The sequence below is a fragment of the Rutilus rutilus genome (genome assembly GCF_951802725.1).
Source record: "Rutilus rutilus genome assembly, chromosome: 5".
Taxonomy (NCBI): domain Eukaryota; kingdom Metazoa; phylum Chordata; class Actinopteri; order Cypriniformes; family Leuciscidae; genus Rutilus; species Rutilus rutilus.
Genome location: NC_140213.1, coordinates 34,753,219 through 34,878,148, shown reverse-complemented (window position 1 = coordinate 34,878,148; position 124,930 = coordinate 34,753,219). Strand labels below are relative to the sequence as shown.

Genomic DNA, 124,930 nt, shown 5'->3' with positions numbered 1-124,930 from the left:
TGTGGGGGATATTTTCTTGACACATTTTGGGCTCATTAGTACCAATTGACCCTGCTCAGGGAGTTTGATTGACAGACGATCTGACCAATCATAATCCGCCATCCGCTGAATCCACCATTTTTGTTCGACAAAGCAGTCAGGAGAGTTAGAAGATTTATGTTGGTGGATTAGAACTTGAAAAACGGAGTGTACTGATGTCTTTCCGCGGCTAAAGCAACATTCCTTCTTATGTTCTTTCATGTTTATTTGATGCTATAAATTAACTAGAAGGAAGAGATGATCGGTTCACGAGCAGCTTTAAGAGGCTCTACAGCGATCTGTCACAACACATTAAAGAGCCACAAAATGGAATTTATTGTTTAAATTTCTTTAAAAAAATTACAAAATTTGAAAGTTGAGACTTCGTTTCATATCAAAAGTAACCTGGTCAGTCCTGTCAGTCAGCACCTTGTCAGTGTCCTCTTTGCTCCGCGATGTATATTTCACTGTGTGAGAACATGGTGTGTGGTGTGAGAGCGGCGTGGCTTGTCGGACATAGCAACAGTAATTAAAGGGGGCGGGTCTTTGCGAACGGTCAATTGAGCATTATTAAACACCACAGCCTAACTGAGTTGCAGACCATGTTCATCCCTTTATGACCACAGTGTACCCATCTTCCAGCAGGATAACACACGATATCACAAAGCTTAAATCATCTCAATCTGGTTTCTTGAACACGACAATGAGTTCTCTGCACTCAATTGGCCCCCACAATCGCCAGATCTCAATCTAATAGAGCACCTTTAAGATGTGGTGGAATGGGAGAATCACATCATGCATGTGCAGCCGACAAATCTGTGATGCTATCATGTCAATATGGACCAATATATATTCCCTAATCTATGCTATGAAGAATTAAGGAGGTTCTGAAGCAAAAAGGGGGTCCAACCTAGTACTAGCAAGGTGTAGCTAATAAAGTGGCCGGTGAGTGTAGAATTATTAGGAGTAGTATGCTATTCTGAACGTAGCCTTAATTTTAAGATTTTAGGCTATATAACGGAGCCTTTTTTTTTGGCTTGAGAACATGGAGCAAGACTGCTGAAGAATTGAGAGAAGTGTGAAGTACCTCAAGTTATACATCATTGGCTTTCTGGAAAAATCCTTAAATCCTGGAAAGAACAGCAATGCGTAAGAAAACAGAGTTGTGCAGTTCAAAGACTGCACTTTTTCAGTTGAAGCACTTTTCACACCAGTCTTCTGTCTGACTGTTGCTAGCTGAGATACGAGACACCTGTGTTTCGTAAAGGAGATGAGAAACATGTAGCGGACATGCACACAAACGCCTTACACATTTTAAATCAACAAGGCCCCATAGTGTGATCAGACGTGAGAAAGGGCCATGGAGAAGAACATGTGAGATACAACACATGGCTCAGTTTCTCATATCCAGGGTGGACGGCTTCTGGCTGTCAACAGGATAGTGTGTGTGGAGGAGGGGCGAAACACGTGTCCCAGATGTGAATGTCAATGTTTACATTATTGTGCCGCAAGACCAAATGCTCACATATGAATAACGCATTTGATACATTTGCAGGTCAAACTTCTAATTAGATCCTCACATTTTCAAAAACGGTAACTGGCTTTGTAAAAATCTTGAGTCCATCATTCACTGTAAAGGTAAAATCATAAGTTTGATGTCTTAGAAAAGCAAAAGTTAAATAAAGTTTTGAAAGAACCTATAACGTTATAAGTAAAAGCAATAATAACAGTGAAACTTGTGCAAACACAAAAAAGTGACAGAACAAGCTGAAAACTTAATATTAAAATGTTACAGAATTTGTATTTTTTTGTAAGTACAGTACAAAAATACAGCAAAAACAGTAATTTTGTGAACTATTGTTGCAATTTAAAATAACTTTTCTATTTGAATATATTTTAAAATGTGATTTATTCCTGTGATGCAAAGCTGAATTTTGAACATCATTACTCCAGTCTTCAGTGTCACATGATCCTTCAGAAATCATTCTAATATGCTGATTTTATGCTCAAGAAACAGTTGCGCTGTTTAATATTATTAATATTTCAGAACGGCATTTATTTGAAAAAACAAAACAAAACCTTTGTATCAGACTTTAGGTCTGTAACATTTTACAATAAAGGTTAAAATTGTTCAAATCAGTTAATTCATTAAATACTATAAACTAACAATGAACTGTCTAACAGCATTTATTGTAAAATAATAATTCATTGTAGGATAATGCAAATTTCTACATATAGTGATACATTGATGAAATAATCATCAAAAGTATACTTATAAATTAAAGGTGCATTGCGCAAGTCTCTGAGTTTTTGCAGAACTATGCCCCCTTCTGGCGACACACGAAACTGCAACCAGAGTTGTGCACGCGTTTACGTGGAGTTTGCGTTGGGGTTTGGGATGAACTAGAAGCCGGTCTCTTTGAATCCATCTTCTACTTTTGCAAAAGTCGCTTGAGTTGTCTTCGCTGATGCGGATAATGGCGGCGAATACACAAACCTGCCAGACATAGCCAGGTGAGCGTGAACGCGCATGACGTCACGCCCAGTCGATTCCGTCCCGAATCCATCTTATTTATTTTACTGTACAGGATTATAAAGGCAATCGCAGTGATCATAGAAGGGCTCATTCAGCCCATCAGGCAATTGTTTAAGCATGTATGGGTTAGAAAAACGGGTATTTTTAACATGAAATGTTGCGCAATGCACCTTTAACATGAAGCTAGGTTAATAAATACTGTAAATTGTGATACCCAATGCATTAACTAAAGTAATGCAACAAAAAAAAAAAACCTCTACATGAGACTTGAAGACTTGGTTACTATGGAGACAATGATGTCTTGGCTCTGTTTTAAAGTTTTTATGTAACCCTAAAGAATTGCAGCTATAATTTTCAGAACACTTAACGCTATCTGTTATAGCCATTGTTCAAAGCATTACCGGAGCACAACATTTGAGTTAAATGACTTTAAAGAAAACAAGATGAAAGGGAATGGATCACAGACTTTTGAAATGTTTGTATTCCAACGATATAGAGTCTGGAGAAGAGAGCAGAACACCGGGTACTTTATTGTGGAAAAAATGTGACATTGGGAAAAGTCTTATCTGGCACATACGTCAGTCTTTATACAAAAACAGAAGAAAGGCTACAAATCTTGATCATTTATACAAATGCACTGTTCCAAAATTTTTTTTTTTCTTCTTTTATTGAGTAAACTCGTTCTCTGCTCTGAGAGCACCAACCGCGATATCACCACCTCTCAAAATCCCTGAGGAAAGACAAACACACTCACGCCTACGGGTGCAGGTGTCTTAGTCGTGTAGGTCTGCATTGTGTGAATCCATATGAAAACTCATCTTAACAGACACAATGGGTACAGCTAAAAACAGCACAGTATTGATGCAGTCACAACCGGTACCACTAGAAACTACTCAGATAACTTACACTGTGGAGGACAGACAAGACACAATCACGTTACGACTGAGACGGATAAAAATACAAATGGTTTACTATGGTAATGAGGAATGCACATCCTTTGACAACATGGGAGGTTTGTTATTCCAATGTTATGCTACTCTCTGCTATATATATAAAACGATGTCCAACATAATTTTATATATCGTTTTTTTCCCCCTAATCTGTCTAATATTCATTAATATTAGAAAGATCAGACTGTATTGAGTTATTATTTGCATTTGAGTTCAGTAACTTTGGAAGGAAAAAGAAGACCACAGAAGTAGAGAAATGTGAAGAAACGATCGTCTGAGAGACCATCAAGAAGATGAATGCATGACAAATTCTGGGTTTATTCCCTTTAAAATGCTCCCTTTACACACGTCTCAGTGAAACAATGGATGAATCAGTTCAGCGCAAAAATGTGTTATAAAAAAGGGCATCTTGAATCAGAAAGTTTTAATACACTTTTGACATAACACAGAGCCAGCTGTTTTCTTTCTATTTTCCATCAAGACAAACACAAAAACGAATAAGTTAATACTGACTCAGCCGTCCGAAATGGCATTTGTTAGGACTTTAAAGGGATAGTTCACCAAAAAATGAACATTCTGTTGTTTATTCACCCTCATGTCATACCAAATACATTCGGTTGCTTAATTCCATGCTGTTGCAATGAATGGGAACTATAATCATAAAAGTGGTTTATGTAACATTACTATATTCGTTCCTGACACAAAGCTATCATATAGCTTCAGAAGATGTAGAATATAGCGCAGGAGTCGTATGGGCCGCTCTTTTTTGAAGCTCCATTGTAATAGCATGGAAAAGATACATGATTTTTTCCACATTTGTTTTTCTTGAGTTTCACTGAAAGAAAGTAGGTCATGTGGGGTTTAGGGCGAGAAGATAAAGACAGATTTTCATTTTTGTGTCAGAATTCTTTAAAATAATGGAGAGAAGGCTTCATAAAAATAGTTGGGATCACCAAATAAGAGCACCAAGTTAAAGATCAGGAACATGCACGGAATAAAGACTATCATGAAACAAAGTAATCGCTGAATGAACTAAACAAGTACTTCGCATATCGTGATTCTGGCTCATCGTTTTCTGTTTGAGCAACAACATCATACTGTGTAATGTGTCATTTTATATATTAGGCTCCATTTATACACTCAAACATAGAAGAAAATATTAAACCAACAATACATATAAACAATCCCTTACAAAACTATGGCTGTATATTGTTAGATAGGTACAACAAAGTAAACTTATCTGTATTTGGTTAGGAGTTACCAGTCAAAACTTTGCATTTCTGGTCTGTTGAACCAATTCAGTCAAAAGGACATTACCAGCAGAACTAGTCGATGCCCATGGTCCTAATGTTCAGATCTAATAAACACTACCGTTCAAAAGTTTGGGATTTTTAAAAACATTTTTTTGGAAGAAGTCTCTTAAGCTCACCAATGACGCATTTGATTTGATCAAAATGCAGTAAAAACAGTAATTCTGTGATTATTATTACAATTTAAAATAAGTGTTTTAAATTTTTATTTATTTTAAAATGTCATTTATTTCAGTGAAAAGCTGAATCTTTAGAGTCACATGATCCTTCAGAAATCATCATTCTATGCTGATTTGGTGCTCAAGAATACCAATGTTGAAAACCTTTATGCTGCTTAATATTATATATTTTTTGTGTAACCTGAATAGAAAGTTCAGAAGAACAGCGTTTATTTGAAATCACGTAACATTATAAACGTCTTTACTGTCACTTTTTTTTTTTTTTTAAGGGTTTTTTGGGTGATTTTTGCCTTTATTGTGATAGGATAGTATCGAGTGGACAGGAAGCGAGGTGGGAGAGAGACGGGGGACGGGATCGGGAAAGGTCCACGAGCCGGGATTCGAACTCGGGTCGCCCGAAGCACAACGGCGTCATATGTCAGCACGCTGCCCATGAGGCTATCGGTGCCGACTTTACTGTCACTTTTGAAGAAAGAAAAAGTACTGTCCCCAAACTTTTGAATGGTTGTGTAACTGTGAATAAACTCACTCTGCTAAATGTGATATTCTAACAAATGAACATTTTTCATCCGAATTTGTATTAGTAACGCAACAAGGAAATCAAATCCGCTGAATCTATCGGTTACAGAACAGTTTTATGCAAAGTAAGGCAAAATTTGCAAATTCAATTCGCTAATTTCCTTCAGGCTACATAGCTTATCGAATGTTCCTTTCCTGTCATTTTTGGCAATATGCAGCAAATGGATCCAATTTCTTGATCCCAGAAGTTACCGACCACTAGTTATCTTGTGTTGTGGGCGTGTCATGTCTGGATTGACAAAACGTTGATGGAATGTGTAAAAGCATTCGCTAAAACTTCTGCATCCCAAACCAAACTTCACATATTATCTGTGCTCATATGTACAGTGTCATTAAGGGTGTGTTCACACTTGGCAGGTTTGGTTAGATTAAAACGAACTCTGGTACACCAGGACTAAATGTATTCTTTCCTTTTTTTGGTCCAGACCAAAAGAACCAAGAGACCCAAACTAAAAGTGTGAACACACCCTAAGTCTACAACCTCACAAATCAATCATTTTGACACAATTGGTGTTTGTTTTTACAGTTAGAAAGACTTATGACATGTTTGGCCTATTTACCTAATTATTTTGATGATGTTTAGACAATATGATTTGTTTTTTGTTTTTTTGCGTCCAGGCGTTTCTGTCAGCCATGATGTGCTCATTAAATATTAATGATTCCAATCATATGAATGGAGAAATGACATTTAAATGTACTGTACATGCAGAGTATAGCCTCATGGGGGTTGTAGCACTCTCAATTCCTTCTCAGTCTCAGGGCAAATATTGCCCTTCAAGACTATTAAGCATTGACTAACTAATTAACATCTAATCTATCATGAGACTTCAAGTATGCATCTACGGGCCACTTCAAGTTAAGGACTCCCGACACGTCTGAAGAGCTCCGCAGTTCTAGATTGTTCCAGAATGTCTCAGTTTTACCAGACGAAGCCGCTCTCGCATGCTTAAGGTAACCCAGGTTTTGAAGATGTTCTTTGTCAGCCCTAGGATGTCAATTACCTCATTACTGAGAGCTCAGAGAGAACATCTCCTTTAACAACTTCAGAGAAGCTGTCAGATCAAATGTGTCCAAGTCAAGGAGCCATGGTCCTTAAGCCCTGTTTTTCCATGATGTTCCACAGTTTCCGCAAGTTGGACTGAGTGATGGTATCGTCCGGTTTCAGTTGCAAGGCTCGCAGGTAATTGGCCTCCGCTTCTTGGAGTTTGCCATTGAGATGGAGAATAGCTCCGAGGTTCATGAGGGCTGCGGGATACTGTGGGGAAAAAAACACCAGTTTAAGGAAAAAGTCACTTTAAAAGTGCAGTCACATTTACCGTTGTTCGACATAATCCGAGTTTGGTGAGAGGATGAAATATTTCACCACGAAGATTGTACTCGTTCAAGTTGGTCATGTGAATTTGCCACGCTGACCAACAGAAAGTTGGTTGCTTTGAAAGTGACTTCATACTGTTTAAAATGGACCTTTTTTTGGCATGGAAAATTTCACTAATGTGACTGCACCTTATGGAAGCAAATAATATTGTTTGCTTATTCTAAGACAAACCAAGGTTATAGCGAATCTTTGGCATTTTGGAAACGTTTTCAGGTTCACACGTCCATAAATTTAACCAGAAACTCTGTTATTCTACAGTCTATAACTCTCCTGGATGCACATCATCTATTTTACTTATGTCAGGGTTACATGAGTGATGTTGAATGCATCAGGCTTCAATGGAAACAATATGTTGTCCACGCCAATTCTTCTCACATAAGGAGATTTCAATAGATACATAAATCAAAATGAACCTTAACTAAACCCAGCATACCATGAGTTCTCACATGGACATACACAAACACATTTGTTGCAGAATTTCAACACAAATGTTTTTAATGTCTAAAATATATAATTATAAGAAGCTACTGTGATTTAATACAAAACCATTTCTGGACATGCTTCACTTGCCACCTCTGAAGGGAAAGACTTGTATATTATCTAACTCTCACGAGAGTAAAACTTACACTAACTGACTTTTTAGGCCAGCTGCCATGGTTTCCCGCACGGAAAAGTAGAAAGAGACGATCGTTGTAAAATTACACAACGTGTAAGTAATATATTAGCACTATTTGACCCAACACAGAGAAGTCAAACCTCAAAACAAGACTGAGGGACAAATGAACTGCAAACTGTGGCATTAACTGCACTCAGGTGACACGTATACCTTCCTCTCAAAACCAAATATATTCAAAGACATATTCAGCCACTGTTTCACTATAGCTCCAAGTATCCAAGTACACTGTAGGAAAAAAGGTACTGGTAATTTTCTGCCAGGACATTTCCTTTAACCCTAAAACACAATACAATGTGCAATTAAAAATATGGGTAAAACATCTGTGTAAAATCAATACAAAAATTTGGTAACACTTTATTTCAGTGCCCTTGTTACATGTAGTTACTATAATGATATCTATAAATTAGGCATAATTACAACAAACCCTAAACCAAACCCTAATCTAACCCTAACCCTATAGCATGTAGTTCATTAATTTTACTCAGTACTTAAATGTATAATTACACTGAAACAAGGACACCTTAAAATAAAGTGTAACCAAAAATTCCTTCATATATTAGCACTGTACATTTCGCTGGCTATTTTAACAGACAGTTTTTAAAGTGTATGCATTTAAAATGTGAGTTTGATATGACCAAAAATATGCATCATTGTATGATTAATATATATAATAAATTAATACATTCATACTTTGGTTTAAATTGTAAAGGGATTATCCAGTTAATTCAATTATTTAATGAAAGTTACTTATCTAATTTTACACATTTTATTTTAAGCCAAAAAAGTTGATTTAAAAATGAAAAAGATTAATATATATCCTTAACAAATGGTAAGTCTGGCATCAATGTAAAAACATCTTCATATTATGTATCAATTTTTTTTAAAAAGCCAAAAAACATCCCAATTTAAGTAAAAAATGGACTTAAAAGTCAAGCCAACTCTTACATGTGCATATTTGTGTTTGTATACTTTTGAGAAGGGGGTAACGTTTGATTGTTCACCACAATATAGAGGCTTTCTAGATACTGTCAGGTGAGAGGAAGTGAGCAGTGGAGGGGAATCTGCCCTGCTGTGGCCTCCAGAAGTTTCCTGACCTCTTTCCTTCCTCTTCATCCTACACTCTAACCGCACAGTATCCCTCACAACACTATCACGGCATGCAGTCACAGCATCAGCAGTACCAGATGTGGAAAGGATCTTGGGACCTTTGTTGAAACAGCTGCTAAGGAGACAAACATCCCTAAAGACAGTGCAAAAAGTCCAGACACTGTACAATACTGAAATAAAGGTGGCATTTTTGAGATGGGGTAAATGTAGTTTAAGTGCACTTCAAATTAATTAAACATTACCGGAATAACTATATTTGACATTGGCTGACGCACATCAAATATTCAGAATATTCATTTAGCTACATTTAAAACAAGTCATGCTTGCCGGAATTTCAATAATGATTCTGTTCATATATTACCTCTAAATGCCGTTAAATACAATAGCAACGCAAGATAACACAGATATAAAATATAGAGTAGACAAAAGAAAATAAAGTTATGCAAAGAATGAATATAAGCAAACATAAAAATCACTCAGACAAAGCTCATTTTTAATATAAATATAATACTAATACCAATGATACTTTTTTATAAATTAAACATACATCATTTTTTATCTGGTTGACTGTATGTTAACTTAAGGCCTCATTATACTTCTGCGTCGGACCTACGCCGGAGCCTATACGCCGTAGGCAACGTGTTGGTTTTAATTTATACTTCTGTGTCGTTATCCGCGTTGACGCGTACCTAGGGAGCGTGTGAAACCCCGAGGGAGGGGTTCTGGCAGACCAATCACAGCGCTTGTGTCCGCGTAGAATTGACGCGTTGTTACATTTTTGGAGAGGTGCACGTCAGGGTACGCCGGAGGGTACGCGCGCTACACACAGCCTACGACGTAGCTACGGCGGCAGTTCGACGCAGAAGCATAAAACAGGCTTTACTCCACCATTGTTGTAAAGAGGGTTCATTACCGGTTTCCTAGTTTTTTTGTTCCTTTTGTCTTTGCTTCCATAAAAAAAAAGTTTTCTTAATCTAATAGTCAACCTCACCTTTCCATTTTTCCATTTTACACTTCTGTGTGGTTTACAAGGCAACTTCCTTTCAGGCAGCTGCACACCAAACATCAAACGCATTCACATATTCCAAAGAAATCAAACAACTGTGTGTTTTGCAAACCTCACAGCGCATGTTTCTGACACACTGCGTCTCTTTAAAGTTTGAGACTGATGCTATGAAAACAAACCCCAAGACCGCCAGCAGAGCTTGTACAGTTGGTCGCTGATACAACTTATGGGGGATCAGTTGAGTCACACCAATCAATTAAATTCAACCACCATGTGTGTGGATGGCACATGTCCTATATGAGTGGGACTGCATGCTTACTTACATTGGGTCTCAGGCTGGCTGCTTGTCCGTAGTACTTCTCAGCAGCATCATTGAGGCTGGCTTGCCTGAAAGAGCACATAAACATTGCGTGTTACTTCATCCTGTCGCACAGGTTTATTGCTGGCCATCAAACCAGGGATCATTTGTTGACCAACTTCACTGCCACGGAGAAACTGAGCCAAATAGGGATATACAATTTTTGAGCAGAGAAAAGTGCCCTTGTTTCTCAGGTCATGACCTACAACCTACTGGATGCTCTTTGAAGATCTTTAGCTTCTTTACAACCTAAAGGTTTTGTTTTTTTCCCATGTAAAAACACCCCACCATGCATCTTCTAGCTGCTTGTACCTGCTGGTAGCAATAACTTCTTTGAGAATTGAGTTCAATATGGAGACAATGACCGTCAGCCAAAGACAGGCTGGGTTGTAATGATGAAAGAGCCGAAGATTAATGATAGAAGACCGCTTTTCTTATTCAGCCAGTTTTATAGACCCTCCTTCATCCTCAACAAACTGTTCTTGCTGAAAAGAGCTAAGGTTAAACGTTTCAAGAAATAGCTTTTTATTAAGAAAAAATAGGATGGACAGTACTTGAAACATTGAAGCAATGAGATAATGGATAAATGATGTCTGTGGAAAACATTCCAGTTCCAACCTTGACATTAGAGAGAAAGATGAATAAAGAAGAAGATGAATGAAGACATAGCATTAATATACCATTCAGGATGAAATTTCTACAAGTAAAGCTGAAGAGGGTATATGTAGGTTAAGCAGCATTTCAGACACATGCTCTGTTGCTCATGTGGGTGACACACGTTTGAGTTCGGCTTGCAACATATCCCAATCCCGCTCTCAACTCCTCTCATTTGAATTTCCTGCCCTCATTCTGATATACTATGAATAAAAAAGCCAAAAATAAAATAAAGTGCTGAGTGGGAGAATACTTTGGATCATGGTGAACTTTGAACAGCTAAAAATGGTGTTGTCCTTCCCTAGAATTTTGTGTTTGAACTTCCGTTTTTGCAGTTGCTCTGTATATTTCTATTGCATCGCTGTCGAAGAGTAATTAGCTGGTGAAGTGGATTTACTTATTGTAAAGTTATTTAAAGTTATCATGGGCATTGTAATGTTTAAAGCTGATGCCATAAATGTAATTAGACCGGGAAGATTTTAAAATGAGCGGCTCATTCATAAATCCGTAAGATCTTACCTTCATGCTGTAGAAATACAAACTGGAAGACCGAACACAACGAGCACAGCGCTGAAAAGGGGCGACCTGATGTATATTCATGGTGTATCTTTATATTATCTATATTTACAAATGATTGAAAACAGCAAATCTAGATCAGTGGTTTTAATTCCCTTATAATCATTAGTGGTTTTAAATTACGGTTAAATTACGGTGGTCAGTGTTTTTAAATTACGGTGATGTCCAGTTGGCTTCTGTAATAAATAAAATAAAGTCAGTTTGAAAAAATATCTGAGACATTTTAATTATTGTATGACAATATTTTCTAATCATTTACAAATATTAACTTATTTAGTACATTGACCATTATAAAAAATGACTTTTTTTGCACTGTTCTTATGCAAATGTTCACATTGCTTTCTTATGCAGTATAAATGAGTCTTAAAATATGCATCTGCCTTCATTTAAACTATTTAAAACCTCTCATTTAGATGTATCCAGTTTGAAAAATGTATGATTTGTCTTCCTTCTTAAACCTTGAATTTTCCCTAATGACCTTTTTTGAACACAAGGGTAAAACTTAAAAAAAATTACATAAAGAAAAATCTAAGATAAAAAGTTAGACAAAAATCTATGGGATGACCGGTTCTCAACAGTGGACTTAAGCATTTAAGCAGAACCATGTGTTACTGTTCACCATCCCCAATTCTGTTTTACAATCCTTTCCTCTTAAACGGCGAGTCGGTGTAATTTTCACATTCACATGCACACAAAAAAACCATAGCTTGATCATAACCACAATTGTCTGCAGGGACAAATAATTCCCTTATAATCATCAGCTGGAAAGTGACCACTCTTAACAGAGTCAAAATCCAACAGTATTAGGACTGGACTGGCCTCTATGACCACATTCCACAACTGCAATATATGGTGAAAATCTAAAAGACAGCATCCACTTGAACTCCCTAGGTCTGATCTAAACCTCCAAAATACAATAAAAACAAATGTTTAATATCTGGCAACCAAAACTGTTCCTCCATCCCACCGCAATCTGCTCATTATATCATTCCAAAGTGGTCACCAACCTTCAGAGAAAAAGCATAAAATAATTCATAACTTCATGTAACCATCTAAGACTGCATTACATGAGAGCTTCAATGGTAACCTTTTATTGTACAAAGCTATAGAAATCCTCTAAACAATGGAGAGCTATGGATTATGGATAATAATGGGAACAATGCTCAAATGCAAACAATGCTAAAAGGCAATTTGTCTGAAATCAGACAGCAATTGTCATGAAATATATTGTGGAAGGAGGTGAATGTGTTACAAAAGTGGTGCTTAAACAGAGATTAATTTAGAGACGCAATGAAGGAGGGTTTTAGCATGCTGTAGACTGTTAAGACTTCCAGCACGCTATAATCCTCTCTAAGAAGATGCATTTATAAATGTATCCCCCTTAAAGTACTGCTGCTAAAAATACTAAAAAAGCAGAAATGATACTGAAAATTATACTTTCACAGACAAACAAACAACTGGGAAAACTTGTTTGGAAGTAGTAAAATTAGACGTAGCTTTTCCTTAGCGTGGCATTGACAGTTTGGTTGGGGTTTAGAATAACCAGCGGCCTTTGAAGAGGGCAAGGAAACTAAAACTGATAGTAAGGAAGCAAACTTGTCGGTGCAGACGGGCCCCTGAGAGCCGTAAGAAAACGCTGTACATCTGAAGCGGTCTCGTACTTCCCGATTCCACTCAAATCCCCCCCCCCCATCTGAGACCCTTCTGCATTTCCTTTCAAGACAAACACACCAGGAACCTGATCTTCAAATAAGTCGGACCGCAAGCCAATATGAAGGCAGGGGACACGGCCTAAGACAGCAATTAACAACCAAGTGTTCGTGTAGCATAAAGCCCCATGCAAAATCTGCTGAAGGGCTGTAATACTTTTTAGGAAGTGTGTAACTATATACCATGTGAACTCCATGTAGTAATTATGAGAAGTGTATTCAACAGAAACCTCGAGGCGAGGGTATTAATGCAGGCTTTCCATTACATGTCCTGTGGTGCACTGCAATAGAAAGAAAGCATCCATACAAATGGGTAGGTGGAAAGAGTAAGAGAAAGAGAGACAGAGGGAGAAAGAGATAGAAAAACATCCTCTAATCCAGTGGTTCTCAACCGGTTTTGCTTCAGGATCCAGATTTTACATTGGACATCAAAGTTGCAACGAAACGCATGACCAATATTGTACATCGTAAAAACGGGGTTGTGCACCATTCACAATCAAATTGACAAGACTCTTTAAACTCCAGTTCAATTTCAAGATTTGCACTGAATTATTATTATTATTATTGTTGTAAACAAAGTGGAACTGCAACTTGAATTTAAGGAATATTCACATATATATATGTAAATATATAAATATAAAGTTTGTAAAAAATGTTTTTGACTATAACGAACCAGTATGACAGCTACAAGAAACATTTATGCTTTGTCCAGGGTATTTAATCATAGTACAAAATGTTGTCTATATGGATTTAGCATGTCCTTCTCACCTGAGCATGTGAGCTGCACTGAAAACCACATCAAATTCTTCACTGTCCAACTGGGCGGCTTTCTCTGCCATTTCGGCAGCCTCCAAAAGCCGCGAGTCCTCCAGCAAAAACTGACCTGAGGAAGAAAAGGGGGGAATTTCATTTTATATTTGCTTTTACTCCCTCAGAAAGACAAATGTGAAATATTTCCTTTGGCTGTTGGACGGATAGTTTGGTCTGCCCTCTCAATGATTCTGTGAAACATGAGATAGCAAGGGCGCTGCACGCCGCGCAAACCATCTGACAGACCATTTGTCCAATTGAGATTTCTCCGATAGGCATGTTTCCGTGACAAATTAAACGCTTGCTCCTGTAAGGTTGTGGAAAGGGGACCGACCGGGATCTGAAACCTCTGCAGTATCGTTGCTAGAGGCATCGGTCGAGACCGAAGTGGAATAAACAGCCTGTTGCTATTTGGCGAAGCGGCTCTCCACACTCCTGAACACTGCAGGGCCAAAACCAAACATTTTTTCCCAAATAGCAATGGACCAAAGTAGAAACATAAGAAGTGATGTTATGCAAAGGAAGAAAGCTTAAAGTGCCCCAATTATGCTTTTTACAAGATATTAACTTTTTACGTAGTGTGTAATATAGCTCTTTGTGAATGTAAAAATGGTGCAAAGTTTCAAAGATCAAAGTTTTATTGTCTCCCTAAAGAAAGAACTGATTCTGAACTGCCTGAAACTAGTCGTCAGTAATTCCAATCTTACTTCTTGCATGAACCTATGTAGGTTTGTAACAATTCTGCATAATGCCACTCTATGGTTTTCATTTCAGAAATGTCTACCACATAGAAATGTCTTGCTCAAGTCGTGCTCTGGTTGATCAGCTACTTTTTTCAATGTTTCATTATTGGACTCGAACTGATACGGTAAAACCAACACCATTGTTACTGTTCATATCACTGTGTATACAAGAAATTGGGATATGGTAATGGCTGTTTAGTTTACAACATGCGCTGTAAACCTTAGACCAATCACAACAAACTGGGCAACAGATCTGACCAATCAGAGTACACTCTCGAAAAGGAGGGGTTTAGAGAGTTTTTGTTTTTACTATACACCAGTTGTAGGAGAATTCCAAAACATTGAAAATTAGACATAAATAAAATTGTAATGGGGCACTTTAAACATTGTCATCAATTAAGGCATGTCTGGGTGGCACAAATTATTTACACAAATATTTCAAAAATCAGGCATAAAGCAGCTTTCTCCCTTTGGTAAATGACGATGTGGTCAATCATGCAAAACGGAAAATACAAAGAAGGCGGCACGTTCTCCAGGACAGTGGTTATACACCAGAGAACAATAGAAGGAAATAGAAGATCATCCTTATGGCCTTTGGATAGTACGTGTTCTAAAGATGCCTGATCAGACACGTACTAAATAATATTACGCAGATGCCTTGGCAGCGATTGAGTGGAAAACACATTGTTGGGGTTAGCCAGTGATGCTGTGTTTTTCTGGACTAAATCCATACATGGGAGCATCCAGGGACAGGTCAACTATGAAAATCTAGGAAAACGATACAAGGAAGACTCATATGCCGAGATAAAACTAAAAACGCATCCTAAGGATAATTCAACTTTTTTTTAAACATTCAATTTGAAACGACTTTAAATTTAAAACAAATACTGTTGATAAAAATACGATAGCATACTGTAAAATATGAATATATATAAAAAAAATGTTTTAGTTTCACACTTTGGTTTCTCACATTATCATCAACTAAAATGTTATTTTTCCTCAACGTTTCCATTTCAAGAACAGCAAAATGGACTAAAATTAATGAAAATTAAACTCACATTTTCATCAAAAACTGTTAATATAAAAAACTATGTAAAAATTAACACTAAAAATGAGGATGTGAGGCACAATAATAATTTACGAAACAAAACAAAAATACTGTACAAGGTAAAAAAAAAAAAAAAAAAATTGGTCGTAGGCTACAGTTTGGCTAAACCACATACGTGCAGACACACATGAACCCTCGTATGCTTTTTTTTTTCGAGTAATAAGGTCTCGTTATCTATCTCTGCTCGCTGAGGCGTGGGTGGTTTCGTCTCCCTGGAATAACATCTGTATACAAGGTACGCTTCAGATAACACCCAAACAATGACTTCCTGCACAGCACCATCTATCTTGCTGTGAAAGAGCCTACAAACGTAACCTCAATTACAAGACTAAGCTTAAAGAGTTAAATGTGAACAATTATGGCCAAAACGGATTGTAGTGAAATTGTGAAAGTATTTCGCGAATTTCCCTGCATCAGCAAAACTAGAGCAGATGCAATGTTTGGAATCATATGACCTCATTATTTTTGCATTACCGGATGACTAGCTAATGTCATTTCAGCCCATGTGGGCACGTTTAGGAGTGATTAAAAATAAAGCACTACCAACCATAATGCATATAGCAGTTTCCTTTAGTAGGATCGAGCTCGATCGCCTTGAGAAAGAACTTCTCCGCTTCAGTTTTCTGACCCTGAAAAGAAAAGAAACAAATCATAATCAGGAATTTCTTCTGGGTGAGGTTTTCATGGAATCTTTCACTTTAAACCTGATGATTTCTGACCGTATACAGTGTAACGTTTACTGGAACAACAGGAAATGTGTTTAGCAATTCCAGTGCCTAATGCTGCTATAATTTATACACCCTTTGACAGCATGATTTAAACGTTTTAAATGTAAAAATGTAACAGACTTCTTGCAAATACGACAACAAAAAAATGCTAAAATATCTCATAAAATATCATAAAATCATTTTATTAAGCGAAAAGAAAGTAACTTTAGAATGATGAGATACAAAAGTGAATAAACTTCCATTGCAATTTAAACCTTAAACAATACTCATTCCAGTCTGAGAGGCATTATCATTGCACGCTCCCACGATTCACTTGATTAACAGTGCATGAAGTTACCTTCAGACCAGCTGCAAATCAGTGAAATATTTTTATTTACACTGTATAATTCAAATCCCCAAAGCAGTGATGTGTGACTTTAAATCAATGTATTGCACTCACAGTGATGTCTACACTATATACAGTACAGCCAGTGCTGTTTAATGTTAGACATGGATGTTTGCGAACTTACACAATGTCGAGAGAGTGAAAGAAATAAAGAAAACAGACACATGGGACACTTGACTTTTATAGTTTATGCAACGTGGAAAAAAAGGTTAGAGCAGTGGTGCAGTAGAATAAAGTTATTCACGTGGTGGCAAAACCAGAAATTGTTCTAATATGCTGATTTTCTCAAGATGATTTTTTTCTCCTATCATTGTATCATTGTTCTATCGAATTTCATTGATCATCTCCTAACTAGGCCACATATTAAGGTCTGGGTAGATTAGATAGTAAACAAACAATCGGTTTTCGTAATATTCTAACATGCTGATATTCTCAAGATACATTTTTTCTTCTAATTGATTATTTCTGAAAACAGTTGTGCTACTTAATTTCCGCCACAAAGTTAAATCTGTTAAAGCCTAAAGAAAGCCAAATTTTGAGCACTTTTTACTGTATCAGTCGAACTTGGCAAATAGGACAATGCAAACAGCTGTATTGCACCATCAGTCCATTTCACGGCGTGGTTTCTCGGCCGTCACAGAGGATGTGTTAAAGCGGACATAAGGCCGTCATATTGATATACTGCCCTAACGAAATCCAAATTTTTTGCAAATAGATAATTCATGCAATTTTTTTTTAAATGAATGCGCATCCATACTCTCATAGTAAAATGGCAGAGATGCACAAAGGAAATACAAATAGTTTCTCATGCGCATGCAAAAGTCTTTAATTTTTGGGGTTTTCTGCAAAGGTAGCCTACCTTTAGCGGCTCCGTACTATTGAATGGTATACCGGTGAGCCAAAACATTATGACCAGTCACAGGTGACGCGAATATCATTGGTCATCTCCTAACAAGGCCACATATTAAGGTCTGGGTAGATTAGATGGTAAACAAACAATCGGTTTTCATTATTCGTAATCAGCGTGTTGGATGCAGGAGAAATGGCTAGGAATAAAGATCTGAGTGACTTTGACAAGGGCCAAATTGTTATGACAAGGTGGTCAGAGAAAGGCAAGGCTTCTGAAACGGCAAGGCTTGTGGGTTGCTCTCGGTCAGCATTGGTGAGAATTTACCAATAGTAGTCAGAGGAAGGGCAAACCACAAACCGGCAACATGGTGCTTGAAGGCAACGGAGTGTCGGAACTGGACCTTGCTGACCTTCACCTGGTCCGATGAGTACAGTTTTCTTTTACATCACATGAATAGCCATATACCTATGCGCCATTTACCTGGGGAAGTGATGGCACCAAGATGCACTGTGGGATGACGACAAGCCAGTGCAGGGACTGTGATGCTCTGGACTAAATATCCGGCTGGGATACCCTAGGGCTATTCATGTGGATCTAAATTTGACACGTGCCACTAACCCAGTGGTTCTCAATTCCAGTCCTCGGGACCCCTTGCTCTGCACATTTTGTAGGTCTCTCTTATCTGACACACTCAGTTCAGTTCATGGAGTCTCTCCTAATGAGCTGATGATCTGGTTCAGGTGTGTTAAATAAGGGAGACATACAAAATGTGCAGAGCAGTGGGTCCCGAGGACTGGAATTGAGAACCACTGCACTAACCTAAACATTGCTGCAAACCAGGTATAACCCTTCATGACAAGGGTATTCCCTGGTGGAAGTGGCCTTTCAGCAGGATAAGTCACCCTGCCACCTTGCACACATTGCTCAGGAATGGTTTGAGGAACATGATGGAGAGTTCAAGGTGTTGCCCTGGCATCTGAATTCCCCAGATCTCAATCCAACTGAGCATCTGTGGGATGTGCTTGACCAACAAGATCACTCCACGGTGGCTCCACCTTGCAACCTACAGGACGTGAAGGATCTGCTGCTAATGTCTTTGAGCCAGACACCACAGGACACCATCAGGGGTCTTGTAGAGTCCATGCCTTGGCAAGTCGGCGCTGTTTTGGCAGCACATGGAGGACCGACAGCATATTAGGCAGGTGGTCATAATGTTTTGGCTCATAGATATATTTTGGAATATATACATATACTTTATATATTTGGGTTATGAATCATATGAAAAATATGCGTGTCCTTATTTGAATAAGTAAGGACATGCATCAAGATAAGCTTCGTCAAGTTCCTGACAAACACATGTCAGTGTCATTCACTGAGGTCATGTTATCACTCTAAAGCAATATCCTGCTTCACCCCCCTTTCCTCTGAACACACACACACCCCTCTCTGCTGGACCCCCGACCCCTTAATCTGAGCATGACATCAGAGAGACAACAGACACACTGCTGTTCCAATGTCTCCGAGGTGTTCTCGAACGGATTCTGAGCCTGATTAGCGACGGAAATGAGAGAATTCAATAACGCAGCTGAAGCACTCATAACACACACGCACGCACGCACACACACACACACACACACACACACACACACACACACACACACACACACACACACACACACACACACACACACACACACACACACACACACACACACACACACACACACACACACACACACACACACACACACACACACACACACACACACACACACACACACACACACACACACACACACCCCTGGGGAGGGGCTCTTTGACCCAGTGAGTTTGTGAATGGAGGTCAGGGAAGGTCAGCACAGCAGGGGAGAGGACTGAGTTTCATCATGTCTCCTTCTTTCAACCCTTGACCGTGAAGATTTCCCTGTCCTCTCCTGGAAATGATGCCTGGGAAAATGTGTTGGTGACTGGATGAACAATTCCTTATTGTTAATGTAAAGTTTTTACATTAATTAATGACATTAGGAAGACTGACAAAAGTGACAGTGAACACTTTTACACTATTGCACTTTTTTTTTTTTTTTTTTAAATGCTATTATTTTGAACATTCCATCCATTCACAAAAATATTTCACAAAAAGCAGCACCGTTTCAGCATTGATAAGAAATGTTTCTTGAGCACCAAATCCTCACATTAGAATGATTTCTGAAGGATCATGTGACACTGAAGACTGGTGTAATGACGCTAAAAATTCAGCCCTTGCATCACAGGAATAAATTCCATTTTAAAATATATTCCAAAAGTCAACAAATATTTTAAAATGTTTTTAAAAAGACCGAAAACACTGGGATATGAATATGTTGTATTATCTAAACCCAATTTAAAGGGCTATTATAATTATAAGGCTGCCAATTTAATGCTTTAATTCAGTGTAATTAATTAAAAAAGCTATAATGAAAGCAATTAATCATGCCTTCTAATTAATTGAAAAGTGTATGTATAGGAAATTTTTCTATCATCAGAGCAGTTCAAGCATGAAATACGTTCATTTCTAATATATGCATTTCATTTTATTAATTTGCATATCACATTAAACCAATTCAAAATTGTATTCAATTGACAGCCCGAATAATGATACATTTTGTTTACAAACTTTACATATACTTAATGTATTGCCCTCTCAACCATTCAAGTTTGTTCAAGGTCAGAAAACTGATCAAATCACAGCCCAGGTTCCTCTCATCCCTGAGAAAGTTTTGTTTTCACCCAAAGGATTATGGGTACTCATGTTTTCCTCTGTTTCTGCATTAAAGGGATAGTTCACCCAAAAATGAAAATTCTGTCATCATTTACTCACCCTCAAGTTGTTCCAAACCTGTATGAGTTTCTTTGTTCTGCTGAACACAAAGGAAGATATTTGGAAGAACGTTTGTAATCAACAGATCTCGGTCCCCATTGACTTCCATAGTAGGAAAAAAATATACTATGGTAGTCAATGGGGACCGAGATCTGTTTGGTTACAAACATTCTTCCAAATATCTTCCTTTGTGTTCAGCAGAACAAATAAAACTCATACAGGTTTGGAACAACTTGAGGGTGAGTAAACAATGATAGAATTTTCATTTTTGGGTGAACTATCCCTTTAAGCAAGAAGAAAACACAAGGGCCTGAAAGCTTTGAGCTGAAAACTTAGTTCAAAATCAATACGGCTCTGAAGTCAAGACAACGCCTTTTGAATTTGCTTTCACTCGAGCGAGTTTCATCACAGCAGTGCGGTTCTGTGATGGATTGACGGTCTCTGGTGGACTGACTTTGTTCTGGACTCTTCAAATTTTAACAGAAAATCAAGTATAGGCTACTGAATGCGTGATTTGGCATGGCAGAAAGTGTGCAAAGATTGCTCCCTTCATTATCACTTAAAAGCTGTCACTCATTTGAGTTAATTTAAACTAAATTAATCTAAAGTTCCGTTATCAATGAAGCTGACTGAACAATTAATCTCTCATAATGTCTAGACTTTGTCTGTTATGATGAGAGGATTTGCGAGCGTACAGAACTCAGCACTGAACAAAAACTCAGGCGTTTTGATTGGTGAGTGAATTCTAATTTGAATTCTAATAACACCTCTGATTGGCCATTGCGTTCAAGAAATCAACAGAAATGTTTGTGATTGGCAACATAGCTTAACGCTGCAAAAATGTGTACAGAAAAAGTGCCAACACAGATACGCATTGGATTGCTTGCAAAATCGGTTTCGCCCATGCTATTATTACGAAGAAAACTGATCCTAGACCAGCAGTTATGGCCAGCTATTCCCTCTAAAAGTAATCAGAAGCAAATATGGGTGCAACGGATCGCAGTTGATCCGTGATCCGAATGGACCAGGCCCAGTGGTTTGGCACGCATGTGATTCGCGGATTAATTGATAAGTTTGACAATTATAGAGTGAAAGTTTATCACTTTCACGTTTTTTTTTTTTTTTTTTTTACATGCACACAAAATTATGTTAAAGTACTCGTCTTGGCAAGTATTATCTATGCTTGTAATTTGTGTATTATTTTGTTCTTATTTTATTACTGACTGTTCACTTGTCTTTAATAATGTTCAATTATTAAAAACTAGATTTTTGCTGTGGTATCGAAGTTAAAGTGGGCTTTAAGCAATAAATGAAAAGCAAAGTTACATTAACCCCCCTATTTTTTTTGGCTGATCAGAAAAATGATCCAATCTGCAATTCAAAAACCGTAATATGATCCGAACCATAAGTTTTTTTTATAGAAGCAACAGCAAAAAAATAGAAGCAACAGCAACAGAACTTGCATAGCCTTACACACACCTATGTTTGCCCCTGTGAATCTTTTTTATTTTTATTTTTATTTTTTTTATTGTTGCTTTTGTGCAATAGAGCAATAACAATTTAGTTGTTTTGGGATATTTTATTTTTTATATATTTTTTTATATAATATTTATATATTTTGTCTTATGCGTCTAGTGTGAGTCCCTGTATTGGGATGCTTGCGGACAGAGTGTCTTGGGATTTACGTCGACTAACAGAGAAAGGAATGTCAAAGAGAGAGAGGGACAGAGCCCTTTGATCTCACATCATTTATTCTTGGCTGTGTGAAATGATGTAACTGACAGAAATGTTTGCTTGGTCAATCTAAACTGTTTACGGAGTTTTATAAAAATAACTTCAGGCAAAAGTGTTTCAAATTTAACCCATATTTGAAAAGTCAGTTATGGTACCAGCTAAATTTTTTTTAAATAAATAAATATATAAATAAACAAAAATAAACAAAAACCTCTAAATCCACCTCTTTGGGACAAGACATAGTAAATAGTTGAAAAATCACTAAAGATGTAACTAGAAACACACAAAAAATGGGACTTGACCTCTTTGTGAATTACCAATATCTTACAATAGCTTATACTAGCAAATAAAACACACAGTTCTGTGCAAAAAGAGGACATCTCTCAGACACTTTGATGCTGTCATAAATTCATTCATTCATTCATCCTCAAGGTCTTGTTCAATGTCCTTGCCACCATCACTTGCCAGGATGTTTTCATAGAACTCTTGCACAGCTTTTGGTGCTCCCAAAAAAGCAGGCTCCTCAGCGAGCCGAAATCACATGATTCTCGGAAAGTAGCAGCTTTTGCTGCCAAATGGAAGTGGCGTCTAGAGGCTTTTGCCAACAAACTAATATTTCTGAATGGACTGAGGCTGGGATTTAGAAGATTTGAAACAAACACATTTGTTGAACGTGTACTATGTGCATAAAGCTTTCGCTCAATGTCATGATCTCATTTTTGATGAAGGTGGCGTTTAGCGGCTTTTGCATCTGAACTCTTCATATATATATATATATATATATATATATATATATATATATATATATATATATATAAATGTGAATGATGAATGTTTATTTAAATTGGGCCTTCTAGACTGAGAAAAGACATGTGGATGAAAGACAACAACTCCCAGAATGCACTTGCTTCGCTGCCTACGAGGCCACTTCCAAGCCACGCCTACCGGTTACAGAGGGCAGTATTGGAAGAAATAATACAACTAGGCTACTAGCTGACTCGAAACTGAAAAGACGCCGTTTTATCGTGAGATCCCACCCCCTATGGGCGGGTTGAAAACATGCAGAACTAGCTCCTACTACTGGCTGTAGTCTCTAGCCTCTGTCCAAAAAAACCTCAGATGACGATTTTTGAAGGTTTTTTTCCAGACACACAATACAGAAATCTCTCGTCTCAGGGGGACATGAGGGAGGGAAGCACGGTCATTCGAAAATACTACCGGGTTTCTACTGATACAAAGCTTAATGCTAATCGGTGAAGTATCCCTTTAATAATACTTGAATATATATATGAATACTTTCATTCAGCAAGGATGTATTTATAAGAACAAATTCTGATCCTGCTACTGTTTTTAATAAAGTATATAGACATTTTGGCTACAGCTTCGGCCTTTTTGCCTCATTTTAATGACAGAGGACAGGAAAAATGTAGAGAGGGATCCCTTATGGACACAACACACACCTGATATGAACCAACATTTCCAAAATGAGCACCACAGCTTAACATGCCTGGAACATGTTCAACTGCTATTTCACAGTGCGATTCCAAAAATAACTTTTATCTTTAGAATAGCATGCACAGATGACAGGAACCTGTTTTAAGAAAGTATGTTGACTTTACACGATACCGCTAAGTAGTGGAGATTCCATCACATTTCTCATTTGATTTTATTGCCATAGTAGCTTAATAGTGAAGCTCCATTTCTGCTAGAACCCGTCAGAACAATCCCTCTTTCAAAAGCACACTGCTTTCCTTGTACTGTCTTGCTGAGCTTTCAAAGATGCTAAATTAAGACAGCCTGTATTTTCTTTACATAATCAGCTGGTGGTGGCCTCATGGAAGAAAAAGGCCCGAAGAGGACCATATGGCCAGAGTGGAAATGAAAGGAGACAGACACAGGTAAACTCTCAGAGCAATCCCCTCCCCTCAACCTTTTTTTTAACACATCTTCTCTCATATCTGTCCACACGGATTTCTGCTGAGTGAATTCAGAACCAAGGGCATATGTGCGAGTAATCCGGTCTTCTGTTTTTTTTAGCTAGATCAGTTTTTCAGTTCTAAATTTTAAGATTAGAGAGAAAGAAAGAATGCCTTTGGTTTTAAGGCATGACTTCTCGGTTTAGATTTATAGATGAAAAAGGTTTCTTTATGTAATGGTATCTTCTTGCAGAAAGCCAATGTGTGCTCAAGCTACATTATGCCTAAAGGGTATTTAACGTTCAATAGGAGAATTTTGACTTCCAGATAAGGACGGTTACGGAGTTACTAATAGGTAATTTATCTGATGAAAGAGGTCCAATGTTGTTTGGGAACCTTTTGACTTTTATTATATGGTCAAAAACAGTCCTCTCTATATCAGTAAGCACTGTTTTTGAACTCCCTGAAACGTCTCGATTATAGTTTTTTTTTTCCAGGAACGTACTCACAGTATTCCTCATTTAAATAATTCCAACCCAAAAAAAGAACAAATGAAAAAAGGGTAATGCCTGGTTGAGTTGCTTTAGTAGTGTGTTGTTGCCATGTCCAAGTGTAAGCTGAAACTTGCGGTTATAGTAAGGGATGTGACATTTGCGAAACAAGCTTGAAGTGGTTGACCAATCACAACACACTGGTCCAGCTGACCAATCAGAGCACATTGTGCTTTTCAGAAGGAGGGGCTTCATGGAGAAAGGTACTAAACAGAGCGTTACTGACAGAATGGGAAGAGAGGTGCTGCAACAATGTAAAATGTGAAAACCAATGCGTTTCTTGAACATTCGAGCATGAAAAGATATTCTTATACACACCAAAAACAAAATTAAAGACATTGTAAAAGGGCATAAAATGGCCTCTTTAACAACTAGGTAACAACCCATTATTCGGTTAGAGTTCATTAGAGTGTGAGTTTACCGTCATAGCCAGGAGCTTGCCGTAAGTGAGGTGCGCAGGTATATGGTCCGGCTTGGATCGGAGAGATTCCTTATACCAGTGTTCTGCCTCTGTCAGTTTGTTCAGCCTCATGTAGGCCTCTCCTATGAGGGGAGGAGACAGGGGTCAGGTCAACATGTCAAAAGTTAAGGAAGCACATAAACCCCCCTCGCCGTGGTTTATCCCATAGCAAAAATAGAGGCAATCAACTGAAAATGACCCACAAAAAGTCTGAAATGTGATACTGTAGCCTGTAAAATGAGCGCTGAGTGAAACCAACATTAAGCTGGGTGATTGTTTAGTGACCAGCAAACATTAAATTATTTATTAGATTACATCAGATTATTTATATTAGACAATTTTTGCATGGGATATAAAAAATTAAAATAAAAAATTAAAAGGCATGAGGCCTCAAAAATAATCCTGCCAATGGCCTTTTGGATTTTTTAATGTTTCTGAAAGCAGTCCTCTAATTATCCTTGTCCTCACCCAGGCTGCATTTATTTGCTCAAAAATACAATAAAACAGCAAAATATGAATTATAATATATATAATTATAATTTAATGCATCCCTGTGATGGCAAAGCTGAATTTTCAGCCTCATTACTCCAGACTTCAGTGTCACACGATCCTTCAGAAATCATTCTAATACGTTTCTGGATCTAATATGATGCTAGATGAATAGAAAGTTCAAAATAAAATTATTTATTTGAAATACAAATCTTTTTAATAAAATAAAAATGTACTCACACTTGGTTCAGTATTAATTTTGGACTGAGAATAAAAAGTTACATTAAAAATTAAAGTAAATACATCACAAGCAAAAACGAACTTTAAAAATGTAAATACTTAAATTAATTGGTTAACAATTCTTAAAAAAAAAAAAACAGAAAAAGAAAAACTATTTATAAGAAACAAACAAATTACGTATACTACTCTAAAAATACAGCGCCCCTCTCTGGCCTTTAGCTCAGCAATTGTCCTAGCGCCAACCCCACTCTTATAAATCCAGATGTAAAAGCAGACTCTTTAAGACACGAGTATAAACACACACTCCTATCCTTTAAACATCATCTAATATAAACACCCATCTGCAATAACACACACGCTCCTCTCAGACAGATTATTATAGAAGAGCGAATCACAGCTACTTCACTGAGATAACACAGCCTAAACATTGTTAATGTAATGTAATTAGAGCAAAAATAACATAAGCAGAGGGTACGTGACTACACTGGGGTTTCACATGACCCGCCAATCTGAATACAAGTCTGTCTGTGTTGTGTTGGTGTCAAATATAGGACATGTGGGTCATTAAAACAGCCTCAAGTCAAATAACGCTGGAATTTTCAGTATTATTATTATTATAAAACAGTAATCATCATCTAATCACAGTTCAAGAGAAGCATATCTTGCAAAAAGAAAAGAGCGAGGGGATCTTGTTTAATAGTTATTACAGTGCTCCATTAAAGTCTTAAACATGTTGAGGAGTGCATTTTTTATATTTTAATTAAAAAATTCCTAACTTACTTACGCTGAGGATTTTTTTTGTATTGATATAAAACATGACTTTGTTGTTATTCAATCACAATTACGGTGTATATAACCAATCTATTGCACTGTAGCCTATTCCAGTTCTTACGTTCTGAATGTGATGTCATTCTGTTTTTGATCAATTTACCACTTCAACTTCAATAGAGACTGTTGACTAAAACACTTGTGTTTGTAATGATGATGATGATGATGATGATGTCAGGTGGCACAATTGATGTGAATAGCTATTGCTTTGAATGCATTTATATGTATACTTCCATGATTATTTTTCTGTCTTTAAATGTAAAATTGAATGCTTAAGATATTATTCCCTAGAATGCAATTACAAATTGATATGAATAAAACACACCACCACAAAATAATGTGTTAGGCACTGTAGACACTCAAAGGGTTACTTTGCTAAGATTTCACAATCAAATTTTTACAAATATTTGGTTGCACCACCTGACAAAATAATAGTCAAAAAATGAATTTAAACACTTTGAAATGTTATTTAACAACTGATTTTTTAAAAACACATAATTCCTGACTCTACATTATGAATATGCATTACATCCATTTTGAAAAGACTGAAAAAAAAAAACACTTTTTTGAAGCTTTGTCATTGACCCAAATGTACAAAACTTCCTCAGTAAAGTTGTATTTGGTCAGAGAACACAGCTGTACATTTTGGCTGTTAAAATGAGCTAAATACAGTTGAAACAGCAAAAACAAACAAAAGAACACAGAAAAAGACAAGTGACCACAAATGAGCTTAGGGAGAAACAAACAGGGAAAGGAGAAATGAGTGTTATGATGAGATAATTGTGAGAAAACGGATGAGAGGGAAAGCTGTGGGTTGGTAAATGTGTTGCATAAGATATTAAAATCCAACAGTTTGCTCCCATGCTTTAAATAAAATTGGATAACGATTCTCACGCTCTCTGTGTTGCACAAAGCGTCTAACTTATCGTGTGTGTGAAGCTGTTGACTCAAGCTGACAAAATCAATTCTATAGATCAAAGAAAGCTTTGGAAATGGGTTCATGAGAAAACGCACCAATAAAGTAACAGACCCAGACTTGTGAGACAAGATAAAAAAACAACAATATGGAGTTACACTTACAGTATGTAAGGGATAATGTACAGTCAGTCAGTCAGTCTTTATCACAAAATAAATCTGACACTGATGGTTTGCATCACCCTGAAGTGGTTTATTTTGCAACAATGACCTACTGACTGTACATTATCCCAGTTATTAAACAAATGCTTACCAAATAAATACTGTGTATGACAGGAAATATTGATTTGAGTTGAAATTATTATCTTGTGTATTTTATTATTTTGTAGCTAGCTTAAAGCATAATGCATAAAAAAAGCATAATGGTTGCGACAGAAAAAAACAAAAAACAGCTTTGCCATCACAGGAATAAAATATATTTATTTTAAATCTTAATATTTGACTATTTTTTTTTATGAAAGACTACTTTCATTTTTTTCTTTTTTTTTTCTTACTGACTAGTTGGATATAAAAGTTCCATTGAATGTTTTATGCTCATTTTTAACAATACTATCCTCCAAGAGACATAAAAATCCCATAGGTATGCTGCGATAGACAACAATCACATATACAGCTTGTATATAAATATAAACTGCAGTAATATAAATATAAAAATACATATGACAGCATTCTTGTGAGTCGAAAGAGACAAACTTACCCATCATATTATAAAGGCTCTGTGGGGCAAACTGCCTGGGCATATTCTGAATTGCCTCTTTATATACAGATATGGCCTCCTAAAAAAGGATTAAACCATTAATTCAATAAAAAGCCACAACTAAAAGCATAATGAAGCACTCAGACTAAAAGTCAATTCCTGTGAAACCTTTTTTTTTAAGGTTTATAAATTACAACTGTGGTGCAAAAATGGGTTGAGACTTACACTTTCATGTCATTTGATCATGTCATCAGATTTGGTGTAAACAGACTTTAAAACTAAAGGGTTTAACTGTGCAAAGATCAGCTCACCTCCTGGTGACCCTGTTCATGAAGAAGCTTTCCCAGGTTATACAGGCAGCTGGTGACGGAGCTCTTGTGTGCATGAGGATCCTTCAGGTTTTCATCTGGGATATCGGCACAAGTGACAAAGGTGCGCTTGGCCTCCTCTAGACGGCCCTGGTTCATCAGGACAATTCCTGTGTTCAAGTAGGCGGCTGAATGGGAAAGAAAACCGGGTGAATATCCGTGCAAAAGGTAACGAGGCTTATTGAGGCTCAAAGAAAGACCTCCACTGGGGCTAGTGGAATGAACTAGTTGATTTATGCAGATTGGCGGCCTGCAGTCTAGTCGATAAGGTGCCAATACATATTCACTATCCTCCTGGCCAGAATCAACTCTGAATCAGCAGGGGAATATCCACTCCAGCTGCAAGCTTAATTCTGATTAACTTAATAGATCATAATATACACATAGAACCACAGATAGAAATGAGTTTACATCACAGGATGGGACAATCCATCACGACTCATGCAGCAAGTAATCAGGAAAAGTAGACATCCATCAGTCTCCTGAAGGCTGCTCTGATCTCACACTATTACAGATCTGTTACAGACGTCACACAAACCAGCCTAATTACACACTGGCTGCTAAAAAAAAAAAAAAAGCCCAAAATCCTTTCATACTATCTGGCAATACGGACGCATTTGCATCAGGAAATCAGGAAGTTGCACTAAATGTCTTATCCTTTTGTGAAGCAAAACTTATAGTTCACCCAAAAATGAAAATTATGTTATCATTTACTCACCTTTATGTTGTTTCAAACTTGTATGACTTTCTTTCATCCGTTTAACAAAATAAAATATTTTAAAGAATGTTGGCAACCTAAAAGTTTACGGTAGTCATTGATTTCAATAGTATTTTGTCCCTACCATGGAAGTCAATGGCTACTGTCAACGGTCTGGTTACCAACATTCTTCAAAATAAGGCTGAGTAAATGATGACATATTCTTTTCATTTGTGGGTGCACTAACACTTTAAAAATCCCAAGGCCCCATTGCACGCATCATGACCATTTTCTCCCAGGACAAATCTACAAATTTAAGCAGAGCAGCAATAATTTCCTCCCATGAGACTAAAAACAACATGGGAAATTATATGTGAAACCTTAAAACGGACAAAAATAGCACATGCATTTCATCTGGATACAGGACAAGCAAATGCATCAATATTTGCCAGATAATTATGAAAGGATTTTTGGCCTTGATTTTTTTCCCCCAGTTGAAATCAAATCAAACGTCTGTCATTCCTTGACAAGAGGAAACAGAGCAACTGTTTAGGCCTGTGAATAATCATTATTTCTTTAATGCTGGACTTCATCTACACACACACACACACACACACACACACACACACACAAACACAAACACACACACACACACACACACACACACACACACACACACACACACACACACACACACACACACACACACACACACACACACACACACACACACACACACATTCAATTTGTAGTTGCCTGGACACAGTAAAGACTGAGAAGGCTTGAAATTGTTCATAAAAAGAGGAGCTGTACTTACAAGCCAGTGTTGGCCTGCTCCCAATTGCCAGCTTATAGTAGTGGAGGGCCTCTGAGAATCTATTGTTTTCCTGGAGCAACAGACCCCTGCAATCCAAGGGAAGAAAAAAAAAACAAGAAGAGTTTCAAAGTATGGTGTTATTACCCAATAGTGCAACACAATTAATTAATATTGACGAAAAAGGAAACAGGTCATAAATAAACCATTATAGCCACTTCATTTATATCCACATTTGTTCAATGATATTTGAGTTACATAACTATGAAATCGACTTCCAGAGAACAAAAACTAACATAAAGCCCTTGATTTTGAACTAATATTTCAGAAGGCATCCCCCCAAATGCACTGTGATGGGTTCAATTATTTTGGAAAAATAAACAAATAAAAACACACACACACACACACACATACATATATATATATATATACACATTATAAATAAAACTAGAAATCAGAATATAATTGTTTTAAAGGATTATATTATTAATTATTAATATATAGCCTACTTTTCTTATGAATAATTTAATGCTGTTTATTATAAAAACATTTGCAGGATAACGTTCCATGCAGTGGGATGGAGTGTGCAAAATCTGTCACACTAATCTCAGGCAAGTTGAAAAAATTGAGATGCATCGAGAATCGTTTTGTAATCACATCACGACTCTCTGAATTAAAGCCAAATCGAATTGTGAGGTGCCTAAGGATTCCCAATCCCACTGCTTTATATGGATAACTGAATAGCCCAAACGTGTGCGGTTTATGAATTATGTATTAAGTGCCTTAATGCCCTGACTGTGGAGGTTAATGTGTCTAGGGGGGGTCCCTGTCACCGTCCTCTGGAAGGCTGATGAATCTGGGGACAGTCATCGTCTGGCCTCTCAGAGATTTCCTGAGATTTAATAGGACAGATCGATAGAGTCTGCCGCGAGGAGGAAGTTCGCTCACTCACAGGTTATACAACATGTCAGCCATGTTCCTCCGGTAGTACAGAGCGTTCCTGTAGGCTTGCTCGGCCTCCGCCACCTTTCCCTGGTTCTTGAGGACGTTTCCCAAGTTACCCCAGGCTGAGGAAGGAGAATAAAACATATTTAAATGAATAGAACAAAAGAAATGAGTCTCGACACATCTGAAATCGATGGACAAACAACCTACAAAATACAAAAAAACGACACTTTTTTCCTCAGAAAAAAGACGCAAGTATGCACTACGAAAAAAAACCCTTAATTAAATAATGATGATAATAATAAAAATAATAAAACCAACTTTCCACAACATTTTATCATGGTTGTATAAAACACATATTTAGCAACTAAAACATAATAAGCGTGTTGCCGTGTGGTAATTTTTTTTTCCTGGTTATCAAAATATGTAAATTGCATGTACTTTCTTTGTTAGATTATTGGTTTAACCTTTGAAGTGGTCTCCAGACTGTTGCATTTTGGTTGCGGTTAGGTTACAGTGCAACATTGTGAAATTTTATGAAAATGTTTTGTGCTTGCGGATACAGAAATTGAAATTCACAAAGGTTAAGAGTGCTTACGAGAGGCACAAGCAAGGGGAAAAAAAAGTAAATTACATTAAAATAATGCAATCTTAGACTCAACCCATGCATAGTATCTGTGCCATGAAAAGGGGTGAGAGTGCCATAGCCTGTAAAATTGGATCACGGGGAGGTAATTACAAAGTCATATTGATGCAGTCTGGCTTGATAAATGATTTAAATGAAATTGTGATAATCAGTTTGAGAGATTTCGCAAATGAAGATAACGGGCTGTCATTAATAGATTGAATTTATTAAGAGAGGATGATCATTTAACAGTTCAGTGGTTCTCTTACACACAACAAATGAATTTGATGCATGAATCAATGTGAGTAATAAACTGAAGGAACTTTTAAATTAATCTAATGCACTAGCATTAGTGCATTATGCTTTATGCATTATGCTAATGCTTACAATAAAATAAAATAAGTAACATTCTCAGTGTTAATGGAAAATAGCACTTTAAAGGCATCTGCGGTTCTTTTTTTAGTATTTTTACACTTTGTAAATGTCAATATCACTTAGTTAAAAAATAAATAAAGTAATGTTTTATATTTAAATTTAAATCTTTGAGAGATACACAACTAAACTCTAAAAGAAGTACAGAAATGAAGAGATGCTTAGGAAACTCAAAACTTTTCATGAGCAACTGCCATTTTTGATTTGCAAAAGCATTTATTTTTATTTTGGGGAAATAAATGATTGCAACACATCCTGCTTTCACATCGTCAAGTAACACTTTCCAACTCCTGGTTGTTGTACTGTTGATGGATGTGAACTTGACTTTGGGGAACTAAATACTACAATATGGCTGAATAAACTAGAATTATGGTCTGAATAAAGCAGGGTTCAACTAGAATTAAAACCATAAAAAACATTTTTGTCACATCAAATAAAATATTTGTTAATAATATAAAAAAAAACATATATATATAAAAAATGTAAACTTATTTAATTTCAGCTAGTTGCCGAGGCAAAATTGAACTTTAGCTTATGTACTAAAATAACTAAAACCAAAATAACATTTAATAAAAACTACATAGACATAATAAAAACAAAAATTTGAAATTAAACTGGAAAATATTTGATATATATATACTATTTCAAAATATTAATAAAAACTATTATACAATCTCAATGATACTAAAATAACACTGAAATAGAGAACAATCTTGAAAGCTTCTAATGGTGATTATAATATCTTTGAATAATTATATAATAATAGGGAACAAAAAATAGGCAGAAAATAGGTTGAAACTCCTGAATTACTTGGACTATATAAAAATTACCTTTAGCAGGGTTCACAGATATTCCTGACTTGTATAGCATCTCCTCGTTCTGCCAGTCACGGTTCCTCAACACGGTCTTAATCCCAAAGAGAAGGACCAGGGCGGCAGAGCAGCCTAGAACCAAAGTTCTGGAGGACTTCCTCCTCAATCTAATGTATAAAGCTCTCATCCCCACTGCTACCAACAGGCAGAAGCCCATGCTAGGGATGTACAGTACTCGCTCCGCCACCACAAAGCCCACATAGAAGAACAGGTTGATGGCAGGCAGGAAGGGAACGACCAGTAGACCCAATGAGAAGACCACCAAACTCTCTGTGGTGGGTAAAGATGACGAATAGTGTTTTGCAGTACCGTTTGTTCCATTCACGTGCACTGAGTTGGAGTAAAAACTCGAGGGTTCATAATCAGAGCTACAACTGTGTCCGTTCGTGGACTTCCCGTTTGCTACATGATTGGCTTTCCCGTTGGTCTCCTTGCTTTTGGTTGGGTATTGGCGAAGGCCAAACCACGTCAGCGTCAGAAGCGAGGCGTAGAAGGCAACGGTGTGGAGGTTTCGCCAATCTGCAACGCTCCTCAGAAGAGGCAGGGCGTCCATTGACCAATCAAAACTCAGCATGTCAGGGCACAGGAGGAGCCAAACGTTCATGGCGGGGAGGAAAAGGAACGTTAGCGTTCTAGTCAGGAAACAGGGACAATCGGCTGCAGGGTTGTCCGAGTTGGAGAAGTTTGGAGGTTTGTTGCCCATCCAGTAAAGACGGCAAGCCAGAAGGATGATACCCCAGAAGCCCAGAAGAAACACGCTCAACAGCAGGTGCAGGTTCTTCTTCTGAGAAACAAAAAACAGAGAAAACAACATGGATGAGAGCACAAAATGACTGAAATATAAAAAAAGCAGAATCAAATGTATTCAAATGTATACAATAAAATAAATTAGGCTGGGCACAATCAAAAGCATACAAAAAAGGAACTTGATTTCATTTAGAAAAAGAGACTAAATAAGTAGGCCTATGCAATAATAATAATAAAACATAATCTAGCCAGTTTAACTGAACAAAACAACAGCAAATAAATAAAATTTGAATTTTATGACTTGATTTGAATTGATTACATAAAAATGAATGACATTTTTAAGGCAAATTCTAGGGAGGCAATTTCTGCACGAAAACAAAACATAGATGAGAACAAACTGACCGGAACATTTCAATAAGGAGAACCATTTTATTTTTCTGTATGACTTCAAACCCTTGAGCTCAAGTCTGGACAAGGTCTTGTTAGTAAATCAACACCAAGACTGACCAATAAGTCAAAGATTTCCAACTGCATTAAATAAGAAATAGAAATGAAGAAAATAAGCAGCAGATCCAACACCAAGTAAATTGAGATCGGAAAAATAAATACTGTAGCCCAATCTGGAACACAAGCAACCTTAATGAGCAATTTGTCGGGAGTTTTAAGGGTTATTCAATACATACATGCACGTACTACGGTTTCACCGTGACATCAATCCTTGCAAGGCCTGCGATGGTTAACGAGAATCAGACCTTTGCATCTCCAGTCACTGCAAACAATTTAAAACCGCTGGCCAAATGTAGACACACATTTTCCACATTTTTCAGAGAGCCCAGAATAATAAACGTAGCGTCACTGACTGCTGGTCAGCGAGTACAGCTTGACGTCACAGCACAAGGCAGCGCCGCATTTATCTCTGTCTCGTACAGCCGGCTTTTACAGACTTTATCAAATAAACAAGATATGGCCTCATAAAGGTGCCAATCCATCATACCGCAGTGCTGATATTAAACACTCCAACGTGAAAATGATTTCAAAGTATTTATGGAGTGTTCGAATATTTTACATGTTAAGTAAAAGGGGGGATACATTGTACAGTTCCCAGTAGAGCAGCTGCAGAGTTCAGTACTCCTTTTTCATGTTGACTTTGGATCGAGGACACCCTCGAGCAGTTTTATGACTTCCTCCAAACACGGAACTCATTCGGCACGGACGGCAAACAAACACACAAATGATTACTTCAAGGCCGCGTCGATCGCCATTAAAGGGATAGTTCACCCAAAAACGAATGTTTACTCGCTCTCATGTCGTTCCAAACCTGTATTACTTGCTTTCTTCTGCAGAACACAAAAGGAAATGTTAGGCAGGATGTTAACAGTCAATTTCAGTACAATGAAAATGAGAACAGACACCGTTGAACCACAGAAATCAAATGACTTGTATGCCATATTCAAAGCCATATGAAACTATATGCGAGGAATAGACCAAAATTGAAGTCGCTATTTGCTGAAAATCTTCATTTTTGGCATCAGTTATGATAAATGCATGTTGCGTAAGTTAAATGACGCAACACAGAACTGCAAATTATATTTCAGATCTGGGGCGGACGGGAACATTTTCAGCTAGAAATATGTTTGACTCGTATTAACTATATTTATACTTTTTGTCAGTTTAACCCTCAGACGGTCCTCGGTCATTTCTGACCGAAGAATTTTCTGTTTTGAATTTCTAAAAATCACAGCTTCATCGGAATGTTACAAAACTTGGTGACTTTTATGGCATTAGGTATATGTGAACACACAAAAAATATTAGGTCATGATCCGAGCATGCTAAGTCGTCGTGAAAAAAACAGTCACACTTGTGGTCTTCGGTCAAAAATGACCCCCATAGGAAATGAATGGGAAATTGACAAAAAATTTAAAAATCCAAAATTATTATTATTTTTATTTTTTATATTATTTTACATAAAGTGTTATAATTGAATGAATTGCATTTTTTGTTACAAATTCAAAAAAAAAAAAGTAAAAAAAAGAAGTAAATGTGTCCATAAACAGCTGGGGAATTCACATGCCTCTCCATAGAGAGCTGTACATGCCATCTAGTGGTTACACCATGGTTCTACGCTTTCTCTCCATACTCTCACCAGATGGTGCTAATCTGCTTAAAAAATGTTTTTTTTTGAAGGCCTAGACTCTATATTAAACTAAAATACTGCATTAAAAAAAATAAAAACATATACATATACACACATATATATATATATATATATATTTTTTTTTTAATGGCAAACATAGACCATAAATATTGCATAAATATTAATAAATTCAATAAAATTCTCTCAAAATACAAAATTAAAAAGAAAAAATATTATAGAACAAAAATACATTGCATTGGTTTTACTGGGATGGAGGAAGTTTCATTTTTAGGTGTCCGGTCACTTCTGACCGGGAAGGCCCAGGATGTGACTCCGAAACGAAGACCGTCTGAGGGTTAAGAGTTTGCTAGCATTCACCTCCATTCACTTTCAATGTATGGAAAAGAACAGAATACATCTCCTTTTGTATTCCACAGATTTGGAACAATGTGAGTGAATGGCAGATTTTTCATTTTGATAAAAGATGCTACGTACAGTACATCTGGAAAATGCTGATATTAAAGATTAATGCGGGAAGAATTAACAAAGCATTCCCCCTAAAGGTTATTTGTGAACAATTTTGTCAGTCCAAGACACCATTATTGTAACTTAGAGAATTGTTTCCCCTCCCTGCTGACTCCCTAACAGAATATGAGACAGTGAGTATGTGTTCTGCATTAATGTCCAGCTGTTCTATACAATATTGATTTTTTTTGGTCCTGTTTTTGGTCATCTCTGCTTCAGACAAAGAGCACATTATTGCTCACAGGGGAAATGTCTGTAACAGGCCACTTCCCATGTAATCATGTTATGTAGCACAGATGTACAGAGCATATCCCAAATGACATAACCTGTATCATAAGTCCTGACAGGCACACAGCTCTGAATGTGTGACCACATGCCACCAGAGAGGCTTAAAAAAAAGAGAATTGAATAGATAATCGTTTTAATAATATACAAATACTATACTGTACTGTATTTATATATATAAATATTGCAGTATAGTATCCATGTCTGTAAGACATATCAATCTGTCATCAATTAAAGTCTGGCACAACATCAAGTTAACTGCCTGTCTCTCTAGTTCCTGTGACATCTGTTTAAGTTTGCTGACCGAAGGTATGATGCGTGCATTAATGATCCTGAAAGATGAATAAGCAATACAACTAACTACAACAATAGCTTGAACATACATAAAATGAGTACAGTAAGATATTACACACAATAATTGTGTACATAAATAAAAATGGTTAACATGATAAATATTGATAAGATCTCAAGGTATTTTGATTTCATGCATACAGTATGGTTGGCCGTTTCAGGTGGAACGTGCATGCATGTCCCGGCGGAGTGAACTGCAGGCTGAAGGGAAGAGGTCGTAAACGGGACGTCCCACAGGGGTCTTGAAGCGGCAGGCTACAGAGGCCAAGCGGAACTGTCCGACTGAAGAGAAATACAGAACTGTAGCCAGGCAGGTTCTGCATCTTAGAACCTAAACTACCGTGGTATGAAGTTTACAACTGCCCACATAAATCTCTAAAAAGTTAATTTCTTGTATTTCTTGTATCGTTTTCTATTTTTTTATGGTTGCCTGTTTGTATGTCTTGCCATAAAACTAATTGCCCACCCCTGGGGACATAAATACAGTTGAAGTAAAGAAGAAAATTAGAAGAAAAAACTACTGCAGCAAAAATAACAGTTTTCAGAAATGATTTTCATTTAAAAAGTTTAGTATCGATTCTTAAAGAACAAATCGATGAAATCCAGAACAAATCAATCTTTTAACCCATGTCTTTTTCAGTGGTGTGCGACAACTAGCTAACAATGAAAACACAAATGTTTTCTTTTCCAAAAATAAATGTGAAATTAATAATATAATAATACATCTAATATTATAAATATAAATATACATCAGGGTTTCTGCAGGTTTCAGTAAGTCAAATTTAAGACCTTTTTAAGACATTTTAAGACCATAAAGATTGAAATTTAAGACCTACACGACGCATTTTCCAAGTTAGATAGTTACCTCGGGATCATTAGAGTATCTATCTATCTTTCTATCTCTCTAGGATTATCTGATGTGTGTGTGTGTGTGTGTGTGTGTGTGAGAGAGGGAGAGGTAGATTTTTTTTAATAGAAAATTGTACTTTTGCATATTATACTGTAAAAACACAATTATTGTTGATTTTAGTTGATCATAGTTGATCATAACTAGAGAGGAAATGATGAGATGATTAAAGTGACCAGAATTATCACGGTTATCACAGAATCCTGTTCAAAAAGTACTAATACTACAGAATGAAGTCAATTCAACAAGTTTTATGTCGAAAAACAGCAAATAACAAATTGATTAGCATCAATATGCACTTTTTGTTTACGTAAACATTAAAATACCATTAAAAATGATGGCCAGATTTTAAAAGAGTGTCTTGCAACATGTTATCTACTAACATGTACAAGTTCAAATAAAGTTTTGACAAAAAAGGTTTTATACAAAGATAAACCTCATATTTCAGCCTTTAAATCATTTTTTATAAAAAGAATGAGTCAAAAAAGATAAATCACTGACATTTACACATTAGCTTATATTTATTAGTAGTGTTTGGGTGCACCCCCATCCTTCATGTTGACTGAGCTTTAATGTTGTTATGGAAAGGGGTGATCGGTTGGTTCCTGTCACATGACCTGCGGTGCGTTTGCGGCATTCTGAAAAGTGTAGATTTTTTTCATTTCGTTACGCCTGGTAAAAAATTTAGCAGGTTCTCGCTTCAATTATGAGCGTGCTTGCCGCGCGCCTACATTTGAACAAACTTGAGCGCGCAAAAGACGCGATATGTGAACGGCCTCTGGCGAGCTAACGTTAGCTCATATGAAGCCACGAGCTATTGGTAACACGCGAGCGACGTGTTGGAGACCCCTGCTCTAGGGCTCCGCTTTGTAGGCTACAACTCCATACTTTTTTGCTACTTTGTAATAACTTTCTGCGGCCAGCGTTTCTGGAAATGAACGAGGGTAAACACTTTTTTAGACCTGACTAAATGAAATTTAAGACCTAGGATGAAAATCTGGCCGTTTTTAAGACTTTTTAAGGCCTTAAATTTAAAGTTCAGAATTTTAGACTTTTTAAGACCCCGCGGAAACCCTGATACATAAAAATAAAAAGCTTAATCCTATGTTTCGGGCCCTATTGTTGATGCTAAATCCACTGGAAATCAGTGCCAATACCAAGCTTTAGCAATTGTGTGCATGCAATTAAAATATTTACCACAAAAAAAATTTAAATAAAGCCTGTATGTTCAGCATAAAGTGTTCACATATGTCCATTTAAACTTTGTTTTGTGGATAATTTCAGTCTTTTTTTTTGTCAACTTTATACTTAAAAAATCTAGATAAAAAGTTTGAGAAAAACATTTCCCATTTACAGTGATAAAAACATTCAAAATCTAACTGAAAGTGATGAGGTCACTGTGCAATTTGCACATATATGAATAGAGAACTGTACTGTAGTCAGTGAAGACATCGTGTTGCTTCTTCAACTGACTGAAAACAAGATGCCTGCCGAGTGTCATGATACTTGATAACATAAATAGCGGCTTTGATATGGCATTTTATTTATTTATGATTTTATTTTAAAGCAAATTCATTAGACTGGATACAACTCTTAACAATTATTTTTTTTTTGCTGCCTTGCAAGAACTGCAATTTCCTAGGTTACACTTGAAAGTCCTCACATAATTCACTACATCTGTAGTACAGAGACAGATCATGTCCCTAATTAGTGAACTGCACCAGTAAGACAGCGACGATCACACAGCATATAGGCATAATAACATCCTTGGAGTCAAATAATTCACTGCAGGAAAAAAGCTTTCAAAATGTCTTCACATCTATGACACTTCTCGCCTGAATGTTTCTCTTCATTGATATGGGATTTTTATATGGGCCGGGAGAGCTTTGGGGTGATGTATTACACAATCTTCATCTAGCACTGAAGGGCTGTGAATTCAAACAGATGAAAGTATGAGAGACGTTCATACTTTTCAACAGGTATAAATCTCTGCAAATAAGTATAGTTATTATGGGGACGCATCTGTCATTTTAGTGCACTTACAAGAGAATCACTGAACTCCACATAACCCTGTTAGCCAACACTCATGAAAAGCCTACAAATATGGGCAGTTTCTTGCACACACACATATAAATATATAAATAAATAAAAACTCAACTTTATACATATTACCGGCGGTCTAACGCCGCTTAAGCCCAGTGGGGGTGAGACTGAGCGAGAGAGAGCGATTGTGGAGCTCTAGCGGAGGCTGAAGATGTGTCAGTGAGGTCATGCGGGAGTGTGAATGCTTGCACACAGGATTCTCACTGGATTTATGAGGCGGCTGCAGGTTTGGGACTGTGCAGGCTCTCAAAAACCAGCATGGGTTTTAGCACTTGCAGGTTCAGAGCCAAAACACATAGACCCTGGGATTTGCGTAGGTTTGAATCTCTCTGTGTGTGTGTGTATAAGATATTATACATGTACAATTCTGTATATTGTATAATTTTAAGATGAAGCAACTACATTACTAAATGAAAATAAATAAACTTCAACAAAAATGTATTAAACCTAAACAGTAATACATAAAAAAATATATATTAATACAAAAAGCATTAACAAAATAAAGCAAATTAAAAATATGAATGAAAACCATAATAATATTTAAATGATACTAAAATAACACTGGTTCTTGGTCTTGTGTATAATTCATCAGAGCACACTGTTGTGAGGAAAAATAGCTTTATTGCATAATATTTCATGCATATGTAATAACATTCTCATACTTTCAGTATAACTTAAAGGGTTAGTTCTGCCAAAATTGAACATTCTGTCAGTAATTACTCACCCTCGTGTTGTTCCAACCCCATAAGACTTTCGTTCATCTTCGGAACACAAATTAATATATTTTTGATGAAATCTGAGAGCTGTCTCACTCCTTCATAGGCTGCAAGGTAATTTCATCTGCCAGCCCAGAAAAGTTAGTAAAGACATTGTTAAAATAGTCAAAGTGACTACAGTGGCTCAACCTTAAGTTTATCAAGTGACGAGAATACTTTTTGTGTGCAAAAAACAACAAAAATACAGACTTTATTCAACCATCTCTTCTCTTCCATGTCATTCTCCTAAGCTGTTGACGTAGTTTAACTCAGCGCATCTGGGTTGTATGTCAGAACGTACAGTAGGCTCACTATTGGCCGACGCTGGTCATGTGTGTGATGCTGGCCAATAGGGAGCCTACGTTCTGACGTACAACCCAGAAGCGCTGCGCTGTTACACTACGTGAACTCACTCAAGAGGCCCACAGAGAAGAAAAGGAATTGTTGAATAAAGTCGTTATTTTGGGGTTTTTCTTGTGCACAAAAATGATTCTCGTCGCTTGATAAACTTAAGGTTGAGACTATTTTAACGATGTCTTTACTAACTTTTCTGGGCTGGCAGATATCAATTACCTAATATCTTAATTTGTGTTCCGAAGATGAACGAAAGTCTTACGGGGTTGGAACAATATGAGGGTGAGTAATTACTGACAGAATTTTTTGGGTGAACTAACCCTTTAAAGCTGCAGTCCGTAGCTTTTCCTCTTTGTCGCCATCTCTGTTCGAAATCTGCAATTGCAGTTATTCGCGGAATTATAAACTTTACGTGGGTTGTGCCTCGGCACGGCACAGCGCGGATGAATCCAATGTTTTGAGGAGAATGTGCGGCTTTCAGTCACCGCGGCGGTCATTCGCAATCACAGATTCTACTTTTTGGAAGTATGACCAACATAAGAATTTTCACCGGAAAATGTCGTCTGAACAAGTCACAAACATCCACTTTTGTTCTGACCAACTAAGGGAAAAAAAGCATTGCAGTAAATCTCGCTGATTAAATCTAACGATCGCTTATCATATCACGTTAAACCATGCAAATTATACTTTGTTCTCAAATTGTTAATGTTAACAACATCAGCATTGCGTGACTAAATTTAATGCCCTTCCGATATTTATCCTTGTTTTCGCATGGGCCCGTTTGCAGTCTCTTTTTTTCTGTAGCCACTCCGAAGTCTGAAGTCTTTTGCATTTTACAACGGGTGAATCTCCAGTTGTCACTGGTGATTGTCGTTTGAACCTTTCTGGATCCGCCATCAAATTGATAAGTTTAATTATATCAAGTGCTGTGAGAAAAGGCTATAAATCTCCACCTCCAACATTCTCACACTCAATATAGCCTACTAGCCGGGACACCTTCTTTGTGTACAGATGTGACGTAATGACATAAAGACATGCTCGAATTTCCCACAGAAATCCACCAGTACCATTGGAATTAAAAACATTATTAAAAGCTTACCGTTTTGAATCGAGCTAAGGCAAGCATAGTTTTGAACACTGGCTGGTTATTAACTTGCTCAAAAATTTATTTTGGATTATTTTTAACCCAAAAAAGTTACGGAATGTTTAACTTTCTGACACTTTTTAATGCTGATGCAATTTTTGCTGAAAAACAAACATTAAACCATGTTCCGACCTATATTATTTCCAGCTTAATATAGCATTTTGCTTTGATACATGTACAATTGTTTGAAATCAAAATTGACCCAATTTAGATTTTAAAAACACTGATCTTAATGAACAAGATCAGAACATTATTCCTAAGAAAAGGAGACTTCACTTCCATTTCCCTTTCCTTTTTTCATTCATGTGACAACAGCAGCATGAACTACTGGATAACGTTAACCAATTTATAGCTATAAATACATTGTTTTAGCAAGCCTGCATTTGTGTCTAAAGCCCACTTTACATGAATCCCATTTAATTCAGTCATACATGCACTCTTAAAAACAAAGGTTTTTATTTGCACCCTGAGTATCCCAGTTCAATATATACATTTTTCTCATTGAATATCCTGTGCCACTCTGAAAATAAGTAAATTAATTTTAATGCACGACATGGAGGCAAAAAAACAGAACAATGCGAAGCAGAGTGCATTCAAACAGTTTAATGCACAGCTAGCCGTGGATTATCCCATAAATTCCATGATCATTTGCCAGCATTGAAAAGTTAAAGCTGCATTTATGTTTTCAACGTTATATTTGAATGGAAGGTTTAAAATGATAGTTATTTTCGTCAGCAAACATTCCGACTGCTTTAAAAAAGTAGTGCGGTAAGTAGTGCGGTAAGGTTACATTTATTTGATTGAATTATAAAAAAAATGTGGAATGAATTAGCCTATCGAGAGAGAGAGAGAGTCCGTGTGAATTACCTGCGTCTGTGCAGCGTCTCTTTACCGTCAATGAAGCTGTGAGTTTAATTACTTCAATTAATTACTTTACTTTAATTACTTTAGTTACAACCTCCTTGCTGAGTAATATAATGCAGCGATTCAGCAGCGAAGTTAATAGGCCACTAAATGGAAAGTTTCTGTGTTCCTGTTTCTGTGTGCAGTGCGATCTCCTTTTCAATGAGAGCAGCACTTTAATATAGAATTGTAATTTTAACTGACTTCCTGGGCATTAAACGGTTTTATTGCACAATTTCCAGCCAATCAGAATTGAGTATTCAGACAGACCATGGTAGAAGACATATTACTGAAGTAAAAAGGGTTGCAAAACACTCCAAAAAAAAAATCTCCAATTCTCACAAGACGAGACATTATTTGAGCAAGAACGTGTTTGCCTTATTCTATCTGATGCACAATGCTGGATTAAATGTGGCTGTGTTTAACCAAGCGAAAACATCCTCAGGTTGTGCGAGGGGAAAAACATAGTAAAACTCGTTTTCACACTACCTGGCCATCTGAAAAAAAAAATTGTCACTTCTAGTCTGTCTAGTAACTAGCACTGGGAAAAACACAGCGGACCTGACCGCATCCATATGTGCACGTTGAAGACGTTACTATATGCGTGTCTATGCAGACATGTCACTATAAAAGAATGGACTCTTGAAGCACTATCACACAGTACAGAAAAATCAATTCTATGCGCATAATGTTCATTTCCCTGTAATGGCATTTCATTCTCTAGAGATGAGCTTGAACAGGGGAATAGAACAAGACAGAAAGGCAGAAAACCATCTAGAAAGGCAGAACAAAATCTGATAAGACTGAACCCTAAGAGAACGACCACCAGTCATAGACCGAAAGGGATTTTAGTGCTTGGCTCTATCTCCATCATCTCCTGCATAAACAAATGCATAAAAGTGTCCATCTTCATAATACAGGCCCTGTTTTCAATGTCAGGCCAATGTGGAATTTAGCTTTTGTCTTTAATCCAGTTTGTCTTGAAATAAGTGGTTTAACACTGCCCGGTAGGAGGGATGCAGGCTTTCTCCCTTCCTCCCATTGTCAGATTATCTCCATCAGTTTGAAATTAAACTACTAGAAACAGGCATATGAGGATAATATCCATGGAGATAAAGCACACAACAGACCAATTCAAAAGAAAAGTGAAAGAAAGAAAACCAGCAAATTTTTTTTTAGGACATTTTGGAGGTTGCCAAAAAAATCAATAAGTTTTGGACCCTTTTTTTTCTTCTATTTTCTGAGATTTATAGAATAAGAACAGAAGTTACTTATTGTTACTTATTATACTTACTGTTATTTTGCTCAAATGTATGTAGTAAAAAAAAAAAAAGAAGAAAAAGAATTGGTGGATAACAATTAGTTGATAATTATATTTATGTTACTACTGTTTTCATGGTACAGTAGCTATTAAAAGTATATACTAGAAAGAAAAAAAATACATTAAAAAATATAAAAAAAACATTTTTTAAATGCTAAAAGGTGCATATATTTTTGTAATTAATCAATTATTTTTTTTATTTTTTTATTTTATAAATAAAAAGTACAATATAAATAAGAATGCACAATAAATTATTAATACTGATTTCTTAAAAATATATACTACTACTAAAAATAATATCAGCCGCCAAGAGAAATGAACTGTGCTTTAAGTTTAAGTCCTTTGGTCCATAATATTTGCATTTCCAATATATTTATACAAATTTAATATTCAAAAGGCAAGCAGTAATGCATTGATGTAGCTCTTAAATTATGTTTTAAAAAAAGCAGTGAGGCCTGAAAAAAAAAAAAAAAAAAATCAATGCCTGGAGGTTTTAATATGCTTATATACGACTGAGAACAACACCATAACTAAAAATAAATAAATAAAATAAATAAGTAAAATAAATAAATAAAAAATGAATTCTCTTATCTTCTCCATTCACAGGTATGCTTCAACCTAAATCAAAGTGCCCGGCCGCTCAAACAAATAAAACGCACATGATTGAAAAACATCTAAGTCATTCTGTCAGAGCGAAAGCCCTGTGAGATTTGCAATTCAGAGCTGAATATTTACTCTGAAGCTGCTTTGAGCACAGTTATAAACGGATCAAGAAAAAACGGCCCATCAGCCAAGATGCCATATGAGGATTTAGCTTATAAAATTCACTTAAACCAACAAGCCGCTCTCATATTAAGTCCAGACTGCACTTCTACCAGTGTATTTTGAGCTTTCGTCAAAGTTTCAGAGTAAGGATTTTTTTCTGAAAAGTCTGTCAGTGTTTCCAGTTCCCGAGTGCTAACGCATGCTCTCGGATTTGACCTACATGATTGATAGAAGAGGGAAGTGTTAAATATTTCACTTTTCTTCATGAGTAAATTGGCTGTAACCAAGAGGGATTTGGTGAGAGCAGAGTCAATGGATAAAAGCCATCCGGGTCTGCACTCAATAATCCTGCTGCTCTTAATGAGACTTTTCACATGAATCTGCAACTTTGGGCCTGAAGACAAGTGTAGAGCTAAGGAAGATGATTTACTGAGCTCAGCCTCAGACAACAAACCTCCAAGCACCACCGTTAAAGATTTATGAGGCCACTGTCCGACCCTACTGCATTATTTTAACCTGAAACTATTCTACGTTTTACATTCATAATCTTAAGGTAAAATATCTTGAAAATTATAGATTGAGACATGACTGACATAACATGACTGGGATCGTTTTAGCTATGGATCAAAGTCTGGAAGATATGACTAAGTGAAACAATGAAATGAAACAAAGGTTTTGTAATCAATTTGTAACTTATATTTATAATTAAATAAAAAAAAGAAGGAATAGACCAGGATAGGACAAATAAAAAATTCACTGGAACAACATACTGTCCAACCAGAAAAGCAGCAGCAAAGGGATGCAGGGATTCCACTCAGATAACTGTGACATTTATTAATGCAGAAGCTGAAATAAGATAAATTAAATTAAATTTGTGGGACTGAATTAATATATATATTCAATGTAAATTGTGATAATCGTAATTAATAATCGCAATTACAATTTCAAGGGAATAATCGGCAATTATGATTTTTGTCATAATCGTGCAGCCCTAAAACAAAGACAGACCTATTTTCCTTAATCAGTGGGAGCTCACCAAAATAATAATTATACCACAATATCTAAATAAACTGATATCTAAAATTACTCGATCATTGATCATATCGCCCACCAATAATAGTGTCAAACAATTGTGATTTCAATATTGACCAAAATAATTGTGATTATGATTTTTGCCATAATCGAGCAGCCCTAATTTGCTTGGCCTTGGTTAGTGGGACGTTTGAAGATTTCCATACCTGAAGATATGCCAGTGTTCCAGATGGTCATAGTCCTACTGTAATCATTCCAGCTCAAACGGGAATGTGCTCAGATAAGCTGGCTCTACTGATACGCCAAGCGTAACAAACTTCATAATCAAACGGCTAACAGATATCTAAACTCTCAAGGTGAATGTATGGGTTCATTTTTGCCTTGCATTGGATAGCTAAGCAGAAAAGAAATGCAGTACTTGCAAACGAATGAGAAAATAATAATGGATATGAAAAACATTCATCATGAGAAAGTAATAATCTTTAGATTGCAGGTATAGACTCGTGCGGAGCTCTGGTTTGAGCCGATGCGAATATGAAACTTTATATTTAACAAATAAAGAGAGACATTTATTACCTAGCAAGGCCATAACTGTTGAAAGCACAAAGGGGATCAGAAAGTTAAAGACAAAATTATTTTGGCCTTGGGTTTGCTTGCTTTTTAAACTGCTCTCTGTATTTCAGCCAGGTCAGCAGTCCGTTTTGATCACGGACAAAGAAGTATGACATCTGAAGGATTTTTAGGCCTACACGCCAAATTAGAGCTTTCCAAGGTAGCCAAAAGAAATGCCTTGCAGCCATGCATCACCATTCACCAAAAATATGAAGCTCAACCTCAAAAGATGAAAATCTGAAAAGTAAATAAAGTGATGAGATTGAGAAACCTCAATCCATTCAAACTCAAAATTGCTCCATGTGAAAAATTTATTGAGTGCAGCCACAGAGAGACCTTCTAGCATAAACTCCTGCTTCCTAAATCGCTGCTGTTTATTTAGCCTGAATGGTTCGGCGAGCCTGTGTGTTTCCACAATCCTCCGTGGCAGTTACAAGATACTGATTCATCCCTTTCAGAGGTCACTAAGGTCGAGGAGAACTTTTTGCCATTTAATTGACCACTCTGGAAACAACTAGCATACTAAGCTATATTCGGACTGGACTCGTCCAAAATTATTAACACAGGACGTCTGTGATTTCATGAACTCGCAAGATTTCTGTAGTTTACTCAAAAATTCGGAAAAATATACTACTTTCTTCTGTAGAACACAAAAGAGCTCTGTTTATACAAAGCAAGTCATTGGGGTCCAGTGTTGCTTTGGAACTATTTGACTTTAAATATATCTTCCATTATGTTCTACAAAAGAAAGTAAGTCATACAGGTGTGGAATTACATTGAGTAAATGAGATGAAAGAATTTTCATTTTTGGGAGGACTATTTCTTTAAAGTGGGATTTATGAAAGATCACATACTCTGTATATGTGACTTGGATCACAAAACCAATCACATGTCGCACGGGTATATTTGTGGCAGTAGCCAACAATACATTGTATGGGTCAAAATTATCGATTTTTCTTTTATGCCAAAAATCATTAGGATATTAAGTAAAAATCATGTTCCATGAAGATATTTTGTAAATTTCCTATGGTAAATATATGCAATGAATGAATGCAGCACAACCACGAACATAAATGAACAACTTTAAAGGTGATTTTCTCAATGTTTAGATTTTTTTGCACCCTCAGGTTCCAGATTTTCAAATAGTTGTATCTCAGCCAAATATTGTCCTATCCTAAATATTGATGTAGGCTACATCAATGGAAAGCTTATTTATTCAGCTTTCTGGTGATGTATACATCTCAAATTCAGAAAATTTACCCATGTGACTGGTTTTGTGGTCAAGGGTCACAAATGTGCAAAAATGTGATTAAATATATCATTAAAACATTAGATATTTAATTAAAAGAAGGAATTGATTAAGGTGAGGAACAACGAAGGTTAAAATAAATATATAATTAAAACATAACGTATTTAATTAAAAGAAGGAATTGATTAAGGTGAGGAACAACGAAGGTTAAAATAAATGAGAAGTGTACAAAAAAATATATATTTAGCAGAATCACAGACATTCCAATCTGGATCAAATTAGATTTCTCAGATGAACAGATTTAGATGAAACACAGCCCAAAATAAAGCATATGAAAGACAAATTTAGCTAACCTTATCTCCTCGAGTAAAACTACTTTCTGGGTTTTTGCAGCTTAACAACTTGGCACTTTCACCATGGAAGAGTTTGGATGTTCTGTGGTGCCGAGTGAGACCTCCTGTGCACCGTCAGCACTGCTCTCCTAAACTAATAATCCGAAACGAACAGGACTTGTGATTTTGCTGGGTAGGTTATAATGTTTGGACTTGCTGAGTTTCCAGCCTTCCATCCTTGTTGCTGCATCAACATATAGCAAATCCATCCAGGGCTGTTTGCATTGGCTGCGCTTGACCAAAGAAAACACGCTGGACATGATTGAGTGCCATTGACAAGCTGTGGTATATGGCAGCCTGTTTGTGTACATGTATGTGGCCACCTTGAGGTCATACTGTGTTCTATTCTATCCTTCCAGCACTAAGTACATACAAAGAACCTGAATCTTTGATGAAAATGCTAAAAGTTCCCATAAGGCATTGCTTAAAAAGCCTTTCTAAGGAAATTATGGATTCCTGAACACCACACTCCATCTTCAGCTAGACCAGCGCTGGACCGGAGGGGACAGGCAACAATAAATTAACCAGTCAGCAACTACAACCCAAACAAAGGCTTACTTCGGGCCACGGTTTACATTAGGGCTTACAGTACAAAGACTCTTGCCTCTGAGACTCCTTTGAGACACAAAACGAGACTCAATCTGACGATTTCCTCATCATTAACCATGTACGGCTGCCTTTTTCAAATACAATGGAAGTGAATGGAGACCACAGACAGCTGTGTTCACTGTATACATTCACTAATAGGGGAAAAATGGAGGTCAGACAGGTTTGGAACAACATGGGGGTTCGTAAATGACGAAATATTCATTTTTGTGAACTATATCTTTCACTAACTAATAGGCCTATTTTGTAAAGAAATTAATGACCAAAAAATAACTTGCACTTGCATAAAATGCACTTATTTTAAATGGGCCATGAAACCCACTGAAATAAACAAGATTTATGCGTGATTCAATTATAACATTACTGTATATAATAATGGAAAGGGATTAATTAATGTGAGGATCATTACCTGATCATTACCCAGAAAATTGGCGAAAATCTCTAAATCAATCTGCACCAAAAAAGAAAAAACATTATTTGATGAGGAGCAAAAATGTGTCAATCAAGAAATTAACGATGTTCCAATGAAGATGGGATTACATAAGGACCCCTGAATGTGCCAGAATGGAATTTTAAGAATGTAAATGGAATTTTCTCTGTAACTTTTCCCTAGGATTGTGTGAGAGATCAAAACAGCCATGTTTGATTCGTACAGGATTAAAATCGTTACGTACATCTGTGCAACACAAATATACAATCCTCAGAGACAACTAGTTCCAGCCTACACTAAAAGAGAGAGGGAAAAGCAAAATTACAGAGCAACTCCTGCTTCTGTGGGCAAATATCTGCCAAATAGATACAAAGAGAAACATACAGAGAAAAAAATTATATAAAGGAATGGAAAATACACACGAGGGGAGAGACTATTATTAGAAGTAGAGTGTGGGAATATTACAACCTTTCACAGCTTTTTTTGGTTGTTGGTGTTTTCCTGTATTCTTGGCTTTTCTCTAAGCATCTTAACTTGTTGCAGTTTTTATTGAAACTATTAAGAAATAATACAAAAGCTGAGCACTTTCCATTGAGGGTTGGGTTAACTATTCCTTTGAGTTCTGTATGTGTTCAGGCACTAGCCTGGAAATCCAGACCTAAATCTGAAAGATTAGACTAATGAAAATCGGCCAGCTCGAGGGGCGGCACCAAGCATGCATTTGAAAATCTCACTGCACGCAATTGGATAACACTACGACCAATCTCAACAATACGCCCCATTCGCTTAGCTACCAGCGGAGCTAACTGGTAGATTATACTCTTGCCGTATCCGGTCGGCAAAACAGCAAAAACGTCCTTCTTGCAAAGGAACGATTCGAGCGCCGTCTTCTGTTCCTCTTTTAGATAAAAAGCCATGTCTAACTCGTTCATTGTAGCGGCCAAAGCCGTTTCAAACAACTGGTGTTCATTTATAGCCATCTTGCAATGTTTACTAATGACTTCGACGTCACATCGCTGTCGTCATCTGTTTAGCTCGCCTCTGGCCCGCCTATATCAGATAACCCGATGTGATTGGTGCTCGGATACAAGGCATATTTAATAAGCATCATTACTCAACGTCAGAGTAAACTCGCTGAGCAAATTCAACTTGTGCTCTCGCGAAAACTCTGGATTTCCAGGGTATTCAGGCACACTTCTAAGACACAAATTTCATCTCACATTCTTCTCATTTTGTTGTGTGTACCACATTGCTGCTGAATTATAGCTAAATCAAAACGACAGCTCTTCAGTGCAAAAACATCACAGCGCTGAAATACTGCTGAAGTGGCAACCAACTCTGACATTAAAGAAAAATGGAGCCGTTCCACTCTAAGCAATATTATCATTCATGTCATGGTTAGATTCTTCATGGTTCTGCTGCAGCATTTAATAATTCCAATGTTGTACAACAAAGAAATGAGAAATGGACCAAGAAAACTCACAAAATACAGAATGTCATGCCCCTTACCATAACTGTGAGTTTCAACAAACTACTAACGCAACTCAACCAGGCCTCGCCCTTTTTTTCTGCATATGCCTTGGCGGGAATTATTTAAATGAGTAAATTTGTAACGTACATTCCCAGAAGAAAACTCAAGACTATAATCGACTATAGTCTTGAGGAACTCAAGACTACACTAGAGACTATAATTTTGTCTCTAGTGTCTTTGGACAGCTCTTTGGTCTTGGCCATGTTAGTAGTTGGATTCTTACTGATTGTATGGGGTGGACAGGTGTCTTTATGCAGCTAACAACCTCAAACAGGTGCATCTAATTTAGGATAATAAATGGAGTGGAGGTGGACATTTTAAAGGCAGACTAACAGGTCTTTGAGGGTCTGAATTCTAGCTGATAGACAGGTGTTCAAATACTTATTTGCAGCTGTATCATACAAATAAATAGTTAAAAAATCATATATTGTGATTTCTGGATTTTTTTTTTTTAGATTATGTCTCTCACAGTGGACATGCACCTACGATGACAATTTCAGACCCCTCCATGATTTCCAAGTGGGAGAACTTGCAAAATAGCAGGGTGTTCAAATACTTATTTTCCTCACTGTATATATATATATATATATATATATATATATATATATATATATATATATATATATATAATAGGACCCCTTTAATAACTGTTCTCAGCAACATGACTTTGCCCAGCCAATCTGAATTTATTCACTAAATATGATATGTTTACAGCTGCGATTGGATCATTGAGTCAGCTGAACTTCAAAACCGGATCAGTCCAATTCATGAAAAAAAAAAAAGAAAAAAAAAAAGGACGCTTCCTCTATAATAGATACATCCCTGTTTGTGAGTGTTTATAAAGTGCTAAATGCAAATCATCAGGACACGTCCACATTGTAAATGGACACAAAACTAACAAGACTGTAGTAATGCTGTGAGAACTAGAAAAAAATGAAAGAGTGGGTTGAAGAAGATTAGAAAAAAACCAGCTGTAGAGCATCATGCAACCTTTTTGTGCACATTAGCATAAATAACAAAATATACACGTGAAATGAGAAAGAGGAGTTACCCCGCAGACGTCCCTGTGATCATTAATAATCACACTGCTTAAACTGCCTCTTTGTTGTGATAATGAGCATGAATTTATATTTCTCCTCTCCCTCTTGGTTTTATAGAAATTAGTGCGTAGCGTAGCACAGAGATATGTGGAGAAAGAGTCCTACAGTATACCAACCACATAAGAAATCTCACTCCAGACCTTTAGAAATCGTTCAGTGAAACATTACATTTTACATATCCAGTTACACAATCATCATTCTCTTAAGTTAGAACATAGGTGGTCTCTTAAATTTACAGAGCTGATTTCTACTGCAGTGATGAAGATCTTTGTATTAAAGAGGACATCAGATAAAGGGGATTTATTTTGCTCACTTGAAATATAAAATAGTTTCAATAGATATACTCTAACTTACAGAACTCAACACTTCCCACCCACCCATGATTTTATGCAAATTAAGCCGCACAAAAATGTAATTTTTTATTTTTTTTATCACATTCATCTAATCTTTCCTAACGATCCGCTAGCTGCCCTCCCCATAAGCATGCCGTCAAAAAACGCGTTTCTGTAGGCAGCCTAGGCTCTGAGATCTGCACACAAAAACAATTGGTTTCACCAACCACTCAAAACCAAAACAAATAGTGTTCCAACCAATCACCGACAGGGGGAGGATGTTGTGAGGTTTTGTGCTCGTGCACGGCTGCACGAAGTCGGAGCTGAAGAAGAAGCTGGCTCAAAACCTCACAACACCCTCCCCCCTGTCGGTGATTGGTTGGAACACTATTTGTTTTGGTTTTGAGTGGTTGGTGAAACCAATTGTTTTTGTGTGCAGATCTCAGAGCCTAGGCTGCCTACAGAAACGCGTTTTTTGACGGCATGCTTATGGGGCGGGCAGCTAGCGGATCGTTAGGAAAGATTAGATGAATGTGATAATTTTTTTGGGGGGCCTGAAATCACTGATACAACCTTTAACTACTGATAAATCAATTATTAAGCCAATGAGTGCTTGTTTGGCCAATTAACAAAGTGCCAATTACAAAATCTATCGAATAACAAATGTTTTTTTTTAGCCAATACTATGCAGAAAAAGTTCTCATTTAATTCCAGTGGCATTTACAGTCAATAAATCAACTATTTGTCTTAAAGGTATGGTGGAAAATGGTCATGTAAAAAAAAAAAAACAATGTTTTTTGTTGTGTAAGCACCATGGCTATAACATTATAAGTGAAATTCAAATGGCAAAAATAAAACTATACCAAAGTGCAACATGCAGCCCCTTTACACACATTCCTAAAAGCAGTTTTAAGCCAGAATAAAGCACTAAGCGAAAGTGCTATCTCTGAACATTTCCCTTGAATGCAGCCAAATGAATGCATGGTTCAATGATCATGCCATTTATGTGAAGCAAGAAATGCAAAATGGCAGCACTGTCTCCAGAGTACGCAGTACCTCCAGGAGCACGAGGAAGACGCTGCATGTCAGAGCTGCCCTTTAAAACACCACCTCAAGAACCATCAGCATTTACACAGCAATGCAGTGCACAATCAATAAAGACAGAAACATACCCTAGCCAACATCGCATCAACATATTCTTGATTCATTGTGTGGGTTTTCAGAGGTAGAATGCAAATCTAATTTTGACCTCCGTATGCTCTGCTCGCTGATCGAGTAATTACAAGAGTGAGTGAGTCGGCTGAGCATAATGCTAACTGATAATTAGAGAGTGAGAAATTACGAGCAGAAACAATAAAGTGAGCTAATCTGCAAGTAATTTATTTGCCGTCATTAGATTAATAAGATACCCCTCCGATAAGAGATAAAAAGCTTTGGCTGTAGTAGCTCATTATGTGTGTGAGAGAGAGAGAGAGAGAGAGAGAGAGAGAGAGGGGGGAGGGGGGAGGGGGGAGGGGGGGAGAGAGAGGGAGAGGGACTTACACAACTTTTATACAACAGTTCGATGTTTGTGTGTAAATAAGAAACAATGTGTAGAAATAATGTCTTTGTTTACAACATTTGTTTCAGTCCCTTTCCATATTGCTACTGACTCTTTCATTGACCATCTAAATGTCATAATAATGTAACTTTCACTAAAGTCGAAATCAGTCACTAGCAGACCCTTTATTTATATAACAAAGTATTATTTATTGAACACTAATATTTAAAAGAACAATTATACCCATTATAAAAATATGAGAAATTTGTATAAACATAAGCAAACAATTCAGTCAACATTCTCTCTACTAGCAGTGAAGCTGTAAGTTTAATTATTTCAAATACAGTGACGTTAGAACCTCCTTGCTGAGTAATAGCCTAATAATGAAGCAATTGAATAGAAAAGTTAATGTATTAATAAAAGTCATGAGGCAGAGTTGACAAGAAGTTTCTGCTCCTGCTTCTGTGTCTGTGCAGCGCGATGACGTGTGTGCGCGCTTAAATGAAAGCAGAGCATTAATATAGAACGTGATTAATCTGACTTGGAACTACATGTGCATTAAATGGTTTCATTGCACACCTATGGAACTGAGTCGCTCAGAATTGAGTATTCAGACAGGCTATGCTATTAATATAACTACATATATTTGGGTTTGCAGACACTGGATTGTGATTTTTGTTTGTATAATACAAAAACCTAAATTTTGAGTCAGATATTCCAAAACAAATTGTATTTTTGTCTACCCCTGTCAGAACAAAGCCTGTGGCTTATTGTCTATTGTGTGTTTATTGCAACAATGAATAAGTTCATTCAAAGGTGAAGCAAGCATGTCAGATACCCAGGTCAGCCAAAACCAATCAAATTCACCACATGATCATCTTCATCATACCAGATATCTCCAAATGATCAGTGGATCATCACCGCTGCTGTGTGGCTGTGTGGGAGAGTGAGTCTCGTGTTTCCAGGCTGCATTAACTCAAGTCTGAGGGTAGACAGCAGAGGAGAGACCCGCTCAGACACACTAACCACAGAGCACTATATATAGAGGATGCATGACAGATCATTGGATCTAAGCTCTCTTATGTATAACGCTGGGAAAAACAAAACACTGAAGCTTTGCAACGCTTCACACACACCTCTCTGCAAAGCTGAGAACACATAAATTAAATCAGACAAGGAAAAGGCAGCGATACAGGATACATTTTCACAAGCACAAAAGAAATACTTCTTGTAAAATCTCAAAACCTTCTGCTTACACCATTATAGCTTTTTTTGAGCAGTGGTAACTGCTTTTGAACCAAAATGTATTAAACTGCTCTGCCTCTATTATCTTATATGTATATATATATATATATATATATATATATATATATATATATATATATATATATATATATATATATATATATATATATATATATATATATATATATATGCATATAAACATTAGGGCTGTGTATTACCAAGTATCTGGCAATATGATATAAAAAATATACATAAATTAACACAAATACTCTTGTTGTTGATATGACTTTTTTTTTTATTGAACTTAAAATAGGAAGGAAGGAAGGAAGGAAGGTAGGTAGGTAGGTAGGAAGGAAGGAAGGAAGGAAGGAAGGAAGGAAGGAAGGAAGGAAGGAAGGAAGGAAGGAAGGAAGGAAGGAAGGAAGGAAGGAAGGAAGGAAGGAAGGAAGGAAGGAAGGAAGGAAGGAAGGAAGGAAGGAAGGAAGGAAGGAAGGAAGGAAGGAAGGAAGGAAGGAAGGAAGGAAGGAAGCTTTTACCAAAATGTATTAAATTGCTCCACCTCTGAAACTACTCCCTTTTCAGATGATTTCACTTATATTTCAACCCTTCAAGCCCTACATTTCTAAGTGAATAAATTTAAAAATAAAACAATTAACTAAAACTTATTTTTATTGAAAAAAAAAGAAGATTTTTGGGTACCCTCTTAGCGAACAATAATTGATGTTTATTAAAATATGGTTATTAAAACTAAACATCTCTTGTACAAAACAGTCCAAACAATGTGAAGAGGGCACAAGGTGGCAGTGGAGAGCACAGCGTCCCCTCTAGTCCTAGACTCCGCCCCTTTTATGCAGATCTGTTTCCTGTGTGTTAGGAAAACCAAAACGGATTTGAGTCCTTCACACATTGTGTTCATCTCTGAATTACTATCTCTGAAACGTCACGGATATTGCTGTGCTCTTTTGAGAGAAAGGGTGAGGGCAAAGGGTGACATGCCCGAATGCACAGCAGGGTCACCGCTTGTGCTGACCTCAACGACACAGCAGATTCTTTTAATTCATGATATATGCATGCAGAGAGCTTAGCATTTACCTTAATTCAAATTCCCATTTATTGTGAAAAAAGACCGGAAAACAAGATAACAATAGAAAAAAATAATTTAGTTTGCAGCCATTTTGATTTTGGAAGCCGCTATACAGACTGATATAAATGTGCTCCTGGTGGGCAGGTGCTCTTGTACGTGGTGATGCCTACAAAGCATCACTTCATCATACACTGACAGAAGGCGTTAGAGCATTCACATGCCATCTGTGCAAGAGTGTGCATACGTGACCATGTGTACACACAAGGTCATGTAATAAATTCACACCTGTTCCCTAAAACACAGCAACACACACCCAGAGCTGAACTTAACACATGCTTTATTGACATACCAGGGCTTCTTCTGAACTGAACCACCCACACAGTAAAATCACCAGACTTATCAAATACCACATTGGTTTTATGGGAAAAAGATGGTAGAAACATGTTGCATTAAAGCACAACTCTCATGGCCTTTACTTTGGATACCCGAGTGAAAATGTTCATTGATGTTATTAGTAGTTTTTGAATTTCTTTTCAATAAAAAAACATGTATATTGTGGTATATATGTATTTTTTTAAAGAATAATTATGATATAAATGCATTATGGATGCAAAATGATAAGATACTAAAGATAAACAGTCAAAACTAGTCAATTACAACCAAAAACTCAACTTTCTGTCACAAGTTAGTATCTCCTCATTGTCAAAATTATGATCTCAAAAAATGTTACGTAATAATGAATTTTCATGTCATCAAATAATTATGTTTGACAGCTATTTCTTGTGTGGCGGAAATGGAATTCATAATGTTTGTTTATATCACCCACTATTTCACATACTGCTATTGCACACTTTATTTCTATACATAACACTTATTCACTAGTGTCTAGATTGTTATTGATGTCCTTAATTTTACTATGGAAAGTTGTTTCTCATATTTGTATATTTACCTCTATTTATTCTCTATGATTTGATTTCTAACGACATATTTACCAAATCAAAACTGCAGTTCAACAAATTGTAACACAAATATAAAAAGATAAACAACTGCTAAAAGAGCACAACGCCATGCAAAATTCTGTCACAAAACACATTTACCTTATTAGCTTACCAACAATGCCGTTTGTACTGTGGAAAAACAGTAAAATTGCCAAGTCCTCAGGAAAGACATTTTACAGCTTAATGCTGATGAATAACCATTGTGATCTCACTCTGAAAGGTGTGTATGCCAAACGTGCTGTGCTAATTGTATCTAACTCTAGTATCTGTTACTGAAAATGAGCCTATTAACTTGTTCCAGAAAATGAGCTAATAAAACGGCATTTTCCACATAAAGATAAACTGATTACACCATAAATACAATACCTGCCAGTGCCAACAATGTTATACGTCAGAGCTAGATTTTTAAAACCTACATTGACAGAAATGCAGGTTTGACCTGCTCTAAAATTTCATTTTGTTTTAGACTGAGGGTCACAGATAAAGTTTGAAAATCTGCGTCGATCTGGGAGTATAAAATGTAAAACATCTCAGCAAGCACACTTTGATTGGCTGTGAGCGTGGAGGCTTTTTTAAAAGGGTGAGCAATGACCAAAAGCATCCTAGAGTTCTACCAGGACTCTTAATAAAAATCCCCCAAGAGCTTCGCTGGGAGACGCTGCCAAAGGCGCTTAAAACGCAGCTCCCTGTTAACTCAACATGTGCTTATGCACTTAAGTCATTCCCTCTCCTTCTCATGTTCATACGCATGTGCAAACTTATGAAACATAGTGAACTGCCTACCTAGACTGCAGTTTAGGCATCACAGGTGCCCAACGGAGGCCGTTTCAAAACGTACAAATCCTGATATGAAATGGAAGTTGCGATAGTCTTTCATTCCCTATTGGGACGTATATGATACGGCGAGTGAAACTGCTTCTTGAACAAGAAAAAAATGTAGCAGGGCAGGACTTTTTTGATTTTGTCCATTGGGAATTGATTGATTTGTTGGTTGTGGTTTGCTATTGCAGTGATCTCATGTGAGTGACAGGTTCTCTCGCCCTCGTACCAGTAAACACGTCTTCAGAGAACAGAAGAGATGTTGCTGCAAGTGGCGGGGGAAGTTATTATGATTGAAAATTACGAGGGATTAAAACGGATAAATCATTTATAATAAATACTGCAATATTCCGTCAAAAAAAAGTATTTAAGATACCTAATTGTAGACAAATTCTAACGTAGCATAAATCACATAATGCACTGCGACAAGGCAGGAGAAATAATGATTACACGTTTGACAATACACATTTTATACAACACAAAGTATTCAATAAAATGTTATTGTTTTACTCAACATACATTGTCAAACTCTTTTAGAATCAATTGATTGAGTAGAATATTCCACATATTTGGGTTCTACATGGATGTTGATGTCTAAGTGTACAAATCGGTCATGTAAGGATGCAGACAGCTCATTGGATTTTAAAACAGAGCTTTAAATTACTTCTAACATGCCCGTAGTGTAGAAGTAAAATGCAACCCAAGACGTGGCTTGATTTCCTTAAATGCAAGTGTGATTTTTCTCAACAATGAAACCATAATAGAGCCACAAAAACTGTTTGCAGGGATAATGGAATCCCGGCTCTAATGGAAAGAGAAAAAGCTCATTATGCATTCACAGCTGATACGTCTGTCTGGCTATCATTACGGCGGAGAGACAGCAGAGGTGTGAGGAATGCGCAGCCAGAACATTACAGCCTGAACCAGGCAAAAGAGCTTTAGTATGTGAATGATTACAACGATATGGAAAAAGACTTTCTGACACTGAGTTACAAGTTAAGGGGATAAAAAATGCTATTAGAAGATATAAGTCTATTTTTTTATAGCCATTTTTGAATTTGCGGAAGAAAAAAAGCCATGTCAGTGCTATCGAGTCCAACTCAGGTGCAGTAATATATCTCTCAAAATGATTTCACAAGAGTCAGGTGAATTGTAAAGCTGGAAATGTGCATAATTTAGGGACAGAAAGGTATAAAATATCAGTATCATATCGGTTATTAACATTTTCTCATTTATCAATATTGGTCACTTTTGGATAAACATGTATTTGCTGATGTTGAATAGTTCATTTATTACATAAATTGCTGTCATTAACACTCTCTAACATCTAATCTTTAAAAACACTTAAGCACAAATGTTAAATGTATTCTCTAGCAAATCTCAAAAAAATCTCAATTTTGTATATTATAATGTTGTAACAATTTCCACAACATCACTACGTGCTTGTCGTTATGAGAATAACAATCTTTTTTGCATTGAAGATGAAGAGATGACTTAAGATGAAGCACCACAAAATATTGACCACTATGGTACTACCAATATTAAACGGACTGAACTTCTGTTCCACATTTTCATTCGCATCAAATTAAATGTGGCATCCATTTTGACTTAACTCTACTAATAAGCATATCAAAACACTGCGGTTTTACTCGTATAACGTAAAACACAAATTCAAGTTAGAGAAAATTGGAAATAAATTGAGTATTCGGAACAGTCCAGGGAGATTCTAAAAAACATTTTAATGCAATTTAGAAGCCCCACAACATCCAGACCCTCTTAAACTTGAGATTATTGAATCGAAAGCACCATCCATCTCCGTAAGTAATTGTCCTGAGTCCAGACCAGCTGCCCGGGGAGCATTTACTTATAGCAGACATCCTGATTTAGCATCAATATAAAGCTATGGGATGATGTAATAAACTGAATAGCGCAATCAGATAAGCAGCCCAATTTACGATCACACCGCTATTCTCATACACGCCTGCACATTTAATATGGACTGACGATGAACGGCCATTAATATGTCCCTGTGCCTCACACATTAAGCAAGCCCACAGACGTATTGCACCAAAAAGTGCATTGCAGAGAGAATTATAGATGTGCTTATTATGCCACACTGACAGATGTGCATCTAAACGCTGGTGTTTTTGAGTTTATTCCCCCCATTTAGTTTATTGTCTCATTACGTCGAATGAGTCTTCGGGCCCTTGGATGTAGGAAGCAGTTTGTCTCCTCACTAAAACCCATCCAGCTTTCATCTCTGGAATTATCGCCGCACTGCAGCCTGGCAGATGAGAGGTATTTGCCCTTGGGCTTGCGGATCGTAGATGCCTTGATGCTTATGTGTTTACATAGTAATTCTGGCTTCCCCTTCGACTCTACTTTATGTTAAGCTGTCATAAGTCAGAGTGACTCAGTCTCTACTCAAAGAAGTAAATCTGGAATTATTTGCCTCTGACAACATGCTAAGACTTTTTAACCAGATGACAGCAATGTGAAAACACAGCCGGGACATGATGCAGAAAGGATATTTGAAGCACATGGGTTTGCCGACAAGCGAATGCTCCCTTGCACACTGCAGAGCAAAGCATTTCTACTGTATGGATTAATTAAAACGACAGCTGGGCCAGTAGAAGAGCTGATGATTGATGGGGAGATGGTCAATCAGAGTGAGAAGAGATGTCAGATATGAGAGATCGTGCTCTTTAACACCTATAGGCCAGGCTTCCCGGGCTGAAGTGATGTGCCATTAGAGGGCCTGTCTGCTGCAATCTATGAATAATCCAAAGGCAGACAGCATCACAGCTCAGCCTCTCTCTGAGATGTCACAGGCCATTATGATGAAAAGCCATGCTGGTCCAAAATACACTGGTGTACTGTACAATGTTTGTATGATTTGTGGCCATAAGTGTCAGAAATAAACTTCAAGGTCTAAATTTGCCCCATTTTCTTCTGGTATGAGCACATTTCTGTCTAACACACAATAAACGCAGAGCATGTCTTCCATTAAAGGTGCATTAAGCAACTTTTCATGTTAAAAATACCCGTTTTTCTAACCCATACATGCTTAAACAATTGCCTGATGGGCTGAATGAGCCCTTCTATGATCACTGCGATTGCCTCTATAATCCTGTACAGTAAAATAAATAAGAGGGATTCGGGACGGAATCGACTGGGCGTGACGTCATGCGCGTTCACGCTCACCTGGCTATCTCTGGCAGGTTTGTGTATTCGCCGCCATTATCCGCATCAGCGAAGACAACTCAAGCGACTTTTGCACAAGTAGAAGATGGATTCAAAGAGACCGGCTTCTAGTTCATCCCAAACCCCAACGCAAACTCCACATAACCGCGTGCACAACTCTGGTTGCAGTTTCGCGTGTCGCCAGAAGGGGGCATAGTTCTGCAAAAACTCAGAGACTTGCGCAATGCACATTTAAATGCATTTATTTGAATGAATAAATTCATTTAAATAAATTCTCAATCTAAACAACTGTTACCTACGGAGCCCCTAAAGGGACCTTTGCAAAAATAAAAATATACAGACTTTCATGTGCGCATGAGAAACTATCGCGTGCTCAAGAAAACTATTGTACGATTTAGTGAACGTTTCTCGTGAGCACGTGAAAGTCTGTATATTTTTATTTTTGCAAAGGTCCCTTTGGGGATGCACGATATTACAATTCTGGCCAATTATTTTATTTTGTCTAACCAAATAAAAACTACAGTCAACTGAATTTAGGGATCACAAAATTATGTATAGAATGAAAAATGTATATTTATTTTGTGATCTGCTAAAGATCTTAAACATTAACTTTAATTGAGCATTACATGATGACAATGGTTATATAACTGTAAAAATACAGGAAATAAGCATGAACATTTAAATATTCAAAATCAACCAATATATCGAGTATCAACAGATGCAATAAATCAATCTGTAATATCACCAACAATCCAATATGGCACTTATTGTGGAATTGAGGAATTGTCCCCATGGTTTATTTCTGATAAATATGAATACATTATTAACATTATCTTTACACCCTGGCATGAGAATTCAATGGGTCTCTAATCCTAGTCACATTTGTGCACACATCAATACAGCTTGCACTGATTGGCTGGGGGTTACGAGTGTCACTGTGTTCTGAGAGTTGATGGTAAATCCTTTTGACAAGCCAGGGTTGAGCAAAACTCAACCTGATAGTCGGGTTCTTGGAAGAACAGAGATCTGCCCTAAGGAGCAGGGCACCGCTTTGTGCAATCCTTCTAATATCATTGATTTCCCTGTCCAGCTTTCTCCACCATAACTCTATATGCACACACACTGACTTCTAATGTTTATGAGCGATTGCTGCGCTAATTACCATTCTCATGTAAACACAATACATCCACATCATTAGACATCATTAGCATTCGTTGCGATTTCACTCTGACCGTTAATAAAACAATTTCAGAATGTTAGCCAGGCTTTTCCGGCCTCACTTGAAAATTTTCCAATTATAAAGGGTTCATTAAAAACAGGAGTTTACAGGGGACTGACTTCACCCGTGTCGGGTTCAGATGAACGGTAGTTTGAGAAAGCAGAGCGGGTCATTGAAATTTAAGGAGCCAGTGTTCAGTAAACTCAAAATCAGGGCAGTGAAAATAGATGCAATAAGGTTACCGAAATTTGATGTGGTGCAGAAACGTTTTCGTGTAATTACAGATCGTCGTGTGCTGCCAAGTGAAAACACAAACATCTCTGGCCAGATGTATGTATGTTAATACACCAAACAAACACCAATTTTCTTTTGATTGCCCTTGGCTAGCATTTTTCTAGTCCATTACGAAGAAGGAAAAAAAAAAAACTATACGGTTTGTTACGGTTCACTCAGTTGAACATACATGCCAAAATGTTTTCCAAATTTTATCCTGATGGAAAGCAAACACTACACATGACCGTTTATACAAATTATCCACCAGCACACACATGCACTATCCATAGTTTGCTGGGCCACTGCGTTTAGGAAATCAAATACATGCATTAAAAAAACAACAACACACAGCTGGTTTTACAAATGGCAGATAAAGGCTGTTTACCTTCTGGAAGAGAGCGGGAACCTGCTGTAGCTTAAACCTGTGGAAGACAAACACATCGTACATGGCAGCCACAGCCAGCACCGTTACACCTTGTTCCTTCCACAGCATGCTGAAGGAAGCACATGCCAAGGTGGCCAAAAACCACGTCCAGCTTCGCCTGTGGGCACTCGTCTTCATGGCACAATGGCATATGTAGCAGCGTAGGGCCAGAAGGAAGAAGAGGGCGGCTCCCACGTCGGCCCGGCCCACAATGCCCGCCACGGCCTCTGTGTGAATGGGGTGAGCGGCAAAGAGAAGCCCAGCCAGCAGGCTCCAGCAACCCGACCCAAGCAGCAGCCTTGAGAGGCTAGAGAACAGGGCAGTCGTGGCACAGTGTAGAACCACATTGACCAGGTGGTAACCCCAGGGATCTAAGGCACCCAGGGCGTAGTTGAGTCGAAAGGAGAGTGTGCAGAGTGGGCGATAGGACTTATGGCTACCGCTGTGGGTGAGAAGTGTCCCCCAGAAGTCATCGTAGAAGATGTTGATCCAAGGCGTTTCGGGGAGAAGGTCCTGGTTGGTCTTGATAGCACGGCTGTGTGGAGAAAAGAAAGAGTTGGTGATCCAAATAGAGTCAAATGACATTAACAGAATTATTCAAATTTATAAAACTGTCAATTAATTCACTACAGTGCACATAAGGACATTGCTTTGAAGAGTGAAGGTTGAGTTTGTCCTCATCCCACATCACTTGTTCTATTATTGTATGAGCTGCACTATGAGTGTTGTGATTGACATTCGTCACTTGCTAAAGCCAGTCTCCCTAACACTCCTAAAACACTCCTAAAACACACACATCACAGGCATGAGATCATGTGTGAAAGTACAAATCTGCATGTAAGCTGACAGTCATTTGTCATATAGCAAACTTCTCCTGTGTTTTTGTGTATAGATTTATTCCCAATTTTTACAATGAAACCCTACATTTTAAGTCTAAAATAAAGTAAAAAAGAAAAGAAAAATATAAAAAACCAAATGATATATGCAGTTTTAATTATAATATGATGTAACTGTTCATAGGGATCATAAAGATCAATAGAAACTGCAAATCAATATGTGAGAATACATTGATTCTGACATTCCTCAACGTTTAGAAACTGAAGATATGTACCGCACACTTGACCAAAAATAAATAAGTGATATAAAGAAAAACAGGGACATCCATTTAGCTGTAAGCAAGCACAGAGTGGTACCAAATGGCTGTCAATCAAAGCGATCCGACTTTGCCAAAAAGAAACTCAAAGACAAAGAGAAAGATACAATCTAAGGGGAATGAAAAATGCAGAAATGCAAGAAAAGAGCGAGTTGAAGGAGTAATCAGCCATTTTCTCCCTCCCTGGGAGAAGGCTTGGGACTCTAAATATGTCTGAAGAAGGCCTCATAAAAGCATAGAGTTGTGCAGAGAATGGGGGAGGCAGGGCGGGATATGCTCTAGTGGCCATAGACACATACTGTGCCCACGTTGTCTGCCTGTGTTGCGCCGCCCAACAAGACTGAGAGAGCCCTCAAGGCAAACAAACACCACAAACATGTGTAAACAAAGCAACTAAGCAGTTACGTTATTCCATATGCAGTCATCCGTGCCAAAATCCATGTCATTCAAACCCTAGGCAGTGGTATCTTGCTGTGAAACAAACACCCTCTACCCCCTGTGATCGTGAATACACGGCTGCACACATGAAGATGGTGTTGAACTGTTGAGTGTAATTAGTCTCCTTAGAGAGCGCAAGCAATGACATAAGCTGTAATTAAAACATGCAACGGGAAATACGTGACAAGTGCGATAACGTACCATCTAAGCGACAGAATAATCAGTCTTCACAGCAATGGTGCCAAGAATGTGTAATTAACAACGAATGGAGACAAAAGGTTTAATGGAAACATGTTTACAAGAGAAATATATGATGCAAAAAGAGCAATGGATCCCTGGCTGTAGAGCCAAAGTCTTTTATCATTTGCTACTAGCTAGCACACTTGCACAGTCGCCAGCAGCGAACGCCCGTCTACTCCTGCCCCATGAGAACAGATGGAACTAGGAAAAGTGAGGAGATATTACAAAAGACTAAACTGCCAAAAAGAACTAGTGTTATCCTTCAGCTTCTTTGTAGTCTTGGGGGAAAATTTTGACAAGACACGGTGAAATTGCGGCCATTACTTTGTAAAAGTGCACAAGAAAAACAGATGCATCGAGAACTACATTTCTCCGTGAGATAAAGCTCTCCATCATCGGTCACATTTCAAATCTCTGCCTTGACTTTGATAGAATCACTGTCTTGGAAGACTTTCCTGATTTTTTTTTCTCCCTAAGGTATACCTTCTTTATTTTATTCCAAACCATTCATCAAATTAGATCTTTATTCTTCCAAACAAAGGAATAACACGAGAGCCATTGTGGTTCAATTACACCTCTGAATCAATTGAAAGGAGATGCCAATTTACTGGATACTTTGGAGAGCAAGAGAAAACAAACTCCATGGCCTGAAGTCTCAACAACCAGCAGCTCAGACAAGACAACAGACTGTGCCAGGGCCAGCAGGCAGGGGCTTCAGCGATCGGCTTTCGCATAAAGTGTGAATCAGAAAGGAACACTTGGAGCTCTAGAGCTGGATTGTAACTGAAGATCAGGAACAACAGAGGCTCTCGGATTGTATGACGAATACATGAATTCTTGAGCCACTGCCTGATTTGGCTTGACAGCACGGGGAAGTCTGACTCCCTAGAATGATTCTAATTGGTGTTACTGAGACAAATAACGTGAAAGCTAATCTCTGGCATGAGTTGATACTTCTTGCCCGTAGAGGATGTAGACAGGGATAGGAGTCCAGTGGCAGCTTTTTTATATGCAGGAGCACATTCTTACTTTTGACAACTCTCAGGGGACTGGTGGTATCACGCAATCCCGAATCTGGGCACTTTATTTCATCTAGAGTCCAATCAGCATGCTGTGGATACTGTGACCACATCTGTCAAAGCATGTTTGCTTATCACTCTATCCTTGCCGTGACTGGTACGTTGTTACATTTTGGATGACCGCAGCTCTAATGAGAAGTGAAATCCAAAATAAGTCCTGTGTAATCTAGATCCCAGTTCCCTCAGACTGGGAGCAAGATTTAGCTCTGCAGCCATGAGAGGAGCTTAAATGCTGCAGTGTTGATAGCAGGCTGCGACCTCAATGTTTTCGGACAAGTACAGCTTTGCTAGATCCAAAACAAAGGCTTATAATTCGAGCCAAAAGCAAAACAAACCATACAAAGTGTCTAGTCTCTGGAATCAAAAGCAACCAAATACAGTGCAACCATATTCCATGGGTTGTCTTTCTTTATGAATCGGACGGATACACTTCTTGACGCATGATTAGCTTAATGCACAGAGTAAATTCACTCAGCCAAAGTGCATGGACGTCAGCAAGTGTTCCTATAACGCAAGTCCATCCGGAGTCAATACTTTTTAACTTAAAGCTATCTAAATAACTTATCTTAACATCAAAAAATGGTTTCAGATATTTTTCTGAAAGTTTGAGTCACAATTGCACATGCACAATTGTTTTATATTTGTGCCAGCAAGTGAAAAGCGGGGGAGAAAGACACAGGCAGTGGGGAGATGTGTTTTTCAGTCTGCCAAGTATGTGTCATCACCCGGCTTCAGTGTCTGAAAGGGCCGCCGTCATATTTTGAGAGTGCCTACAGAGAGGCTGTCCGGTCTGTCCACTCTGCTCTCATGCCTGGGCTTTTGTCTATGGTTTCTTCCCATGAGAATGCCTGCAGGTCAATAACAGAATACCTTCCCCTTATGTGGTACTTATGCGAGAAGAGCTCTCAGGGACAACAGCCTTGTTCCTTTGTGTAGTTTCATGAAGAAAAGCTGTATGGGCTATAAAGAGAGGAAAATCAATTAATTTGTCAGAATAAAGGACTGAACTGTTGAGGAAACACCTTCCCATGCCGAGTGACTCACAAAGTACAAATGTCCTTCATTCTTTGAGTTATTCATTCATTCACTCCCTCTTTCTTTCAGTTATTCATTCATTCATTCATTCTTTCTTTCTTTTGGCCAATCTTTCATTTTTTCCTTTGGTCAATCTTTCATTTGTTCTGTCATTCTTTTTCATTTCAGTCATTCTTTTATTCTTTATCATTCATTTTCATTCTCATTCTCTTAATCATTTAGTCATTGGACATTTCACTAGTTCACACTTACAAATAAGTCAGATAGAATAAATGCGTATTTGGCGTGCTGTCCGAGGAGAGGGCTCCGGGCTCGGTATTTGGCCCGAACCCAGAGTAATCCCCCCGTATTCCTGGCTGTGAAAGAACAAGCCAAGGGTGAGGAGTCGGGGTGGTGGAGGGATGCTGAAACTCAAGGAAGTTAGGTGAGTTGACAGAGTGAATATATATATGCTTCCTCTCATGCTGATAGGGTAGACATGGTAATTGTTTGATGAGATGATTGATAGATTGGTTGGTTGATTGATTATTTGAACGTGCACCTCCCGAACTTTGTTTATAAAACATCATGTACTGTGCTAATATCAGTTGGTTCAGATTTGTTTAACCTAGAAGTACCATATAAATGGCATAATACATAAAGAGGGTAATCGTTATACAGTATTCTGGCAGGTGGAGCGAAGCCGAGAGCTGTGAGAACAGAGCGAGCGTGCCACACCGGCCTCGAGTCCCACGTAGGAGCTCTGGAAGGATAAGAGGAGGAGTGACAACAGTGGAAGAGAGAGGACCAGGCATGGAGTTTATGTTGTTGTTTTGTTTTAGTTTATGCGGCAGTCGTCTGTGAGGGGCTTCTGCTTTACTTTCATTTTGATGTTTGTTCATTAAAAGTTAGCTTTAACGCTCGATGGTTCCTGCCTCCTCTTTCCCGTATCAACAAACTTCGTTACAGATATTATCCAAACACCATGTTTTTTCTTTCTGATTCCATCACTGCACAATGGTAATGCCACAGGACTTGTGGCAAAAAAAAAACGATTCACAAGAAGAATGTTTTCCAGTGAAATCATTAATCCTTCAATATCAACCAACACCTAAATGACCAGAAATACATGAATTATTATTAGTCATATTAGTAAAATAAATTTAAGAAGTTGGGGTTCATGCTCAACAAATGTATGCAAGATCAACTTGAAATAAATGTCTGTGCTTTACCAAGAAGTCGCCGCTATCTACCACATATGCTATTGCAGTGAATACTTCCTAGTTCCTCAATTGAAGAGCTTTAGATCATGGTTCAAATCATGTCAAAAGGTCTTAACACCATCACAGCTTCCTCAAAACTGGAGAAATAAAAAAACTATTTGCATACATCATTTATAAATGGCAGATTATGGAGGTGAAAAGACATTTCACCAGGCTAATCTTATAAATGCTGGCATTACAAATCAATTAATACGCCTGGAAAGAAAAATAAGCTATTGACATTTCAAAGTCACAAAATGCATTCCGTCACCAACATATGCACAAAAAAATGTCAAGGAATGAGTGAGGTACAAAGTGCTCTCTTGAGATATTAACTAATAGAATTGACACTTTGAACTGTTCAAAACAGATTTTGTTCTAACACACAATCGATACCACGGTAAACTCAATGTATTTCAATATGTCAGTCTGGCAAGTTAGTCAAAATGTCAGCTGGTGTATTATTGAATTAAGGTCAGACAGAGTGGGACTAAAAGCTTTCATTTGGTGGGCTTCAACAAATAGTGAAGCAGACACACACTGAAAGGGTCGGGGGCTCTGCAGTCGGAACAAACCATCTCGGGTCACCATGAAATCAACATGGTCATGGCTGGACATTGTTGATCTAAATGCCACAATAGCCACATTATCTAGATTACAACCATGTCAAAGTAAAAAGAGAATGGGTTTTTTCCCCCCTTGTTTTTGTTTAAAAAAAATAGTATATATTATACATTATACATTCAGGCATGATTCAATTTATGACACTTTCAAAGGTACCTTCCACAAACTCTCATCCTTGAACCATTTTCACAAAATAATATGCACACATCAGCAGCCAATTTAACTTTTTCATGGGCATGAATTAATCAATTGTCCACTAATGGCAAATCAATGAAAGCGCCATTTCCATTTAGGCTTTATTGACAAAAAAGAAGGGATAAAACGCACTCTCAGCACATGGTTCTGTGAACTCTCACTAAATTAGCATAGTGAAAAAGCGAACACCACATTTCATTATATCATGCCATCCCTCTTGGGTAAAGCAGCTTTGACAGGACTCACTATTTACAATAGTTGTACCATGAGGAGAATATTATGCTGCAATTGAACTCTACTAATTAGATAACACAACAACAACTAATAAGATATGCATTTCCTAAAAGAAAAATATCAGTGCATGCAAAACAAAATTAAACATGTGCTTTAGTTGAAACACAAATGTGTAATTGTAAAATAACCTAAAAAAAAAAACTATTTAAACTAATTACAGAAAACAGAGGAGAAGAAAAAGGAAGAGAAAAAAGAAGAGGAGAAGGAGAAGAGAAAGTAGTCACTCCTTCATCCACTTCCTGTGTGCAGAATATCTGCTGTAAATAGCAGACAACTATATACAAAGCATGAGCAGCTTTGGCCAAAAGCGATCAGACAAAATAAGTTACACCCTACATATTTGCTCTGTAACACTTTCATGGATGGTAACAGACTTTCCAGAAGGACTTTCAGTGGAACATCTGTAGGAAGATGCTCTTTTAAACCCAAAAGAAATGTCTGGCCTCTAGGAAAAATAGGAGTATTTTAGAGGTTAGCGATTATCACAAGGCGGCATGAAAGCCAATTAAAGAACATGCCTGTATTTTAGAGTCTCTTTAATCTGAGGGCATACGACAAGACAAACTGCTTCCTCACAGCAAAAATATACCAGCATACCCTGTCTTGCCTTCCCTCACTGTCTTAAACACAATGTACAAAATGACAGGTATCTGAAAAAATTCTATTAAAGGTGCACTATGTAACTTTTTTTGTTCACATTTAACAAAATGTACATAGTAAATACACAAATCCTTCTTCCAAAACTTTGTCTTTCCCTGATTGACTATGGTAAGCATGTTATGGCGCTTTTCCATTACCAGTACCAGCTCGACTCGACTCGCCTCGCCTCGACTCAGCTCGGCTCGGCTCGCTTTTCGCTCCGTTTTCCATTGCAGATAGTACCTCCACAATAGTACCTGGTCGTCATAGCGACACCGCAGGAAACTGCCGTGACTTAATCTTTTACGCGAGACGCGCGAGACACACCCGCTACCTACACACACAGGACAATGGAGGAAATCGAGTGTATGCTGTTTTTGGATGTTTTTGTTTTTGTTTTTGCTGTTTTTTATTCAGGATACTGCGTCTGGCGCGTGCAATGATGACGCAGTGAATAGTGACGATTCTCTCTGACCAATCAGCAGTCTGCCATGATTTCACGTCACATTTTAGTATCGCCTCAGCTCGCCTCAGCCCGCTTAGAACCTCGCCGGAGGTGGTACGAAAAAAAGTACCTGGAAGCAGGTACAGGTACAACTTTTACACAGTGGAAAACCAAACAGAGCCGAGTCGAGTCGAGCCGAGCCGAGCCGAGGCGAGCTGGTACTGTGTAGTGGAAAAGCGCCATTATAAGTGTTTATATTTTAGACCGAGCTGGATGCTATTCTCTTGAAACTGTGTACTTGTGTCACTTGTCCGTGAGCGTCTCGTCATATCTGTAAATAGAGAGAAGTTGCTCCCGCTTACTTTGACACATGTGGGAGTGGCGTAGGATAGCTGTCACCTTGAGCGAGAAAGGTTGACATGGAGCACACTAATATAAACCTTAATTTAACCAGGAAAGAAAACTCACTGAGATTAAAATCTCTTTTACGGGAGTGTTCTGGCCAAGATAGGCAGCTCAGTATAGCTGCCAGTATAGGCAGGCCATAATGCCCCGTTTCCACCGAGCGGTGCGGTACACAATTTCCATTGTCAGAAGTTGTGAATGGTACCCTAATTCCAAACCGTACCACTTTTTTGGGACCCTTCCATTGGGGTACCTATCACAATAGTTCGGTACTAAAGGGTGGAGCTAGACTCACTGCAGAACTTTGATTGGTTGACAGAGAATCGTCACTACATTACTAGTGCACATGCTACAAGGGGAATGAGGAACAACACAAGAGGTGTCATTTTTTTTTAATAATGTTGAAACACAATACCGTTTCTTCTTGTGACAAACAGCCACATGTCGAGAAGCAAGAACAAGATCTGTTGTATTTTCTCCATTGTTGTTTACTGTGTCACTTTCTTCTTCGCGAAAGAATGATCGCTACTTGCTGGCATACACCACGCCTATCAAGTAAGGATACTATTGGCGGTGTAAACGCAAGCCGTATCAGAGTTTACCATCCCGAATTGTAATGCACTGTCCTGTCCTGCTCGGTGGAAATGAGGCATAAATCTCGAACCTCTGGGGGAACCACTTTTTTTTTTTTTTACCACAAAGGAGCATCTGCTTGATAAAAGAGAACGTGACAGAGCTCGTAATAAAACAAGAATCAACATTGGCTTGGCTTTTCAGAGATGGCAAGAACTGAGGTATTTGAAATGTTGTAAAAGCAACACAGAGATCGCGTTTTTATGACTCAACGGGTGAGTAAGTTATTGAACAGATAAATTGCCATATGTAGCTTTCTAACAGAGACCATTGTAAAACATTATTTATTGTTAAGGGTCATTTCATTATGGTTGTTGTAGCCCTGTGCTGGAATTTATTTTCAAGGAAATACAGAGTCTATTGTTTTTAACCATATGGTTCTATTAAACATAAAGGTTGAAAAACTCTGCTATATTTTTCACATCCTCGTCTTTATTTATTTTTATATTGCCTGCACATACATTCGCTGGCTTCCGTGGCAGATCACACTATAAATAAATGCATTATCACTTACTTTATTTGTCCTCTGTGTTTACTTCCATATGACTGCATGCTGCGTGACGTCTTTTTATCGTTCTTTTGCACTTGCAGGTCAGTTCAGGACCATGATCTGTTCACACTGGAATCTGATATTGGCCACATTTAAAACAACAATAGATATACAAAAAAAAATTGGATCAATAAATCGGGCTCGCAGTGTGAACACAGCCATAGTGTACTTTAAGGAAATAGGAAAAAGCTCTACTGTTCAAATTGTGACTCGTGCCCAACATGGAAAACCACTAAATGGACTCTTATGATTTGCACTAGTATTAACAATAATCAAAAGAGACAAAAAAGCTGAATTTATGCCAGAGTTTAAGCAATATCATGCAAGATCTTGCACAAACCATTGTTCACAGAGATGTGTGAGCTTTGTACTGCATCAGGTAAAATCTTTGGAGCTTAGTTCATTTCCTGGGGATCATAAAGTGGCATGTGCGCCCTCCCGGTCAGCACTTCAGACTGCGAACTAAGCCACCTGTTTGGCATCAGTGTTGACACAAGATACATCTTGCATAAAAGTTACAAATGTGCTGAACAGAGATTTTCTGAATAGTCATCAAATAGATTGTTAAAACAAATGTACTGTTGAACTACATGAGAGACTCGCACACATGCTGCCGACCTACAGTTCAAATCTCTTAACTTCTGGGTTTGTTGCAAACAGCACCTGTCCTTAAACCATAGAAAATACAAACAAAAACTCCCACCCCGCACTTTAAGATTGGATCACCCACAACCAGTGTTATCAAAGCTTCTTTGAAAACGTATGCCAAATTCGCCAAAGCTACTCATCATTCCAGCGAAACTCCAGTCAAGCCATTCCTTTGAAAATGTAGGTAGCTAGTAACTAACAAACAGCAGCTAAAATAAACTAAATAGGTACAAAAAAAAAATATATAGGGCTATCAATCATTTAACCTAGCTTAAATGAGATTGTAATAGCTAACATTCAGTTTAAAGAACACTAAATAAAATGTATGCAATTATTAGGTTAAAAAATGTGTGTAACAGCAATAGAACACCATACAGTTTTGAAAACAGATGAGCTACTGTTCACTGCTACTACATATTTTAGTTACTCCCCAACAATGATAACAAACAGTTTTTCAAATTCCTCAGGATAAGCTTTGTCAAATGCTACTTAGCTGCAACAATGGATACAAAATATCATCCATTCAATCTCAATTAGTCTAATCTGCCAAACGTGTCATGCTCTGTGAATCCTCTGGTAAATGAAAGTGCCTTTGTTTTATCCAGAGTTTGACCCAGGTCTGAATACTCAGCCCACTCTCTGGCCACAGTACACAGGCCTCTCAACAGGAGGCTGTTTGTTACGGCTCGAGTCCCTCTGGCCGGAGTGCAATAAATTAGCTGGACTTTGTTCCTGCATGTTTGTGGAGCTTCTTTGTCTTCCCATGGAGCGAGAGAGTGGGCGGCCTGCTCGTTGTGTTTGAGTGCAAGGCCCATCCTGACCACCGATGGGATGGTTTATCATTCGTGCGGCTCTTGTTGACCCACAGGAGCACGTGGGAAGGAAAATGAGGAGAATGACATTGGATGGATGAGAACCAGCTGAAAGAATGCAGAGAGGAACATGTGGTACAGGGATGGGAATGAATGCAGAGGAGATACACACACACACAAAACTCTTCAGATGGGAGCGAATATATTGCGACCACTGAGCAGGCTTTTTTTCCCCTTTTCTTCCTATGAATTTCCTTTTTTTTCCCTTCATTTCTGGACTGGTGTGCCAGCAACATTCTCTGCTGTTGCCTTGTCAGCGGGGTGTCTTGGCTTTCAAGCCAGTTATGTGCAATAGTCTGGCAAATGTCTGAAATTTTCAAAAAGCACATCTGCATTGTAGACAAAAATCATCAGAAATACTTTGAGAGAGGAATGAAATGAAATGAATTCATCGGAGTGTCATTTGCATCTTAACTTGGCTTTGCTTCCTCCACTGGAGTGTACAGACTTCTGGTCTACGGACACGTGGCGGATGTTCTGCAGTTGTGGGTTGGAGTGACTGCTTGCATGCGATGCAGTCCGTTTTTTATGAGGCATACCAGCAAACGGGCCGCGCCAGGCCTTGGCATGCTATTGGTTAGCCAAGACTCACTACAGTTAAGAGCACAGCACAACGACCGTGAATGCCAGCAACTCAACCGACCAAATCTGAGCATCTTCAGTAAAATTTTGGCAGCCAAAACCACTTTGCCACCCACACGCAGCTCCCAATGCCTTCAGACCATAATACTTTTTTTTTTTCTTCCTGCTGCATATGGCTATTCCAGATCTTCTCCTCCATCGTGACCCCAAAAACCTTTGTTCATCATAAGTCTGATCTGCTAGGAGGGATACTGATTACCTCAGCCTTTTGGAGGACACCAGGTAATCTATCAACTAGATAGATATCCACGAATGCAAATCAATCTAGAGGAGGCTGACTACAGCTCAAAGACCTCTAGGGTGATCTGTGATGTCCATGATTTATACTTAAAAAAAATTCCTCAAGAATGCATGGCATTTCAATTATTTAGTTATTTTTTCATGGAAAATCGGTGGTCCATGAATGAAAGGTAAAACTAAAAAATAAATAAAAAAAATTCACTTGCTGCGTGTTCAATTTGGTGCAACAGTTTCTGACAATGCTTGTCAATTAATTTCAAATAAAACAACAGCAATAGCTCAGAAAGAGACTAAATAAGTTCATTGTTCCTTTAAGCGTCTTTTTTCCAAAATCCAGTATTCATTTTGACTGCAAATTTAGAGTTAGTTTTAGTCAGTCTTTTGACAAAAATTTCATAGTTTTAGTCATATTATAGTTATTTGAATTTATATTTTTAGTCGATAAAATACGACTAAACTCGAACAGTCAGTAAATAAGAAACAAAAATAAGAACAAATAGCCTAAACACAATATACAAATGAAATAAACAGTGCTTTAAGTTTGTCATGTAGGTCTAACAATAGTATTCAGGTAAGAAATAGTAGCCTACATACAGAAATTAAATAAAGTCATTCAATCTAAAATAAAAGTGCAAAGTCTTCCCTGCAAAAATCCCTGTTAAAGCTACTAAAGTTATCATTCAAGAGCAGTGAGTGATTTTCTCTTTTTTCTCTTGTTCTTTGAATTAACATTAAGTACTCACACAGAGGAAGATTTAGGCTGCTGTCACTTTAAGAACTAATGCACAGATCCAATGATACACATCCGATTTTCATCCAACTGTTTAGTTTCACTTAAGTCATAACCGCTTGTTTATTAGTGTATTTGTCCTTCCAAGTGTGAAAAGAAGCTATGGCTTTCTATGTGCGCAGAAGACCGTCCCGTACGGAGTTCTCTTTTGCGTCGTCTTGTGCTTGAATAGTTTAAAATGAGCCAAACACCTGCAAATGCATGATAAACTTTTCCTAGGCCATTGTGCAGTCCTTGCTGTCGAGCCCTACATTGTACTGTTCATTTCTTTGTGTTTTTATGGAGTTTGCATTTCCACATGGTTTACAAATGTTCTTGGTTTCCTTTACATCAAATGTGAAAATATATCTATATGTTTTTTTTTCTCTTTCTCACAGATGTTGACATTTCTAAACGTTTAATAAGACATGCAGCATTTGTAAGGCAATGTTTTTTTAGAAACACTTTTTGTTGCCTACCCTACTTTTTGATCTACCGCCGGGTAGATCAGTACATTACCATTCATATGCGTGCCTCTAACCTCCCCACCACTCAAGAGATTTATTGTGATTGAATCCCATTCCAAATAATCCCGTTCCGTAACATTTTCGTCTCGTTCTATTCATTGACGAAAAGGTCAATTGATTTTCATTTTAGTTTCTCATCAAAAACTTTTTTTATTTATTTATCTCGTTACAAACATTATTCGTCAATGAAATTAACTGCCAAAATCATGAATAATCTTCTTCCATACAATGCAAAATCCGAACAACTCTCTCTTTTCACTGATCTGTATAATGATCTCTATATAGATCAGTGTCTCTATCCCACTGTCATGCAACCATACAACAATTTCCTTCGTTAATGAGCTCGCCTGAGCACAAAGCACACTTCAATTCGTGATTCCACATGTTCCATGTTAATTATAGACAATCATAAAGGATTGTTCATGGTGGTGCACAGTGTGATCTCATTAGAAGCAATCACACTGTTATCACAGATGCCTCTTGTTCAGGCGCACAAGTTATTAGTTGAACATTAGGGGGCTTGCTCATAATTGAAGGTGCATATGTTGACTGTCCCGTGTGAGTGTCCTGTGAGTGAAATCACAGATGACCCCCAACAGTACATACATGAGGCCTTGACTTTGACCCCACCCTCTTCCTGCCACTGAACGCATCATCCTCTCAGCATGTCCAATAATGAATTCTGTGCAACACATAAGACACAACAGCTGTGTTCCAAAACTTGGTGAGCTGCCTTGCTGCCTACATAGGCATTTTAACAGTCACAGAAAAAATAGGCAGCAAAAATAGGCTTGACAAATTCAATAGAATTGTATGATAGCATGCTGCTAAGCTAACAGTGATACTTTAATAAGCATTGCTCACAAATATTGGGTAATATAATCCAATTTGAATTCCACAGAGCAATTTTCTACCAATAATTTTCGTTATAGAATTAATTTCATTGCATAGCTCACTGAGCTCATCGCAGTGCATCAGTTGCAGTTGATATATTATAATAACATATATATGATATTTATGCTTTTGAAAATGTATCCACTTTTAATTGATAAATATCCCAGAAAATAGATATATATTTAAAACATTTTACATATTTAAAAATAGAATTTATCATTTAAAGGTGATTTATCATTTAAAGAATTTATCACAAAGGCTCTTGTGCTGAAATATAATTGAATGATGTTAATGATGTTGATTTAATGACGAATTCACTTTAAATATTTCCGACTTTTATTATATATTATAATAATGCGTTTCAGTAATGATAATAATAATAATAATAATAATACAATAGTATATATGTTATATGTTTTAGAAGTTGGAAATATTCAAAAAGTTACCATCGTTAAATGATTTTTCCTCACAAGAGTGAAAAAACAAGAAGCCCTGATGAAGCTTCCGGAAAACAATCCAAATCGCTTCATTCAGTGCAGACTGGCCTTTGACTTTTTAAACAAACAAACTTCTTAAATTAGTGGCTGGAAGGAAAATGAGGGGTGGAAAAGTTTGCAATAAAATGAAATACAACTAAATCTTTCCCCTTAAGGAGTGACATTAATTCAAGTGTTACCAAAATATACTTAGCGGTGCTATTGCGTGAGACGAAAGCGTCTGGTAATCCCGTAAACATTCTTAAAAGGAACCCAACCAGCCACTTAACTGTTTTTAAATGCTTTGTCTTCCACATGGTGTCAATTTGCATTTTTGTAAAGGAGCTCATTTACGCATTTTAGACTTTATAGTCACAAAAATCACAGAAACCACACCACCATCCTGGTAAGCAATTCGGTTTTACAGCCTTTTGATTTCGCAATCGACTTTTCAATCATGTTGGGACCACAAAGGAAAGACATTGGTTCTCCAAAATGTCCAAGCATCACTAAAATTCAAGCTTGAGTTACCAATTACCACCCAAGACTGATTAATTCTAAACCATTTAAAAAATAGCAAACAGATTACACTGCTTGGGAAATTTGGTTCATCATATGGTTTCAATGAATCAGAACCCTAGAGATCTTCAGTGCACGACTGCAGCTGACCACGCCGAGGGGGGAAACCCATCAGAATAAAAGCTAAAATTTCATGCACCCTGCCCTCCTCCTCACTGCCTGAGATGGAGAAACAGAGGAATACTCGGAGCACAATCCATCAATCAATACCATTCTGAGCCAAATCTCCACCGTCTTCTGGAATCGAATCCAAACAGACAGGCCATAGCAAATACCTCACTTTGAAAGAGGCCAGTGGCACACCACGCACTCGTCATTATAATTGCATTATCCTGTCGTTAATGTGGAAAAAGACCTAATACACAATACATTACTGACTCACAAGGAGCTAAAATACATCCCACAGTTATAGCTAAAATGTGCATGATTGACTTTGCAAAAATTATGATGACAGAAACCATTTGTTTAAAATAAAACTGAGGTATTGGGGAAGTCAGCACTTCAGATGAGGCCTTCTTGACAAATCGCTTACTACATTCCTCCAGATGACAGGACGTACGAGCATGAACCTAAAGCTGAAAGTGCGTTACAGAGGTGTTTTCATTTCCTCTGGAAAGAAGCACAAACATTCGTCAGGATAAGGCCATTTCCCATTGTCAAGTGTGCGTCTTTGAAGTCTTCAAACAAAATGTATTTCCTGATTAGCAACAGCCTTGTGCATGAGAAAAAGAGGCTTTCTGTGTTGCTTATGCTTGAGATTATTTTGATAGTTCATAAAAGAGGTCTTTCATAAACATCCTAATCAGCGACTGTTTACACGCACAGATTTCCGTCAATCCGAATTTGAGAGTCAGTGTCAAATCTGTGCAAATAGCGGCACAAGAATCGCGAAAACATAAAAAGTTTCTTTCCGTCAGCAATTTTTCACGCAAACAGTTAGTCACGCCCCCAAATTCAAGCTATTGATGTCAATGTTGCGCTGGAAGGGATTCTGAACCAAAGAAAAGTTTTGAAATCATCACAGCCATCTGTTTATACTTTTGAGGGAAATCGACCTACAAATGGATTACTTTCATAATTCCAGAAAACGTTCAATACATCCGTTAATATTTCCGTCGATACAGGCCAGAGAACAAGTAATAAAACGTTTGCACTAATAAAAACTGCATGTTTTCTAGACAATGCATTAATTCACATCAGTTGTTAAGTTTGCACGAAATTTATAAAATTATACCTTGGGTGAATATTACAGATGGGGAAACAGCAACTACGCCCAGAGTCGTTTAAGACGAGACCCCAACGACGCAATACAAGAGAAGGAATTTGCCAACACATCAAACGGTTCTTTGTTTTAACCAGAAAATGACCTTCACATGTATGAGGAATTATGATTGAAACACAAGTCATGGAAAAATATGGAACTAAGTGGTGTATATTATGTTGCAGAAGAGCAGATGGGATTATGGCAACCATCTGAAGAAGGTCGGGCTCCTTTCATTCCATATAGCACTGAAAATAAATCTCCGAGTCTGACCTGCACTAGATGCATCATTATGCACTTCTGTAATCAACTGACATTGGGAATTGAGAAAATGTTATCCCTGTGCCACAAAATAATGCCAAGAAGTGTGATTCTATGGGGTTGTCCTCTTAAAGCAAAAGCAATAGTCTAAAAATGTGGCTGAACTAAATATATAAGAATGCCAAGAATAGTTTTACCAAGACTATACAAGTAAAATCTTTTGAAGCATCTACGCGTCTAGGCTTTACAAAGAGGAAGATAAAATACTCATTTCAGACGGCAGACAACTCTGGGATATGAGACAAAACCGTGAGTGTCAATGTCTAAAATTGAAATGCCTGCTTTTCACTGCTCTATCAGGGCAAACGAAAACCAACAAAAGGGAACTAACATTCATAGCATGTCTGAGATGCTTGCTAGTGGTCTATTGTTGGATTGTAGATGGAGAGCAGAAAGATTAGGGGAGGGGGTTGAGGGAGGGTCCTCCCAACGTTAAGGACAAAGAACCAGGCTCAGCTCTGCCCAATACACCAACCCAATGAATGGATGACACAAAGAAACAACTGAGGCTCTCAACTGCCGGCTGAGAGTGAGAACGAGGGAGAGGCGGAGAAGGAGAGGTGCTCCTCTGCCCACACTTGAGGGCACGGCAATAGAGGAGCAGTGTGAGCTTCGATCATGTGTGGTCCATTACTCAACCAGTAACAGCTTGACTATTCCCCATGCCTACGAGACAGCGGAAGCTCCCTCGGTGGGTAAATAGGCCTGATAACTAAGAAAAGCCCATTCATCGTCGCTGAGTTGGCTATTGAATGCCTCGCAATATGCAGGCACTTCAAAATACCTCGGGGAGAGAAAAACTGTTCCAGGTGGCAACATGGAGAATGGTGAGAGAAAACAGGAAGAGTGCAATGACTATCATAGGGCTTGCAAAACTACTCATTTTTACTAGTTGACTAGAGTTCTCCAGAAAACGAATAAGCAAGTCAGTGTTTACCTTCTGTAAATGACACATTAATACCAGGGCTGTGCGTCTTTCAAAACTGAATTGCGAATGCCTGGTAGATTCCAGTTAATCTCCTTATTTCTAATTATTCTTTCAATTTCTAATAGGGATGCACGATAAATCGGCCACCATATCAGTATCGGCCGATATATGATAATTTTTAATGTTATCGTTATCGCCCCGATAAGAAAATTTGGTCGATATATTGTAGCCAATAAATAATGTATTATTTCCTTCAGCTGAGACACTTCAGATGCGCACTGTTCGCCATGATGGTTTTGAATTGCTTGAAATATGATTGGAATCACTTCAAAAAGGAAAATACTTCTATGCAACATGTGCAGCGCACAAGTCTGTCATAGTCTACATACAATTATAATGAGAACATCATTATAATTGTGTGTTTGGAACATGGCTTTAATGGTGAGACTTTTGTTTTTGTAATCAGGCTCTATTATTATATAAATTATATAAAAATTTGGATTTAGATTTATCAGCCAAAATATAGCTTATCGGCTTTCAAATATAAAGAATTATTGGTTATCGGTATCAACCAAAATGTTCATATTGGTGCAATCCTAATTTCTAATTGAGGTAGTAAACATTTGAATTGTAATTTGTCATCCTGAATACAAGCAGAGTTAAAACTCAAAGGAAAAAAAATAAATAAAAATAATGCAATTTTTACATTAAGTCTTTAAGTGAAGAAAGATAGTAAGAAGGTAGAGACAGATAATATTTCCCAAAAATGCATTACCTGTGTTGAATTAGTTTCAACAGTTATTCAGTCTTTTCAGATTCCAATAAAAATGCATATAGAAGTGCAATGTAGATCCATTTGACTAGCCAGTACAAGTACTGGAAATCTGAAATGTGGTCCTTTCTGATAGAAGTAATGGCAAATATAATGTTTTCTTTTTATGTAAGGAGAAATCAAAACAATCTAAGAAGATTAAGAAATGCCTGTCAGAAAGCACTGCTCAAACACGTTAAACTTCTAAAATTACAATGTTTGAGGTCTCTGACTTTTTGGCTGCTCGATGGCTACTTCTGCCAAAACTTACTGCATTAAATAATATTATTTTGGGCTTGAAGAGGTTCAAAAGGTGCAAACTCAAGTCAGTTCTCATTTGAGTGAGATACTGATTAATGCACCTGACTTTTTGTTAAAGTGCAATGTCTTTTTAAAGTCAAAGCAAGCTAAATAAAACAGAGTCGGAGTCTCACTCGTCTCAGACCAAATATCCACAAACCCGTTCTTAAAATCTGAATCTGTGTACGTCAGTCTGTCGCTGCTTTTCCCATCCTGGCCATGCGCAGAACAAGGTCACAAGGCACAACCCAGGAAAACTCCTCTTAAAGAATTAGGGTCAAAGTGTCAGTGCGTGTACAAGTGCGTGTACATGTCAGCGGCGAAGGATGAAGTGTCATGCAGGAAGGAAGGTGTGAAGGATGGTGGCTAAACTAGCTCTGAGATAACAGCCTTGCACTTCCTCCTGAACGATGTTCACAGTTTGCTATATGTGCAACAGGCAATACTGAGAACATAAACAGACACACACAGATGTCATCAGCCTGTTACCACCGCTGACAGAAGACCATGTGTCAGGGGTGTTTACTAGCATGGAGACTATCTTGAGGGCATTTGCTTTGAGTGTGGGAAATACAAGCAGCTTATTCTGCAATAAAATGGTGATGAAAATATGGAAGCAGTAGTGTTTATTTGTCAACAGATTGTATATTATTCACGTCATACTGTATATATATATATATATATATATATATATATATCACTGATTCTTGAGAGTCGGGACAAAACACGTTTTAAAAAACTTTTTTTTTAAATACACACTATATCAATTAGAGTTATATGTTTCTGCAGAGAAAGGTCTTAGCTATTTAACCATGTAAAGGAACAGGTTCTAAATAAAAACACATTTTTAACAAATAAACATGTTTCCCTTCAGAACTGGATTTGTGCCAACTCCGTCAGACACACTATATATATATATTAGGGGTGGCACGGTACATGAAAAAACATCCGAACCGTTCGTTCGCTTGTCTCGGTTCGGTGCGCGTGTGCGTCGCGCGGTTTGCACGGTTCGACGCATGCGCAATGTAGCCTCGTGCCCGTGCTAATACAATGCTAAATCATAAATCAGACATATGTAGAATTACATTACAATGTCCAGCAATCGATTTATATAGTACACTGAGTTTACCTAGACATTTAATGAGATCTATCTACTTCACTATATGTTGTTTTTTTCATGTGAATAAATAGGCTACATAGATCGACTGTTCCACGTAGCCTAATGGTCCAGTGGCAGAACTTGCCAAGCGTATCAAAGGTTCTGAGTTCTAATCTGCGCTCGTATATATTTTTTTCTTTATCAAAACCGATTATGTTTATCAGCGGTTGTATATCAAGCAGGGACCGATTTGTATGAATTTTGTTTTATTATTTAATCGGAACGAGTAGCCTTGAGTCTCCTCAATGGATTGAAGCGCGCGTCCGAGTGATGAATGTGCGGCCGCTGCGGTGTGTGCGCGAGCCACGAGAACACTGTATCAGCACCACTGATCGCAACTGCAACGAGCACTTTGATCACTTGATTAAAAAACACATTTCAGCGCTAAATTGCTTCTTATTTAACAAACGAATGAAACAAATACTTTGCTAGTTAACTGGAAATGTTTTATTTATTTGTATTGGTACACCCGTGCTGCAAGATAATATCAACCCTGGCAAAAAATGGTGGGGACATGTCCCGCCTATGATGACGAGACACGAGGATAAATTGACAAATAACGGTCCAACACAGCCCACGTAGCTCTACAGATGATGGACCTCCAGGGCCACTGAAAGTTTCCTCAGGGTGACGTAAATTTTTGGAGTGTTAAAGATTAAAAGAAAAAACAACAACATGAACCGTACAGAACCGAAAACCGTGACCCTAAAACCGTGATACGAACCGAACCGTGGGTTTTGTGAACCGTGCCACCCCTAATATATATATATATATATATATATATATATATATATATATGTGTGTGTGTGTGTGTGTATATGTATGTATATGTATGTATCTGCCACTCCTCTGCCCAGATAATACAAGAAACTCAGTGAGCATGCTCAAACATGTATAAATATATATACACATACATTCTACAGTCTACATTCTGAATTTAACCAGATTTATCACTCCAGGGATACAAATGTTCAGCACGAAGACAATTAGTGTTGACAGCCCCACCTAACCACTGCACAATCTATTGCTTAAGCTGTCTAAACATTAGATTATCTTATCTGAGAGCGCAGGCAAAGAAACGTTTGAGCTGAGCCAAGCTACAGCGAAACATCGTGAAACATTACCTTTTCTTATTAGAGAGCTTAAAGCGCTTGGATAAGAAAGGCTCATTTAATCTTCCCTGCACTTTATAACTTCAGCAGGAATTGTGTTTTAAAAAGAATGCAGATAACCTGCAAAAGAAATGCTCTGATTGGGAATTCATGAACATCTTGGTACAAGGAGGCCTGCGACTGGGGGAACATCATTCCATAACATGGTCTGTGAAAAGTTATCTGTATAGGTTGATAAATGCATTCATACAAGCCAAGTAAAAATGTAAGATAGTATATTTATGTACTGAGACATCATGGGAGAAAAGGTCATGTTATTCAAAAGGTATAATCTCTAGTTAATAAAAATAAAAAAATGAAAATAAATCAAGTGGTTCATGAAAAACAACAGATGATGCGGAAAAGCTAAAGCTCTGCAATCAGGAAGATCATGAATTAGCCCTTATAAGAGCTGGGCAATATATGAAATATCTCTTTTATTAACTGAAACATTTAATATAAATATAAATATTATATATATTGCTAAAAAGGCTGTATCGCCCCCAAGTGCATACCAATGCCAGTAGTTTACAAAATGTTCCTAAATTATCTTTAATTCAGGCTAATTGTTCATTGTGGATTCTAATTGCTTAGCAACCGAGAAAGAGGTGTGTTTCTGGGTCAAGCTGCTGAGATTGATGCCTGTTTTTGGGGGGTTGAGTGGGCTTGGCAAAAGAAAAAAACCCTATTGGTACTTTTTTTGCCCATCCCCCCCTCTAGGTTAACCCTCCTTTTTTTTTATAAACACAGGAGTGCAAGAACAACAAATGATACAGTGACCTAGAAAGCACCACCAGAACCGATTCAAAGGCTCTCAGTGGTAAAAGGCTTTCCAGGGTGCCACATGCACAAGCCTTTTAAAGAAGCACTACATCGGTGAAGTGACATCATATGCTCATGATTTTTTTATGAGGAGGAGAGGAAGACAAAGAAGCAAGCTAGGCGAATTTCTCGTTAAATGGCAGTACACAAATTAAACTAACCCATTCTAAAAAGCATAGCGTGAAAGGATTTTTAGGATATGTTTACACGACAACGATGTACTAAAAACGGAAAAGTTTTTCCTTTTCGTTTTTTCACGATACGGACGCCAACGTTGTCAAAACGATCCCCATTCACATGGATCCATCAAAACGACTAAAAACGCTGTATTATTCATGCCAGGCCAGTAGCTGGCAATATCTCTTTGTAAAAAAAAAACCCCTACACCTATTGACCACGTAATACCTAAGCGCATGATGTCACCGTTATCACAATATCACTTTTTTTTTTGGTCTACATGGAGACGATAACAGTACCATTTTCAAAAGCTTGCGTTTTCAGGCCCCTAAAACGATGTTGTCGTGTAAATGAATGGCCAAACCGCATAAAAAAAAGTTTTTTACTTAAAGGGTTAGTTCACCCCAAAATGAAAATTCTGTCAGTAATTACTCACCCTCATGTTGTTCCAACCCCGTAAGACCTTCGTTCATCTTCGGAACACAAATTAAGATATTTTTGATGAAATCTGAGCGCTGGATCACTCCTCCATAGACTTCTAGGTGAGCGAAACTTGCTGGCCCAGAAAAGTTATTAAAGAGATCGTTAATATAGTCCGAGTGACTCCAGTGGCTCAATCTTAAGTTTATAAAGCGACGAGAATACTTTTTGTGCGCAAAAACAAACAAAAATAACGACTTTATTCCACTATTCATTTCCTTCTATCTGGGCCTCGAGTTGGTTCACGTAGTGTTTTTGCGCAGCGCGTCTGTGTTGTACGTCACACGCATCACACACATGACCAGCGTCGGCCAATAGTGAGCCTACGTGGTGACGTGTAACACAGATGCGCTGCGCAAAAACACTACGTGAACCAACCTGAGGCCCAGATAGAAGGAAATGAATAGTTTAAATATTTCAAGAAAAATATTTTTGTTGTTTTTGCGCACAAAAAGTATTCTCGTCGCTTGATAAACTTAAGATTGAGCCACTGTAGTCACTCGGACTATATTAACGATCTCTTTAATAACTTTTCTGGGCCAGCAAGTTTCGGTCACCTAGAAGTCTATGGAGGAGTGAGCCAGCTCTCAGATTTCATCAAAAATATCTTAATTTGTGTTCCGAAGATGAACGAAAGTCTTACGGGGTTGGAACAACATGAGGGTGAGTAATTACTGACAGAATTTTCATTTTTGGGTGAACTAACCCTTTAAAAACGGTGTCATGAAAACGCCCCCTTTAGAAAAAGGTAAGCTTCACTTTTACTATTGCTCATACTTAAAGTAGCTAGGGCTAAAGGATTTTCAAAAAGCAACCCCCTAGCAACCACCCTAGCAACCACATTAGGTTTGGAAGCGCCATGTGTACCATTCCTGAAAATAAAGCGTAATGAGCATCAATTGGCACTGCATATTAAAAGCACATCACTGCGAAAAGCAGCTTTTCCAAAATAACAGGCACCGAGTCGACTGCCAGTTTGAAAGAGTGACTTATCGCAAAGTTTCTAACAGTGCACTGACAACTAACTGCAACCCAGCGGTGCTTTCATGTGGATACGTTTACCACATTTTAAATCAAAACGACATGAGGGGCCAAGTTTAAAGAGCAAAGAGCACAAGAATTTCATGCTGCTGAAGTGCTGGAACCACATCAAGGCACAAACGTACACCAGACTCCTTTTCTGATGGAAATGTGCCAGTCATTTCCTCAAAATTCACTTTGCTCACACTCAAAATATAGCTTTGCATAGTTTTTGACCTTTTTCCAATAACCAACTGATAAGGATTTGATACTCAACATACCAGTGGAAACCACTATATGAAGGTATACGAAGTGCTTCTCAAATGTTAGTTTTGAATTTGGTGGATTCAGTCATTTTCTCTCTCACTTTTTCAAATTCTCATATAATAAGCCGGAGCACAAGAAACAAAATGCTACACCTTCTCGTACCAGACGTTATTTCACGACATGATGGCATGAAGGATGTACGCTGAGCCCGGGAAAGCTGGACAGCCAACTACTGGTTGCAATTAAAAGCGTTTTTATGGATGTCCGTCTTCTAGCTGTAACGTAGATGAGAGTCTTGTGTAAAAACAAAGCACGTGATTTAAAACACCTTGCATCTACTGAATCACGCGGTATTATGATCGTATAACCCGAAGCACTTCTGATGCATTCAAATCTCGGTCGGGGTGCTGAAGTCTTAAAGCAACAGTAGAGGAAGAATTTTACACAAAGGTCAGATCAAATAAATTTGTTTTAAACAATACAGTTTGTGACTTCCAGACCACCTGTATGAAGCTCTCCTGTTAAACAGGGACTGGGAGGTCTGGGACGAGGGCTGGGGAAGCGAGCCTGCTCACCCTGTGGGAATCTCTCGCAGTAAATTCTCTCTGGGACATTACAGATGCAAGCTCATAAAGTAAGGACATAAACTACACGGCGGGGTGGCTTCCCAAATGCAAAAAAAAAAAAAAAGAAACGAAAACAAACCTCCCAGAAAAAAAACTTCCATATGACTAAAAGTGTCAACTTGAAAAAAGTTAAAAAACCATGACACAAAACACAACTTGCATTCAAGATGTGTTTTTGTTTGTTTGTGCATACATTGCTTGCCTTCAGCGCAGACCTAATCGTCATGTCACCACAAAGGCACTTTCTCATCGCCACGCACAAATTAATTAAACACATCATGTGCTCTGTGTCTAGTTTGGGTTTAGGTCGAGCTCTTTTTATAAGCAAATAACATTGCACAGCTATGTCGGGTCGGGTAAAAATCTTGTTTTATAGGCACACGTTGTTTGTGAGTCTGGGAAACAGACAGCGGCTGCGAGTAATCTTTTGCATGTTGCCGCATCAAAGCCATTCTGGAGATCCTCTGCACATTTCCGTCAGTGCCGATGATAATTCCACACAACTTCCTCTCATTAAGGACACAGGATAAGACTCTTAGTCTTGCATTTAACACCACGCTACTGCGCTTGCATCACATTTAATGTGTCTGTGTTAGGAATGCACTGGTATTAAAATTCTCAAAAATACTAAAACTATACATGTTTTTGTCTAAAATAAATAAATAAAATACTCAAATCAGTTAAATGCTACAAGTGAATAACAAAACATAGTATACAGCACGAAAAATGGATATTCATTTTGAGATTTGTTAACAGTATTATTAAATGATTGGTGTTTTAAAAATTAATTGTCCATATTATTTATTCAAATTTGACAATAATAATTTTCAATGGAATATTGCAGTATTTTGTATAAATTATTTAATCACATCATTATCTTTTTTTAATTCATGTGTCCTCAATCTTTAATCAAAATAACTTCCCCTACCACTTACGAGTTACCACCACGAGTTACCACTTACCACCAGATACGAGTAAATTCTAAAATTCTGATTATAAAACCGGAAAATATAGACTGATAACCTATGTTACCAATATTGTGCATCCCTAGTCTGTTTATATTCTCAATAAGAAACTTATTTCGGTAAAACTTTAGTTTAGGGTCCAATTAACTAGTTGCTTATCAGCATGCATATTACTAGGATATTGGCTGTTTATTAGTACTTATAAAGCAAATATTAATGCCTAAGTCTGCATAACCATATTCTACATCCCTTAACTACCTTATTAACTATTACTACGCAGTAATTAGGAGTTTATTGAGGCTAAAGTTTTGACCCTAGAGAATTTGACCCTAATCTAAAGTGTGACCCTGATTTCTAAAAGTTATTTATTAATTTTATCAGAACTGGAAGCAAACTTGCTCCCGTGTATTTCCTCCTGTCAAAAAGAACACTGCTGTATGTTCAGCCCAGAGGCAGACAAAACATTATTAAATATTGAGATGGCCTAATGTCGAAGATTTTTCTTCCTAATAACTCACTGTGCTTTTCCAGCATGTACTTATATCCAAGGCCGATACAAAATCTATGCCTGCAAAAGTCATGTAAAAAATGTGAAGACTTTTGGATTGGAACACCGGTCAAGTAAAGTTTTCACCCCAAAATGTGTGCAAAAAAAAAAAAAAAAAAACAGCCTGATCATACCGATACAAATCTTTCCAAGAAACCTTGACATTTCTTGACATATGCAAAAGCATGCCAACACTTAATAGAAGGGACGGAATTAAATATATACATTGAAAGAAACAGACATCCGAAGGACTAACATCTCAAGGAGATGTTTGGAAGATTGTGACATTCAGATGTTTGCAGTGCAAATCAGAGCATGTCAAGCATAATTTCATGTGTGCCAATCAGTCCAATGAGGTCAATATGGGACTGGATCAGTGTTTATTATTGCTCAGTGTGATCTGATTTGCGTGCTTAAGCTCAGGTCAAAGAAAACCCTCTCAACCAGACTTATCAAGGTTAAATAGACAATAAATGGAAAGAATGACGGCTTAATAGTACGTAAAGGCACCGATATGGATAAAACGAAGATCACAGATGACAATTATGTCAAAGGTCTGGGGAAAAGGAAGGAAATTCACCTACTTAATGTAAAATGTCTATAGACAATACAGATGTTCTCAAGTAAAAGCAAAATAACATTTGCGAGGAAAAACAAGAAGGAAATTACCAAACTCAACCCCCGGACATGAACCCAATATTTCTGATTGCTTTTGCATTTTTAGATAATTCAAATTCGAATGGAAAGTTTGAAGGTCAACTTAAAATCAAATGAGAAAAACAGACTGTGGTGGGAGGTCCAAACCTGAGCATTATGAACCAAATTCTGACGTCAAACAGACTCGGCACCAAAACCTTGCCTAAAAATATTTTAAGAAAAAAGGAACACAAACCGGTGACAACTGGCACACAGATGACATTAAGTCTGAGAGTCAGGCTAAGACATTTACCGGTGCAGTGTCAAATGTCTTTTCACTGTGTTGCATCACACAGCTTAACAAAGAGTCTTGATGCAGATCACCAAATGTGACTTTCTCTAGGTACAGAGGTTAAGCCTCTCTCAGCAGGATGTGTGGAGGCACTTCAACGCTTTCCAAGGCGCTCTGTCAGGTTAATCGGGATAATCCCATACCAATCTTGTGATCAAGAATGATCACAGATGCAGCTGAGGGAAATTATGACGATAGTGGTCGAAAAAACATTTAGAATTGCATTAATTACACACACAGCCCTGCATCTTTCAAATTCTAATTCTAATATTACCCAATTTGATGATACTGACTTCAAAAATTATCTTTCCATCAAGTACAATAGTAAGAAAGAAGTATTGGATTTCATTCAGCAAATATGATGCAGGGCGATTTTATTGAAAAGCAGCAAAGAGCCTTACCATGCACTAAATAAGATTATATACACAATTAAATAAGATAAAGTTATTTTTTCAATCAGTCACGTTGAGAGAACAGCTGCAATGGTCTAACCACACTCCACCCTTACTGCAAAAATAAACAAGTTCAGATTAAGACACGTATAGCACAGATACTCTCTCTTAGAAGCATGACATCTGTTGCCGCCCATGTATTCTATTCCATTAATGTGCTGAATGAATTAAATCAGCACTTCAGCATATGGGGGTGTTTCACCCAAGCTTCTGCAGAATGATTAAATAAATGAGGGGAAAGAGAAAGAGAAAACAGAAGCGAGACCAGGGGAGTCCGATCGAGTGTGCGCATTCCTAGAGCTTAACTCTTATTAAATATTCAAGTCACGCAAAGTGGGTTAAAACCTCACACAGTACGCACATTCAGCTCTGCTCAGCGGACACAAGCATTTGGGATTTGTGGCCGAATGCAGCTAATCTCAGCACATAATGCCCTGCATCGCTCTGTCTTCTTGCCAAAGTCTGGGCTATGGAAACAGAAGAGGTAAAACATTCCCAAAACTCTCTGTTTTCACTCTACCACAGTACAAGAACTGCTAAAAGATGGAGCTTAAGTCAAAATCGGATTGATAACGTCAAACTGAAATGGTGTTGCTAACATAATCCATGCCCATAAATAGTCTACAAACTAAAAGGTGCACGTGCAAACTATATATTCAAAATCAAGTGGGTTACCTGAATGACTAGTTGATTCATTGATTTTATCTGGAAGCCCTGACAAATTTGATGAGTTTCCAATTTGGATGAGTTTTTAGTGTTTACATGAGGTGATGCCATAAAGATTTTTTAGTTTTACCAAGAAAACTGAAAATGTTCAGCACACTAATAAAACATCATCATTAAAAATACCAACACTAAAAAAAGTAAAGTACTAAATAACTAAAAAAAGTAGGGCTGTAAAATATATGTATACACACACACACACACACATACAGTATCTTGTATATTGATATATATTGTATTGTATATAAAATTATATTATATATATATATATATATATATATATATATATATATATATATACACATACATATACATACACATATATATATATATATATATATATATATATATATATATATATATATACATATATATATATATAATATTGTGTATACAATCAGTATATTGCATTGTAGACACGCGCACACACAGAGAAATTGATATCACACACACACACACACACACACACACACACACACACACACACACACACACACACACACACACACACACACACACAATTAGATGTGATTAATAGATTTTACAACCCTAAAAATACTACTACTAAACAATATAATATTTATTTGTAACATTTTAATGTTTTCAAATACCATTTACAAACTCTTGTACATTTTCATATTGTGGCATCAGCTGCTCTCTTAGTGCATTTTTAATTCTTGTTATTAGTTTCTGTTTATAATAGCTGGTTTACAGATGTTTCTGTCATAAATTTCAAGTTCTTGTTATTTGACTTTTTAATTGCTTATTGATTAAATCCCTGTTTTTATTGCTAGCTTACAGGTTGTTCCATTTAATACGCAAATGTGATGTACATGTGTTTAACTGAACAAAAAAAAAAGTTCTGTCTGTTCAAAAGCTGACATCGCATTATCATGGACCCACAATCTGCCACAATATAAATATCAAGATTATGAGCAAGTCACATGTTAAACAGTAGGTTTGCTTCTACATGCATACAGCTGCCCAGACAACACTTTTTTGTCTTTTTTATCCAATCGTATTTAACTTAAACTGAAAACGGTAGTTCAGAGAGTATGTCCACATAGTCAATTAAACTCTTTCTAAAGTTTTCCATGAAAGTTTTGTTTTAAGACTCCAGTGGGCATCCTGACCAACAAGCAGGTGTTTCTACTTTAATACACAAGGTGGTGAAGAGCTGCGAGAGTGTGGAAGATTTGTGCTCCTCTAACAAGTCTTTATCACTTCAAACAACACTCGGAGCAGATGAGTGATCTAGGATTGTGGATAACCCTACTTCACATGCAAGCTCCATTCTTTATGAGGTGCAAAGCAGAGTATTATTTCTACTTCCTCATCCCCTCTCATCTCCTCTCCTCCCTTTCCCTGGCTCAGGACTTCTTAAACCCAAAGAATAATACACATATAGAGATTTTATGATTTGAAAAGTGTAGGTGTAATTGACCAAACCCTGTTTTGGCTGTGAGTGTTATTGCTGGAAGGCGACGTTGCCAGGTATGGTAAGGCTCAGCGCATGAAAACACAGGATTTGGATGTGTTTTGATCCAAGAAAGCAGCTGCTTTAACAGTTCCTTATTTTAGTCTACAGAGGAATAAAACCCTTAAACACTCAGAAATACCTCACACTTGACAACTATCTTGACTGTTATAGACTCTTCTCCTGGAAAATCAGTTATTTACAACATTACAACATTAGCTTTGAGTAGGATGAAAATTTACAATGGCATGCTGCTCAATGCATCTTTATGACAAACACATTTCTCCAGCCAGAACACCTGAGAAACCACTATGCCTGGATGCCAGCCAAACTTAGGCCCGCCCACAACATTTGAGGTCGGGAAGTTCGGTCTGGACTTGATCCGTTGTGGAGCAACTATGCTCGAACCAGAGCTGTTCGGACTAAATCAAATTGTCAGGGCGGGCTTTATACAATGATGGACAGATGATCAACAATAACGTAATCATCCACGTCACCAAAGAGCGTTTGGGTTGAATTCGTTTACAACAAAAATGCCGCTGGAGAATTGAGATGTGTAGATTCCGCCATCGCGTCTGTTATACAAGGTATCGACAGCGCATTCATTTTAAAAGAGGAACAGTGAACCGCGATAAAGGCATTTGTCGATCGGAAAGATGAATGAAGAACATTCGTAACTTACTCCGTTGCTCTGATTGGTTGTAGATCTATCTAATTGAGTGCAGAGGCATTTTCTTTCCTGGTTCGGTTGAAACACACCCCTTAATCACAGCCCAATGGAGCAGTATCAGACTCATTGTAACGGTCACCAGCTGGAGTGCCCTTGAGAGCCACCAGAGGGCACTCCACACCAGACTATTATCATTCCCTCACAAACTACATTTCCCATAACTCACTGCCCGGACTCATCTTCACTGATTGCATTCACCTGTGTCTCATTACCCTGTTAGTCTCAGTCTATTTATACCATGTACACTCATTCATTCCCTGCGAAGTCTTGTTTTAGTGTCACACTGCAATTCTGAGCATTCTCCCGGATTACTCTTTTGCCTCTGTTTGTTTGCATGGACTGCCTGCCTGTGTTTGACCTTGCCTGTAGTGATGGCCAGATCGAGGCCTCGTGAAGCAATTGAAACAGTTGAACCAAATGTGCCATATTGTTTCGAGGCTTCGAATCAATCCGACACCCGTCTCAACGGTGACACCTAGTGGTCACTTGCAGGTGTTGATCTGAAACAACCTTGACGAGCCATTAAAAAAATGTGTTGTTTTTTTATTATTATAATTTTCTAATATGTGAAGATTGTAACCTATAGGCTCCTCACTGTGCATAATGTTATTTTGGTCTTGCAAAATGAATATTAATAAAAGAAATCAAGCCACAATGTCTCACTTTTTTAGAGATTTTTATTCAAAAATATTAATTTCTCTGCTGTGGAAGGACTTAGACTACTTCTTTTTTTACAGATAATTTCTCCAGCCTTTGAAAAAATCCTCTCACAAGGGACACTTGTTACTGGCATGCAAAGATATATATATATATATATATATATTGTTTTGGTGATTTTCCTTTTATTGTGACAGGACAGTAGAGAGATGACAAAAAAACGAGGCGGGAAAGGTCCACGAGCCGGGACTCGAACTCGGGACGCCTGAGTGCAAAGGCGCTACATGTCGGCGTACTGACCACGAGGCCATTGACGCCGACGGCGGAGATATTTTTTTTAGCTAGGACATACAAATGAGAAAAGATTACTGCTATCTCTTTCCAGTTTCATTTAAATTCATGTTAAATTTAAATGCATGCCTAAATAGCCTATAACTAATCAAATCGCACTATGTCACTATATCACCAAAAATCCGCTATCTCAAAATCAAACTCCTCTCACAAAAACCCACGAGGTCAAGATGCGTTGATTTCACTTTTATACAAATGTGCGACTGTGTGGTCTGTTCCCGACCGTGTCAATCAAACGCTGATTCGGCGGACCACACCTGATGAAACACTTCGAGGCTTCGTTTGGCCATAGTCACGTGACATAGGTGTTTTGAATCACGCTTCGGATCAGTGTTTCGAAACATCTGCGCTTCGGGATCTCGCAAAGCTTCGGAACGACTGTTTCGCGTCAGCCATCCTTACTTGCCTGTTCTTTGGATTACCCCTTAATAAAACCTGCATTTGGATTCTCCACCTTCGTGTCTTGGAGCAGTTCGTGACACTCAATTTGAGTATGACGACATCAGGCTAAGACTATGTACAAATTTGGTCAAGATTGCAAACAGTTAAAAAGTGCACTGCACTTGGTCCAGCATATGGTTACAAGAAAGCAAATTGGCTGTGCAGATACTGTATATGGACTCTCCAGTTGCAACACTAGCCACTGTGTGAAAGCACCAGCTTCACGTAATTTTCAGTACTGTCAGGTTCAGAAACTATCATATCACTTATGAAACACAGCCATCAAATCGGCCATCAGACTACCACTGTTTGCCGTGGCCCATACACTTCATTAAAGCAGCAAACAGCATAGGCAGTCTTTGCAAAAAGGAACAAAAGGATGAACTACATTCAGTTTAAGTTTGCATCTGTGCTGAACAGAGAAATACAAAGTGACTCTTTCCCTACTTTTTGCCCTGAAATGACTTCTCATTAATTGCAAAATTGCAAACCTGAAACGACCCACATATGTCCCATGCTGACACAGGGAAAACATCCAAACTCCTCACAGAAAGGACTCCTGGCTCAGCCGGGGCTCGAACCGTGGACCTTCTTGTTGTGAGGAGACAGTGCTACACAGTGCTGCCCTTGTACACTTCTACACTGAACATGGAAAAAAAACACACAGAAAAAACGTATGTGGCATTTAGCTGCCATTAAAAGCTCAGTTGGATCCACTACAGCGATCCTTCCTAATTACCAGCCCTGTCCTCAGCATTGCTGTCGGCCTGTTGGACAAACAGGGCTGTTGTCCTTCAACATTCATTTGAGAGTGTTTTTTTGTCTTTGAGGAGCACTCTCTCTGAAGGCCAGCCAGGAGATGGTTTGCCCCAGGCAGGCCAATCACAGTTAAAATGGGTTAGAACACAGACAGCGCCTTAATTATTCTGCTGCATTGATGGCCTCCGCATCCGTCACTTCACGCACAATCAGAGCCAATAGCGGCACAACGGACATGAACTAATCTGGCCGATTTCAGCTCCACTGCCATTGATTCATCCTTTCCAATTAGGTAATGGAGGACAATGGATAGAATGCCAGAGTCCAAGCATTTATTGGGAACAGTGATGGCGATGACCTCCTTTGATCAATACAGAGTGCAAAGGCCTAAAGGACCGCTCACCGCTGGCCACCGTCCAAGTCAGAAACTAATGGATGTACTTTCTCAGCAATGACCTAGTAGCAGCGGCCAAAACGCACCATTCAGCCACATGAATCATCCCTAGAAAAGGCACATACTTAGAAGAAACAATAGACATTTTTACCACTGATCCAATAAAATGGCACAAAGAATCTAAACAGCTTTGAATCAACCAAAATAAACAGTCTTTCAAATTCTCGCAGCAGATGTGAACGCACCGGATGGACACTTGCGGTTTGTCTCAACATACCGACTTGAGTCAAAATAATCCCCATCCCAAAAAAAGCACAATCTAGGGACTTTAGAAATCAGGACATTTCGCGGTTTATAGCTAGCTACAAGTTGGGAATCAATATTGAGGCAAATAGCTGTTTGACACGAAAGCAGCTTTGGTTTTATTGGTTGGTCGAGAAAATGTTCCACGCCAAGCTAACACCACAACACATCCTAATAAGTTCAACGATCCTTCTTACGTTACAACTGCACAATTATGCCACTTAACTGCTTATTTAGAAAGTATGAACATTAAATTGTGGCATTGAAAATATCTCTGCAAACCGTAAATAAGCATGCAGAATCAAGACTTGGCACGATTCTTTGTCAGATGCTCAAAGCATTTATTAGTGCTCTTTTGAAATGACAATAACTGGCTTATATTACACTTTTGGAACCACTGACTGCGAATACTCATAAATCCGCTCAGAGTTGAAGGCGTAATAGCAAAGGAGAACTGAAAGATGGTGTCAAAAATATATATTTTCCCCACAACTACCTATTATCGACATGACAGGATTGCCAAACCCAGTAATTCCCCAAACAAAATACTATCTTATTCTACTTCACACAATAGTGACAAACCACAAAACTATCAAACGTCCCGCTACATGAAAGAGTTATCATTAAATACATCTGGACACAGACATAGTTTGGCAGTTAAAGCAACTTCCCAATGGTTGGATGACAGAGTTAAAAAACAAAAAACAAAAAGTTAAGTCACAAATAAAAGGAATCAAAAGGATTTTCATGTTTTTCCAGTGTCACTTCAGATGCACCCTTGTGGCTGTTTAGGGCTTGAAATGCTACTGTAGTCATGATGATCAGCTTGTGTTATTTTATGTTACTTATTTTTCTCTTCTAAATACATTTATGCAATCTCAATGCATCATACTGCTCACAGACAAAACAAATTCCAAAATTTCTACAAAGAACATATAATAATATATAAAAAATATAAAGCACTGCTTATTTAATTTGTATTTTTGTTCTATTGTATTTACCTATGCTTGTAATTTGTTAATTATTTCATGCAGATTCACTCCCCTACAAATTCACCCCAATCATTCTAGAATGATTCTTCAAGTCATCTGGTGAAATTGTTTTAATATCGCAATATGTATAGCAGAAAAACAAAATATTGCAATGTGTCTGTCAGTGATTGCGCTAAAGATCTGAGCTTATTTCTGAGTTTGTCAGAATTATCCCTGATGCTCTCTGTAGTCAAACACTAAATGACTTCAAACAGTGTGAAGGAAACAGAAACAAAAGAAAATGTAGGATTGTGAGTGAAGAACTCAAATAGTGACTAGGGAATTTCATAGCAAGATGTAGAACTTTCATGGAAGGGGCTTGTCAATTTCACATTCATTTCTCACAGCTGGAAATGCTTGTCCCAGTCATAATAAATTCAATAGCTCTTCTCTCAATATACCCCTGGAGAAAGACAGTATTAGCCTTTGCATAAAATCACATACCGATAACTGACCAATACCATGGGTGTCAAAAAGAAAGTGGAATAAAGAAAGAAAGAAAGTGAAAGAACGAGCAAAAGAAAGCCAATTTCAATGGCAATTTCTGGTATAAAAACTAGTGACATTTCAGTATTGTGACGACCCCAATTACATTTACATTTAACTTTAAGCTTGAAAAAGTTCCACACTATACGTGCATGAAACATTCCCAATCTCAAGTCAGCATCTGTAGACTTTCAAGCTCAAGTAGTTTTACTTTCAACAAATATGTTTCCAAGTAACACTCTCCTGTGAATGTAACAGCATTACACAACATGTTTCAGTTCAGCCTGTTCCAACAGACAGAACCCTGTGGCAAAGATAATCAAGATGTTTCACGTGTTGTTTTTCTTTCTTTCTAAACACAATTATGAAACGTAAGCCCTCCACGGTGTGCGAATGTAAGATTCATAGGAGAGAATGAGGGTTTTCTCAGTCCCAGACAAGGTGCCACTGAGGATTTAACATTTAATCTGGTTTATCGGGAAAGTCTGAGCCCATAACAGCTGCCGTTCATTCAACACCCCCCAAAAAGAGTTCAAATTTAATTTAGATGTTGTTGCCTTCATTTACTTGCAACTTAAGGAACAATTTGGGAACCGAACTGTATACACTATGTTTATATTGGTAAATTTGTTCTAAAAATATTATTTTCTCACTTACATTGATTCGTATGGAGCCCCTTATGGGGCCTTTGCAAAACTAAAAATATACAGACTTTCGTGTACACAAGAGAAATATGGGCGAATGTTTCTCATGCGCACACAAATGTCCCTTTAGGGACTCCATAGATTGGCATGCAGGTATAACATGTTTTCCAATATGTAAAAGATGAATCCCTTTGGTTAAACAGAGTTGAAAAAGCATAATTTGAAAGTACAGTATTACTTAAGCCAAGTCAACCTGAGTAGATGCCAAGTAGTCCTGTCAAGACCAGACCCAAAAGAAAGACAATCCTGGCCAATGGATGATTAAAGCATTTAAACAGAGCTTAAATTGTGATATTAACCAATGACAACCATTACACGAGCTGAAACCAAACCCTGTGAAAAGCCAAGTGCCTCCGCGGGTTCTGAGTATATAGATTTCAGAGGGAACTGCCATTTCAAATGGATCTTTCCGCTATAAATCAGATATGGTCTAAGTAAGACAAATAACTCTTGAATGCTCTTCATGCTGCACAGACAATATCCAATTTAACTTGAGAAACTTCAAAGTGACTGGAACGTCGACTTGAACGTGCCCACTTGGGTGAAGGAAATAATGGAAAGATCTGCAGCCAGCCACAGTGCCGGTCAAGCCATCAGAGTGACTCCAGCAGTAAGAAATGCAGGGTCTGTATTGTTCACTCAAATGTAAATATCCTATTCATACAAAGCAAGATGATCTTTGTTTAATGGCTGCCTTCCAGATTAGATCATGTTTAACCAGACAAATGCAACGGGTGTCTGAATACAGAACTGAGAGATAATTACTAAAATTAATTTATAATGGAGCTGATTACATGCTCTTAGACACTGTGCAGCAGCAGCTCTGGATGATTAATTTTAACATTGGCTGTGAAATGAACATTTAACCCAAGATGGCAAGATTATGTAAAATGTATAGTTAAATACATTGAATGACAAGACTTGAAATAGGGTGGCTTAAAATAACAAATATAAGAAGTCTGAAAGATGTCAAAATGTAATTTTAGGATTAAGACAACATATTAGCTTTTTCAACTCTGACCACAACCTAAATCCATATTCAGTGCTCTAAGCTCAAGTCAAAATGGACGCCATTTACTTTCTTCATAAACGATTCTGGTCTTATTATATTTGATTTAACAGGGCATGTTATTCTAACAAAAATTAAAACCATTTTCTATTTTGTCAACGTCACAAACCATATGGCACCATTCTGTTACTGGACTACTAGCTTTCACAATCCAATCAATTTCAAGTGTATAAAATCAACACCTTTTCTAGCTGAATACATTTAGGGATTAAACCGCTGTTTTTGAATGAATCGGTTGAGTGAGTGAGTGAGCGACTTCGAGACCTCCCAAAACACTCTGCAAACACCACTTTATTGCCTCTTGACAACATCAGCAGAAGATACAGAGGATGCAACTTGTATAAACCGATGAATTCAAGGTCAGTGTAAAATGTGGTTGGAAAGAAACCTCCCAGTTCTTAAGCTCCATTTGAGCATAGGCATCACTAAGCAATGCCCAATGTCCTCTTAGGCTTGCGAGACTAAATTGGTCTTTCGTTTCTTAACAAAACCAGTTTTTTGGCTAATTGCCTTCTAAAGCTAGGAGCAAGATGTGATTACATTTCAATCTAAGTTCATGATTACCAGAGATCATGTCTCTGATGTCTCTCTCCCTCTCTTTTTTTTTTTTTCATGTCAGGCCATTACTGGGCAATTAAAGCTAGATTTTGCCAACAAACATTTGAAGGCAGGAGCCTGCCAATTCATCTTACTACAGACAACCATTATTAATCACAGAGACAATTAACACACCCACATGCATAGACAAACACAAACCATTCCCCAGACACAGTGTGCAGGAAAGATGCCTTTCCCAGACACATTACGTTTATATGTCATTTAGGGCTGGAAAGTAGATGCTACAACCAACAGATGATGTCATTTTATGGCAATCTGCAAACAATGCATACATCTGCTGAGCTTTTCATCAATGTTTCTTGTAATAAATGTGAAAAGTGCTTTTGAAGTCCATGCATGGGTTTGCTATGAACTGGTAATGCTGTAATATGACACAAAACGCTTTAAGATGTGACTTGAGACAATAAATCCACTTCTGTCCATCACAGACAAACTGCATTACCAGGAAGCAACATCTCATCTTGACAGAGTGACTTCCATTACTGCATTAGATGTTTGGATTTCTGACCTTTGAAAGAGCCAGAGCCGTAGCCTAATGGTGTGCAGACGTTCATTCATTCATTCATAAAAAAATAAATACAAAAAAAAAACACTTGTGTAATGTAACCTTACCACAAGGTTCAACAAAATCAAGACAGTGACAGGGCAGCACAATTGAGAGTTCCTTTATTTAAATCCTTGATGAGAAGATGGAAACTTTGAAGTTATTGTGTTTGTCTCTCTGATGAGAACCATTGACATGGGCCTCAAACTTTTATAGCAGTCAATCACGCAAAAGCAAACATGTTCGATAAGCTGAAGAGGGTCCGCATCATTTAAAATGGTTTTAATTAGCCATGTTGACATTTTCAACATGTTGGCAGTGAAGCTGGTGGGCTACATCTGGTGGGCTCCATCTACTTATTGATTATTTAAAGATCCCCACCAAGTCATCAAGGGCGTTTCTTCAGTTCTTAGTTTGTTATTCTTTGAACACTTGAACCTAATCACACTTTTAGACTGAGCTAGAGTCTTTCACTAATCATGCTTAGAGTCTTTTCTGCAGAATAAAAAAGCCTTTTTTTTTTAAATCTGGGATATTCAGAAGAAGCAAGAACGTTACACTTAATTTTGTGGCAGGATCAGCGGCCAACCTGTCAAAAAGACACATGTACTCTCTCAAAAGCTAAATTTCCTTTGAGACCTAAAAATAAACCTCCACTAACTCCCCCATCAAGGAAAGGAAGACCCCACTCTGCCTGATGTCCCACTGGGCAAACTAAACAGTGCGTGAGTTCAAGAGCAAGGGAAAACTTCCTGTAGTTCCGCTTTCTCAAGATCAATGCTCTGCAACACACACAATACACAAAAGCATTACTTTATCTGGAGGAATGCCTGACTGGACATCTTTTCACAGTAAAGCATAGGATGAAAACTTTCCATTTGGTTTTATGACTGGTATTACTATTAATAATACTATTATTTTTAGTATGAGAAGTGTAAAAATTTGCAGCCTAAACTTGATATAGACCTTTTAGAGTAAACAGTGGATGTTGGAATAGTATCCGGTCTAGGAATGTCAAAAGTAGGTTAATAATAAAAACGCAAGTCTGAATGGATTGAATAAGCAAGGTCAAGCTAAGCGCAATGCAAATAATGGTGTGTGTCTATTATATTGCAATAATATTGCAAAATATTATACTACAATTATCTCCAGAAAAAGCACAAAGACACGACTTCCTGAAAAATCACTTCAATCACGGTTTACTTCATTTTTAATGTATGTTCCATTGTTTTACATAGTTATATTGATTGAAATTTGTTTCTCTGATCTTTATTGTATTACTGGCAGCACAATTGTTTTCAACACTGAGAATATAAATATTTCTTGGGCACCAATTTGGGAAATTAGAATGATTTCTAAAGGATCGCTTGACAACGAAGACTCAAATTCAAATTCACAACGCTTGACAATGAATTCAGTTTCACAAAAAACAAAATGCATTTTAAGATTTGACTGTTTAATTTGACTGTTTTAATGTAATTTTAATTAAATAAATGCAGCATTGGTGAGCAAAAGAATTTGAAAATCCTACTGAACTCAAACTTTTGAACGGTATACATTTCTTCTTACATACAAGAGAGGGTTTTATTATTTATTAATTTAGCATTAGTTTTTTTTTCTAAATTGGTATCGAGACTTGTGCAATTCCTCTTGTTTTGCTGTCGACTACTAAAATTACAGTGTTCTGACAACCCTAATCTAGTCTGTCCCATAAACTACTCTACAAATGCTCTTCCCTGTCATATTGCTGCTGATGTCAGAGCTAGAGATGTTTGTATGCATTACAGTGATGACAGAAGAGATAACTTGGAAGTAGGACAACATGAACGCTGTTCCAAAAGCAATGACTCAACCTCCAAGATGTTCTATGCGATCACTCACAGCCAAAGGAAGCCTTGGTGACTGCTGCTGGGTTTGATTTGCTCCCTCCTTCGCTCATTTCTACTGAAAATGTATCAAAATTTAAAAAGAACAGACATCTCAGTGCAGGCTGTCTTGGTCTCCTCAGAGACTGATATTGGTATTACAGATCACAGACTGAAAAAAAGAAGTTTGATGTCTGTTGAATGTTGAAAGACAGAAAACTGGTGATAAACAGCAAGTGTTGTTTTAGACATTCAGAAGTGTCCTCCATGGGGCCAATTAACAACAGAAATGTGAAGGCCCACAAATTAATTTCTATATAACAAGCTCTAAATCATATACATATATATTGACTTTATAAAGAAAATATTACAGACATGGCACATTTTAAAATTAGGTTTCAATTCGAAATACAAACTTTTTTCAATTCACCAATAAAACGTCAATTTCATCATCATTCACTCACCAAATCTTTTCCTCTACCATAAGTTCTCAAATCCAATTCAGTGACGAGTCAAATTTCACAGGTTCTTGCATGTTTCATGACCGTCAAATTTTTCCACTTTTGAAATTTGACAAATATGAATAAAATGCAAGCTGAATGAAATCTGACAACTGCGGCAAATGGAAAAATAACTAACATTTTGGTCTTCTCTTTATGCAGAGCTATCATATGAAATCAGAGGACAAGTGGACTTCTTTTATGACACTTTCATCATGCTTTTATTGTCCATCAGTAACCACTGGCTTTCAAAAGAGCAGCTACACATTTGTGACAAAACTTTTTCTTTAAAAGGAGTCTTTCTTTCTTCCTTTCTTCCTTTCTTCCTTTCTTCCTTCCTTCCTTCCTTCTATTATTTCATTTTTGTAGTTTACATGGAGATGTTAACGGTATCGTTTTTCAAAAACTTGCACTTTCAACCAGTTTTCTAAAGTTTGCGTTTTTTTCAAGCCCCCAAAACGCTGTTGTTGTGTAAATGAACGGCCAAAAAGTTCTCTGTTTTTAATTGAAAACTGTCGCGTAAACGGACCCTTAATTCTGGGGTAAATTGTCCCTTTAAAGCGGTCAAATAACTCAAACCACAAATGAAGATGTTATTTTTAAATAAACACCTGTCTACTAGAGATACAGGAAACCAGACAGCCGGTAAACAAGGACGCCCTGTGCTAATCATACCATTTGGCCTTTACATCATATTCTAAAGCCTTTATTACTAAATACCAGAATCTAATCCTCCTATCCCCCTGATCTCTGTAAGAAACCAAACGGGCACTGCCCATCTGGCATGATGTCAGATATGGAAAGCAGACGCCGGCTCACATGCCCTAGTTTGCTTACATGAGGTTGGCAAAGTCATCTCTGGCTTGCAAATCCGGCCACAGGATTGCTGAATCAAAGGTAATCTCAATGATAAGATCAGTGTAGAAAAAGGACTGTGGAAAAAAAAACCTTTAGAGAAAAGAAAGCTTTACTGAGCCTGAGCCAAAAACAACATCATTTGTTGACTTTGCATAAATGCATTAAAAGATTTGTGCAAATATTTAAAGATCTTTAAAAAGAAAGAAAGAGGGAACACTTTTTGGATAACTGAAAGTCTCAGTAAAATGATTTCCATTTCACTGATACTTATAGAAAAAAGTAAATGCAACAGTAAAAAAAAAAATAATAATCTGGTGTTAAGATCTAATACTGATATGATCTTAAACAATTCAATGCATTTTAAATAAATAAATGTTTATGTGTGTCACACACACTATTTGGATTTATAACTATACTTTCAGGCTTATAACTATATATTAGGATTTGCATCTACTGTATATATATATATATATATATATATATATATATATATATATATATATATATATATATATATATATATATATATATATATATAGGCTTATATTCAGATTCACATATTCGGATTTCATATATTTATTTCCAATTCTAATGAATCCAATAAGCAACCAGTACAAAAAACTGACTATACCCTATAAGGTAAAAACAACGCACCTAAAAACACCTAAATAATGCTCTGGTCTTCAGAGGAAGATGTCTGTCCTGGCACGTACATGTTTGCAGGGCTGATCAGATCGTTTCTGACAAGTTGATAGATACACAAACTCACAAAGGCAATGCATCTATTCCCTGCTCCAAGGAAGAAAAAAAAAAAAAAGCACTTCATTGTTCATTTGAGCCAACAGGCAACACAACTGAGGCTTATTTCTCATCAGTGAGCGGCCACGCTAATGGTGTGCACAGGCGGAAGGGTGAATAGAGACCACACAGCTCTCCACAAAGCACAAAAGTTTCTTGGCCAGGTCATGTCGCAGCTTCCTCTGCAGGCATAGAAGCTGCATAGGAGACACTAGAAGGTAGACCAAAGAAAAGAGAGGCTTGCTTTATTTTTTTTAAGTGCACTATAGCATCCTCCTCAGACGCTAGCAACAGGGGGGTTTTGTGCTTCAAATGGATCAGACGCTTTTCTGACACAGCACCCCCCCACAATCCACAGGGCACTGCTAATCCTATTAAAATGAAGGCAGGCCGGCACAGGACCGGAACATGGCAATAGATCCATCAAGAATATTAGATGGAAATCAAAGCTCTTGTCTCTGGCCTTTACCCAACTAGTGAAATGAACGAAAATGATTTGAGACCCGTGTGTAATGATCAGGCCGTGACATCACATCAACATTTTGAGAAATGGCTTCCATCTAAATATCCCCTGAAGCATCAGCACACTAATTGACAGATAAAATCCATCTTTCTGTCAGCACAGCCAAGTTTTGTTGTTTATTCTTTTGCAAGTTCATTCTTGTCTATAATGTAATTTCCGAAAGTGGTTGTAGTGGTTGTGTTATTTTGACAAATATTGTGACTTCGACTTGAACTGTGATATGATACGTACGTGTAATATTTCTGCTGCTCAGATACAGCCAAAAAAAAAAGAAAAAAAAAAAAGACAAAACCCCCCACAAAATCCCACTGAAACAGCAGCTTGATGCACGAAAACTATGCGTGAGTGAAACAGAACTCGAGTGTCTTTGGATTTACACTGTATATGAACTTTGTTGAAAGTGAAGTTTTGTTGAATTTAATTCATTTATATTATGTCAACTTTGCTTTAATAAAACTCTAGCAAAGCTAAGTGAAGGTGAAGAAATTGACCACAGATTATTACAATATTGTAATACAATTCTAACATTCAAAATAATAAGGTATTCTTTGTTATTATTATTTGAATATTATTCATTATGCATTTAACTTTTTTTCATTTGATTGTGTAACCCTAGTTTATAGGACAAAGGGAAAAACATGACTTACCTTAATTTGTATACAGTTTACAGTTTAAGCATAGGCTTAATTCTACCTTAATTAGTGGCTAATGTGATTAGTTCAACAATTGAAGGGGGCAGAAAGAAGGCGGCCAAAGTAATGAATCTAGACAGATAATCTGTTTGGTTTAAATTAAAATGACAGCCGCAAAGACGCAGCACGATTGCGGAGGTAGCCATGCGATCCTACAGCATGTCCAATAAAGTTAATCTGCACTGCTGTCTTCTACTGTGCAGTAAACCTGCCGTACATATGGCCTTCCTCTTCCAGCCCTGATTACGGCCTGTCCAGGCCTGTCTGATTTAGAAGGCCTGAAAGGCCATCAGCTGTGACCAACAGCCCATTTTAGAGCCCCTATGGGCAGCGATGGGTCAGGCCGCACTGGCTTGCTGTTTATTTCGGCTCACACATCACAAATGACAATCATCTGCCCTGGCAATCACAGAGAGAAGCTGCTCCCTCAGAGAGCCAATGGAGTGGGATGACGGCCATCCAATCTCAGTCTGTTCTGACAAAGCTTCACTTCAGTAATCAAGCTGGAGGGACAGCCCCCCTCTGCTGCTTACCAAGACGATTGAGGAGAGAGGGGAAAAACCTCGGCTCGCTCCCAATCCCGACATTTCAGTCTAGACGCCATCTGGACAATGGACATGGTTATCAAGAGGCACCTGCATGATTTAAGTATTTTAGCTGTTGCTTTTTCAAATAAAATAGTTTGTTCCAATGTTTGATGTCTATAAAGAAGCAATTTGCAAATGTTTAATCATAGTAAAGCATAATTTTGAGTTCAAAAAGGAATACAGAGCTTTGATCTGATGCTTAATAGCGATGCACTGTAAAACTTGAAGGGAGAGTTCACTCAAAAATGCAAATTCTGTCATCATTTACTCACTCAAGTTGTTCCAAACCTGTACGAATTTCTTTAAACACAAAATAAGATATTTTGAAGAATGTCGGTAACCAAACAGTTGATGGACCCCAATGACTTCTATAGTATTTTGTCCATATTATGTTTGGTTACCCATATTCTTAAAATATATTCCTTTGTGTTCAGCAGAAGAAGAAAAAAATCATACAGGTTTGGAACAACTTGATGGTGATGATCAGAGGATTTTTTGTATAACAGGCATTTGTACAGTTCATGTTTAATTCATTAATGTTGTTTCTTTGTAATTATTTGTGAAATTTACAAGCAGTTTCTGTGGTATTCAAATTCTAGTACACCATTTTTTTTTTTTCAGTGTGTAAAAATGCTGGAAACTGCTTTTGTTCCAATCCCTATAATGCCTATAATTTTTTACAAAGAGTGAATATAATCAATGCATCACAAAACTTTGGATACTTTGGATCCCTGTTTTTTATATTTTGTTAAATATAATAATCAAGTGGCAGGTCATCTACACAAGTGTAGACTCTTTAAAAAGGTTTTTCAAAGTTGTTTCTATGCACAAAAGCGTGAGAGATTGAAAGATATTCCTCAAATTCACTCTGATTATGATAGTGTGAGGCAGCTGGAGATACCAATTGTAATTTTTAGGCTACATACCTTTACAGAACATTTTAGAATACACCTCTGCACTGGTATTTCTATCCGAGACATAGAGAATGGTGTCAGTTTAAACCCCAGACACAGAAGAACCGCAGTAAATTGGAGAAATAGTTGGTCCGAGTTTACAGCCCTGAAAGTTGACCTTACGAGGTCATGGCCATAGTAATTGTTAGTCAGATTACTCAGTGGGAGACACCAAAACCCCACACAAACACCAACTACAGTAGGGCGGGTTGTGTTTAATAGTGTTTGTGGTTTGTCAGAAGGCCCGCTGACCCAGAACTCAGAGGTTAGAATACGTCACAGAGAGAATGGTCCAAGAGGATCCTCAGAGAACAAAAATGTCTGCAATCCACAACTATTAACGGTCCACAACCCTGGTGTTTCTGAGGACAATGACAACAATGTTTTCCAGTCTAGCAATACACTAATTTACACTTTATCGATATACTAATAAAATGCTTTTGTGCAATGGAAAGTTATGGATGTTAAAGGTTCTACATGGAACCATCAATACCAATAAAGAAGAGTAAAATATAATACAATATTACGTATTTTCTTAACATATTTGCGACAGTCGAAATATATGTTACAGAGGGAAAAAAAGCTAATACTATAACAACTTTTTTTTAAATCCATATAAAAACACGCTAAATTAATTCCACTGAGATTGTCATAAAACACAGACGTCACAGATCTTTTCTTTAGCAGACAGTTTGTATGCCAGAGTCGATTCACGCATGTCAAGACTTACACCACTTATGTTGCGGTTCCTAATAAAGTTACAAGCCAAATGGTTACAGGTTGCTGACCAAAGCCAATTTAACCAGCATTTGTCACTATGACAGTGTTAACTTTGGGCTCTGATTCCATCTATACACTCATGCAATGGCAGACTACAGTCACGCCATAATGAACTTAAAGCAAAAATATTTATAATGCCGTGAAAGCGAATGCAGCTGTTTCACAGTGAAATGGCACAGGTGGCTGTTCAATCTGGTGTTTTATTTTATGACATCTCTACTCAAACCAAAAGATGAGGCAATACGTTTCCCTCATTCTGGATGTGCCAAAATACTCCCTGAAGTTATATGACTTAACCCACAGTTTGAAGTCTCTTAAACCTGCAAGTCACTGGCACGCACTTAGTGTAGTTTTGCACTGTCTGTGCATAAAAATTGATGAGCCTCGGTTTTAATCTTATCCCAAAAGATCTAATCATAGAAGTCAACCATTTACAAGGAAACACATTGCACTAATTAATAAAGAGCAATGCAGAAACACAACAGACTAACAAACAAAGAGTCTCTACAGTGTCTGACTGAAGTACGAACAGACACATTGCACTTGACCACAATATGCCAATGATCCGACGAGCGCCTTCTCGCAAGGGACTCTTTGAGTCAATGGCATAATCGTAGTCATCTGGAATGCTGATGTCTACATCAAACTCCCCATGAATCCTCAAACAAAAGTACAGAAGAGGAGTAACACAAATATCAAAAAAAGAGAAACACCCACAATGCTTTGCAAACATGACCATCTGGACTGAGCTGTTGGAGGATTAAAAGGGGGCCGTGTAAGGGTGCTGTGAGTTCTCCCGCTCTAATTTTTCTCTCTCAGAGATAATTACAGGGTACCACTGGGATGGACGGATTGAGGAGAGAGATGCTCCGAGTCTGGGTTGCCGCCCTTGGATCTCGACATCACCACAGAGCCAAAGTGTGCGGTCGGATCCACAGGGTGGACACTCCAGCAGTGCCCGAGGATAACAGAGCCAGACAGCACCACAAAACCCAAACCAACAGCACAGACTATTTAAAGCGCACAGCAGCTCATCCCTGCAGCCTCAGCTAAACAGGCTTGGTAACTAAACTACCAACAGAAGCACTCGGAAAATTGCTTAATGGAGAGGAGTCAGTATAAAGATAAAAGCACCAAAGAAGTGCTTTTTTTTTTTAAAGCACACATTTAATAACACACTTATAACAATATTTTGGATTGTTAATCAACATTTTTCTGGAATTAATCCCACCTAAAAATACAATTTGCAATATATTTTTCTACTATAATACATATGTTCACAATGAATATCCTAAATAACAGTATAAGACAGTATATTTTGCGTATTTGTTTTGTATTTGTTTATTTACGTCATCTAAGTACTATGAATGAAGGCAAGTATCACAACGTAATCACTTAATCATTTAACAATACAGCATAATTACAAGCCATCGTTTTTAACATTTATTGGGCTTTTAAAAGGAACAGCATTGAATTTAAGTGAACTTGAAAAAATATTTACATAAACCTATTATAATAAATGTCACATAGCTATGCCTTTATAGTGTTGAAAATATTGTAGTAATATGATGCTGTTTCTGTCAATAATAAATCTCGGTCTGAACGAAAGCTGCCACTTAATTTTTCGCAAAGTAAATTACAAGTTTAAACATTTGCTATCAATATTTTAGAACCTCTCGATACAAGGTCAGAATCGCAAGTATTTACACACACACATACAAACACACACGCATACACATATTATATATATATATATATAAGCCCTCTTTGTTTCCATTTCTACACAATTTTTATAATTTTGTTTTTTTATTTACAACGAATATCATAGTCTACAATGGTTCACTTCACTGTACACACAAATCCCATTCTACGTTATTTTCAGCTCCAAATTCGTTTACACTCTGAAAAAGGTCACATTATGGAAGATAAATACATTGCAAATGCCATTTCGTGCTGTCTTCATAAGTACTTGTGGAGGAAGTAGTCAAAACTTATCTGATGCTATTTGACATGAGAAAGGAAAAAAGAAAAATTAGCCGTTTAAGGAACTCCTTCATCCAAAGCTGCCTTCTTTCCAAAACCACAAACCCTAAATAAATACAGCCTGCAAGAACTTGAAACGGCAATGGGTTTGCCCTCAATTTCAGGTGAATGACGACGATTCCTCATGCGACTTCATCTATCAAGCTTCTGGACAGGTTCACAGCAGGCCACGGAGATGAGGCCATAACTCAGCCCTGGCATCTCTCCACTCTTTTCTCCATCTCTGCTCTGGGTGTGAGGATTATGGCATCATAGATATGAGCTCCACGAGTTATGGCCTCCACTCAGCGGAGCAGGTGTCAGGGTCGGATGTGATTTGGAGACGGAGAGCAGATACGGAGAGCTCCCTGGGGAACGCTGGGACACACAGCACTAAAGTCAAGCTTACTGAACGTCTAATAGACCTGAGTGATGGTATGTCACAACAGAGTAAACAGTTCACGGATACCAGCAGAGAAAGCAGCTGAAGTTTTTAATGAGGAAGCAATAGAAAATGTAGTACCGGTAATAGTAATTTCTCATATTATTAGATGGACAATTTCCTTTTAGATTTACAGCAACTGTCTTCATAAATGGATTTAACAGTGCATCATAAATAAAACCACAAGACAAAGAGATGCAGATGCACTTTTAAAAGGCAACTTATTTAAATCAGGAATGAAATGTTTTTTCACTTAGAATTCTGTTATAATCCTTAAGACAATAATTCCTGTTATAAACTTCTTCCAACATGAAACAGCCATGAGTTGCCTGAAAATGAAACTCCATGTCATGCTTAAAAAGTGACTAGACGTATAACTCATGTTGCCTTTGCCATCAAAATTTCACATTTTTCAGCTTTTTAGCCAGCATTTTGAAGCGAATGTTTTGTGCATTAAGCTGGTTGCAATATATATGTGCAGAACCACTTTGCTAAGTGCTCCGTTTCCTGTCCCCACATTAAAAATCCTAACCCCCATTCCTCAACGCTTTTATTATGCTCCAAAATCAAACGCCAACCTCCCGTTTTTAATAAAGCCCTTATACGACTAGGGATATCTGATAGTGCTCTCTTAAATGTTACCAACATTGGTCCTCACAAGCCTGTGGTTCAATAACAGAGGTCAGTGCAGTGATTTAGGAGATGGTTCTCGCTTACACATGTGATATCAGGATTCAAAAAAAGGCTTCTCGTCCCTCACCACGTCACATCTGCTCTTTCTCAGCGCAAATTAAACGATAACTAGCACAGGGTGTGTAACACTGCCCAGGACCGGCCTGAAACTCGTTTCTGTGCTCTTTCCACCTCAAGGAACGCTGTGAGACAAAATGTCATTTCAGTTTTTAAATGACGCCTGCTACTAATTACAAAAATGAGGCATAAAAACAGAAGGTACTGCTTGAAAAGCGACTGCAACTTACACAAAAATACCAATATACAGTGCACAATTTGCATGCTACTATACGAGTAGTAACGGGTACTTTGGTATTATTGCCCAGAGGACTGTACTTGCACTAATAGCTGAGGAAAATGAAAGAGAAACGCATGTCAGGACGCCCTGAGCCCATTTTTTTTTAGATTCCACACATTTTTGAGATAGTCAAATGCACCAAGAAAGAAAAACATGTTTAGCCTATGGTTCTTATAGCATAAGAAAGTTGTTAGGCGTCTAATTAAATAAATTAGTCACAGTAAATTTAGGAATCTAACCCTGGAGACACATTAATTTCACAATCGGCGACAGTTGACGGGTTCATCGCTTGATTGCTCTCTGGATTATTGCTTCTCAACTGTGCGGAACTGTCATGCAGCTCTAGGTTTCTTTAATGTTATTATAAAGTGCCCTAACGCTACTTGGGAAAATAAATTTGTCATCCCCATGGGGTGGCAGGGTGAATAGCTTATGAAGAGCTACCGTTCTCCCTGTGAGAGTTGATGGATATTTGGCTTCGCCATCCGTTAAAAACAAGTGGCCGGAGCAAGTGTTGAGATATTTGTTTTATAAAAAGTATTTAATATTACTAGGGTTTGGGATTAGGATCAGAGATTTATGATATTTTTAAGATGTTCTGGTTAATTCTTATTGAATTAAAAATATGCATTGCGACTGGTCTTACTTCTAAGTCTATTCCCCATAGGTTACTGGTAGGGTTAGGAATAGGATTAGGTTTAGAGTCCATAGGAAACAAAGGGGAGCAGGCTTCGACAACACCGGTACGGTCCGAATCCCAAACAAATTAGTCCTATTAACTGGTTATCTTTGGTTGAATCAAAACCGTACAGAGCAACCAGAGCAGTCCGATTCCCCAACAGATGACAAGTTGGCTCTTTTTAGGGAATTAAAGTGATAGTTCACACAAAAAAGAAAAATGTTCTTAATTTACTCACCCTCATGATGTTCCAAACCTGTATGAGTTTCTTACTTTGAACACAATATATTAAAGAATATTGGTAACCAGACAGTTGACGGCATCTAATGACTTCAATAGTATTTTTTCCCCCTCTATGGAAGGCAATGGGTGCCGTCAACGGTCTGGTTACCAACATTCTTCAAAATATCTTTGTGTGTGTGTGTGTGTTCAACAGAACACAGAAAGAAAGAAACCCATACAGGTTTGGAACAACTTGAGGGTAAGTAATGACAAAATTTTCATTTTAGAGTGAACTATCCTTTTAAAAACACGTATTAGCCTAATCAGTCGTTGTGGTTCCTGAATTAATCTGACTCACTCACTGAACCGCAAATTACGTTCGTAATGTCTGATGCAAAATGAACCAATAACTGTACTTGTGGCTTGTGAGACTTCAATCATAGGTTTAATCAATTGTATTTTATGAATGAACTAAATGTTGCCACATATTTTAGTAAGATTATTTAATGTAGGCTGTAGGCTACATTTCTAATTCGATCGCACTTGTCCCGCTTAAAAAAAAAGAAAGAAAAGTAGGCTAATTTAAAAGTAGCTAAAAATCTGTGATAACACTTTTTAATTATCTTTTATTATTATTATTATTCATTTGTGGCAGAAGACTGCTGGGGGCAATAAGAATTCAAATTTATTTCTTCCTCAAAAGTACTAAAATGATCATAAACGCAGTCGGAACATAGCCTAATTCCCATTCCTAAATATCACCATCTGACACTAATCCTAAATTACCAGGCTCAAACACGGTCGGCCAGTTCCCGCGGGCTGACACAATTCCCCTGTAATAAATAAACGGACAGATTGTAATATTCTTAGGCATCATCACTTTACATTCAATCTCAAACAGATAGCACGTGATTCGCGTCCTTGAGCGCATTGCAAAACAAAACCAGCAAAACACGCGCAACACTCGAGGTTTGAAACTTGCACGGCTGGCTCTGTTTATCTACTGACAGTTGTCATGCTCGCGCCGCCATTCGCTGCGTTGTCGCAACATGTAACAGAATCAAAAGAACAAAAGCCGCCGCTACTACATTCGGCTCAACGTTCTCCGGTTGCTACGAAACCGCTGAACTCACTGAGATGAGGAAGAACGTGCTTATGTATCAGAGTCATTCATTGGCATACCTGTCATCGTAGCAGAAATCGGCGTCCAGTGTGTTGACATACAGGAGCAGTGCCACGGCGCTGCACACCAACTCTGCGATCATCTCTCAAAAAAAAGAAAAGAAGGAAAGGAAATGAAAGAGTTGAAGGATGATATTAAAGCCCTTCTTTGATTTCTCTCTTCGTCTTTGTCAAAATGCCTCTGCCAGAAAACAATATCCGAGTCCCCATCCTTGCAAAGAGTTGAAATGAATTATCCAGACATCCTCCTCTTAACCCATGTTATTTGCGGAGAGAATCCTGTAAGGTAGAGTGGATGGGGCACGTGTAGTATTTACAGTACGGTCTACTGTGTTTGGGCGTCCTTACACCGAGAGTGTTGAGGTGATGCATAGTGAACGCCGAATAAATGTCGTGATTGAGCCGCGTGTGGTTAGTGGCTCCAGTGCGCATGCGCAAACCCCCTCCTCCTGGGTATGTATACACATGCACACGGTCTGACTTAACCCTCTATTGCACGCATTATAAAATGTTTACGCTATGTTTGATTCACTTTTCTTGCATAAAATGAACCTGTTTAGTGACAGGGTGTGGGTGTGTTCCTTTTTAAGTAGTCTATCATGTTTCAGTTCCAGAATTTAAATAAATCTGACATTTCTGACCTTTTAAATAAAGAAAAATGTCTGAGCTTTTTAACAGCTATGCGTCTTTTGCCATCTGTTATATTTGCTCATATTTTGTTCAAAATAAGAGGGTTTATGTTACATTTTATGTTGTTTATTGCATTATTCTGGTGTAGTGTGTTCTGGTGGTGTTTAGTGATTGTGTATATGACACTGTGCACATATTATTTTTCATACAGATACATTAACTTATTATGACCATTACCATGCTAAACGTTTATTCTGTCATGACTGAGCTTTCTTCTGAAGCCTAAAATGTGTCTCATGACATAAGAGTGCATGTTAAACAATTACTTGTGTCTCAGATTTAATTTGCTGTGGTGTTAACAGCAATTAATGATAAATATAGCCGTGTAAATTTAAAATGTGCTAAAAGTGCATCCTAGACAAGTGAGTGGAAATTCAAAAGGGTGTGATTTTGTCATTATGCAGTTATCATTGTTTCATCTGTTGAGAGCTGAGATTCAGCAGATCATTAAGGCACAAAATGCAATTGATAATTTTGACACATTGTCACACTTGAAGCAAATCAATTGTCATCAATTCAATTATTTTAGATCTGCAGCCATATAATGATTAGTTTGAGTTATAGCGCTCAGCTCTTCGGTTGATCCGTTAATTCTATAGCACTCGGATTTTGTCAAAACCAGGTCAGTTATTATGATCCCCCCAACCCCACCCTAATTTTTTTCCTGACCATAGATGGCAGAAAATCTCATCTCAGCACTTTTGTCATTTCATCTGAATATCAATTTGTGAGATTTAGTTTGTCAAAACAGTTTTGAGGTCAATTGATCTAATTTTGTGTCTCTGGAAAATATTGTAATATGTTGAATTTGCATTATGTTGAGATATGGGGGCCAATTCACCCAGCTTAACCCTCTTTTAATATTTGACATGTTGTGCTGTAACAGCTAAACTAGCAAATGTTTCTATTTATTTCCTATAATAACGCATTGGCTGATGCATCATCATCCTGCACATATCTAAATGTTACAATTTAAAAGTAAATCCACATTGTTCTTAAGGGGGACATCTTCCCCCATCCTGCCCTATAAAAACAGTCATAATGATGATAACAACTACTACTAGTACTACTAGTAACGCATAGTCTATCAAGTCTGTATACATGCAATCCTAAATTAGGTGGATTTTAAAACATCCAGTAGAGGGCCCACATTCAGAGCACATGCCATTGTCGTTGGCAAAAGTGGAGAAACACGAAATGTATCACTCCTGTAATCAGGTCTTCCACCTACATACATTTTTCATTTAGCAGCAGCCATACAGTTTAAGCAGGCTTTATGTGTAATATGTACTGCTTTCTTCAAACAGCAGGGAGTATTTGGATTCCTTTGAAGACTTGAGAAATTGAAGAAAAGAAACCGAGGAAGAGAGAAAGAATCAATCTTGTAGTTGCTAAGGACACAAAGAGTGCTCTATGGTCCAGTGAATATTGATGTAATTCTAGTTCAATAGCGAGACCCGGGCTACTTAGACAGGCTTCAGTGTGGCCATTCACAGAACAGCAGGACACTATGATGTAATCTATTACAGAACTGATGGAATCACAGGAATTGACCCTTTGTAACTCATGCACTTAGTTGATTTTCACAAAAATTGTTTTATAGGAATGGGTGTGGCACAAGACAACCATTTGTTTTTTCTGAGACTAAAGTTGACTCCTCATGACCACATGGCTTAATTTGAGATAATTCTGTGCACACAAAATAGGGATATACACGGAAACCTCAAAATTCCTGTCACTGTGATAATTCTACGTAGGTACGAGAAGTAGTTAAACTAAGGCCCACAAATTTAAGCTTAGCAAAGTCTCAAATCCCACAATCTCTTTTAGAGCAGAATAAGTACGCTTGAAGTATGTGGCCCTTCAAATTCATTTGCAGCACTGTGCCAGCTGCAAATTACATGGCATACTTCACATTTGAAGGTATAAATGGATTGAGTGCACAATAAAGAGCTCAAAAGCCTATAAGTACATATCTGTTTGCTTATAACAATTCAAGATTATACGAAGAATTATAGACCATGCTGAAATGTCATTAACTAAAGTATAATATCAAATTCCTGTATATGAAATAGGTGTAATCCCTCTTGTAAATGTATTATTTGTGCATGTCATTTTTCAATGTCAAATTCATATGATTTTCTAATAATCTGTTTCCTGTGTGGGGAAAAACCTCCGTTACTTTAAGGTGAATATAGCCTGCTATTTGCATATGGGCTTTAAACTCATTTGCCTAGTTTTTTACATTTGCAACTAGCACTTTTTAGCTTTTTAGCACTTCATAAATATGTTGTCTATTTACCATATATTTGTAAAGAACTTTTGTAAAGCCGTTGTTTCAATAGATGTCTTTTTGTATTGGAAGAAATGTTTAGTTCAGGAAGTTATTTAAGCAATATCACATGGACATGAGTGCTGTTGGTCTGATACAAATCACATATCAGTGTAATATTGGGTTACACTTTATTTTAAGGTGTCATTGTTACAGTGTAATTATATATAAGTACTGAGTAATAATAATTAACATTTTCTTATTATAGGGTTAGGGTAGGATTAGGCTTTGGTTTAGGGTTAATTGCATGTAATTATGCATAATTTACTCTTATTACTACAGTAGGTACACTGTAAAAAAATTCTAACCTCCCTAACTCAAAATTTTCTAGTGACTGATAACATCTACATTTTTCAATTGGCCCAAGTGAAATTCTGTAAATTATAAAATTAAATTTACAGATTTTCACTTGGGCCAATTGAAATTTACAGAATTTCACTTGGGCCAAATGAAAAATTTAGATGTTATCCGTCACTAGAAAATTTTGAGTTAGGTAGGTTAGAAATTTTTTACAGTGTACATGTAACATGTAACAAGGACACTGTAAAATAAAGTGTTACCTGATATTGCTTTATAGAAAGAAACTGTTAATACCGACAGCAGAATAAATCATTGTGAATCTCCAAGAAACACAATAGAAGTGCTTTGTTGAATGAATCAACATTTTGGAACAAATTGATTCGCTTGACAGAATGATTCACACCAATAAGACTGAATTCATCTGTTGGGTGAATAATTCAATGATAGAAATATGATCAAATCCGAGGACTATCTGTTGTATGGATTTACGGCTACAACATTTTATTCTTTAATAAAAAAAAAAAAAAAGTAATTTAATGGTTTTTAAAACTTAACATTTTAAGTTTGTTCTTTCTTTGTACTTTATGTCCTCCTCTTTTCAAAGCTTCACCCCCTCTATGTCCATCTGTTCCCATGCAACTGTTATATTTTAATAGATTACAGCCCACAAGATCACATGTCTACAGTTAAAAACAGTTTCTTTACATGGCCTTTAGCCACATAAGTGATATTACCATTTAATTTCAAGGCAGAATGATTTAATGTATAGGATGCGGTGATGGATGGGAGAACCTGGTGTATTTGTCACCATGAGATTAGAAAGAGTGACATTTGTGATTGATACCATTTGCTCCTTCATTACTCATTTATGGTTTGCAGGCAAGGTAAGCTTGGAATCAAGGACTGTAAGTGCATGTAATTGTCTAAATTTCATAATGCCTGTTTTTTATCAACTTCCCATCAGTGTTTAGAGATATAGAGATTTCCCTGGCCAAAAAAATAAAATAAAACTCTGAATTAATTTTTAAAATGCTGAATTCAGTATCGAGTAGTCATAGAAAATGCCATTTCAATAACAGACCACTTTTGGAGAAGGGTTCTTTCTGCATAGTTAAAAAAGTAAGTGAGGCATTTATATGAAAGTCATTCATGAGCAAGCAGGTTGTAAGTCAGCAGGCCATCAACAGCCAACACCAGGAAAATGGAAATATACTGTAACCTTCCTCTATCACTTGACTTAACTTAAAAAAGTGAGGAAACCCATTGCCTTAAATTTATTAAGTTAAAAAACTTAATGCGGAATTGACAAAAAAGGTATGTGGAATTGTCAAGTTCACATAACTTAATTTTTTCAATTACTCGTGAAGTTTATTACTTAATCATTTTAAGGCAACGGGTTCCCTCACTTTTTTAAAGTTAAGTTAACTGATCACTTTTTACAGTACCCACTAATAATAAACTCAAGTAAATAATTGCATAGCGACCTTCAACAGGTTTTGGAAGTTTTGGATGTCTTTCAATTATTAAACTCTAGATTGACTTTGACAGATCTGCATTGAATAAGTCACGGATGAAAAACATTTCCACTCACATGTCCACATGATTTTGACTTTGGTAACCTTATCTGGGCAAAAAAAGAAGTTGTTTTGCAAGTTCCCTACTGAGCAACTATGGTCTCGAAGACATGTGTGATGTGAAGTATGAATGAATTCTGTATTTGGAAAAGATCCACTCTATATTATACGAGTTGGCGTAAAGTGTTTCATGCCCATAAAACACAAAGAATCAGTATTTTACGCTCGAGTACCTGCACCTGCACACATTCACAACACATCAGAAGTAGTTAAGGTTATTTCCAGCAGAGATGGAAATCTCATATTACTCACAGAAGTGTGATAAAGAATGAACGGATGAACGGCACTAGCAACAGAAGAACGTAATACAAAATCTAACCCAGAACATCAGTGTAATAACAACTGAAGGCTATAGATAACCTTTCTCCAGGCTCATGTCTACATGAATTTATGTGTAAGGAAATTCCAGGGTGTAAAAGATTGCTTCCTCGTGGTATCAGGTAAACGATCCTACCTTTTGCAAGAGAATATCTTCAATTTCCCATCTGTTTATACCGTATGAATGTAGGAATGTATGCATTTTTGTGGCTTTATTCTCAAACAGTCTTAGACAGAAGGGGGTCAATGACTGTCATTAAGAGGCTTGGATGGAGGCCTGTTCCCCAAAACCGGCCTGTTCCAGCCGCCCATAGCTTCTCTCCGCATCCAATGGCTTTCCCACGTCTGATTTACATAATCAAATAACCCAGTTGCACAGTTTTTCCACAGTCAAAAAACTCGAATTGCTCAAATAAACCTTTCTTCCATATCCTCACACATTTTTTCCTCACATATCAGTCAAATAGAGCATGTTTTCAAAGTCAACTGGCAACCCATTTTACTTTATAATGTGACACATTTCCGACTGAAACAAGATGTTCAATGAGGAAAAAAGTAAGGTGGGACTTGATTTAATCTGTCGGGAAATTATGGATCTTTAAAGGTGGTTGTTACATACATTGATTGAAAAATAAGAGGGATTGGTGATGTCAGCTGCAAAGGAAAGATGTTTTCGGCCTCACAAACTGCAGTTTTTATTCGTTTTTAACGTCCAGTGATGAACTGTGCACAATAAAACCAGGAACGTGTATATGTAAGTAAAGAGGTAATTGTTAGTTTTTAACATTGATGAGAGTATCTTCAGTCCATGCACCATGATGGTCTCCTAACGTATGCTTTAAGCAGTTCTCTCTAATCCATCACACTTTAGAAATTTTCCCCAGGTGTGATTCAGAAGGCATGCTGACATTTGACCTATCCATGTGCGCAGATGGTGCGCTGCAGAATGCCTTTCAGTCATTGGCCGGGTGCTCCTTCTGGTATCTAAAAGTGGGTCAGCAGACTCACTGGTGTTGACCTTCAAGTCTGAAACCAAGAGAGGGTCGCTGCAAGACATTTGGAATAATTAAGTTATCTAAATTTCTATTTATAGGCTAGCGTGGTTGCTAGGTCGTTGGTTTTGGGAAAGATCATAAGAGTAACGAAGCCATGAAATAGAAATGGGAGTTTTGTGGCTTTTAGTCTATTAGCTTTTTACAGATTTTCAGGGCTTTTGTCAAACCAACAGATCGAACTGTATTTCCGCCCATGGACAGTCAGATCAACAGAGGGGTGGTGCCAAAATTAAAAGTGAATTATGGGTGTCTTTTAAGTTTTTTTTTTTTTTCTCTTGTCAAATAGGACCAGATTTCCACCGCCCTTTCTACTGCATACACAGCCAAGTTTTATTAAAACTTGTCAGCAGTGAATACTCAGTCAATATCTGATAGGTTATCTGTCAATATGCTTTTATACTGCTAAAATGAGAAAATGTACGCATTTAAAATGTACAGAATTTATATTCCCGGGAACAAAATATGCATATTAGCAATTCATGGTTTCGACTAAATGCTTCTGGCTATTTTAAAAATGAGACAAGCAATTTGATAAGCCCTTCAAAGCCCAATTTTCCTTTGACACCATTTCATGAGGTCCTTAAAGGGATGGTTTGGAGTAAAATCAACCTAGGGTCCTTTGCACCATGACCTTGAGCCAAACACCACCCCCAGAAGCTTTTCTTAGCTAATGGATCCAAGGTTGTATCTCGTAAATTACCCCACTAATAATGCCTGAAATAGTACCAAACTTCTACAGTAGTACAAATAGATTCTGTACTCATAAAACGAGGCATTGGAAAGTTTGTAAGTACATCAGGAGTTTATTTAAATAACACTTGCCTTATGGCTTATGCTACCGCTGACCCGGACGTCGAGGTCACTTCCGTGATTTGGGAAAAGCCCGTAAAAGTCCTGGCAGAAAGCGATGCATAAGGATGTAGTGTAACGACGCACAGTTCCAGGAATGCACTAATATTTTGTTGGTAGTACCAGTTTGCAACAATTATTAGTTAACACTAAGTTGTCAACACTTCGGAAAAGTTTTCCACTTTTCCCTTACACTTGTGAGTTTTGCAAAGGACTTTTACGGGCTTTTCCCAAATCATGGAAGTGACCTCGACGTCCGGGTTAGCGGTAGCATAAGCCATCAGGCAAGTGTTATTTAAATACACTCCTGATGTACTTACAAACTTTCCGTTTGGCTTGAGGTCATGGTGCAATAGACCCTAGGTTGAAATTACTCCGAACCATCCCTTTAAGGTCGGCATGAAATGAAAATTTATCCTGTGCATTTTCTAAATGCATGATCTTATTGTGAGCAATTCATCAAAATTTGACCTGGTAATGCTTAATCAGGCAAATGACAGGCTTCTCTCTGATATATATATATATATTAATGATGTTAAGGGAACATTCCATTTTATCATTTTCCAAACATTATGGGAATGTTTCAGAATGTTCAGATAACCATAGTATATAACATTTAAACATTAGAAAAACAGATGAACGTCCAACTAAATTGTTTCAGGAAGAAGAAAAAAAACGTTCCATGAACAATGTATAAATAATGTTTTTTTTTTTTTTTTTTTTCTATGCTTATGTTTTGAGAACAAACAGATAATTTTGAAAGAGCATTCTGTTAACATTACTGGAGGAACATTTTTTCATAACGTTGAGAGAGCCTTGCCAGAACGTTATCCAACTTTCTGAGAATGTTCCCTGTTAGCTGAACGTGATAGACAAACATTTAACTGAGCCTCATTAAATTAGATATTAGAGCAATAAACCTTTATGTAAATGTTCTATATGTTAAGCTCCCCCTTTCCATAGAAAAAAGCAAAAAGCTTTATTTGCATTAACTTACAGTTGTTTATTGGTGATGACAGGATCATTTCAAGGGTGTGAACAACTATCAACATTTCATAATTCTCTCATAGCCAAAGAACTTTTTTGATTATATATATATAAAAAAGAGATTGACAGCTTTGGTTGCTGCACACACCGCTCAGCAACAAGGATCAATCAAACCTTCCCATCAATCATTCCAGCATATCCAGGCTTTGGCACCCTTTGAACTGTCACTGACAACATGACAGACTCTTCAACAGGGCGTCTACAGAGGTATGTGAGATGTTTCTAGACTCAAACCCTTTTGATGAAGGTTTTTACAACCAGAGCGTTGCTGGTTCGGATGAGCAGCATGCCATCATAAAGCCAAGAAACATGTGATGAGATTCCCAGCAGATTGAAGCTAATGTGTCTGGCAGAGGATCCACATGGAAAGCTGAATCATCCTCTAGACCACAGACAGAGCATTCAGGCGTACTACTGCTCTTTGTACGACACACGCACGCACACACACACACACACACACACACACACACACACACACACACACACACACACACACACACACACACACACACACACACACACTTGCCCAGACAGAGCTGAGCATATTCTGGGGGTGCTTTACAGGATAAGATATCAAGACTGGCAGAAAACAAAAAAGTCTGAAATGATGTTAGTTAAATAAAAACATGTCATCATTTACTCACTCTCATGTCATTTTAAACCCATATTATCTTTTTTCTTCTGTCAGACGTTTGAATTAATGTTATTACTCCTAAACTTTTAGCTTTTGATTTCGTTTTTTGACTAGCAAGGTTGACTGTACACAAGAATATTAAGCTGCATAACTATAAAAATGTGCATTCACTTTAGAAAAAACAAACAAAACAAAAATAGCTTTTCCATAACTTGAAGAAGAGCTGTGCTTTTCAATGCAATTAAAAATGGAAGGTGAATCACACTAATATGCTCCAAAAGGTAGTGATGGGTCATTCATGAAATTTTCTTTTCATCGCATCTGTCACATGACAACTTAATGAAAATCTCATTTATGGTTTTCATAATTTATCTGTAACTGCATAATGATTTCCTAATTTGGAATATGCATATTTGAGTGTGTTGGGGAATGCAGCTGTTGTAAAATTTTTAACTTCGCTCAAATTAACTAAATACCATAAATAAAGATTTACTTTGCTGAACGAGATCCAAAAATAGAGTAAAACAATTGTAAAACTCAAGTCAGCAAAAAATTGTTTTATGTAGCATTAATTCAGATGCATATATAATCACTGTCGGGGGATTTATTTTATTTATGGTGGGGAAACGAAGACTACGGGATTCAAATCGGTCATGAACCGACCCAAATTGACCAATCACTACATGATAAATGTCCCCTAAATGTATTCAACTTGCCTCTTGCACTGTATTGCAAGCCATACTGTATCCAAAATTGCGTACTTCCTGCTATAGTAGACGAAAAAGTATTTGAAAATAGAATGTCTGAATTCACAGTATTCATTAAACAGAAAACCTGAATGACCAACTACTTTACTTTACTATCCCATGAGGCCATGGGAGAGGATTTGTGAATGGAGGTGAAGCGACGCAACTGACAGTGGTAGGTCACATGACAGTGACAACATGGTGAATGCAGTTCATCCAGATTTAAACTATATGGAATGTACTCTTAGTAGACACAAAGTAATTACTTAAAGGTATAGCGGAGGATTTCCCCAAATTTTAGAAAAGAACCGCCCTCTCCACTTTTTGAAAAACTGCACATGCGCAACACTCTACCTGCTCCCGAGAGGGAACGCCTATTAAACGTGTGCATGAGAGAGCATGCACGAGCTAATCATAGCTTACATTAACTTTTACTAGCAGTGATTTTAAATGGATTTCTCCAAATATCATGCCAAACTTTACCTGTCAAGTAGAAACTTCGCGACTGAGGCATCAGTGGGAAGCCCAACCTGTGTTTTGAGCGCATGCCATCGTGTGAATCGTGTGCACGAGCACGTACGACGGCCTTACGTAAACATATCACCGGAATGATTGACACTTAGGAGGACCAATAGTCTTGATGATCCACCCGGAAAAAGAAAATCCTCCGCTATACCTTTAATCAAAAGAAGTACTTACTCAGAGTATGCGATTTCGGACACAGCCATTGTGTTCTGTGACGAACAAAAAATTGGCCTCTCTACCGCCATCTGTGGTTGAAGCGTAAAACTGCAGGTAAATTGCAATAACGTTCAGATTTGATGATTAATGCTTAAATACAAGAGAGTTTTAATTTAGGCAACAGGGAAAAGTTCAATAACCTCTACTTCAAAGGCAAACAAAAAAGCTTTAAAAAGAGAATTAATTAAGCTCTTCAGATTTCACAGACACAGAAATTAGATTCAATGCATTTTACATTGATGTCTAGAGATCGATATAAACGGCAAGACGCAGTTATCTGGCTGTGAAAGTGAAATAGTGAAAGTAGTTTAGAGGTGTTCTGGGAGTTTTTTAATGGGGAATAATATAATGCATTATGCATTAGAGTGAATGAAGGTGAGTGTGGACTGAACTTTCATGGGGTATAGAGTTCGGGAAGAGAGAGACAGCAGGTGTTGGCAGGTAATGGCGTGTTACTGTGAGCCGAGACCTGAGATTAACCAGCCTGTGACGCTACAGTGACTTACAATGAAGTGCACAAATCACATGAATGGCAATTATCTGTCATGGAAATAGCCATTAACATGATTTGTGCACTTTATTTTAAGTCACTCTGGTCAGAAAGCATCTGCTAAGAACATAAATGTAAACTCATGCTGACCTCGCTGTATGTATAAAAGAAAGAAAAAGAGACTGGTGGCTAAAACTGCGTTTAGAAAACACATTATTGCTCATTAAGGCTCTGTTTGC

The 124,930-nt window shown here is 37.6% G+C and overlaps 1 protein-coding gene across 1 annotated transcript; it reads right to left on the bottom strand.

Annotated features, from left to right (window-relative positions):
- Positions 1-5,167: 5,167 nt before the first annotated feature.
- Positions 5,168-114,278, bottom strand: tmtc2b (transmembrane O-mannosyltransferase targeting cadherins 2b). Its single transcript, XM_084409690.1, has 12 exons — positions 113,856-114,278; positions 63,504-64,077; positions 33,116-33,941; positions 31,236-31,350; positions 30,287-30,372; positions 28,716-28,900; positions 28,405-28,483; positions 25,137-25,258; positions 16,242-16,323; positions 13,802-13,916; positions 10,060-10,123; positions 5,168-6,827 (listed from the first exon to the last, which is right to left on the bottom strand). Exons 1-12 carry the CDS (start codon positions 113,936-113,938, stop codon positions 6,648-6,650), a joined length of 2,511 nt encoding a protein of 836 aa, XP_084265816.1. The 5' UTR covers positions 113,939-114,278; the 3' UTR covers positions 5,168-6,647.
- Between the last annotated feature and the right edge of the window lie 10,652 nt (positions 114,279-124,930).

Excerpts from the sequence above, each read along its gene's own strand:
- tmtc2b (XM_084409690.1), bottom strand. The coding sequence starts at position 113,938 with ATGATCGCAGAGTTGGTGTGCAGCGCCGTGGCACTGCTCCTGTATGTC. Across the intron at positions 64,078-113,855 it reads GATTTCTGCTACGATGACAG|CCGTGCTATCAAGACCAACC; the intron begins GTATGCCAATGA and ends TTCTCCACACAG. Across the intron at positions 28,484-28,715 it reads ATGAACAGGGTCACCAGGAG|GAGGCCATATCTGTATATAA; the intron begins GTGAGCTGATCT and ends ATCCTTTTTTAG.